Source organism: Pristis pectinata, chromosome 13 (assembly GCF_009764475.1).
Source record: "Pristis pectinata isolate sPriPec2 chromosome 13, sPriPec2.1.pri, whole genome shotgun sequence".
In the NCBI taxonomy this organism is placed as follows: Eukaryota; Metazoa; Chordata; class Chondrichthyes; order Rhinopristiformes; family Pristidae; genus Pristis; species Pristis pectinata.
Window position 1 is genome coordinate 27,916,834 of NC_067417.1, and position 110,689 is coordinate 28,027,522.

The 110,689-nt window shown below is 39.5% G+C and overlaps 3 protein-coding genes across 7 annotated transcripts; all 3 read right to left on the reverse strand.

Annotated features, from left to right (window-relative positions):
- Positions 1-6,192: 6,192 nt before the first annotated feature.
- plekhf1 (pleckstrin homology domain containing, family F (with FYVE domain) member 1) lies at positions 6,193-23,813 on the reverse strand. 5 transcript variants are annotated; one of them, XM_052028500.1, is made up of 3 exons: positions 23,751-23,813; positions 13,573-13,651; positions 6,193-7,430 (listed from the first exon to the last, which is right to left on the reverse strand). In XM_052028500.1, the coding sequence occupies exon 3, from the start codon at positions 7,396-7,398 to the stop codon at positions 6,574-6,576; it is 825 nt and encodes a 274-aa protein (XP_051884460.1). In that variant the 5' UTR covers positions 7,399-7,430; positions 13,573-13,651; positions 23,751-23,813; the 3' UTR covers positions 6,193-6,573. The 5 variants fall into 5 exon arrangements, with proteins under 5 accessions (XP_051884460.1, XP_051884459.1, XP_051884461.1 ...); XM_052028499.1 differs by having other exon boundaries at positions 13,573-13,654; positions 23,751-23,812; XM_052028501.1 differs by lacking the exon at positions 13,573-13,651 and having other exon boundaries at positions 23,751-23,806.
- A 3,899-nt stretch (positions 23,814-27,712) lies between these two features.
- LOC127577525 (NLR family CARD domain-containing protein 3-like) lies at positions 27,713-63,164 on the reverse strand. The gene is made up of 13 exons (XM_052028770.1): positions 63,045-63,164; positions 57,027-57,368; positions 53,656-53,985; positions 51,830-51,937; positions 49,563-49,988; positions 44,126-44,563; positions 41,135-42,854; positions 38,963-39,049; positions 35,371-35,454; positions 34,236-34,319; positions 33,049-33,132; positions 30,763-30,846; positions 27,713-29,848 (listed from the first exon to the last, which is right to left on the reverse strand). The coding sequence occupies exons 1-13, from the start codon at positions 63,094-63,096 to the stop codon at positions 29,764-29,766; spliced, it is 3,924 nt and encodes a 1,307-aa protein (XP_051884730.1). The 5' UTR covers positions 63,097-63,164; the 3' UTR covers positions 27,713-29,763.
- A 2,366-nt stretch (positions 63,165-65,530) lies between these two features.
- pop4 (POP4 homolog, ribonuclease P/MRP subunit) lies at positions 65,531-84,819 on the reverse strand. The gene is made up of 7 exons (XM_052028283.1): positions 84,751-84,819; positions 76,874-76,926; positions 73,565-73,782; positions 72,253-72,330; positions 70,764-70,825; positions 70,237-70,338; positions 65,531-67,751 (listed from the first exon to the last, which is right to left on the reverse strand). The coding sequence occupies exons 1-7, from the start codon at positions 84,773-84,775 to the stop codon at positions 67,615-67,617; spliced, it is 675 nt and encodes a 224-aa protein (XP_051884243.1). The 5' UTR covers positions 84,776-84,819; the 3' UTR covers positions 65,531-67,614.
- Positions 84,820-110,689: the final 25,870 nt, after the last annotated feature.

Genomic DNA, 110,689 nt, shown 5'->3' on the forward strand with positions numbered 1-110,689 from the left:
TTCCCAGTGAAATCTCTTTTCTTCTCAGGTGATTTAATTCTGAGAAATATTGTTTGTGTAGCAGTAAATATTCTGTTTGACAGCAAGTGTGATTCATGCATAGGCTGCTGAATACTGAGGTGTGCTTATTGTCTAACAAGGAATGCAATAAAACAGCTATGCACCAGAATTAAAAATGGAACTGCTGAACAGGTCAGGCAGCATGTGAAAGAACAGACGTGGATGTAATGTTTCAGCTCCGTGACCCCCTCTGCCAGTTCCAAGCATCCTACAGTCACACCCAGTACTAATCCAGTGTTGTTGATTCCCACCTCATTGGCAGAACCTTTCAAACAATCACGCAACATATAGTCAGTGTGCAGTCCAGACTTGCACTAAACAAGTAACTAATGCTTTTCTTTGCTACCTTTGTGATCACCCAGGAGTGGCAGGGTAATGCTCCAGGGTGTGTCCAGGTGGCAAAATTCCTCAAAATTCAGGACATCATAGATGGACTGACATTATCACTATGATGAAAGATTTGCTTTATGTATCTGAAACAGTCAGCGGTGAGGTATAAAGGCCTGTGGCCACTGTGCTTTTATTTTCTCTCCTACTGTTTCTTCCTGTACAAGAAGCCAATTGTTATTTACTTGGAGACTGGGCTATCCTCTAAGTTATCCACACTTGACTGTGGAACTTCAGACCAGTTATATCCATGAATCAGTGAGAACCTTTGCTGAACACATGTTGGAAACCTTAAGCATGGGTTCGTATGCCTGGGCTGAGTCTGGTGCTGCCTTGCAATGCACTGCAGGAGGAATATCTTGCAAAACTGTTGTGTGTTGCATCACATAGAAAATAGGAGCAGGAGGAGGCCATTCGGCATCTTGAGCCTGTTTCACCATTCAATATGATCAGGACTGATCATCCAAATTCAGTACCCAGTTGCTGCTCTCTCCCCATATCCTCAATCCCTTCAGCTCTAGGAACTTTTTCTGACTCCTTGTTGAATATATTTAATGATTTGGGTTCATCTGCTTTCTGTGTTTGAAAATTCCACAAGTTCGTCACCCTCTGGGTGAAGAGATTTCGTCCCCATTCAGTCCTTCATGGCTTGCCCCATATCCTTCAACTGTGATGCCTGGTCCTGCACTCTCCTGCCTTTGGGAACATCCTTCCTGCTTCTAGTCTGTCCTGCCTGTTGGAATTGAGTTTCTGAGGGACCCCTTCTCATTCTTCTGAACTCTAGCAAATCTAAGCCTAATAAAGCCAATGTCTCTTCTACATCAACACTGTCGTCTCAGGAGTCAGCCTAGTAAACCTTCCCTCCACTCCCTCCACAGCAAGTGGATTCTTCCTCAGATAAGGAGACCAAAATTCTTAAGCTGTAGTCTAACCAAGACCCTCCACAATTGAGCAAGAAATCCCTGCTCCTGGACCTGAATCCTCTTGCTATAAAAGCCAACTTGCCATTTGCCTTCCTTACTGCCTGTTGAATCTGCATGTTTGCTTTCATCGATTGGTGTACTTAGACACACAGGACTCATTACACCTCCCCTCTTCCCAATCTGTCGCCTTTCAGATAATATTCTGCATTCCTGTTTTTGTTCCCTAAGTGGATAATCTCACATTTTTATTATACTGCACCTGCCATACACCTACCCATTCATTCAACCTCTCCAATCACACAGGAGCTACTCTACATGCTTCTTGTATCTCATACTCCCACCCAGCTTTGTGTTATCTGCAAACTTGGATATGTTTCATTTAATTCCCTCATCTAAATCGTTAATATTATTGTGAATAGCTGGGGTTCCAGCATCAATCTTTGCAATACTCCATTCGGAAAATGACATGTTTATTGCTACTTCATTTTTCCCGTCTATCCCTGTCTGTACCTTTTATCCTTTGCAATTGTGCAGTCTAATTTTATTGAGAAAGTAAAGAGGCATGGGATCCAAGGGGGCATTGCAGTGTGGATTCAGAACTGGCTGGCCCATAGAAGGCAAAGAGTGGTTGTTGAAGGGTCGTATTCTGCGTGGAGGTCGGTGACCAGTGTTGTACCTCAGGGATCTGTACTGGGACCCTTGCTCTTTGTGATTTTTATTAACGACCTGGATGAGGAAGTGGAGGGGTGGGTTAGTAAGTTTGCGGATGACACAAAGGTTGGGGGCATTGTGGATAGTTTGGAGGACTGTCAAAGGTTGCAGAGGGACATAGATAGGATGCAAAGTTGGGCTGAGAAGTGGCAGATGCTGTTCAACCCAGATAAGTGTGAAGTGGTTCATTTTGGTAGGTCAAATATGATGGCAGAATATAGTCTTAATGGTAGGACTCTTGGCAGTGTGGAGGATCAGTGGGATCTTGGGGTCTGAGTCCATAGGACGCTCAAAGCGGCTGCGCAGGTTGACTCTGTAGTTAAGAAGGCATATGGTGTATTGTCCTTCATCAATCGGGGAATTGAATTTAGGAGCCGAGAGGTATTGTTGCAGCTCTATAGGTCCCTGGTCAGACCCCACTTGGAGTACTGAGCTCAGTTCTGGTCACCTCACTACAGGAAGGATGTGGAAGCCATAGAAAGGGCGCAGAGGAGATTTACTAGGATGCTGCCTGGAATGCGGAGCATGCCTTATGAAAGCAGGTTGAGGGAACTCGGCCTTTTCTCCTTGGAGCGACGGAGGATGAGAGGGGACCTGATAGAGGTATATAAGATGATGAGAGGTATTGATCGGGGGGATAGTCAGAGGCTTTTCCCCAGGGCTGAAATGGTGGCCACAAGAGGACATAGGTTTAAGGTGCTGGGGAGTAGGTACAGAGGAGATGTCAAGGGTAAATTTTTTTACTCAGAGTGGTGAGTGCGTGGAATGGGCTGCCAGCAACGGTGGTGGAGGCGGATACGTTAGGGTCTTTTAAGAGCCTGTTGGATAGGTACATGGAGCTGAGTAAAATAGAGGGCTATGGGTAAGCCTAGTAATTTCTAAGGTAGGGACATGTTCGGCACAGCATTGTGGGCCGAAGGGCCTGAATTGTACTGTAGTTTTTCTATGTTCTAATATCTTATGAATGACCTTATTGAAAGCCTCTGAACATTTAAAAAATACACCACATCCACGGCTTTTCTCTTTCATCTATTCTGCTTATTAAATCCTTAAATTTCATTACATTTGTTGAGCACTATTTCCCTTTCATAAATCCATGCTGATTTTGTTCAGTCACAGTTTTCTAAGTGTTCTTTTATATTAGATTCTAGCTTTTCTTCCCATTACTGGTGTTGGACTAGTCTATAATAATTCCCTTTTATTCTCCATATCTCTTTTGTTTTTAAATAGTGAGGTTGCATTAACTATCATCCAATCAGTTGGAACTATTTAGAAGTCCACAGACTTTACACTTAGTATTTCTGTGCCATTTCCTTAAGTAACCTGGGATGTAGATTGTCAAACTCTGGGGATTTCACAGTTTTCAATCCCTTTATCACTTTTCAATCCCTTACTGGCTTTCAAACCTGATGTACTGATGGAGGGGACTGCGGCAACCTAGAGAATGGTAAGAAAGCAGGAGGAATTGTTGGGCAGTAGCTCAGTGGTGAGCTCTTCAGCTCGTCAGGCTGTGCTTCTGTCAGGCCCAATCAATGCCCCAATCCTTCCTCTGTCAGGTCCCCCCTCATCCTCCATCGCTCCAAGGACAGAAGGCTGAGTTCCCTCAACCTACAGTATCGCAAGAATGCAAGAAAACAGGAGAAGGAATAGGCCATCAAGCCCCTCGGGCGTGCCTCATCATTCAATATGATCATGTCTGATCTATGCTGGCCTCAACTCCTCTTCTGTGCCGGTTGCCCATAGCCCTCAATTCCTTGATCTTTCAAATATTTAACTCTCTCCACCTTAGATATACCTATTGATCTGGCCCCTACCACCCTTGCGAGCAGAGAATTCCAGAGATTCACTACCCTCTGAGAGAAGAAATTTCTAGACATATCAGTATTAAATTACTGGCTTCTTATTTTGTAGCCATGTCCTCTTGCTTATAACTTTCCTATTGGCAAAAACATCTCAACATCTATCCCGTCAAACCCCCTTTAAGATCTTTGTATGTTTCAGTAAGGACACCCCTCACTTTTCCAATCATTAAGGAATACAGACACAAACTATCCAGCCTCTCTGGATCAGACAATCCTCTCATCCCAGGAATTAGCCCAGTGAATCTCCTCTAGACTGCCTCCAATACTACTATATCTACTTTTTTAGGTAAAGGGACCAAAACTGTCCACAGTATTCCAGGGGTAGCCTCAGCAACTCTCTGTACAACAGTAGTAAAACCTCCTTAATGTTAAACTCTCTAACCCCTTTGCCAACATGCTGTTTGCAGCCTTAACTACTTGTTGGACCTGCCTGCTAGCGTTTTGTGATTCGTGCACTAGAACACCTTGCCCCTCTGAACTTCGCTCATTTGCAGTCTCACTCCATTTAGATAAAAATCTACCTTTTGCTTCAACTTACTGCAGTGCATGACCTCGCACTTCCCCACATTAAACTCCATTTGCCAGACTTTTGCCCGTCACTCAATCTATCTACAAACTTCCAGAGGAATTCAACGGGTCAGGCAGCAACTGTGGAAGGAAAAATATGGTTGACGTTTTGGCTTCCTCCAGCAATTTTTTTTTTGCAGTATCTGCAGCCTCCTGTGTCTTTGATAAGATTTCTTTATTAATCACATGTACATTGAAACACACAGTGAAATACATCTTTTGCATAGAATGTTCTGGGGGCAGCCCGCGAGAGTCACCACACTTCCGGCACCAACATAGCATGCCCACAACTTCCTAACCTGTACATCTTTGGAATGTGGGAGGAAACAAGAGCACTCGGAGGAAACCCATGCAGATACGGGGAGAACATACAAACTCCTTACAGACAGTGGCCAGAATTGAACCTGGGTCACTGGCACTGTAATAGCGTTACGCTAACCACTACGCTACTCAATCTATTTAAATTTCACTGTAGAACTGCAATATCCTCCTCTCAATATGCCCTTCCACCTATTTTTATATTATTGGTAAACTTGGAGACCTTACTTCATTCTCTTCTCTAGGTCATTAATGGAAAAAATAACTGAGGACCAAGAAATGATCCCTGGGACATTCCAATAGTTACATCCCTCCAGTTTGAAAAATAACCCCTTTATTCCAACTCATTGTTTTTTATGTGACAGCCAGTTTACAATTCATGATTATATCAGTCCACCTACCAAAACCGACACCACAATTACCTAACTTTGCATGATTATCTGACAAACTACAGCCTAAGGTGAGGTGTTCCTGTCTACCTGAACTAATCCGAAAACATTCTCTCCCGATAGATCTTTTACAGTGGAAGTAATTTGCTGTGGCTCATTCATGCCCTCTCATTCTACCATCTCTGATGCTGACTGCATCTTGTTGTGATGTCAGAGGTAACCTCTCCCACAGGAGGGAATATTCAGTGTAAGGAAAGGCCTTCTCTTATGCTGATTGTCCCTCTGTTGTGTTGTGCTAATTTCTCCTGGCACTAAAGTGGAATTGGTTAGCTGAACAACCCTCTCCTAGTATCAGCCAGATTAAGAATCAGCAAATGGGCCACAAAGGTGAAGTGGTTGTAAGGCAGTTGCAGCTTTGGAGGGTTTGGGTTCAAGTAAGAAAGGACATTCAATGAAGACTTCCTTATTGATAAATGCAGACTGTGGAGAGTGGGGAAAGGAAGCACTGATGGTGATAACTGGTGATAACGTAAATCCAGAAGCCTGCACTATTGATCAGAGACGTGAGTTCAAACCCCTGCAAAGCTGGGAATTTGTATAAATCTGAAAAATTGTGAAATGAGCAGATTGTAGTAAAATTTCATCTGGTTTGACAATGTCCTGCAGGGAACGAAATCTGCCATCCTTGCCTGGTCTGACCTGTGTGTGATACCAGACCCACTATTGTGTTTGACTTCTCATTCTCCCTTCAGTTCAAGGGTAATTAGTTATGACAATAAGTATCAGCCTTTGGGTTCAAGTAGAAAGTACTTAAAATGAAGTAGTACTTTGACGGATCTTAAATACAGTACAGACTCAACGATTAGAATAGACTCCTGGGCTGTGAGTATTCTGTGATTCTATAATTTTGCTGCAATGTAAAGGAAAACCACAGACATTAAGAAGCAGAAACTTTTATTTGTTTATTTCCAAATTCAATGTTGCAGCAACTAGTTAAGTTCCTCTGCTATATCCTTAGATGGACCAAAAATTAAACCAGATAACATCCCAAACTATATCATTCAGAAATATACACAGCATCAAATACATAAGCATTCACATAATTTTGTTCAATTTGGAAGACTTAAACTGTGGGAAATTGTGCTATTCATACATTTTCAAATTAGTCATATCTCTAGTTTGCACAGAATCCAGCAGCAAAGAAAAACATACTTTGCCTTGTAAAGCTCAGGAATGCCTCTACTCGAGTTAGCATATGGTGAAACTATAGTTTTAAGTTATGTATTTTTCTGCAAAATTACTTGAAGCAAATTTGTTAACCTATTGCATTGTGCTGATTAAGTTGATTGTCTCTGCTCATGACTCAGTGTGGAAAGAGGACCAAGAGCAATCTGATGAAAAGAACTGCTCCTGTCCTGGCCATTGCTCTGGTTTCTCATCATCACTGGATTTCTCACTATCCTCATCATTGCTAGCAACCATAGCTTTCTGACCAGTCGTCTTATCTGCTTTTGTTTCTGAGGGGGATTCTTTGTTCTTCTCTTCCACTAACTGATGGTAACATAGTGTGCATACCCTTAAAGGCTTTGAGGACTGCTGCGGCATAAGAAATTTGTGCTTTGAACAAGAATGACACACAACGAAGCCACATTTCCGGCAATGATGTCTCCGGGTGATGGTGTTGAACTTCTTTTGTGTGCACCGCATACAGATTTCAGTCATCTTGTCTGGTATCCAAGGAGCTGCATGATCAGTAGATGGTGTCTTTCCTGTCTTTTCCAATAGCTGTTCAACACAGTTGGTAATATGCCTCATCCAGTCTTCCTTTTCAAGAGGGGTTGCGGCACACACCACAAATGATTTTCGTGACGTTTTTATCAACCACTGGTTTTTCTGCTCATCACTATCTTCAAGACTTTGAACAGTAACATTCTCCAGGGGTATTATCTGCTGGCCAGCATATTTTGTCTTCTGGATGATGATAGTTCCATACACCAGGATGTCACTGAACAAGAAAAACATTCGAGCCTTTGATTTCTTGCGACAGATTTTTGTCAATAATCCCTCACCTACAAGTACCCGCCCAGGCAGGGCTAAAGGTTGGCCATTTGCTCCGAAGCAATTTTCAACTGCTGCAATCCGCTGTGCATTGATCTCTGTGTTTATCAAGTGATCCCCCATCTTATTCCTGGGCCTTTGTCAAAAACTTGTTCCTGTTATTTAATAAAGATAAACAGCTATTAGTTAAAAATTTCCAAAACAGATATGCAGATTCTTTATTTTTGATTTACAATTGCATTATATTGACAAATATTTATTCAGTTAGCTCTCCGATTAGCAAAGCTGTTTTGAAAAAGATATGCGAGAAGTAAAAAGATAGTCTTGAATTCTTTAAAGATCCCACCCTCCCCTGTCGGTCTGGCTGTACATCATTCATTGTTCACCATTGTGGTGACGTTAGGCGACCTGAATTTTAATGCAATGTTCTTTTGTTTTTTTTCACATTTTCTTTTCCTGTGAGACAGTATCCATCTTCATTTAACTGCTTTGTGATAAGATGGCACCATGATTTATGGGCTCAGTTATCTCCCAACAGTCAGTTGCGCTTACAGGTCCCTTCCTGAAGGGATTTCTACAAACGTCAAATGATCATTCTTGTTCTAAGGCAAAAATAAAGATACAAAACATATTTTGGCCTTTGATATTAGCTGACAGCAGTGATCCTGAAAGAAATGGTAAGAATAGGTTTAAAAATAAATTATTCTATTGACACAAAATTACATTCAATATATTTTCAGATCTTTAGTTTAGCTATGAGGAAGTGCCACACATTACAATGCCTCCAGTAATAGATTCCTGTCAATGATGTCACTACTGAGCCACCTACTGAATGAATTTCTCAGAAGTTAAATGCTGAAAAGAAAAGCATCTATCTGTTGATTTAGAACATACCAAAGTGTTTCAGTAATCTGCAGTCATTTGTGAAGCTGCCCAGTCAGATGTCCTGATATGAACACACTGTCCCTTTTTAAATAGCAAAGCAAGCAATAACCAATTTCCAATGTGCTCCTAGTCTGAGTGAGATGATTTTGTGACAATTGTAATGAGGAAATTTGAGATCCTATTATACTGGTAGAGACTGGAATGGATGTTGAACTTGAGGTGACTAGGAAAAGGTCAGGAGCTAATGTGAATTTTGGCCAGAGTGCTTGGTCCAACTTTACAACTTGTACAGTTTCATCCAGGAATGATTGCTTGCTCTAGCTACTCCATTTGAAATCAATATCAGATTATGCAGCTTAATTGAGATCCAGAGACCATTGGACATCTGCCCTTGGACTGTGGTATGTCTTCCAGTGTGATCATGGGGGAGGTCTTCCACAAGAATGTTGGATCCCAGTTTACAGCAGAATAGGGCAGCGCAACCTTCTGCCGGTGCACATAGCATGCTGCAGTCACCAAAAGGGTTTGACGGTCCATGAGGCCTCACCTCTAGCCTTGCCTCCTGTCAAAACTAGCAGTGAAATTGATTGCTTCTGAATGTCATTTAATATTCGGCAAAATCCCATGTGGTAGAAAATCGGGGAAGTAAAAACCATGAGCTGCAAAGATTTCAAAACTGGCTCAGTGAGAGAAAGCAAATGAGAATGATAGATAGCTGTTCTGGTGACTGAAAGCTGTAGGTAGCATAGTTCCATAGGGCTCTTTAATACGCCCTGTGCTTTTTGTGATTATATATCAATGATTTAGACTTTGATGTAGGAGCTATGATTTAAGAATGTTGCAGATGCTACCAACATTGACAGTGTGCTTGACAGTGACAGGCAAATTTGTAGGCCATAGGAAGACATCGAAGTTCCCAAAGACTGGGAGGTGGCTAATATCGTTCCTTTAAGAAGGGTAGCAAGGACAAGCCAGGGAACTACAGGGCAGTCAGCCTGATATCAGTGGTGGGGAAGTTATGAGAGGGAATTCTGAGGGACAAGATCTACCAGCATTTGGATAAACAATGTCTGATTAGGAAGAGTCAGCATGGCTTTGAATGTGGAAAGTTATGCTTGATGAACCTTTTAGTTTTTGAAGAGGTAACTAAAAGGGTAGATGAGGGTAGGCCAGTGGATGTTGTCCACCTGGACTTCAGCAAGGCCTTCAACAAAGTCCCGCATGGTAGGCTGGTCTGGAAAGTTGGGTCCCATGGAATCCAGGGGGAGCTAGTTAGGTGGATTCTAAACTGGCTTGGAAGTAGAAAGCAGATAGTGGTGGTTGAAAGTTGTTTCTTGGAATGGAGACTGGTGACTAGTGGTATGCCATAGGGGTTGGTGTTGGGACCCTTGTTATTTATTATTTATATAAATGATTTGGGCGCGAATGCACAAGGCTTGATTAGTAAGTTTGTGGATGAAACAAAATTAAGTGGTATGGTTGATGAAGAAGGTTACAGTAGATTACAGGGGCACCTTGATCAGTTAGGGAAGTGGGCCAAGGAGTGGCAAATGTATTTCAATACAGATAAGTGTGAAGTGATGCATTTTGAAAAGTCAAACCAGCACAGGACTTGTACTATGAATGGTAGGGCCCTAGGGAGCGTAATGGAACAGAGGGACCTAGGAGTACAAGTGCATACCTTGTTGAAAGTATTATCACAGGTAGACAGGGTGGTGAAAAAGGCATTTAGCATGCTGGCCTTCATCAGTCAGGGCTTTGAGTATAGGAATTGGGACACTTATGTTGCAGTTGTACAAGTTGTTGGTGAGGCTGCTTCTGGAGTATTGTGTACAGTTTTGCTCACCCTATTATAGAAAAGCCGTGGTTAAATTGGAAAGAGTGCAGAAAATATTTACGAGGATGTTGCCAGGACTAGGGGCCCTGAGTTATAGGGAGAGATTGGCCAGGCTAGGTCTTTATTCCTTATAAATGAGGGACAACCTTAGTGTTTAAAATTATGAGAGGCATAGATAAGGTAGATAGCAGCAGTCTTTTCCCCAGGGCAGGGGAATAGGGGAATCCAAAACTTGGGGGGGGGGGCATAGGTTTAGGGTGAAAGGGGGAAAGATTTAAAAGGGACGGAGAGGCAACTTTTTCCACGTAGAGGGTGGTAAGTATATGGAATGAGCTCCCAGAGGAAGTGGTTGAGGCAGGTACAATAGTATCATTTAGGAAGCACTTGGATAGGTACATGAAGGGGTGGGGCTTGAAGGGTTATGGGCTGAATGCAGGGAATTGGGACAAGCTGGGTGGGCACCATGGTTGGCATGGACTCGTTGGGCCCGTATCTGTGCTGTATTGCTCTATAATGCTGTCAATGGATTGGTTAGGTGTGCTCAATAGTGGCAAATAGAATTCAGTCTGGAGAGTTACGAGGCAATGCATTTGAGGAACTCAGACAAGGTGAGAGAAATACAATAAGTGGTAGGAACAGAAGGATCTTTAAATGGATTTCCACAGGTCCACAAAAGTAATAGGACATTGATATGGTGTGACTGAAGCCTATGGGATTATTTCCTTTGTCAACCAAGGCATAGAAAATATGAGCAGGTTCATCATAATAGTTTGGCTGCAGTGAGAGTACAGTGTATAGTTCTGGTCACCACATTGCAGGAAGGATGCACTGTTCATAGAGAGGGTGCAAAGAAGATTCATGACTATGTTGCTGGAACATTTTTGGTATCAGTTGCAATCTGAGCTGTTTTCCATGGAGCACTGAGGGTAGACTTAACTCAGTTGAATAAACTTATGAGAGGACTAAACTGAGTAAACAGAATGATTATTTCTCTTAGTGCAGAGGTCAATAATGAGGCGACCTGGATTTCTTCATTGATAGAAAAGTTAGTCGGGAGTCCAGGCAAATTTCTTTACCCAAAGTGTACTGGTAATCTGGAACTAACTGTCTGAGAGGGTGGCAAAGGTCATAACACATTTAATATCTGACTGGATGAGCAAATGCTCATCTCTGACTGGCATGGTCATGGACCAAGAGCTGGGAATCCTCATAATCCCTATTTTGGCCAGTGTGGCCAATTGGCTTTCTCTTGTGTTGTATGTTTCCAAGATTTTATACAGTTTAATCAATTGCAAGATTTGCTGTAGTCATTGTTCATGACACAAATTTCCCATAAACAGAAGTGAGTTAATTACCAGATAATCTGATTTATTGACAGTGGCCAAGGTATAAACATCGTTTTCAGAACTCCAATGTAATGCATGAAGGTGAAGTACTTACCTGGTGTGCTAGAAGTTGGGGATTTAAGTCATAATTAATATATAATGGGTCTTTATCGTTGTCAAACAACCACTTTAGCATTGACAATTAACTTTTACAAGTGTGAAATCTCATGCCTTCAGATTTTAATTATAATTGTACATTTAAAAAAGTAATATTTTAAACTTATTTCCCCCTTCTCTATCTCTGTCTTTCTTCCTTCTCTATTTCACTTTCCATATATATTTATGACTGAATTAAATATTTTATCCTGTACTTCCTAGTTTAGATTCAGTGGCCTAAATAACTGACTATTTACTAATCTGACGTTAATGGATATTTATCTCCTGAGTCATGGCAGCTGTTAGTGCATATTGGACTATGTGGATTAAACAGATTGTGAGGTCAGTCAGCATACAATGATGATCCAATGCCAGGACTGCCAAAGTCAAGCTCAGTAATTGCAGCTAAGTCCATTATTTGGGCATACATAGAAGTTCAAGTCCTGAACACCCACTTAAATTCTGTCACCATCAACTGTGCTATGAGAGAATTCTTAATCAGTTGTAAGATAATTGGTGATCAATTTTCATTGAGTGTAGGCTTGAGTTGATTAGAGTTTGATACATCTACACTTTAAAGCTGCTAAAGTTACAGGGAATGACATTCTGAGATCTGACAGAGTTTAACTGATCTCTGGCTTTTCTGCAATAGATATTGTTACGGACTCTGAATGTCCCTTTAAGATAGAGAGAGTGTGTGTATGTGTGTGTGGGGCGTGCTTACGTCAATAGAAGATAAAGGACGTAATGACGTTGTTGAAGAAGTCAGAAGAAGAAGGAGAGAGAGAGAGAGAGAGAGAGAAGGGACAGAGACACCAGCCTGCTAGTTTTCTCTATCGATGGATGAGAAACTATAACTGTGTCTGCCACTGAAATCCATGTATGGAAGTTGGAAGTAATCCGGTGGAGTTCACTTTGTTGCTGACCTGTAGAAGGAAACAGGTATTTGTGTGTGGACGACCACGATTCGGATGCTTTTCGGGGTGAGGAAGTCACTACCGAGTAAACACTGAAGTGTCGCTGGGGTTCCATCGTGGAACATTTGGATTTCGTATTTACTCTCTCTATGTTTCTCTATGTCTATGTCTTATCTTCAGACAACGGTGGTTGTTGAAGAAGCCCTTGCTCATGTTTCACCTTATGGCTTGCGGAACTGAACTTTAAGAACCATTCCGGAACGTGGAGTTTGGGACTTTGTCACACACACACACGAAGAGTTTAGTTTTGGGGTTAACGTTCAAGGTTTAACATTTTTGGAATTCTAACATACTAACATTTTTACTTTTATTTTACGTATTATCATAAGTAGTGATTAATAAAATAGTTTTTAACACTGAATCATGCTCAGTGTGTTTCTTTTGTTGCTGGTTCGTGACAATATTGCTCCCAGATGTGAATACTTTAGTAGCCCTTTGTCTTTGAATGTAGCTTAACAGGCAGACTAAAGACACAGCTATGTCCTCCCACTGCCTCTTCACCAACTCTCTGGCCATTTCCCTGACCCTTCTGCAGTAAAAGGACATCTTTTCATGTCCAGCTCCCATCCCTAGGTTTCAAGTGCAATGTTTGAAAGTCATGGAGCCTGCTCTTCTATATACGTCATTACCTCCAAAATAACATCTGCCATCTGCCGCAGCCAAATGCATGTCCCTCTTTGAAGGAGTAGGTTGATTTGAACTGGAGCCAGCTCCTCACAGAATTGATGTGCAGGTTGATTGTGGTCTGCTGCTTACCCCAGGCCTGCCAAATGTAGCTTAGCTAAGCACCCTCCTCCCCACAATCATTTTCGGCTACAGTCAAATGTAGCCCCAGGTAGCACACTTGCTAGGCGAGTATTCCTCAGTCTCATTACTGAGGGCAAAATCAAAAGAAGCCTTTTTATGTTGTAATATTCCTTTCTCTAATTAATATGCAAATTTATTGGTGGCAATTTTGTGATGTGTGACAGAAAGACATTTTGCATTATGATTGGCTTCAAATAATTGAGAAACAAACCTTTTGTAAGTATCCCCACTCCTTTCATGATTCACAAGTGGTTAACTAGATTCACATATTTGTTTGCTCCTTAAACGGTAAAGAAACTTTGACTCTTACCTCTGCTATTGTCTCAGCTGCCTAGAAAGTACCTTCAGTGTATACAAATGACTCGTGCAACCTCGTCAGATCTTGCCATCTTCTGAAAAATAAATGCCAATACACAAGCACGTATAAACTTGCTTACCTCACAGGCCCGATGAGGTGTTGCGCTGATTTTTGGAAAAACCGGTCCTCGACCTTTTTGCCAGACTGGTTATTCCAGTTATGTTTGGCATACTTTTGGCAACAGGTCAGACCAGCTATGCAAGTTTTGGATGCCTTGGTGGAGAATCTGCCTTTGAGCTTGAATGTTGATCTAGCTATCCACTAACCAAGTATGATTCTGCATTTTATAACTTTTTTTTAGTTTAGACAAGTTCAGTTGTTAGGTTTAGTGATAAAACATTTACCTTCAGCTTTTAGAAATAATCTGTTTAATTATGCTGCTCTAATGGCTGACAGTGTCTGGGTGAAAACTCCTGGAACAGTACATAGAACAGAATAAAGAACAGTACAGCACAGGGACAGGCTTTTCGACCCACAATGTCTGTGTCAAATATGATGCCAAGTTAAACTAATCCCATCTGCCTGCACCTGTTCTATATCCGTCCATTCTCTGCTTGTTCTTGTGCCTGCTTAAATGCCTCTTAAATTTGCTATAACCTAAGAACGATTTCCCTTTCTATCTCAGAGCCACTGAGGCTATGCTATTGTGGATAATTGGTTATCTCAATGAACATTAAGACTGAAGAATGGAAAATTCTTGGTCTGTCTATCTTAGTATCATGCACTGTAGTGTAGAGGTCCTGTGAACTGCACCCGGACAGCTTGGGTTAGTAGATTGGCATTAATTTGGATGCATTGCCTATTATTGTTCTAACAGCAACCAACTGTTTGCAACCAGAAGTATCAAGTAGATAATCCATCTTGGCTTCCTTGGATTCCCACCATCACATAAGCTCAACTTTATCCAATTTGATTCACTCCATTTGATATCAAGACATGGCTGAGAGTACTGGATACAGCATAAGATATGGGATCAGACAACATTCCATCTCCAGTACAGAAGATTTGTGCTCCAGATGTGGCCATGCCTCTAGTATGATCTGGTCGATATCAGTGTTGTAACTGTACAGGAATAGTTTTGGTTTCACCAGGACCTCATCAGACCCTTGATCCAAACTGTAGGTAGTACACCTATTTGATAGCTCCAGCTCCAGTGACCTGGGTTCAAAATTCTGGTACTGTCCATGGGGAATTTTCACATTCTCCCTGTCACTGCATGGGTTTCCCCTGGGTGTTCTAGTTTCATCTCACATTCCCAAAGCAGGCTGGTTGGTAGGTTGGATAGTTGCTCCTACTGTAGCTGGGTAAGAGGAGGATCAGGATGGTGTTAATGGGCGTGTGTGAGGTAATAAATTATAAGGAAGTGAGTTTAGGGTTGATAGGATTACTCTGAGAGCTGGCACAGATTTGATGGGTTAAATAGCTTCCTTTATGTCATAAGGACATATTTAATATACTTGCACATGGGAACTTGATAATGGTACTAGAATCACTAAAGTGCCAGGACATCACAAAGCCCAACCATAAGGTCAAAATTTGGTATTCATTGATGAATACACAATGTTCGATTCCATTCACATCTTCTCAGTAAATGAGACCCAGACAACATTCAGCATGAGATAATGTGGCAAATAACATGGTGCCAAAAAAAGTGCCAGGCAATGACCATTTCCAACAAGAGTCTAATAGCCTACCCTTGGTATTCAATGACACTACCAAAGCTGAGTCCACAACCATCAACATCCTGGAGATCATTGTTGAAACTCAATCGGACCAACTACATGCTATGGCTTGTGCTATGGCTGCAGTAAAAGATCAGAAGCTGGATAGCAGGTGAGAACTAGTTCATTTCCTGAAACCTCAGTCTTTCCTCCATTTACAAGGCACAAGTCAGGAGCATGATGGAATAGGCTGGATGTGTGCAGCTCAAACAACATTAAATCTCTGAAACCATACAGAATGAAGCACTCTTCTGATAACCCTGAACATTCATTTCTTCCCCCACTGACGCACAATGGCTGCAATGTGTACCATTTACAAAATGCATTTGTTATTTGCCTTTGTTCCTCCAACAACACCTCTCAAACCCATGATCACTGCTGGGAAGAAGGCCAAGGGGATCTTTGGGAATACAAAGACCTACAGTTTTCCCTGCAAGTCGCCTGTCATTCCTGACTTGGAACTTTCATAATTTCCATATGTCCTCACGGCAAAAAGGAGGCTACTTTGGCCCATTGAGTCTATGCTGGATCACAGAATAATCCCACCACCCCTGTGCCCCCCCCCAATTATTTTTCTCTGTAACCTATTCTTTCCACCTTCCCATCAACTGCATCCCCATCACCCCCCTCCCCCCCCACCACCATCCAGATTCTACCACTCGCCTACAGACTAGGGGCAATTTACAGTAGCTAAATAACTTACCAGCTGCTTATTTTTCGGATATGGGTGGAAAGTGGAGCACCCAAGGGAGACCCACACTGTCACAGGGAGAATGTGTAAACTCCATAGAGACAGCACCAGAGGCCAAGATTGAGCTCTGCTACCTGGTGCTTTGAGGCAATGGCTCTATTAGCTACATCACCGTGCACTGTTCATTGTTGTCTGATCATCATCTTGGAACTCCCTACCCAACAGCACTTTGGGAGTGCCTTCACCAGAAAGATTAGATAAGATATAAGATTTCTTTATTAGTCACATGTACATTGAAACACACAGTGAAATGCATCTTTTGTGTACAGTGCTCTGGGGGCAGCCCGCAAGTGTCGCCACACTTCTGGTGTCAACATAGCATGCCCACAACTTCCTAACCTGTATGTCTTTGGAATGTGGGAAGAAACTGGAGCACCTGGAAGAAACCCACACAGTCACGGGGAGAACATACAAACTCCTTACAGTGGCCGGAATTGAAGCTAGATCCCTGGCTCTGTAATAACGTTATGCTAACCACTACACTACCGTGCCTGCCCCTACACTACCGTGATTACATTGTTTTTTCACTCTTTCTCTGTTCATTGCCTTGAATAACTTATATTCTGTGTGTTGTCTGCACCTATGAGCCTGTGATGCCGCTGCGAGCAAGCTTTTCATTGTTCCTGTGCCTCACCATACTTGTGCACATGATAATAAACTCAACCTGATTTGAAAGTGGTTTACCACTACCTTCCCAAGGGGCAACTAGGTGATGGGGGATAGCTGGTCAAGCCAAGTGCTGAAAAGTGAATACATTTAAAAAAAAATGTAGTCACAGAGACATGCAAATAACTTTGTTTTGTTTTTTTAGCTCACAGGATGTGGACATCACTGGCAATGTCAGCATTTACTGTACATCCCTGATTATCTGTGAACTAAGGAGACAGTTAACAGTCAACCACATCAGTGGCTCCAGAGTCACAGACCAGGTATGGATGGCAGATTTCTTTCCTGAGGTATATTAATGAGCCAGTTGGGTTTTTATGACAATTCAGTAGCTTTGTGATCACTATTACAGAAATTAGCCATTTTATTTTGTATATATTGCATATTTATTTAATTACTTGAATTTGAATTCACCAGCTTCCTTGTTGGGACTTAATTTATGTCTCTGGATTAATATCCCAGGCCTTATGGATGCTACTCTGGTAACTTAAACTCTGGTGAAACACAAATAAATGTTATAATTACCCTCCAGTGTCAAGCAATCTAATGTGAAAAATGAACAAACCTCAAGAGTTCTATGATAACTTTGGAATATCATGGAATCAGCACTTGGGCTGTGTATGAGAAAACAAAATAACAGAATATATGAATTAATTGTGCTTAAATGGGACTGCACAAGAAAGGGAGAATAGGCTGAAAGATGGCCTTCCTGGAGAACAGAGAAATGAAAAGACACATGTTTTTGGAAAGGGAATTCCAGAACTTTAAGGCTTAGGAGACAGAAGGTGCAATGGTAGGGGAAGGAACATGAGGATAATGTACAGGGTCAAATTTAGGGGAATATAGAGATGGAACAGGTTTTGCTGTGATAGATGAAATATATGGGGTTAGAAGTTCAACTGAGGGTCAAGCAGAATGATGAGGTTACAAGCTGGTTCTGTCTGAGTCAATGGTCAGAGAGGGGAATAAAATTAGTAGTAGGAGAACTGGAAGGAAGACAATGTTTTTTTTTGTATTCTCAACACAGAGAAAAGTGCAGCTCACCTGTGACCATGTCTCAGGCACACAAGTGGAAGTACAAAGGGAGTGAAGGAGTCAAGGAAAGTGGTATTGAGGTAGATCTGGATGTGAAATGGGGTTGGGAAGGAGACTGTCAGGAGATCCTCTAGGAGAGAAGGAAGAAAGCTAAGAGCACAGAGTCAAAACTTCTTTTTGTGGAGCATGAAGAAGAAATCTTATTATTTCAGATCTCTCATAGAAGGTATAAAAAGCTTCAACTGATTATATCTCTTTGGACTTCTTTTGGATCCTGATACTTCTACTGTTTGATTTTGTATGGCACAAGAATCACAAGAGTTTTATCACTAGGACTACCAGTTAAAATTACAGGTGAAGCTTGTACTTGCACTAAAAGAGTCGACTGGATTCAGCTGGTGCACTAGTAGACTCGTCCTGCTGGCCCGACATTAAAACACATTGACAGTCCTTCTCTATTGGGCCATTGTTTAGATACATAAATATCATGTTCGAGAGATGCCTCTGGTTGAAGCTCTTTAGTAGGATGAGAACGTATTGAGTGAGTAAGCTCATTCAGCTATTAATTATTTCATTATGATATCTATCCTGCTGTAGGTTCAGCAGCCTATATTTTCTCCCATTAGGTTTAGTGAAAAGGAAAATCCACTGGAAAAAGAGAGAGGCCAGAAAATGTAAGTGGTGATCTCTGTCAAACTCATTAAATCTTAGGATTTCTCTAAGGCAGTTGCTGCTCCTCCCTCTCTGCTAAGCATGCAGATTGAAATGAGATACTGTGGATTTAGAAACTAGATTGTGCATACTTGGTTTTCATGCAAAAATGGGTGCTGAAGAATCTAGTTTGGTATATTGTGTTCATGTACAAGTATTCACTGATTTAGTCTAGTACAGCTGTTTAAAATTGAGGACAAAGCATATGAAATAATTGAGGATCTAAAGGTAATTTATAGCCATCTTTAGATTTGGGTTTGTGACTGACCAAGGTACATACTATACATGCTGGTGTCTAATTTTACAGGTGTAGCTGCCAAGTCAATGTCTGCCACCAAGAATGATTTTACAGTGCAGAGCTGGTAGGAGCTGTTCCAGATTAAAATGCAGATTTGCTGCTTATTCCCCTCCTCCTAATGAGTCTGACACAGATGTACCTGCCAGCTGAACATCATCTTCATGACTTTTGCTGTACACACTTAGAACTTGTGTATATACCAGTCTTTAAACATTGATTTTATTAACAACTAGGTTTCTTCCTGAGAGATCAATTTCAGGACCTAAGACTTTAACTATGCATTCCAAATGATTCAAGCTTCATTTTTCCCTTCTCAGAACTCCATCCAAGAGATGGGTTTTCCCATTAGGACAGGAGCCTTGCTCCATCTCTACCAAGCTTAACAGGTTCTCGATTTCCCACAAAGATCACATAGTGTACAACGTACCCAAGTGTGAATGCATGGCTACTGTAAGTGGATGCAATTAACAGTAGTGCAGCCTCCAATTTATTTCCAATCAACTACATCAGCAAATCTTGTAGCTAGAGACACTTGATGATGCTGGTATTCAGTGTTGTTGGAATGGTGGGATTGGAGAGTGTTCCAATTTCTCTTGGGTAAAAAGCCTGACAAATTTACAGCAATCAATTGATAGCAAAGACGGGAGGTATGTCAACATTTTTCATAAGTTTCCCCAGCAGCTCAAAGGTTCTTGGCACCATTGCACTTTGACAATAGCTTTGCTTCCTTCCCTTGCACTGGATATTCCCAAAGATCCATCTTGGACACTTTCCTTTTCCTCAACTGCTCACTGCAGCTGGAAGATATGCTATCAGATACACTTCTGACTGCTGCTTGACTGATACCCTGTGCTCTCATTGCTGTATGCTGATATCCAGGCCTGGCTGTCACAATTTCATCTTATTGAACAAAGGACAACTGAGCCCAACATCATCGATCCTATTGTCCATTCCAGCTGTACCCCACTTGCTGCCAGCCATTGAAGCTAACTGTTCAAAGCTTTGACATTCTACTTGGCCCTAGGTTAAACTTCCAAGAACTAATTCAGCTCCTTCAAAAACTTGGATCATTTCCACATCCAAAACATCATGTGTTTCTACTTATGTGCTGTCAATATGTTTGGCTGCATTTGATAAAGACATTTATAAATAAATGTTAAAGGAAAGAGTTAAATTTGCCATAAGTCATATTTGATTCCTCTTTAGTATGTGCAAAAAATGTGTAACACAAAATGCTGGTTGTAAAACAATGGTGTTAGCTTGGAGTGTGGGAATGTTTTGAGAAAGTAAGAGTACCAGTCCACAGCCTTGAGAGTAGATAATGATGAAAAACATGCTTGTCTGGGAAAGAAAAATGATGTGTAGGTACCACCTGGTACCATACCATGGGAAAGTACGAGGGTAAGGGGTTTAAAGGGTATATAAAGGGGCTACTTTTGTTCAGTGGAATCTCGCTTTAGGCTGTAGTCACAACCAGTCCTAAGGGACAGAGTGACACCAGGCAGAGAGAGAGAGGGAGAGAACAGTAGAAGTGGCTGACAGACACCTGGGGTTCCCTCCGGCATTGTGTAGATCAGTTCACTGACTGGTTGATAAGTATTCTTTGTATCCTTCTCTAATTTATTGAAGTGGTTAATGAGTAGTTTTTATATCATTCGAACAAAGTAGTGTCTTTATAATCTTTTAACACGTACAGTGCCTCCTTTGTTAGTGAATACCTCTTGCTGCTGAATCAAGAAAGAACAAGGAACGAATTTTAAAATATTTTTGTTACAAAATGTTTGTTGCTGGTTTTCAAACCTTCACTAATCTCCTCTTGTTTTGATGATCCTCACTGTCAAAGTGCTTGAGGATGTACTGTACTTTTCAATTGGCCTTTTGGACTTGTATTCTTTAATCTTTTTTGTAGCTTTTTTCAAATTCTGTCCCCATTTTTATTACCTGCTGTGTAAATTCAAATTGCTTAATTTTTAGTGTCATTTCTTTTTTCCAGGATTTTAATCATCCTTGACTGGTGACTTTTTTTTTCCTTTCTAGGCTTGATTTGATTTCCGCTAATTACTATTTTCTACATATCACACTGCTGATTTACATTTCTATTTGTCATTTTTTTCTCTGCCAGTCAATTTTGTCAGTTTCATTCCATATGATAAATTTTCTTTTCCTCAGGCAAGAAGCACTCTAAATCTCTCCTCTTTATCATTGCACTGAACTTAATATTGTAGTCAACGTTTTTCAATGTTCACCTTAATTGAGACAGATTGCTGCTGTACCTTATTACTCAGCTAGTAATATTTTCTTTGCTCATTGGAGAAACAAAATATTGATTAGAAAACAGTATTGCTCACAATGTAAAATATCTTTCCATACTCACTGGGATTTAACATTTAGCAATTATATCCCTGTTACTGAAACACCTCTCTGGACATTACAGAACTGCAACTTCTTTGTGGTAAACCACAGGCTGAGAGAACAGTGTGGGCCAGTGTGCTCCTGACTTCTGACTTGGTGCAATGCTGGTGTATCTGATCTCCTGTACTGCTACTTAACTCAGCATTGGAGGTCATTTATAGACAGTCAAGGTGCTGGAAACACTTTGTATCTGGCCTCTCAGTTTTCTACCAGCCACATAGAGTGGCCCAATTTATTTCACCCACTGATTTGGCTGGATGGCTAAGTATAGGAAAATGTTTTTATTTTATCTTTCTTAACAGAAATATCTCTTACAAATTTCTATCACTTAAATGTGTTTATGCTAAATTAATTATTTTATTTTTAAAACTTTCAACCATTTTGAACTGATCATCATAGTCATTCAAATGCAGTTTGAAACCAACATCAGGGTTGGGGGCTGATCCTCAGGATCCACTGCCTGAGGCCTGGTTGCCACTTGTGGAATACACTGTTGTGTATTTGTCTCCACAGCAAGGCCTGGAGTTCAATTTGTCCTGTGGAGCCGCAAAGGTTTTGTGTGGCCTTGTGATAGATCTGGGGCGAACACAAGGTGATCTGGCCCATGATATAAGCTCCAAGGAAGCTCACTTCTTTATCCTTGAGCTAACTCTTCTCAGAAAAAATAAGCGACATCATGATGCACATCACTGTGAATGCACAAACTGGCCAGCAAGTTCAGTGGAATAAAAGATGCACTGCCAGTTGCAAATCTCAAGAACTTGGTTGTCAGTTTCCATTACTCCAAAATTTGCCTCACAAAACAGCAGCTCTCTCGCACAGCCCGCCCCACCTCCATTTTACTTTTAAGAGTCTGACGGATCTGCACATTGTTTGGGCATTAAACTCCTGAAAGTAAGTTGGGTCTTATCCTTAGCAGTGTAAATACACTTTCGTTGGCATGGTAATTAATCAATGGCATTGCACCTTTCCAGCCCTGGAAAGGAATAATTTAAAGCGGCAAATCTCTTTCCTAAAAATCAAAAATTCTTCTTGGAGATTTCATTATTTTTCTTTTACTTTCTATCTCTTTTCTTTCTTAATCTAACATTTTGCTCTCCCTTCTGTACCTGGTTTCAATCATCATCCTTTTCTGTCATAGAACCATAAAGTTGCCAAGGCATAGAAGGTGATTATTAGGATCCTCGTCATTCCTCTCTTTTCTCAATCCTTAGGATCAACAGTTTATTCCCTCAACAAATGAGACTATCATTCACTACAGTTCCAGATGACGTGATGTCCTTGCTACACTCTGTAAAGCTCTCACTTCCAGTTAATTACAATGCAAGAGATATTGGGACTGAAGTCTAAACAAGAGCATTTACTGTGAAGTTCCCTACTCCAACAAGATATGTCCCATAAAATCTAAATGAGTATTAGCTCTCTAAGTGTTGCATTAACAAATAATATCTTCTGTGAAATAATCTGCTGAAAGATAATCTATGATCATAAAGTTTAAAAAAAAAGTCCCAGTCCTACACTCCTATGTCACAAAAGCAAACAAAACCAGAACATTTCTTGCTGTGTGTTTGCTAGATAAAGACTAATCTCTCTTATTTGAAGTGCAAAAGAATCGGGTCACCAAAGCTGATCTTTAGTTTCCCCATTGCTGCCTTGTCTCTTTCTTTTTCAATCTTTTTATTGAATTTCAAATTAATTCAAATTAATATACATAACATTAATAATTATACATATGATGCAAAGAGATCAGAATAACAATTAATATTTATACTAGCAAGGAGTAAAATATGTAATCTAGACCTCCCGCTCTCTTGCTAAGTGAACATGATACAAAAAAATTTGAAAAGAAATTTGATTATATGAAAAGAAAACCCCCAATCAAAAAAAAAGTATAATAATAAACAAAAGCAAACCAAAAACTTTCAAAAACAAAACTGGACTGATATTTCTTCGGTTAAAAAAAAATTATTATGTCGTCAGCTCTGCTGCTCCTATATTCAAAGGTTATTGAAAGGGATTCGAGAAAGGTCTGCTTATATCATACGGAAATATTGAATAAATGGACTCCAAACTTCCTCAAATTTAAGCTAAGGATCAACAGTTCCACTCCTAATTTTTTCTAAGTTTAAACATGTTATAGTTTGAGAAAACTATTGAAATGTGGTAGGGGGTATAGGGTCCTTCCATTTAAATAGAATGGATCTCTTGGCCATTAATGTAATGAAAGCAATCATACGACAAGCAGAAGCGGATAGATGGCCAGAATCCATCACTGGTAACCCAAAAATTGCAGTAATAGGATGGGGTTGTTGCTGCCTTGTCTCAAAGGCCACAGTTATTCTAAAGTGCCAGGGCTGTTTCCGTTTCAGCTAATTTTAATATGCCAGAGGGAAACATTCCCCATGGCTAAAGGTGCTGCAAACCAGCATTTAATCTGTGTGAGCTTTGGCCAGCAACTAACATGAAATACTGAACAGTCTGATTTAAGCAATACTTAACAAAATTGAATAAAATGTTTTTAAAAATAAACATGTACCTGTTTTGTGATGAAAATGTTCTGCTTGTTCCTGCCATCAGTCTTCATACCATTGCAGAGAGCAGAAAGGTTGGTTGAGTAATGTTTGTTTTACTGCATTTCTGTTAACGTGAGTGTGCTCAGGAAGGAAGGAAGGAAATGCAAAGCTGAATTTTTAATTTAAAACAAAATAAGCCGACCCTGTTTGTCGTTTATGATACAAGAATTCTACAAAGCAGTAAGATCTATTTTATAATCAGCATTTCGGTTCTAGTAGTTTGAATCTTTTGCTGACTGCAATTGATCTCCAGCCAGGATTATGAAATAAGCTCTGTAATGATGCTTAGACAAGTTATAAAACAGGCTGATTGCTAAAGAAAGGACTTGTGTAGGGTAAAGATTAATAACTGAAAAAAATTATCATTCTAGCAACTTCAATGTAGCCATGCTTCCTCTTTGTTTCCTCAAGTCTTTCACTGCAAAAGTTTTATAACATTTCACTGTACAAATAATGTCTCCACCCCAACCACTGGGAAATCCAAAGCCTACAAGCAGGTCTTAATTATTTTGGTTGCGATGTGTGCGAGTGAATTGGTTTTCACTTTAAAATTAAAAATACTTGTGTTAGATATTTTGTACAGGACTACGTACAGGGTTACCTCTGCCACCTGTGTGAAAGAGGAAACAACTTGAACTCAAGAAGGCTGGGTAAGGTTAAAACTACATTTTTATCTGCACTCCCAATAAACAGCACTTTAATGGTAAAATTCAGACAATAACATCTAGTTCTGTAAATAAGGCCAAAAGGCTGACCTGAGTATTTGACTCCTTTTCAATACTTAAAGCATACAAATTTAAAAACATTTCCTGAGGAAACTTCAATAACAGATGGTCAAATGCTTCAATAGACTTATTGGCATGACATTGAAGCCTGTAAAGTGTTTTCAGAAATTAAAATTACAATCAAAGCCCAAATGTTTGACATGAATTTGACAAAAAACACATTCTCTTGAAAGATTTGGGTGGTTAAGTATAAAGAGTTTGTCTCAAGGTTCTTGGACTAAGGAATAGAAGACTTAAAAAAAATCTTAAGGCAGCAAAACAGATTCACAGAGCCAAATTTTTTTTTAAAAAGTTTAATAATATCAGTAAAGATAACAGATGTTTTTTAGGAATTAAAATAGATTACTGTAGTGGGGAGAATTATTGGAATAGTTCACATCAACCAGATGTCTATTTAAACAATGATCAATTAAGTCAATAAAAGCTAAAAAGAAGTGCAAACAAAAATCAGCAATGGAAGTCATCCTGGAGAATTTATTGAAGGTATAAGCTAGAAGTCATTACAGGAAAGAATTTAGTGCTCAAGAGTGTCAACCTTGCCTGACAATTTAACCATTCTGTAAAACATCTTATTAACATCACTGATGTAAGAGACCACATAATTACCATTGATTAGGCTGCTTCATAAAGGAGAATGTAAAGTAATTTCAAGTCTTAGCATTTTTTAGTATTGAACAATGCTTGCAAGGAGAGCAGATAAAGCATTTCATCATGGAGCTTAAAGTGACAGATTTACCAGCTCCAAATTTTCCCAAATGTAATATTAAAACAAGCTCTGCTAAAATAACTGTGACTGCTTTGACTTGTATCACAATTGCCTTGGGTTATAGCTGAACCCAGCATTGTGATGCTTTTGTGACTATGACATATAACTGTATGATCATGGCTTCAATTATCATAACATTTTTGTGAAGGATATGGTTTAGAAACTACAGTGAGTATGATACTAATGGTTTGTTCTTCATTTCTCCCTCAAGCCGCATGTTGAATATTTTTCAGTAACTGCAGTATTTGACTAGCCTATGGTAGAATAGTTAGATAATTCATGTTATTCATGTCAGTTTATTACAGGACAACTTGAACCATATATGGCTTTGTTTCTTAAATCTGTAATAAATAGAAGATAATCTTACAAGAATATTGGAAGGTAAAGCCTGGGCATTCTAACATCATGCATTTAGGCTTAGTTTGATAGTATTTGGATTCCTAATCTCTGGTTTGAAGCATACATCAATTATTCTTACAGATCATCTGTTAAATTTAAAGTTTCCCATTCATTTAGGTAAGCAACAGTTTTAAAATAGTTACGGAGAATACACATTTGGAGGAAATCTCCCAAGCATTGTTCATGGTTAGTATGGAACACAGTCATAATGCTTAGCCAAATTGGAACATGTGTAGCTCCTGAAGGGAAGTCTTGTATGGGGCATTGTTAATTTCTGAGATCCATTCAAGGCCAATTTCACTGTTTGTTTATCTATAAATTTATAATATCCCCCTTACTTAGGTTTCGTAATCTATTGCCTACATAGCAGGTAAGTACAAAATACCCCTTTGTTTTGCGGAGGACATTTCTTAAAATTTACTGAGTCACAAAATTGAGTGGGTCAGATGATTGTAGCAGTGAATGTGATTGGGACAATTTTATAAATGGGTGCCCTTAGTATGGATTCTCTATTCTCACACCAAGTGATCATACTGAGAAACAGTACTATTTTGTGATGTGCAGATTCTTTAAGCTGAGATTGTGTAGCAGGAGTATATTCTTGTAAAGTCAGCTCTAACTGTAAGTGTTACCCACTTACATACAAAATGCTCATAAAGCTCTAAAAATGCAACTAATAATTCTTGATTTGAATGAATAAAAGTTGCAGGCAGTTAAATTTGTCTTTGGAACTTGCCCGGTTTCCAAGCCAACATTATTGACCCTTTAAGCATTAACCATCTTCTCAAGGTATGAAACAAAATTACATTTTATAAGATTGGGTTGTGATCATATGCATGTGCAGGTTAGGAGCAGGAGTAGGCCACATGGTCACACAAGCCTACTCTGCTATTAAAAAGATATTGGCTGCTCTGCTTATACTCTACACTCCATGTTCTCGGCTCCCCACATAACCTTTCATTTCCTTGCTAATCAAATATGTCTACCTCTGCTTTAAAAATATTCAAAAACCAGTAGATAAGCCAAGGAGGAAGACTCTCTGCATTAAATGCTGTCCAGAATTTCAGGGGCTCAAAACTTCTTAGTCAAATGTTTAATGGAAAAGATCAGAAACTGCAAACAGTGGATCTCTACAGATCTACTGTTCAAGAGCAAAAAGACAAGATGATTGATTATCTTCCTTATTTAGCCAATGTTGCAAAACACTGACTCATTACAATATGGTTCTGATCCAATCAATATGTTCAAGTAAATTGTTTTATTGCACAATTAGTAACAAGAACAAATGGTTAATGATATTCAAGTAAACAGTCCCCAGTCACATTCTGCCATTCTTGGCACACTAAATGTCTGTGTCTTCAATTGCCCTTGACACCACTCTACTGCAAGGGCAGCTTCAGGCACAGTATGCTCCATCAATCCAGGAAACAAACAGTTCTTAAGAGAAAACTAAATAATGAAACAGCAAAGGGATGTGAGAGCAAAGTGTGGCAACAACAAATGTAGGCATATCTTTTCAGTTTTGGTCCTTGACACCACTTGATTATATTCCAGGGATTTGACCCTGGATCACCATCACCTGGTGAATTTCTAATACTTGATATTTTAACCAATAACTTTTAAGGATTATGGGGTTATTGCAGGAAAGAGGCCCTGAGGCAAATGATCAGTTGACCAAATGCAGAGTGGTCTCATGGGGCAAAATGGCTTACTCCTGCTTCTATTTCCAACGTTTTTATGACACAGATTTTGTGACATATTATTTTAACTATTCCTCATAATCAGAATTCCTTGGAACTCGATAGCCTTAAAAATAGAATGCACTAAGTGATTGACCCTTCAATTTCACTCTTACACTCCATATGCATTCTTCAAAGGATGGGATTGAGACTATGAATTTTCCCAAAGGATGTGGATTGGCTGTTCATCTCCCTGTACAGAAAAATGCGATAGCAAGTTGTCAAAATAATTCCATTTATTTATTGGTAAAGATAACATATTTGGAGCATTTATCATCATACAGTAATACATTTGAAAAGCAAAAGGTCTTCAGTCCTTCATCATGAGATCATCAGTGCAGAACTCTGGCAGTGGATGGCTTTTGTGCCTTATGGCAAAGGTGTTGGCACTCAAATATTCTAGATTTGGCTCTAATCTGTCCCGAATTAATTAATTACAACCAGTCATTAGAGCTCACCACACTAAGTACTTTATGCACTATATTAATTTTGGCAGTTTAATATTTACTTTAAAATATACATAGATAAAAGTGTGCACATTTTTTTGGATGAACAACACTGGTGAAACTTTCTACTTTGTCAATGATTTACAAATATTTGTTTAACAGTTCTAGCAACATATAACATTGCAAAATTTACTCATGATCAGCAACTTTACATTCCTTTTGATGTGGAATATAAAGGAGAAAAATATAATAAAATGGAGCTTTTGCCCTTCCTCTATTTTAAAACTCAACTGGTTCACTCAGACAAGAACTTGTCACTCTTTTAAGACTGGCCCACATATGACTCCTGTCTCACAGCAGTTAGTTAACTCTAAAGTGACCCAAACAATCTTCTCAGGACAATTTAAAAAAATAGTCCTTCTGCAAATCAAGAACAAACTTAATTATGATGACCCAAGGCCTTTTCCACCAACTGAATGGCACAAATCAGGGCTCTCTCTCCACTTGCCTGGAAGTGTTCAATGCCAACAATTCTCAAAAAGCTAGACACCATTCAGTTCAGTGGCCCATTTGATTGATTGATGTGCCAATCTAAACGTTCATTCCTTCCACCGCCAGTGCAATGCTGCTGCAGACTGTACAGTCTGCAAAATGCATTAGTAGTACTCACCTTGCCTATTCCAGCAATACCTCCCAACCTCATAACCTCCACCATCAAGAAGGATAAGGATAGCAGGAGCATGGTACACCATCACCTGCAGGTTGAACACCATCCTGACTTGAAAAAATATCACTGATCATAAATTCTGAAATGGCCTATCCAATCAAACTGTGGGAGCACCTTCACCAGAAGAATTGCAATGGTTCAAGGTGGTTCAATATCACCTTCACAAGAGTGATTAGAGATGGGCAATAAATGCAGGCTTTTCCAGCAATGCTCGCATCCAAAAAATGAATAAAAAAAATTAATATGAATAAATCATTCACATTAAATGTATTTAAATGATTTTGGAGACAGAGAGTAAAAAGCAGGAAAGAGCAACTGTCAGCTTCTGACAGTTCAGCGGAAGGATGGTGCCTGTACAGATGATTATCCAGAAATACTGAGTGTTTGCAAGTGTACTTTAAGATAGTTCTGACAAAGCTCTCTTTGTTCTCTCAACTTGTCTTTGGCTTTGACATGGTTTGACACATTATCCTCCTCCAACACCACTCCATTGTTTCTCTGGGTGGACTACACTCACTACTAAAGTTTGGACTAAGGAACTGTGAGTACCTCAAGTTATCTCTTTTCTGACCCAATTATAATTTGATATCATTATATATAGTAGCCTTCTTGTCATGTGACAATGTAAAATCAAAACATTCTAAAAATGTTTGTATCTCCTATATTAACCATGAAGTGCAGATACCGGGCTAATGCCTAATTGCATAAACGACTGCATGTGACACTAATTACATTATGGATTTGCAGACTAAACTAAACTTATTGCAGAATTTCTGTAAATTGGACTCCGTAGCACTGAGTCAATACAGCATATTTGCACTGATTAAAACTTCTGAAATTTTAGCTTGATGCAATGTTAGTGTCATTAAAATAGTGCATTTACCATTGTTATTTTAATACTAAATAGCTTATTTTTCATTACATTTAATGCTTTAAGAGTACTGTTAGAATGATTAGTCAAGGTTAGTCAGGTGACAGGTCCGTACACCCAAGTTTGCTTCTGGAGATTTAGACGAAAGCACACAGACTCAATAGGCTATGCTTTGCATCTTGCAGCAGAAACCTCTAAGTGCCAGGTTCTACAACAAACTTAGCTATACTTTATTCTACAAAATTAATTCAATTGAAGATCTAGGTTTTTATGCCTGGCATTTTTCAATCTTTCCTTTCCAGCACTCGATATGTTATTCACCAAAATCCTGAAAGATAAAAGATAGAGAATTTCAGAAGAACACAAAATTTATATTCAAATACTTGAGTTTGCAAAGCCATCAAATCCTACACAGTAAAATTAAGGATCATTTTCTAATAACAGTATCTGAAGTTCTTGTATCCTCCATAGGGGTGCTGCACTTCTTGTTTAAAGGGCCAAATTTTCTCTGCTTAAAATTGGGTGAATAAGATGCAGTTTGTAAAGAAAAAAAAATCAGTGGAGAACTCTCATGCACAATGCAATACATACAAGTTTTCATTCATCTAAAGTGAAGTAGAAGAAACATTTGCACCAATACATCATGAGCATTTAGTTCTGTTTCCTTTGTGTGGGCACTAATTTTTCTCAGGATATTACAACCATAACTAGGCAATATGACATTTTTGAACACTTTAAGCAAGTCCATGGGAGGCACTAAAATGATATTTTAAAATATTAATTTTCTAGATATTTATGATTTTTAAAATATAAATCAAGTGCATCTTATTGGGTTAATATCACAGGTTTTCAATACAGGCTGGGTTATTACATATTTTTGTTGGCTGAATAATTTATCTTCAAATACTGCTGATTAGAAATGTTTAAACTGAAGTGTTAAGCAAGATATATAGCATACATACTTAAGATATTTTCATATATAATTACACAACATTTTTCATAAGGAACTTTTAGTCCTCTTCATATTGCATAGCATTTCATTTTTAATGCATATTAGGGTAAAATGCAATTTACTTTTCTTTTGACATATTATCTCAGTCATAAATAACAGATATCATAAACCTGAAATCTGCTTATCTTATGGATTGCTTTGTTCCAACAAAATAACAGCCCTGTGTGTAAGATCCCAAAGTGTTATTATATTCTAAATAAACAAACGCACAGAAAATTAAAAATTCTTACCACAATTCTTCAAGTGTACCATTCACTTCTAAAGCACTTCTAAAGTAATCACTCCCTTTGTCAGTGATTTCATTATCTCCAAGTCTGCAAACAAGATGTGTCCATTTAATTAATCAGATCTTAGAATTGTACTGGTAAGGTAAAAAATATTTAAATGTAAAAAATGTGAATTGCTGAAAAAACATACTTCTAGGTTAAGGAAATTGCTATTATGCTTTTTAATTTATTCACTTTTTGGAATGTGGATGGTGCTGGTAAAACCAGCATTTAATGAATAATAAATATTGTTTCACTAAAAATGGTGTAACAGTGAAAGTAAAAGCTTAAAGGTTTTGATCAAGATTTTTAAAAATGAGTGATATGCGGCTTTTATTCATGTAATTAATTCTCGTAATTAAATTTTTTCAGGAAGGATATTACACAAGGTAAACAATGTTAATACATGCTAAACAAAGTAGTCAAATTTAATGAAAATTAAAAAAAACTGCATATGATGGAAATCTAAAATAAAACTCAAAATGCAGGAAATACTCGGCAAGTCAGGTTGCATCTATGGGAGGGAAAAAGAAAGTTAATATTTCAGGTCAAAGACCCTTTTGTCAGAACTGAGAGTTCTGAAATTCTGACTAAGGGTCTTTGACCTGAAACATTAACATGTTTCTCTTCCCAAGGATGCACCTTGACCTGCTGAGTATTTCCAGCATGTTCTGTTTTTATTACAGTCAAATTTAATTATAGACAATAACCATAGATATACAGGTATGGTTTGTCAATTAAAGCAATGCTTTCTCAACTGAATCAGTTGTGGAATTGAGTGGGTATAAGGGATGTTCACAATTACATTTGACTCTTTAATTAAAAGTAAATTAAATTAAAAATTATGAAATGAGTCACTGTGTAGGGCATTTCGAAGTTGAAAAGAATAAAAAGGGGTGATGAATTAAATCACTTAAATGATGGCAGATCTGATCTGCTAGTCTTCAAGCTCTTAGCTGGCTGGAAACTTGGAACTTTCAAGAACAAGGCTTGGTGCAGCTTTCCATTCCAGTAAGTGCCAGGTTCTCATGGAGCTAACAGGCAATGCAGACTTCCTCAGGTTTTCCAGCCCTTGGCATGGGAAACCTGCCACTGAGCAAAACTGGTACACACACAGCATGGGAAGAAATGACTGGGACTGTGGCAAACTGACTCTTTTTATTTGAGATAACACATTTTACTTAAATTGTAAGTCTGCATGGCTGTTTTCAGTGTTTTAATATTTGGTGTTTTAATTTTTTTTAATAATTAATTTTTTCTTATTAGTTTTATATTTAATGGTTCTTGAATATTTTTGAATGCTTATAATCTTCAACCTCTGTGATCATTAATAGTTTAGATAGCAGGTCATCCAGGGGGCGGGTCTCACTGTGATATGGTGCCTTGTGCTTGGGGAGGCCCTGAGTGTGCTAGGCCTCACTGATCAGCTGGGAGTCAGCCTCCCAGTGGAAGACAGTCTCTGGTCTCATGCTGAAAGTAGTAACATGTTGAGTTTGGTGCCCCTCTTGTCAATGGAAGATCCAACCCAACAATAAGTTGATGCCTAATTTTAAAAGGTTGTGAATGATAAGAGAAGTTGAGGCTGATTGTTGGGAAATAACATAATAGGTAACATTGGGAGAATGTAAAGAATGGACGTCAGCTCTGTTCATAACAATAGTGAGACTCAGAGAAAGAGAATAAAAAAACAATAGCACACATAAGATTTGGGGAGATAAAATAAGCCAAAACAAAGATAGGGTATAGAGATGAGACAAGAAACAGGCCATCAATCAGATGAGAAGCGAGTAAGGTATTAGAAGAGTCTCCATTTGAAAATAATTGAAATGGATATGAGTTTCAAAGAGAACTGAGTTTAATTTTTTAAAAATAAAATGGTACTGATCATGAAAGTGGAAAGCAAACTCCAGGGAGGTAACTAGGAATAGATCAGGATAAAATAATTTGCAGTTAGTGGAGTTATCATCACTAGGAATACTGATAAAAAAATTCTTATTACTGAGGACACAACATGCAGTAATTTTTTGAATAATAAGGGGATTGTCAGCTGAAGAGTGGATATGATTGGGTGATGTCTAAGGATTAATAATTCAAAGGAACTGAGTATCTGAGAGGTCTAAGCCTTAAAGGAAAAAGAAATCTGGCAACAAATGGGCAAATAATAATTTAATAATTGTTACAAAGATGAGTGTGCCTGAACAGGTTAAGTTGGGATAACTTTTAGTACGTGACTTTAGATTCAATCTATACCGTAATTCAACCAAGCTGCAATTTCTTTCAACTGCTCGTGCCATGTACATTGCGCCTTCATCGCCAATCTTGTTACATTGCAAGCTGAGTGAGGACAAAGATATACAAATATATTAATGTTCATTTTAAGATTATAGTTCCCCTGATTGCTTAAGTGAATTAAAAATTGATACAATAAATAATTTTTTCTCAGAGGTCAAATAAATTGTATAGAATCAGGTATAGGCATTGATAGAGGAATCAAAATGATGAGACAAATTGCTCTTCTTGTTCCACATTCTTATCAGAACCCATAGAGTGAGCTTCCAGTGGGTCTTTTTAAATACTAAAAAGGCACAGTCAGCACTGAACAGCTTCATGAACAAAGAGCTCCTTGAGGTGCCAACTTATTGCTTTCACAAGGATTGTATCAATCAATCATGCCCTCCAGATTCATCCCACCAAAGTTCGCACCTTGAAACTTGTTGCATGGGCCTAGTGAGTAGAATGACCATTAGCATGTTTCTGGCAACAGCTGATCTGTGCAGGATCACTGATGCCTGTTTCCCTGGAACACACTCCCCTCAACTTTTGCCAATTGGTCTATCGTGAGGTACCAAACCTGACCCACACTCCTCCTTGTGAGGGTTAGCACGCCTCTACTTTTCCTGGCAGCTACCACCATACACTGGTTACTCTGGAGCTTTCTGGAGGGAATTCCTGATGCAGGGTTTTGACCTGAAACATTGACAATTTCTTTCCTCCCACAGATGCCGCTCGACCTGCTGAGTTCCTCCAGCAGATTGTTTATTGCTCCTGATGGGGAGCGCCCACTAAAGTAATTTGCTCAGTCAGAAGTTCTCTCCTATACAAAGGTGTGAGCAAATGGTGGAGATCTGGCACAACATCCAGGGATTTTTTTTAGATCATATAGATAAGCAAATCTAAGGCCTAGTTCTACAATTGACTGATGATAGAATTGTGAGTACAAATGCTTACTACTTGATCTCTGGTTTATTTAAAGGTTATATATAATAAAATATACAAGATAAATTGAGAACACTTAACATGTACAGCACAAGCTACAATGAGAATTCCAGTTGAACAATATCTGGAGGCACAATGGAGTTTTCAAAATAACTGGTAAACTGTGCTGCACTGAATTGCTGTAAATTATCATGTCAGCACAAATGGGAGAAACAACATACCCCAAAACTCTGAGAGTGGTGTTGACTTCCAGGGCCTCGGCCATTAACTGGGCACCTTTGGCTTTGACAACATTTGCTCTCAATCTAACGAAGACAAAATGATTTAGCTAAAATCAGAGATCTATCGGTTACTACAACAATTTGGTTAAATCATTATAAAAAGCACTGTTTGAGCCTTTAGTCTTACCCCATATTTCTTTCCTCTCTAGAGTTTTTCAAGAACCACTTCCTTGAATTCTTCTAATCAATAATGATACCCCAAGTGAATATGACAAAGGTAATCTCTTCATCTTTTTCTGCCTATTTAAGCCTTTGACATAGTTAGCTACATCATCATCCTCCAGCATCTTTTCATTATTGTTCTGCTGGGTGGGACTTGCATTGTCTGATTCCAATATCATTCTTCTAGTCATGGCCACAGCAATGTGGCTTTCTCCCTCAGGGCTTGCACTGCTACCATGGTGTTCCCCAAGAATTTGTCCTTGGCCCCTTCTATTTGCCATCTACAAGCTGCTCCTAACCAACAGTGTTCTAGATCAAGTAACTCTTTCCATATCTATAATGATGACATCCAGCTCCACCTCAGCACTCTTGAGCCTGCCATGGTTTCTAAGTCACACTGCTTGTTTGGCATCCAGTACTGAATGAGCACAAATTTTCTCTAATTTAATATTGAAAAGCCTTTGTTTTTGGTCCCATTACAAGTTCTCTTCCTTTGTCATCAATCCCATGTCCATCCCTTGCAAATGTATGAAGCAAAACCAGAAGAGATGACAAACTTGGTGTATTATTTGACACAATATATATTATACCAATGTGCATCTATTGTTCAGAATGCTTATTTCTGCCTCTAACAGTAGCTCAGTCAATCCAGTTATTTGCGCTGCTCTCACTTCCTTTGTGGAGATTCCTCTCTAAGATTTCCTTCCTTAACCTCTCCACCTCTCTTCCCCTTTCCTAATTTAAAAACTTCTCCTTAAAATTCACCTTTTTGATCAAGATTCTACCCAATTTCTCCTTTTGTGATTCAGTTTAAGTATTTACTCATTGATGAAGTTCAAGTGTTACATTAAATAGAACAACTTCTTGTCACTTACAAATGTTCCAGAGAGGTTGAAAAGCATTTAATACATACCCCAGTATTTTCAGACTGCTGTTTGTTTTCAAAGCTTCTGCAATTTGTGCAGCCCCCTTCTCCCCTATGGAGTTGTGCTTTAACCTGCAAAGATTCCAACCATTAAGTTACTTTTTTTTTTGTCACACCATAGGTCTGGATTTCAACAATATCCAAACATGTACAATACAATTGTGCAACATCTGAATCATAGTATGCAATCCAATGACAATGGGATTGGACATATTTCTCATCAGCCAAACCAATAACAAAACTTGGCAAAAGGTGAATTCATTATTGCATTAAAAAACAGGCTCTTAAAACATAGACTGAAGAACAGGCAGTCCTTTTGGTTGTGCTGAACAGAATTAATTCCAGAATGTTTTGTAGAAAATATGTATTTCTCAGCTTGTTGCACAATATTTTTTAAACAACTGTTATAAAGAAAGATAGTGGTTTAGAGCAGGAATATGCCAGTCAGCCCTTTGAGGCTGCTCCACCATTCTATGTGATCATGGCTGATTTATCCAAATTCAGTTCCCTATTTCAGCTTCCTCCCTATATCCCTTGATCCCTTCAGTCCTGGGAATAAGTAATTCTTCTTGAATATATTTAATAACTTGGGTTCAGCTGCTTACTGTGGTAGAGAATTCTATAGGTTTATCATTCTTTATTGGTGAGGAAATTTCTCTTCATTTCAGTCTCACCTGGCTTACCTCCTTATCCTCAGAATGTGACCCCAGGTCCTGGACTCTCCCACCATCAGAATCATTCTTTCTGCATCTAGTCTGTCTAGTTCTATTAGAATTTTGTAGGTTTTGATGAGACCCACTCTCATTCTTTCAAACTCCAGCAAATATAAGCCTGTTTAATCCAATCTCTCTCCAAACATCAATGCTGCCATCCCAGGATGGAAGCCCCTCCATGACAAGTAAATCTTTCCTCCGAAAAGGAGACTAAAATGACATGCATTACCCAAGGTGTCACCAGGGCCTCGTACACAGTGGTAAGACATCCCTGCTCCTGTACTCAAATCTTTCACTTATGAAGGCCAACATATCATTTGCCTTCTCAACCACCACCTGCATTTGCATGCCTATTTTCATCGATTGTTGCACCTCCCTTTTTCCCCAATCTATTGCTATTCAGATAACAGTCTGCTTTCCTGTTTTTTGCCAAAGTATTTGCCACCTCATATTTGGCCATTCACTCATCCATCCAAATCATATTGGAGGTTCTTTGCATCCTCCTCACAGATCATACTCCCATTCAGCTTTGTGGGTTTTTTGCATACTTGGAGATATTACATTTTATTCCCTCATCTATATCATTAATATTATTGTGAATAGCTGATCCCTGCGGAACCCCACTGGTCATTGCCTACCTCACAGAAAAATACATGCTTATTCCTCCTACTCTGTTGTTTGTTTGCCAACCAGTTCTCTACCCATATCATTACCTTATCCCCAATTCCAAGTGCTTTAAAGTTACACGCTAATATCTTATGCGAGACCTTATCAAAAGCATTTTGAAAGTCCAAATACACCACATCCATTGGTTCCATTTTCTCCACTACCAATGTCAAGCTAACCAGTCTATAATTCCTTTTTATCCCCCCTACTTCCTTCTTTAAATAGTGGGGTTATATTAGCAATCCTCCAATCTGTTGGAACTATTCCATCATCCACAGAACTTTGTAAAATGATCAGCAAACCATATTATTTCTGGGGGCACTTTAAGTACTCTGGGTTGTAGATGATCAGGTCCTAGGAATTTATTGGTCTTCGATGCTGTTGCAAGCAAGTTTTTCCAATGTACCTGTACCTCACCATACTTGTGCCCATGCTAATAAACTCGACTTGTCAATCGCATTAATTTCCCTAACATCATTTACCCACTGATACTGATTTCCTTCAGTTCCTCCCTTTCACTGAACCCTTGGCTCCTCAATATTTGTGTCCTCTTCTGAAGACAGAACAAAGGTATGTATTCAAAAGGTCTGCCACTTCATTGTTCCCCTTTATAAAGTCCCCAGATTCTGGCTGTAAGGGACTTGCATTTTGTTTTCACTCATCTTTTCTTATTCTCTTCATGTATGTTGATCAAGATTTTTTTTAAAAGCAACTAAAAGTAGAATGTAATATGTGAAAAATAATCCTGACCACTTATATGCCCTGTTTCATTTACATGGATTCAATAATCAACATTGCCATCCTGCAGAAGTTCATTAATCTGTCACAGATTCTTTTATAAATCTTTTATAAATACTGCCAGGAAACTGGTTTGGAAAAGTTAGAATGCCAAATTGTATAACTTTTAATTATTCTTTCATGGTATTATTTTCCCACTCCTCATTGCTTCCTGGACATAATAGCTTGCCAGGCCATTTCAGAGTACAGATAAGAGTTAGCCTTGTTGATGAGTCTGGGATTGTATGTAAACCAGACTAGGTAATAATGGCAGATTTCCTTCCCTGATGAACATTAATGAACCAACCATGTGTTTTTTTTAAAAAAGGTGATTTAACAATTATCATTACTAATGCTAGCATTTAATTTTGGATTTTATTTAAATAATTGAAGTTAAATTCCTCAATGGTTGTGGTGGAATTTTTTTTACATATCTATGGATCAATAGAACAGGCCTTTTGGTAACCTTTGCAATAACTTAACCACACCATTGCCATACCCTCCAAAAACTCTGTAGTATATGTACAACTTGTGTTACATAACTCAATTAATTATCAGATATAGATTTAGGGTGCAGATGAGATTCACCAGGATAATGACTGGGATGGAGCAGTTCAGTTAAGATGAGAGACTGGAGAGGCCAGGTCTGTTCTCCCTGGAGCAGAGGAGGTTAAAAGTGGACATGATTGAGGTGCATAAAATTAAGTGGTGTAGACTGCAGAAAGTGTTTTCCCCATATTAGGGGTAGATAAAACTAGAGGACATAGGTTGAGGGTAAGAGGGACAAGATCTACCCAGAGATGAGCAAGTACCTAGAATACACAGCCTGGGAGTGGTTGAAGCTGGTTTGCTGACAGCATTTAAAAAAAGTGTCTCTGAGCATCTAGATGTCTTGAATAACTTGGGCACAGAGGGCTATGGACCAAGTGCTGGGCAATGGGATTAATACGAAAGGGTGCCTGCTGGTCAGAATGAATGAGTTGGGCTGAATGGCCTCTTTCCGTGCTGTATGATTCTATCTGCCAGTTCACATCTTTCACATCACTATATTTAATGACGCCTCCCAATTTTCGTTATGTCAATAATAATCAACAGAACATCCAACACTACTAAAGTTGACAGAAAATGACACAATGACAGTTTGATCTTTAAAAGGATCTCAATCTCCAGGTTTCTAAGAAGTACAAAGTTAAGGATTTTAAAATCATGTTTAGGAGGCAACAGCTGTGAGATAATGTACTATTGACTTTGTTACATTTAAGCTGTGAAACTTTAACCCTTTTTTTCATTCCACATTTATTCAATTTATATTGAACCAAAACTCCCTGGTTCATTTTTAATTTTACTCTTGTACAATTTCTTCAAATAAAAACACTGTTTCTCAACATTTATGCATAAATTTGGAAAGAAGTTGCAAGTTTCACCTTAAGGTTTCTATTCTACATGTTTCATTTTTGAGCGCATCGCCAATAATCTCTGCTCCTTCATCCTCCAGCATGTTTCCCTCTAAACTGTGAAGAAAAAATAAAACAATAGTTATCTTTTGCTGCCCTTGAATAGTGAATGTACTTTTCACTGAACTATAATTATCCTATAGATACTCTGCTAGTATTTTCCCATAAACTAAAGATTATAATTTATTTCCTTTGGTTAATTATTCAATTTTGTATCAATACTGCATCATTGATGCAGTAAAAAAGATCCAAATTATTTATCTCGGGTATAAAGGAATACCAGATGTTGAAGAACAAAGGTAGTATTAGAAGGCTGAACTAAAATTAGTCTTGGATATAATTTTTTGGAGGAGACAGAACTAGTAGGAGTTCAGAAATAAATTTCCAAATTTTGGTTTTAGCCAGTATATCGATCCATATTTCTTTAGTGCTTAGAGTAATCACAAATTAATTTAATATTGTAAATTTTCATATTTATTGCAATGTTTTTCCTGCTTTGATCAAAATTCAATGTAAATATAAATGTACTTAAATGGAAAAAAACGTGGTATCATTGCAAAACAACTTATTTTGTAAACTTCAAAGTAACCATAATATTTGTAACAGTCAAATTTAAACATTTACAAAATATCCAAAAAACACGAGAGGCTCTTTTCTGGTTATCTTAAGTATAATTTAAATTTACTTAAATATAAGTTAAGTAAATTTCCATTGATAATATTTTAATAAATTCATCTTTATAAGACATTGTTCAAATCACCACAATCTAAATTGATTGGTCCCTATTTAAACAGTCAGTGCATAATGTATTATAAAAGGGTTATTGTTGGAAAATTCAGAAGTGCACAAGGGCCAAGTTATCGGTGTTATTTAGCAAGGCCTTGCATTTGGAAAGGTCTTTCTTTCACACCATTCCTCAATGTAAATTGGGTGTCTCCAGGATGCCAACCAGAATTAAATCATGTGAGTGGAAATGGAGGATCATGGCTGAGAAAGGCCATGCGTCAAGCATTCAGAAGGACAGTGATTGGTTTTGGATTGGAGGGATGGGGTCAAGGCAATATGTCAGTATAGGGATTAGGATGATGGGTGGCTGCTGGGATCCAAGGTGGTGGGGTTTCTGTAGTCAGGGATGAGATGGCTGTGATACTGGATTAGCATAATGTTGCTCTGAGTATTGTCAGGTCATGAAAACAGTAATTGATAGGATATGAGTGTCAGGAAAGCTGTGGAAGATAACTGGGCAGAGTTCACATCAGAGGGATGTGGATGTGACTGAGAGAGTGCTGATAAGTACGATGCTTGAAGGAAAGATATGATAACGCTGGAGAGGGTGCAGAGGAAATTCACCAGGATATTGCCTGGAATGGAGCAGTTGAGGAGAGACTGGAGAAGATGGGCCTATTCTTCCTGGAGCAGAAGAGGTTAAGAGTGGACATGTTTGAGGTATTTTAAAATTTAAGAGTATGGGTAGGGTTGACTGCAGGAAAAATTTCCCAATAACAGTAATAGATAAAACTAGAGGATAAAGAGATTTGGAGGGGATGTGAGGGGGACCTTCTTCACCCAAAGAGTGGCAAGTACCTGGAATGCAGAGCCTGAGAGAGTGATTGAAGCTGGGTCATTGACAGCATTTAAGAATTTTCTAGATGAGCACTGGAATTGCCTAGGCAGATCAGGCTTTGGACAAAATGCTGGGAGTTGGGACTAATCCAGAAGGATGCTCGCTAGTCAACGTGGACAACTTGGGCTGAATGGCCTGTTTCCATGCTGTACGATTCTATGACTAACGCCAGCCTCCACTCAGGCAGTTTCCTTTTGTGTAATATTGAGGTAGGCCTCGCAGTTACTGCGATCCGTTTTTACACTCTTAGCTAAGGAATGGCACGAGCTGTGCATGTTGGGACAAAAATCCAGATGACCTGGCATGCATTTCCTGCTGTTGAATGGAATTGAGCATTGGGCATTAGTGCATCAAAAACACACAGGACCTGGAAGGAAAATCAGATCATACAACTTGTATCAAACCCGTGTAATCTTTGTTTTATATTGAATTGCGTAGCTTACAGAATCACTACAGTTTCTAAGCATACTCTTTTCCTAGTGCTTCTAGTTCCCGTAACAGAAACAACATTTCAGTACCTCAGCGTTTTAACTCTGGAGAAAACAGACTTCAATCTTTGGAAACCAGGAGCTCCAGCTTTGCACCCATCCAATTCCAGTGCTTCAATGGTTGTGTGAAATGAAAGAAGGTTTGCAATTACAGTGCAATCAGTCACATTCAAAGAGATGTAAGAAAAATTTACAATGTCACTTGTTTGGGAAGCAACTAGTTTTGTTAGATCTTCATTTGCTGCTTCATACAGACAATGAGAGGCTGTTAGTTTTTGTCTTTTGTGTGCTGTATATTTTTTGATATTTTCAGGAGTTAATTTGTCTTCTTTTGGAACATCAACAGCAGCAGCATTTTCAATAGCTGCAAAGACTTCTCTTTCTCTAACTTGGTGTTCAGGCACCAACTGTTTGACAAGTTTTCTATTGCTGCGGGAGACTAGGCCAGCAGTGAACCTTAGCACAATCTCAAATGTGCTGCCCTTTGAACTGAAGGCTTTGTGCACATGATCCACACCAGAAATACAATAGAGTGCTGCAAAAAATTCCTGGTGAGTTAAATGGAAAAACTGCCAAATGTGAGAATGCATCATTTCTAGGCTCTCTTTGGTGAGAATTTTCTTCCAGAAGGATTTTTTCACTTTGGCCTTTTGAGAGATGTTCCTTTCAATGTCTTTAGATGAAAATATTATTGTTTTATTGATGACTCCATCCCATGCAAGTTGTGCCAAGTTAATAATCTCATTCTTGTCTTCATCTTCTATGTAGAAAGACTCAGAGTCTTCCTCACCATTGGTACTGCCTAGTAAGCACTTGGTGAATCGGAGGAACAAATCTGTGATTGTCCTGGGAAATGAAGACAGATTGGACCACTTGCCTGTAGAGTGAAAGGATTTACGGAGATAGAAGCACAAGATGTCACAAAATGCAGGGACATAACAGAGCCCATACAATGAATCGATGCTCTTCACTGTTTGAAAGACACGATCAGCAACATTTTTATCCTTGAGGCACTTCAGAAAGTATGCTGCAATTTCTTTCCTGGAAAACCCTAAAATTTCAGCACATCGATTAAAATGGGTTTTGTGCTCCAAATCAATTGAGGTTGGGCGGGATGTGATAAGAACAGTTGCATCATGAAGGAGATCTCCCTTTATGATGCTTACAATCAAATGGTTAATGTGTTGAGCAATGGATGGGCAATCAACTGAATCAACATTAAATTCAAGAGACCATTTGAATTCATCCAATCCATCAAGTAGAAATAGAATTCCAGCAGAAAATTCCAGGAGTTTTTTGCATGATACTGTCAAATGAGGATAACTACATATGATAAGCTCAGTCAGACTGATTTTCTCAGTGATTGTGTTTAACTCTCTGAAACTGAAATACAGCAACATATAAAATCCAGTGTAAATTGTTCCACATGCCCAACTGTGGGCAAGCTTCTGCATCATAACGCTTTTTCCTATACCTGCCACTCCCTGCACTAGAGTAACTCGTGGTGGTGGTTTCCCAGGCGCAGATGGTGAAAGAAGCTGCTTCAAATCTGTCCGCTCACAGGCTGTATAGTCTCTGTGCTGCAGGAGCTCATGTTCAGTTTTGTTTCTTTCTTGGACATTGAGAATAACTAGGCTGGTAAAATGTTCCTGCAACAATGGTCTGGAGTTATCAAATGCAAAGTATGGTTTTATTCTCTCCATTTGTGCTTTTAATATGTTCTTATGTTCAGCTACTGCTTTAAAGATTTCTGTAATTACAAAAGACAGAACAATCAAAATAAATGGGCCAAAGTGAGTAACATGTACCGTATATGATGCAGTAATAAAATGGGCACAGAATGAAAACATATCAAACAAATCATAAACATTAAATTAACTCTTTCATATCTGAGGTTGTTGAGCACTGTTGTGATGGGAAAACACTTGCTGCAAAATGTTGCCTTGCAAGAATGAGGACTTGTATGGAAGGTAGATAATTGGTATCTAGGCCCTGGAAGTTCTATTGTACATAAATAAAGCAATACAAATCATGTGTACCACCCAAATGAACACATTAAAAATTTAAATACTGCTAGAATGATAGGAAGCTGTCCAACAATCTTGTTCAAAGTGTAATATACTCCTTTCCACTGATGCGATAGGTGGAGCCTATTACTAAAATCAATTAGCAAACGGGATACTTGATTTTACATTGTTTTAAAGTGTAGCTCTATTTGAAAAGCAAGTAACTTCTCCCAAATTCACAAGAATGCTAGGGAAGAAATTCCATCTGGAAATCTATAAGGAAGAAATTCTGTGTAAAATAGTTCTTTGAAGCACCTTTATACTCAATAAAAATGAGGCAACAATGGCACATGAACTATTCACTGTGCAAAGTATATGCAGATCTATCCGCAGACATTGTAAATGTCAGGAAGGGAATGGAAGAAACTGAGAGTGAGAGAGGTCCTTTGCCCAATAAGCTTATTCACTCAAAAGTACCTTGCAGCAGCACACTTTTCTCATCAAATTATATTGAACAACTATACAACTTCCATCCAATCCAATCCAGAAATTCCTGAGGAAGGCTAGTTAAAACGACTAAAACTGTAAAAGTGTTTCATTTGGAGCTGGAGACTTGACACAACTAGCTGATGTACTTGTGCCATTGTACATGCAGGGGGATGGAAGATTGTTGAAGGTGACTGGATGACTTTGCCTACATGATGATCTAAATGCAAAATGGAGGAGAAAACACTTTAGGATATATTATGTCCTGAGGCTGAGGATTATGCTTGGAGGCCTCTCAATGCAGTAGTCCCATTAAGGAATAATTTTCATCTTCATTTTGTTAGTGTGTGAGGATTTCAAACCAGCAAATACTCACATCGGCCAGATAAGGAAACTGAATTAATAGTATAGCCATATCCATATCACAGTACTTTGATATATTATAGAAGTTATGGGTCCAAACTACTCATGATACATAATTGTTACACACAGAAATGCCCATTAATTCTAAATATGTAACCACACTTACCTTCAGGAATATTGTTTATTCTGGATTTTTCATTGTTGACCTCCAATAAAACAGTTGATACGTCTTCATGGAGAAGATCAATAATAGGCCTATCATCTTTCTCAGTGTAGGATTCCAAAAGTGATGTTATATAACTTCTGATGCCAGGATAAAGGTCATCAGTGTCCTGTAGTATATTGAAGAATTGAGCACAAGCCTGCTGTCCTCTGTGGCTCATCATGTCCAGAAGAGTTCGTCCTTTGTCGATGTCTGGCTTAGCTTTTACATCACTCCGATCATTTTCAGAGATCATTTTCTTCTCCATTAAAATATTTAGGAGTGGAAGGATGTTTGGACTGATGTAGTTAACTACAGTGCGACGCCCTTCTTCAATTGCTTGCACTGCCCAGTCTTTGCGCTTCATTTGTGTTGGAAAATATCCAATATTGTCACCAACACCTATTAGAAATATCACAAAAGAAAATAAAAACTTACATTTATATCAATACACAAAAATTGCTGGAGGAACTCAGCAGGCTTAGGCAGCATCCATGGAGGGAAATGAGCAGTTGATGTTTCAGGCCAAGACCCTTCATCAGGGCTGGATAGAAAGAGGGCAGAAGCCAGAATAAGAGGGTGGGGTGAGGGGGAGGACCACAAGCTGGTAGGTGCTGAGTGAATCCAGGTGAGGGGGGAAGATAGGTAAGTGGGGGGGGCAGGGAGGGGAAAGAGTGGGAATGAGGTAAGAAACTGGGAGGTGAGAGGTGGAAGAGGCAAAGGGGCTGCAGAAGATGGAATCTGATAGGGGAGGGCAGTGGACTACGGAATAAAGGGGAGGTGGGGGTGATGCGCAGGTTGTGAGGGCAGAGAAGGGGAAACAGGAGGGGTGATGGGGCCAGAGTGATATGGGAAAACAAAGTGGGGTGGGGGGGGGGGGTGGAGACAGTGGAGTGGTTACCAGAAGTTAGAGAAATCAATGTTGATGCCGTCAGCTTGGAGATGACCAAGACAGCATATGAGGTGTTGTTCCTCTAATCTGCATTTAGCATCAACTTGGCAGTAGAGGAGGCCAAGGACAGACACGTCAATGTGGGAATGGGAAGTGGAATTAAAATCACCTGCCACCGAGAGATCCTGGCTGTTACGGCAGACAGTGTGAAGGTTCTCGATGAGGAGATACCCCAATCTGCGTCGGGTTTCACCGATGTAGAGGCCACACCGGGATCACCAGATGCATTAAATGACATCAGCGGACTCACATCTAAAGGACGACCTCGCCTGGAAGGATTGTTTAGGGTCCTGAATGGTGCTGAGGGGGGAGGTATTGGGGCAGGTGGAACATTTGGGTCGGTTGCAGGGATAAGTGCCTGGCAGGGATTGTTGGGAGGGACGAGCGGACAAGGGAGTTGTGGAGAGAGCAGGGGAGGCTATTGGTATTGGTTTATTATTGTCACTTGTATTGAGGTACAGTGAAAAAATTGTCTTGCATACCATTCGTACAGGTCAATTCATTACACAGTACATTGAGGTATCACAGGGTAAAATCAATAACAATACAGAGCAAAGTGTCACAGCCAAAGGGAAGTGCATTGTAGGTAGACAATAAAGTGCAAGGTCATACTCAGTAACACAGAATTTAAAAGAGTAGACCAATTATAGTAAAAGTAATGAGTAGATCTGCAGAGAGTAGCTTGTAACGAGTCGCCACGCTCTGGTGCCATCTTGGAGGGATCCCATTGGAGAGGGCGAAAGTTGCAGAGAATGATATGTTGGATCCGGAGGCTCATGGGGTGGTAGGTGAGGACAAGGGGAACCCTGACTGTGTTACGTCGGGGGGGGGGGTTGAGGGCAGACGTGCAGGAAATGGAGGAGGTGCGGGTGAGGGCTGCATTGATAGCAGTGGAGGGGAAACCCCGTCTTCTGAGAAAAGAGGACGTCTTGGAATGGAAAGCACCATCATGAGAACAGATGTGGCAGAGATGGAGGAACTATTTATTTATATAAATTAATTACTTTTATATAGCACTTTCTATAACTTCATTGTGTCCAATAGTGCAAACAGCTGATACTTAAAAATTGTACTCACTGCTGGAGGAAACATAGCAGCTAAATTGCACATAATAAATTCCCACAAATAGCAAGGTGATAATGACCAGATAATTTGTTTTTAGTGATGCTGATTAAGAAATAAATATTAGCCAGCACACCAGGGAAAACTCCTCTGCTTTTCTTTGACTTAATCACCGTAGAATCTATTATGTTCACCTGAAAGAACAGATGGGGCCTTGATGGAACATCTCCTCTAAAAGTTGGTACTTACAGTGCAGCACACTCTCAGCACAGCACTAAAGCATCTGGTAGATTTTTGTGCTCAGCTCTGGAGTAGGACTTGAATCTAAAACCTTCTGATCCTGAGGCAAGAGGGCTGCTGTTTGATCAGCTGCCTTACAGATTTAGACAAATAAATCTAAAATTTTTGCAAGGTTCTCTCACAGGAATTTGGTAAACCTTGGAAATATTACAAATAATCAAATTAAATTTCCTAAAAATATGGTTTGAAGGTCGGCACAACATGGTGGGCCGAAGGACCTGTATTGTGCTGTATGGTTCTATGGAGACTTCGTAGTTTGGCCTTTAATATATTCTCCTTGGGGTAGAGAATTCCAAGAATTTAAACCCTCTGGAAAAAGAAGTTTTTTCTCATCTGCATCTTAAACAGGTGATCACTTATTCTAAAACTGTGTTTATGAGTTCCCGATTCCCCCATAAAGAGAAATATCCTCTCAGAATCTCCCGTCAAGCTCCCTCAGACTCTTACTTGTTTCTACATAATCACTTATCATTTTTCTAAACTCAATCATTCCTCAAACTACAAACCCTTCATCCTATCCAACCCATTGGTCATTCCCTGAACTGCTTCCAAAGCTCACTGTGCATGATTGGGCAAAATCAACATGGGCTTACGAAAGAGAAATTGTTTCAGACAAGTGCAAAGTGATGCATTTTAGGAAATTAAACTGGGGCAGGACTTACACAGTAAATGACAGGGCCCTGGGGAGTGTTGTAGAATAGAGAAACTTAAGAGTTATATGTACATAGTTCCCTGAAAGTGGTGACACAGGTGGACAAGGTAGTGAAGGAGTATGGCACACTTGCCTTCATTGGCAGGGCATTGTGTACAAGAGTCAGGACATCATATTACAGCTATGTAGGATGTTGGTGAGACAGCACATAGAATATTGTGGCTGCTATAGTATAGAAAGAATGTGATTAAGCTAGAGAGGGTGCAGAAAAGCTTCAGAAGGATTGGAGGACCTGGAGGGCTTGAGTTATAAGGAGCGACTGGATAGGTTGGGACTGTTTTCCCTGGAGCAAAGGAGGCTTAGAGGTGACCTTATAGAATTTTATAAAATCATGAGGGGCAAAGATAAGGTGGATGATCACTGTCTTTTTCTTTGGGTAGGGGAGTCTAAAACTAGAAGGCATAAGTTTAAGGTGTGAAGAGAAAGATTTAAAAGGGGATCTGAGGGGCAAGTGCTGTTATCCAGTTCAATAGTTAAAAATAGAAAAGCACAGTATTTCTTAAACAGCCAGAGACTGGGAACAGTGGACTTTTGAGTGGGACCTAGGTGTCTTTGTGAATGATTTATATAATGTTAACTTGCCAGTACAATTCAGAAAATAAGTGGTATAATAGCTCTTATTACAAAAGCTTGTCTGAGAGTAAAGATCTAACGTAGTAGGCCAGTGAAACCACACTGTACAGCTCATCTTTCCAAAGAAGTTACACACTAACCTGAGAGAGAGATCAACAAAGGTTCATTAGACAAATTCTTGAGCTGGTGAAAATCAAAAAATCTGCTGGAAATCTAAAACAAAAACAGAAAATGCTGGAAATACTCAGCAGGTAAGCTGCATCTGTGGAAAGAGAAACAGAGTCTAAATTTCAGGTCAGTGATCCTTCATCAAAACGTATTCACTCTTTTCACAAGTGGAATGTTCTGTACACAATACCAGATAATATTAGATAATGAAGACTTAACACATGATATTCACTAAGAAAAGAGATGTAGCCTCGGGAGAAAATTTTAGTAAGTACCTGACCAAAAACAAGTCAAATAGAAAGCAACAAAGGTGAACAAAGTAAGAGGCAGATGGAAATCCTGTTGGAGAGAGGAGCAAAGCTTGTTTAAGGAGGGCATTCCTGAAAGACAAGTGGCAGTGACATAACCAATAATCTAAAAACAAAATTCTGCAGATACTGGAAACTTGAAACAGAGAAAGCTGTTCTGTAGTAAGGTCATCAACCTAAAATATTACCTCTGTTCTCTCTCCACAGATGCTGCTTTATTTGTTGAATAATTCCAGCAATTTTTGTTTTAATTATGTGTGCCATTCCTTTGGTCATTAACTCAACCAAGGTATTTAATCCAAGTATTTAAATACTTGGTTAAATACTCATACCTAGCGGATGATCTGACCTCCACTATTAACTCTGGAGCCATCATTAAAAAAGCCCAGCAGTGGCTTTACCCCCTCTGGAGACTCAGAAAGGCAGGCCTCCCTATTCCATACCTCATCACATTTTATAGGGGCACCACTGAAAGCATCCTGACCTACTGCCTCACCTCCTGGTTTGCTAGCTGCAAGGCCTACAAACAACAGCAGCTCAATAGGATGGTGAAGACAGCTGGCAGGATCGTTGGTGCCCCCTCCCCTTTTTGAAGGAGATCTATCAGCAACACTGCGTTTGCAGAGCTACAGCCATCATTAAGGACTTTCATCACCCTTCTCATGACCTGTTTTCCCTCCTGCCATTGGGGAAGAGGTATGGGAGCATCTGCTCTAGAACTAGTAGGATGCTGAACAGCTTTTTCCCCCACAAGCAGTCAGGATCATAAATGGACTGTGTCCCCTTCCACTTCCACTGACAAGCTCTCCCTCCACATATACATATATACTCACAGCAATATAGAAACAGTTTGATAGTTAGTTACCTGATATGTTGAACTCCATCTCGAACTGAATAAGCACTTATTAATATATAAATGCATTTTAACAGATATGAATGTGGTGTTGACATGTTTTTAGTTTTGTTTTAAGAGATGTTTTTATAGACTATTTTAGATATTTATCACTGTTCTTCTTGTTGCACTGATATGAGCTGGTGAGAAATAATATTTCGTTTTTTTTATGTATGTAAATACTCAGAAATGACAAGAAAGTAAATCTTGAATCTTGAAATGAGTCAATAGTTGAAAGAAAATAATGGTCAGAGGAATTAATGCATTAAGCAACTGAACGCTAAATATTGCACGCAATTAATTTGTAGACTATAGATTGTACAGAACAATGTATTCCAAAGGGTTTCTATTTCTTATCAATGCCTATTTTGGCACAGATTAAAACAATTCTAATTTTATTTAGGTTTATTGTTAGGTTTATAATAGAAACTCACCTTCTATTTCTACAACAATTGATTTTGAAATGGTTTGCTTCAGAGAGTAATGCTGGACATCGAAATAATACGTCTGCATTCTTTTTGCAGCTCCTGCACATGTGAAGGTGAGTTGAGATATTAAACTGTATGTTCCACTTCCTTTGTGATTTTGCAAAGCCACAGTAATATCATATTCTCCCTCTGTGAACAACATTTCATCTTGTTCCTGTTCATTCTGAAAATACCCTTCTGTCCTCCTGTCTGCACAATGTGAAGTGCTGTCCCATTTACCAATGAGGACTCTCTGGAATTTGCCCACTTCCTTCCTGTACCAAGAGATAACAATTGCTTTTGGTCTGAACCAGAAAACTGCACAAGCAAGAGAAAGTGGATTGTCCGGGTTCCAATGATTTGACTTAATGATATTTGTAACTCTGGGAGTATCTGAAAAACAAAAAAAAAGAAGCAACATCATCTTGTTGTTCTTTACTAAAAAATGACCCTGCTACTTGTACTATTCTCACCACCATAGAGTTATAGAGCTATACAGCACAGAAAACAGTCCCTTCTGCCCAACTGGACCATGCAAACCAAGTTGCCAAACTGAGCCAATCCCATTGGCCTGCATTTGGCCTATCACCCTCTAAATCCTTCCTTTCCAATGTACCTGTCTAAATGTCTTTTAAACATTGTAGTTGTACCCACCTCTATAGCTTCCTCTTCCAGTTCGTTCCATATATGCACCACCCTGTGTGTGAATAAGTTGTCCCTCAGATCCCTTTTAAATTTTTTCCCTCTCACTTTCCTAGGCCCTCTAATTTTGGACTCCCCTACCATGGGGAAAAGATGGTGGCTATTCACCGTATTCATACCCCTCATGATTTTATAGACCTCTGTCAGGTAACCCCTGGGCCTCCTGTGCTCCATAGAAAAAAGTCCTAGCCTATCCAGCCTCTCCTTATAACTCAAACCCTTCAGTCCCAGTTATATCCACCTAAATCTTTCTGTACCCTTTCCAATTTAATGACATTCCTCCTATAGCAGGGCAACCAGAATTGTATGTAGTATTCCAAATGTGGCCTTACCAGCATTTAGCACAGCTGTAATGTGATGTCCTAACCCCTGTTCGATATTCATTAATATCCTGATTGATGATGGCATGGGTGCCAAACACCTTCATCACTACCCTGTCTACCTGTGTTGGCACTTTTAAAGAATTGTGTACCTGCACCCCTAAGTCCCTCTGTTCTACGACACTCCCCAGGGCCCTATCGTATTTGCTTGTCTTCCCTAGTTTGTCTTACCCAAATGCAACACCTCACGTTTATCTGAATTAAACCCCATCTGCCATTCCTCAGCCCACTGGCTCAGTTGATCAAGATCCCATTGCAATCTTAGATAAGTTCCTTCACTGTCCACCATACCATCAATTTTAGTGTTATCTGCAAACGTACTAACCATGCCACCTACACCCTCATCCATACTGTTAATATAAATGAAGAACAACAGTGGACCCAGCACCAATCCTTGCTGCACACCGCTGGTTACAGGCCTCCAGTCTGAAAAACAAGCCTTACCAACACCTTCTGTCTCCTATCATCAAATTAATTTTGTATCCTATTGGCTAGCTCACCCTGGATCCCATGTGATCTAACCTTCTAGACCATTTCTTATTTACTTTGCTGATCCTCTTACGCTATTTTTTTAAGTGATGCTCCTCTACTAATCTCATTGGTTGAGGATGATCAATCCCAGTTAAAAATCAAAAAAAGCTACAGATACTGGAAATCTAAAATTAAAATAAAAAACGGAGTCAATGTTTCAGGTTGAAGACCCTAGGACATGAAATGTTAGTTCTGTTTCTCTTCCCACCACTGTGACCTGACCAGCTGAGTATTTCCAGTATTTTCTGTTTTTAGCAATCCCAATTAAATTAATTTCTGAAAAGCAGTCAAGTTAACACATGGACTGAAGCACTAAAATCAGTCAGGTTTGCAACTCTGGTTAAAAAGGTATGCATATCTGAACACTGTGCAGATCAAAAAAAAATTATAACAAAGCGCCAAGGACGAGAGGAAGCCTTTACAAAGGATCACTGTCACAAGTTCAATATCACTGAGGTACTCTATTCAAACTCACTGGAGTAGCATCACCATCACCATACAGACTGCAATGACTCGAAGATATAGGACACCATCACCCGGGGAAACTAAGGGGAAGTAAATGCAGGCCTGGATAAACTCAACCCCATCCCAAAAATAAGTTTCTAGACTTCTGTTATTTACCTGTTCTTTTATTGTAGAAAAGACATGTTCCAAAGCAGACAACTGCTGTGATCAGAAAAGTCAAAACGACTGTGAGAAGTATTCCTGACCTGCTAGTTAGCTTGGAGCCTATAAAGACAGAAAGTCGACCAGGTGTTATGGATTATTTGCTGTGGTTTCTCTGAGCTGAATGTTACTTGCAATCAAAAAGCAGAATCTTAAACTTTGTTACACCATAGTATAAAGCATTGTTTCTAATGTGACTACACAAACACGTCATGTAAAGTGCTATAAAGTGCTATGGGATGACTTGAAAGAGATGTGTATTATATAAATACAGTTGACCTTTCTGTGGAAGGTATTAAAGGTTAAGAAAACTGAGACTTAAAATAACTAGTGCTGGAAACTGCACTCACATTTCTGAAGTTCAATATTTAACATCATTTGCTTGTAAAGAAGCAAAAGTGGCTTCTTAAGATATCCCAGCTGTTGTGATTCATGTTGTGACCAGGAGATTGATGGCAATCTACCTCACAATTATTTTGTCACTTTTGATGCCTGATTCACCACTTTAAGAAGCTCTTGGTACCTGGTAGTTCTCCAAAAAACATACAAACTTGCAGTCATCTATTATTAACAAGGGCTAGGGAGGCACCAGGAAGATACAAGCGATTCAGAACTAAATTACTTTTTCTGTGGCAGACATGTAATCCAAGATTTGATCAATGTAGATGCTAAGGGTATGATGTTGATAATTTTCCAGATACGTTCACTTGGTAATGGAACTCTGGTGCCTGGGAATTCTATTGATTTCCATATTTATACAGAGTAAGTGAATAGGTATCCACTATAGCAGTATTCATGTACAAATTTGAGAGTCCCCGAGTCATGGTTCTAGCAAAGTTCACCTAAACTCTCTGAAAGAAAAGAAGAATTTCATTTATATGGTCCTTTTCATGTCATTTCTAGAATATTCCAAAGCATTTTACAGCCAATGAAATACCTTTGAATTTAATTCATATGTAGGAAACAGGACTGACAATTTCAACACAGCAAGCTTCTTCAAACAGCAACATGGTAAGGTTGTTTTGGTACTGTTGGTACTTATGAAGGAGGCATGAACATTACCAAGTCACCAAGAAACATTGAGATCTTCTTTAAAAGAGTGTAATGGGATTTTTGGAGAATAAACCTCACCTTAACTTAATACCTCATTTGAAAGATGACTCTTCCGGAAATGCATCCCGCTCTAGAGAGAGCATGTCCAACATCCTACATGAACATCCCACATGTCATTTGGGTCAGAGGCTCTTGCACATTAAGGGTTTAGTAGTGTCAGAGAGCTGATTGATCAAAAGACTTATCGATTAATTATTTACTGAGTATAGCTTTGAAAACTGTCCGGTGCTAACAGTAAATGACTGTTTTCTTGTATATTTTGCCAATGGAACAGTAGAATTAATTTAGAAACCCCGTGATTCAGATATGGTATTAATATTCACAGTGAAATACGGTTATAACACTACTGCTTTGTTGTTCTACACATTTCTGATGAAGTCAGTTCAACGTTTGCCAGTTTTTCTATTGTAATATTTTGTGAACATTTTCCAAATAAACAACAAAAACTTACTTTAAATGAAACACAGCAAATTATATAACAGTGCTAACAAATTGGAGTAATTTTAAGGAACTGACGTTTACAAGTACATGGGACTTGATAACGTCTGTTCCTTACAATGACCCCTCTGTAATGTGGCGCAGTTACATAAAATTCAAATCAGGTTTCCCAAAGTAAAAATAAACAGGACATGAGAAAAATGATACCATTCTCCTTTATTATAACTCACCCTTTATGGTCAAACGAACAACTTTTTGTTGTGGTGTTTTTAAAGCTTCATGACTGACTTCACAGATATAAAAAGATCCGTCATCTGTTTGGTTGCCTTTGATGATTAGGAATGAAATCAGATTAAATGTCCCGTCTTGATTTTGTTGAGGTATTCCTGAAACCGCTTGGGAAGTAATATCAACTTGGTGTCCACTGTCTTTTGAGCCACTTTTTAACCAAGTGACAGAATGGTTCTCTGGATAAAAGTTTTGCATCTCACAAATAATTGCTTTATCTTCACCTGGTTCAATAGTAATATTTATGGTGTTTACCAAAACTGCAGGAGGTGCTACAAAGATAAAAGAAGCAGGATAAATATTGTATTCCCTTTATAACCTTTCCAAATCTTCTGCTCCCTCAAAGGCATCTGCTAGTTACTTTCAGTAGAATTTAAAGGATGATACTCATTAATTCAAAGACAGCTACATATTAGGTTAATTATAGAGTCAATGCCTTCTCTTTATACTTTACAATTAGTGATTAGTCATATTGAAAATATTGCGTTCAGTCCTTTTGATGGAAGTAAAGGGGAAGCAACATTGGAAAAGAAAATGGTAAAGAAATACTCAAGCCATCAGTTAAATTTACGTCGTTCAAAGGTGCCAGTCATGACTCTAGATTTCACCACTAGAACTATGTCCTCGCCTAAACACAAAGGAAATTATGACCAAGTTAAGGACATTGAATTTCTTTAGGATAAAGATATTTTCAGCTGTTGACTTTCTCCGCTGGGAATGAGACCACTAATTAGCAATCAGATGGGAGCAAAAATTTTGTCTTGACAGTTTAGAATGCACTTTAGGATGCTGGGAATAAACTAAATTCTTCCACTTCATTTTACTACTCAGCATGTGTGCATTTCACTTTTCGTTACCAACGGAAAAGTCAAAAGGAATTACACAGATACAAATAAATTACAGTCAATATCTTTCATAATATTTGCTCTTGTTTCAGTGTTACAAAGCCGAAATTATAATTCTATCTGTACCTGTAATTATCACTTGCACAAATCAATTCAAATGTCAGAAATTAAATTTGCTGCAAGATCAACAACATTTATTTTGTTCAGAAAACATTAGATGTGATGATACCTTCATGGCCAACTGACACTGCAATTTACTGCATTTCTTCAAATCAATGCAACCAGGCTTGGATTTCATTGGTTAACCACTGCCTTCCTTCAGTACAGTGATCTTTTCTGAAGCGTGCTACGATTTCCTCCACATGAATTCTCAAGGGATACTATCACAATTGATTGAGCCCACAAATGGGGATTATTTTTGTTTTGCGGTTCCGTCTTTTATTATGGCTACCTTCTTAATTTTAAAAAATCATGTCAATGTCTTCTATCTGGCAAACCTACACCTGTGTCAAACTTTCTTCTAAATTACTAGGTTTATTATGTAAAAGTAGGAGCAACCAAAGTGAACAAATTTTGCCCAGAAGAATTTTCTTTTCAGCTCAAGTTCAACACTAATCTGATTCTCTTGAGGGTTTCCTCTCAACGGGCCCAATAATATACTTTAAGTCCAAGCTCTTCCATATCGACAACCTTATAAGCAGGAAATAAATCTATGATACACTACTAAATATACAATAATGTAAAAGCTCAGACCATTTTTAATGGTATGTGGTATTTTGTACTATAAATAATACTGCTCCAAACCAAAATCCAGTCATAAATACATAAATCATATCTTATTTTAAAATAAAATACAAAAATTTGGGTTTTAATAGCATCAATATCAATGGAGACTGACTTTCATTTGATTAAATTTTGAGAGATGTCAGATGAACAGACATCTGGCAGATAGAACATGGTTAGATGTCAATTGAATTTCTCTAAGTCACTTTTCCAAGCATTCCTGTCATCATGTGGGCAAACTTTCTTGTGCTAGAGTACATCTTTCCTCTAAAATCCATCCTTATTATCTCTTTGAACTAGAAAGTAGGCTGGTAGGTAGGTTCAAGTTACACATAACTATAACCAGCAGAAAGCCATTTTGTTTAAATCAAATTCTATGTGAAAAAAAGAACTTTGCTGTACCAGGTCAATACTTCTGTAATCATGATACTATAAAGGACAATAGCATGGCCCTGGTAATGTGTTCACTCTTCTTACTTCCTCAGATGACATTATCTCATTACAGAAGATAGCTCAGACTGGACATCCGATGTGATGGAAATTTCAGGTGCAACCCTTTGCCCTGTATTGGAGCATCATTGAATAGTAACATCCCTCCTTTTATGCCATAAATAATTCTGCTCCAAACCAGTTCATGCCAAAGCTAGTGTTTTCCAATATGAACTAAGCAGAATTTAAAATAGCTTGTCTCAAGGAGAAATTCAACCTGTTGCAATGCATTAAAAATACTGTATTATAGCATGACATCTTTACTTTTAACTATTAATTGTATCTGGATCTCAAAATGTGATCGGGGTCATGGATAATTCCCAATTGGTTCCAGCTGTCAGGCAGAGATGATTTTTAAAATATTAACTTGGATTGGATCAAATTCAAAGAGTGGTGAGTATAACCTTTCTCGACAAACATTATGTCAAAATCCCTAGAACTTGGCCTTTTTCATCTTCTCTGCAGGGTTTGTTTTCCAGTTTACATCATTTTACAAATCCATCTTCAGACTGTTTATTGTCTTATCCATCAGAACTATTTCAAATTATAAAAAGTTTTTATTCCTCCATCCCCCAACGAGTGGCAAACTATTGCTGTTCAGCTATAAATTTGAACTTTTTTTTTCCCTTTCTTCTATTCACTGAATCTATCAGCCATCCAAATGTCACCAGCTTATCTTCTATAGCCCAAATTCAGTTGGAGAGTGTGAAGACATCTTCCAAGCTCCCTATTTAAAGGGATAAAATCAATTCCACAACTCCAACATTGTGCTATTTTCAATTATTTCCCCCTACTTCATAACACGAAGCTTTAGCTTAAGTTTGTATAAAAAAAAGGGTGCATTTTAATCAAATTTCAAACATGGTTTTGATTTTTCTCCTGTTACAGAAAGTGAGCAGTGAGGTAGCATCCAAACAAGTTCTGGAACTTCATTTCTCTCATCTATCTGTGGGTATATGAAAAATTATGAGAATGGACTCAAATCATAAACAGGTTTCATATTTAGTTTAATCAATTGACACAAACTTTTAAGCTTCCTTTTTTATAATTTTAAATTCACAATATTTGGATCTATATACTGTTCTTACTAAAGTTAACTGGGATTTTATATCTATCATTAACATTTCCAGTTTCAAACTTCCAACACAATTTTTAACAGATTACATTTCAGGTATTATCCCTGAATAATTACTCACCTGTAACTGACAAAGTGACTCTCCCCACCTTTTTATCAGAAAATATTGTAACAGTGCAGGAGTATGATCCAATGTCACTAATAGTAACATTTTTTAGGAGTAAAGAAGCATTTCCTTTGCTTATTTCATTTAAGGAGAGACTTGATCCAGGTCTGTAGCTTTCATATTCCCCAAAATCGAACAGACAAATAGCCTTTTCATTATCTCCTGTTCTCTGGTTCCATTCAATCACAATGTACTTCAAGTCAAACTCGGTGGTGTGAGAAAATAAGCAATTTAGCAGGACTTCTTCACCAATCGTGGCATTGAAAACTGCTGGGCTGACTTCCACATCCAGGGTAGCTATATTAAAAAGATGCAAATGCAAAATGAAGGAAGTTTCAAAACATGTCAGTTCATCAGCCCTGACAAACGTCTGCTCTTTTTCTTTCCACAGATGCTGCCTGACTTGCTCAGTGTGTCCACCATATTCTGTTTCTTATTTCAGATTTCCATCTTTAGTTTTTGATTTGCAATAAATCACTAATTGGAAAAATTTTGTTGGTTAGTAAAATTCTATAGAAAAAAACTAAATTCCTATCAACCTTTTGTCTAGGAAATACAAAATGGTTGCAGTGGGATTGGGGACACCAAGTCCTGGGAGCTTCGCCTTATGTTAGGAAGGTGTAAAACTTGTTTTGTGATTATTGACATCATGAGATGCTGGGAAACATCAGATGCCATAGTACAGATCACAATGGAAGTGTCTGATTCAATTTGCAATTGACACAAATTCAGCTGAAAGTGCTGACTTTGAGTTACATTGATTTTAAATCATTTACTGCTGAAGAATCCCATACAGTCCAATTTCAAAGCAGTCATGGTTTCTTTTGATAAGTTCCTGTTTTATTTGGTTCAAACATATTTGATTAGTTCCTTTTTCTAAAAAATGAAAAAAATTAACAGTACTGCCACATTTGGAAAGCCTGATTCCAGCCCCACCCTGCCACTACCCACTATCTTCAAAAGGCTACATTTTTGCAAATGATTAGGAGAGAACAGACCTTCACAATATAGATTGTGCATATTAGAAATTTAAACAGAAATCACATTTGTTGTTACTGGATAATGTTGTTCTGCTTAACTACCTACTGCAAAATCTATGACAATTGAATTCTGCTGCTTACTTATTTGTGTACTGTTTAATAATGTTATTCAGCTATCTTGAACAAGGCCCAAATAGCATTCCTTCTCCAGAAGGATTGGAACAGTTCAAGAAACTGGCTGACTATCATCTTCAAGGACAATTAGGGATGGGTAATATATCCACAGATTAGAAAAAATGATGACTCATAATGCAAGTCTTCCCCAGGTTACGGCAGGGTCCCGTTCCTGTGAACTATTTGTAACCCAGACAGTTCACAAGTTGGAGATGCAGCCACAAACAGAGTTCCCAGGCAGCAGAAGATGCTTGCAGTCTCATAGCAGTCAGCAAATCCATCCCTCTGGTCTCCTAGACGCTCAATCATATGTATGGGCTGTATATAAGTCACCTGGGTTGGACCTATAAAACCGGAATCTGAAGCAAAATGTTGCAGGTTTCTGATTGAGTCATACAGATCCCTAACCTTTGGATAGGTTTGCCTTAATATTTATTGAAACAGCAAATCTTCTAAATCTTCTTATAGGGCTGGCGATCTTCAAACCTCCAGGAATGACTGTGAAATGGACCCGACTCCTGGCCCCAAAAGGAAACAACCAGCAAGGCCAAGGATGGGCCCGTCCATGTGGAAGCCTTCGCAGGGTGAAGAGACAATCCCACGGAGCCCCCATCACTGAGAACCGACTCCCGGACTACAGTGGAGCTCCCAACATTGGGATCCAATTAACCGGAGTGCCCAACACTGAGGGCCGACCTGCAGAGGCTGAGTCCCGAGGCCCGACCCGATGAGGCCCGACACAGAGGTCCCTCTGGATCAGAAGCCCGACCCTATGGAGCACCCAGGGCCAAGTCCCAATGCTGAAGCCCCCCTAGATGCCCCCAATTGCCTGCTGGGGCAGCCCACTCCTCTTTAGGACCTTTGGACCTGTATGGAATCAACAACTTACCTTACAAGCCAGCTGAACCCACTCCAGGTCTTCCAAGCTTACCTCCCAGTCCAGGTGAATCCGCTCCAGGTTTTCCAAGTCTGTTCACTGGCAGTCAATTGCCTTCCAGTCCAGGGGAATCCACTCCAGGTCTTCAAAGTCTGGCCGGAAGAAATTACTTACCATCCAGTCCGGGGGAATCCACTCCAGGTCTTCCAGATCGGTCCTTAAGCAATCACTTACCAGGTGGCTCCACTCCAGGACCGAAGAGTCACCGCCACTTACCTCAGAAGCGTGGTAAGAGGGCTGGGCTCCAGGTAAGACTGAAACAATGTGGATACAAGACACCCCTCCCAAAAGCATACTACTAGCTAACATTCAGGACATTGAGAACAAAGTTGATCTAAGGGCAAGACTGACCTACCAAAGAGAACTGAGGGACTGCTGTGTGCTATGTCTCACCGAAATGTGGCTTACAGCGCATAGCATCCTTGGGCAAAGTTAGAGGCAGAGGGGTCTGCTTCTTAATCAATAAATTGCAGTGCTCAGACGTGACGGTCCAGGCAAGTTCCTGCTCACCCAGCCTGGAATATCTAACGGTGAGGTGTCGACCATTCTACCTGCCAAGGAAATTTGTTTCAGCTATCCTGATGGCAGTCTACATCTCACCCCAGAGGGACATGAAGCCTGCACCCAATGCGCTACCGTATTCTCCGTGGTCAACAACCTCAAGACAGGATACCCTGAGGCCCTCTTCATTATTGCAGGTGACTTCAACCAGGCCAACCTCAAGAGCGAGGCCTGACCCAGGCCCTAAAGTACTACCAGCATGAGTCCTGCTCCACCAGGCGCCCTAACACCCTTAACCATTGCTATACAACCATCAGAGATGCCTTCTAAGACACCCTTCACCCTCACTTTGGGAAATCAGACCACCAGGCTGTGCTCCTTCTCCCTGCACACAAACAGAAACTGAAACGGGAGGATCCAGTACAGAGAGTTGTGCAGTACTGGTCTGAGGAAACAAATGAGTTTCTACGCACTGCTTTGAGTCAGTGGACTGGTCCGTGTTCAAAGACTCATCTGCCAACCTAGATGAGTATGTCACCATCATCACAGACTTTATCAGCAAGTATGTTGAGGGCTGTGTACCAAAGAGGACAATATGGGTGTTCCCAAACCGGAAACCATGGATAAACCGGGAGATCCACTCCCTGCCGAAGTCAAGGACTGCCGCACACAAAACTGGTGATCCTGACCTGTACAAGAAATCGAGATATGACCTCAGGAAAGCTATCAGGAATGCCTAGAGACAATACCGACTGTAAGGAGTTTGTACATTCTCCCCATGTCTGTGTGGGTTTCCTCCGGGTGCTCCGGTTTCCTCGCACATTCCAAAGGCGTACAGGTTAGGAAGTTGTGGACATGCTATGTTGGCCCGGAAGCGTGCCAACACTTGCTGGCTGCCCCCCCAAATCACTACGGAAAAAGATGTATTTCACTGTGTGTTTCGATGTACAAGTGACTAATAAAGATCTCTCTAAAAAAAATCTCAAGAGTCCCAGACCAGCCGTCAGTTATGGCAGGGCTTACAAACTATAACAGGCTACAAAATGAAGTCGGGCAGCATAGTTAATAACAACGCATCCCTTCCTGATGAGCTTAACGCATTCTATGTATGTTTTGAACAGAAGGGGATTGTCACTACTCACTCTGACAGCCTCCAATGCAACTGAACCCGTGGTCACTGTCGAGGACATAAGATTAGTCTTCCAGAGAGTGAACATGAGGAAAGCATCTGGCCCAGATGGTGTCCCTGACTGAGTGCTCAGATCTTGTGCTGATCAGCTGGCAGGAGTATTTGTGGACATATTTAACCTCTCCCTGCTTCAATCTCAGGTTCCCACCTGTTTTAAGACGACCACTATTATCCCAGTACCGAAGAAAAGCAAGGTAACATGCCTCAATGACTACTGACCAGTGGCTCTGACATCCACCATCATGAAGTGCTTTGAGAGGCTGGTCATGGCATGCATCAACTTCAGCCTCTCAGACAACCTCCGCCCACTGCAATTCACCTATCGCCAAAACAGGTCTATAGCAGATGCCATCTCCCTGGCCCTACACTCAGCTCTGGAACATCTGGACAGTAAAGACACATACGCTAGACTATTGTTTATTGACTACAGCTCTGCCTTCAATACTATAATTCCAAGCAAACTCATCACCAAACTCCAAGACCTGGGACTCAACACCTCCCTCTGTAACTGGACTTTCTGACCAACAGACTGCAATCAGTGAGGATAGGCAGCAATACCTCCAGCACAATTATTCTCAACACTGGTGCCCCACAAGGCTGTGTCCTCAGCCCTCTACTCTACTCCCTATACACTCACAACTGTGCAGCCAGATTCTGCTCTAACTCCATCTACAAGTTTGCAGATGATACCACCGTTGTAGGCTGTATCTCAAACAGCGATGAGTCGGAGTACAGGAAGGAGATAGAGAGCTTAGTGGAACAGTGTCATGACAACAATCTTACCCTCAATTGTCAACAAAAGAGCTGGTCATTGACTTCAGGAAAGGGGGCGGTGTACATGCACCTGTCTACATCAACGGTGCTGAGGTCGAGAAGGTTGTGAGCTTCAAGTTCCTTGGAGTGAACGTCACCAATAGCCTGTCCTGGTCCAATCACGTAGACGCCACGGTCAAGAAAGCTCACCAGCACCTCTACTTCCTCAGGAGGCTAAAGAAATTTGGTATGTCCCCTTTGACACTCACCAACTTTTATCTTTGCACCAAAGAAAGCATCCTATCTGGAATGCATCACAGGTTGGTATGGCAACTGCTCTGCCCAGGACCGCAAGAAACTGCAGAGAGTTGTGGACACAGCCCAGCGCATCGCAGAAACCAGCCTCCCCTCTATGGACTCTGTCACTACCTCTCGCTGCCTTGGTGAAGTAGCCAGAATAATCAAAGAACCAACCAAGCTGGGTTATTCGCTCTTCTCTCCTCTCCCATCAAGAAGATACAGGAGCCTGAGGGCACATACCACTAGGCTCAAGGACAGCTTCTATCCCACTGTGATAAGACTATTGAATGGTTCCCTTATATGATGAGATGGACTCCTGACCTCACAGTCTACCTTGTTGTGACCTTGCACCTTATTGTCTACCTGCACTGCACTTCCTCTGTAGCTGTGACACTTTACTCAGTACAGGTAAAAACAATAACAGTACAATCTCAATGCACTCTGTACTAATTCAATGTAACTGCACTGTGTAATGAATTGACCTCTTTGATCAGTATGCAAGACAAGTTTTTCACTGCACCTCAGTACAAGTGACAATAATAAACCAATACCAATCTGACTGTACCATAACAGGTTAATTAAAGTCTATTATTTAAGTAACTTCCCTGTTCTCTCCTTCCCTTCCAATCTCTTCACAGAAGAAATGATGACGGTGATCTGGTAATCAGGAGAATACCAGAGTGTAGATTTTTCCTTTCACATTAAGACAAGATATCTTTACTAGTCACATGTACATCGAAACACACAGTGAAATGCATCTTTTTGCATCGAGTGTTCTGGGGGCAGTCTGCAAGTGTCGACACGCTTCTGGCACCAAGATAGCAAGCCCACAACTTCCTAACCTGTCTTTGGAATGTGGGAGGAAACTGGGGCACCCAGAGGAAACCCACACAGACACAGGGAGAACGTACAAACTCCTTACAGACAGTGGCTGGAATTGAACCTGGGTCACTGGCGCTGTAATAGCATTATGCTAACCTCTACACTACCCAAAATTGACAAGATTAATAGTGTAACTCTTCAGCTTTAATGGAGAAAATTCCGGGTCCAACATACACATCCTTTGCTGGAAAATTTGTTAAAGAACTACATTTCTTCATTAGCAGCACTTAACATATTTACTGGAGATCTCCACTTACCCACTGAAGAGAGAATGTAAAATATCATCAGGTTAACCAGAAAGCAATTCATTGCCCCTCTTAGTTTGAAAGCTATTTGTTAAAGTAAAAGAAATGTATACGGTTTCATGTCAATAAGGAAGTAGTTTGGGAAACTGAAAGTGAAAGTAAAAGTAAACATTCAAAAATCTCTGGAAAATTAAAGGGGCAGTATCTTCAATATATGCATGGCAAGATTATATATATGTGAGAAGATATGATTTAATTGAACAATGATTTATCTATTTCATTGTATTTTATTAATGAGGTTGCCAAATGCCATGAAAATTGAGGTCTTTTAAATTAGAAACATTACCACATAGAAGAGGAAGAAAGAACCACTTCAATTCAAATCAAAAAAACAAGTAGGCCAGAACAACTCATTACAAAAGCTTTAAATCCAGAATGGTCAAAATAAACAATAGGTTTGACAAGACATGTTATAAAGAGGCAGGCTTTACAAGTAAATTAAGGCTGGAAAGGGAGAAACTTCCTTAAAGTCAGCCCATGAAAAGGCAGTTGAAAGACATGAATGGACAAATACTTGGTGGAATGCAAACAGGAAAAATTGGCAGGAAACAGAAGTTAGCTGAGGCAGTGTCAGGTGAAAGCTGAACAGTTTGGGGGGGGGGGGTGGGGGAGAAACAGTTGGGGTGACACAGTGGTGCAGCTGGTAGAGCTACTGCCTCACAATGCCAGAGATCCTCAGGTCCTGTCTGTGTGGAGTTCACACGTTCTCCCTGTGACTGCGTGGGCTTCTTCTAGGTGCTCAGGTTTCATCCTGCATCCCAAAGATGTGTAGGTTGGTAGGTTAATTGGCCACTGCAAATTGCTTTGTGTGTAGGTGGCAGAATCTGTGGGAGTTGATAAGAATGTAGGGATATAAAAAGTTGGATTAATATAGGATCAGTGTAAATGGATGGTTGATGATTGGTATATACTCAATGAGCTGAAGAACCTGTTCCTGTATCTCAAAATGACTCTATAAAAAGGTTTGAGCAGAGAATGTGCGAATTTTTAAAGGATCACAATTTTCATGCAGTGTTGATAACCCTAGTGAGGAAATATGGAAAAGCTGTCAAGTACTCTCCATTCACTAGCAGCCAACATTCCTGTCTACATAAGGAGGAAAAACAGTTGATTCTCTCAAACTAATTATTACTTTGAAACTGGAAATCCTCCAGTCCGTAGATTGCTAACCTCTAATTCTGGGTCTCGTGACCAGAGTCAGTGTAGTTACCTCAAATAATTTCATCAAATATCCACAAAAGAATGAGCACACAGTGTATTACGTGGGAGGCCGGTGATGGAATGGTAAGAATACAAGTCGGCCATCTGACCTTTGATTAATTTTTGTTTTGAATGAACTCATTGATTTGAGTCTCCACATCCCTCTGGGGTAGAGAATTCCAAAGATTTACCTCCTTCTGAATGAAATGTTTCCTAATCTCAGTCCTAAATGGTTTACATCTTATTCTCAACTCTGCACACTGGTGCTAGAATTCTCAGTCAGAGCAAACCTTCTCCCTGCATTTAGCCTGCTAAACCTTTCAAGAATTTTGTATGGTTTGATGAGATCTCTTCTCATTCTTCTGAACTCCATATAATATAGTGCCAGTCCACGCAATCTCTCCTCATGACAAACTTATCATCCCTGGAACCATTCTAGTGAATCTATGCTGCATTCCTTCCGTGGCAAGAATATCCTTTCTTAGGCAAGGCCACAAAAACTATACCCAATACTCCATGTGGGGTTTCAGCAAGGTCCTTGTATTTACAATTAGGTTTTCTTACTCCTCTAATCATACCCTCCTTATAAAGGCTAACATAATATTTGTTCTTCTAAATGTTTGGTGTACCTGTATGTTGGCCTTCAGTGAATTATGTGCAAGCACACCAAAGTCCCTTTGAACGTGACCCAATTTCTCACCACATAATGCTCTGCCTGTTACGTTCACCTAAATGGATCATCTCACATTTTTGCACATTATATTCCATCCCACCTGGTTTATTATCCTCAGTAAACTTGGAAATGTAATGTTTGGACCCCTCAGCCAATTCATTGATATAGATTATGCACAGCTGGGGCACAAGCACTGATCTCTGCAGAATTCCACTGAATACCAACCTAAGAAGCATCCATTTATTCCTACTTTTAGCTTTGTCTGATAGCAATTCATTATCCACGTCAGTATATTACCCCTGATTCTGTGCTCTACATGCTCTCCTCACACTACCATTCATGTAAAACAGAAGTTTGACTGAGGGATTTCAGTAAGCACCATGTCTGCTTCTACAATACTCTTCAAAGAAATCAAACCACTGTGTAGAAAGGAGGCAGCTGGCACCTTACAATTCCAAGGTCCTTTGCTGAGACAGAGGCAACTTCTATTAGTTGGCCATCCTGTTGGTAATTGCAAATGTTTATCTTTTGGATGGAGACTTTCTTCTCAGCTCCTCCTCCCTATATTCTGGCCATTTTACTGTGAGTGCACCTCAGGCCCCCAGGCAATACAAATTCTAAAAAAAATACTTAATCTTATCTTCATTCAGTGTTCCTAGTTACATATTATTCATATTTGCCAAAAGCTTATCATTTATGGTACCAGAACCAGGTATTTAAAAGCAATGGCCTGACTACGGGTTAAATTTATTTGCCGAAGACATACCTGACAATTCTCAATACATTATAAAAACATAATGTGGAATATATGCCTTGCACTGTACTGCTGCCGCAAAACAACAAATTTCACGACATATGTCAGTGATAATAAACCTGATTCTGACTTCACATGAGCAAGCTCAAATGTGGAAATTATCCTACTTTTAAACTCATCGTGCAATGCCAAATGATGATGTCATTTTTGAAAGCATTTTGATCCAGTATTCTTGTTTACCTTTCAGTTGGATATCACTTATGGGCTTCATCCTGTTACAGGAACATCCAAGTGCTTAACAGACCATAAACATAAACTGGTTCTGTGTAGTGTCGACAATTCTTTACTCTGCCAGCATATTTTCACTCATCCACATTACGATCAATTATCAAACATCACAATGTTCTTACTATGAAATTACATCTTCACTCAGCAGCATTTCATGTAATACAAAGGTGCCTGTTAATGATTTCAGCAGTGCCTTAATTTCAATTCTTTTTAAAGTTTTTCTTCATAAACTGCTATGATTTTTAGTGCTCGGTTTGACCTGTCCATTTCTCTCAGACTTGTGCATTTATAATCCTTTGGCAAATATGACAATGAACCAGCTCAGAAACTTCCCTTCGCAATGAGGATGCAAATGTTCTCATCAAATAATCATTTTGTTGAAAGGCAACGAAAGAAGAACCTTTTATTATCGTAACACCTATTTTGCTAATGATGCAGTAAAATTTTGCTAATTGCAGTAAAAAGTCGAGGTGAAACAGCTTGGTTTTTGGAAAGTTATTCTCCATGCCTTGAAGTCAGACAAAAGCATTGCATCACTGAAATGATTCATAACTCACAACGTACTCAGCAACAGCAGTGACACTGTCTTTCCCTGAAGCATGATCTCCTCATGTCACATTTGAGGCTGAACCCCCTACTATTCCCAGTCTCAATATTCTACTTGACACAGTAAACTTTGGATTCTCTATCATCTCCATCACGAAGACTTCCACCTCTGTAACATTATCCATCTGATACTGAAACCACCAGCTACTGTTGTCACTTTCAAACCTGCTCTGTGGTTCCTCTTGGCATCCTCTTCTCCTCCAGCCTCTGGACTACAACCTATCAAAAAAAATGTTGTCGCCCACATTCTAACCTAAACCAGCCCCACTCATTGTTCCCGTCCTCCCTGATGTTCACTGTTTTCATGGATCATTGCCTCGGTTTTAAAGTAATTAAATTCCTCCTCATCCTTGATCCTCTCCATTTTAGAAACTCCTCCCAGGTCAGATACTTCCCTGAACACAGTTTCTCCAACTTCAAACTCCATCCAACCCTGTGTTTTTAACCTATTAACAGTCTTAACTTCAAATTTGCAGTACTCCAGGGAATCCTCACTCTGCACCTCTTTTAATTTCCTTATTAAATATTAAAAACCTCTTTAAAACACAATCCTAACCAAATTTATGGTCAACCTCCTAATGATTCCTTTATTGGTCTGAGATGTATTTCTTCTTTGCTGTGAAGTGCACTGGGACATATTTGCTAAAGATACATAATGCAAGTGATTGGAACTGCCAATACAACTAATTTAATTTCTGCCGCTGCATATTATGATAAACTTTACTGATACCAGAGTAAAAAAATATTTTCAATCTGCATTCACTCAGTCTGTAAAGATGGCAAATGAGAACATGTTTATATAATGTTGTGGCAAATCCTTTCATTGCTCAGTATTTAAATGTAAGAATTTTATAGATTGTTATACTAGGTTTAAAAAATCCCAGTCATTTCATATTCACACTGGTTGAGCCAGACATGCAGGGTTCCATTGTTTCCTGTGAAGTTGAATCAAGGTGTCAATACTGTAGTTGGTAAAGTGCATCAGTGGCTCTGCCTTTGTCTTAAAGGTCTATGCTTCCTTTCCCTTTAAACTTCTTCACAGAACGTTCACTTGATCTCAGTTGAAACATGTTGCCGTAGATATAGGAGACAAAGCCATCGATTTCCACACTGAAGATGTTATTTTGCTTTGGAATAACTATAGTTGCAGGATGTTGTGGAGGGCAGTGGGGGAGATGGTGGAGAGAGAGGATAGAAAGCAAAAATTACATTAGTGTGCGAAACCAAATTTAAAATGGTCTTCAGTTCTACAGCATTTGTATGTTTTACAACTTGTGAAAAATTTAAATAACAAAGTTCTGTGAACACCCATTACTATGAATGTCATTGCTAATACAGAATCAATGTATGAGGAAATAGAAACACGTGCAGCTTGGAGAGAATTAACATCTGGGATGGTCACCAGTCTGAGGAGCTGGCAAAGCCTAGTAAAATATTCATATTTTACTGCCAAAAGTCCCACAGTTATGGGCTACCAAAATTAAAGTTGATTTGTGTTTGTCTCAGTGGAACTTAAACCCTGAACAAGTGACTGTATTAAAGACTGTATAAGCAGATCCTAATCTTACTTGGCCTATCCTTTAGAGAGACACAGCATCAATAAAAGGCCCTTTGGCCCATCAAGTCTGCAGAGACCATTAACCACCCATTTACACTAATCCACTTTAGTTAGCTCCAAAAGAATTAAACTGACCGCAGGATGATATCAAGATAAACAATTTTGTCATTATTTGTGATAAAGAACAGCAGTTAAAAATGGATAATCTATCCTTCTTGATTGTTTGCAGACTTTGACATGGTTAACACTTTGCCCTCCTCCTACACTTCTTCACAGTTAGTGGACTCATTTGGTTCCATCATCATCAATCCAGTAACTGACAGAGAATCACCATTGAGTTGTCTTCAAGCGCATATATAACTATCCTTACCCCCACCTAATTGAAGTGCATGCTGCTTTTGAGCAACATACAAATTAGGAGCAGAGGTGGCCACTCAACCACATTCAATAAGCTCATTGCTGATAACCTCAACTCTATTCCTGCTCATCTTTTCTCACCCTTGCTTACTAAGAATCTGCTTACCTCAGTTTTTAAAATGTACAAAAATTGTTTCCGTAGCACCTTGAGGAAAATGACCCACAGTCCTTAGAAAATTTGCATCTTAACTGTGTCTTAAATGGGCAACTCCTTATTTTGAAGAATAGTTCAAGAAGTGTTCACATGTATGTCGTTGTTACATAGCTTAACATCACCAAGCTCGCTTGTTTCTACATTCCAAGCCTGATATCCAGTACTGAACAAAAATTTCCTTAAGTTTATTATTGGGAAGACTAGTCATCATCTTTGGTTCCCATCAGAAACTCCATTCCCTAGCTACCAACTCCATCTCTTTCCCAGATTGGGTCAGTTAAAGATTGCACTTAAACTTGAGCCTGATACCTCATATTTACACCTTAACTAAGGCTGTCTATTTCCATCTCCTGAATAGATTCCAACAGTGTCCTGCCCCAGCTGATCTGCTGCTTAAATCCTCATCTATGTCTTTATTACCTCTAGACTTGCCTATTCCAAGGCACTTCTAGCAAGCCTTCTCATTCAAGTAAATTGTGTGTTATCCAAAACTCCATGCCCATCTCCTAAATTGCAGCAAGTCCTGTTCAGCTATCACCTTTGTTTGCTGACTAGCCAAGTCTCCTGGTTGAGCAAAACCTTCACCTAAACAATCTCATACTTGTTTTCAAATCCTTCCAGTGTCTCCTCTTCCCACTTTTTCTAACTCCTTCCCGTCTTGCATTTTGCTAAGACAACTGCATTCTGATTTCTTACTCATCCCTGAACTAAATCACTGCACCACCCACAGCTATGCCTTCAGTTACCTGGACCCTAGGCTCTAAAATTCCCTCTAACCCTCTTCATCACCTACCTCTGCTTCCTCCTTTTAAGGTGTTCCTTAAAATTTACCTCCCTGACCAAGATTTTGATCAACTGCATTGGTAATTCTATATGGCTCAGCATTATTTTTTTTTGCTAATGCACCTTGGACAGTTTTGCTACATTGAAGGTACTGTATAAACAGACATTGTTACCAATGACTAACAATACAAATTTTACTTTGAAGTTAATTTTTTTTTACTCAAAAACCTTAATTACCTTTAAAGCCAGAAGGTAAGGGGAAAATGAAAATTATGTCAAAGCTAAAGAAACCAGTTTGTGGAGTTCTCCCACCTTGATAAATTATTCTACATTAAGACAACTACCAGTAATTGGTATGGCAACTCCAAGTGGGGGTTGGTGGCTGGTTTAATTAAATACTACATTACATGGAGCAGTTCAGAGGAAATCAGAACAAATACAAGACCAGCCAGTTTTGTAAGAGTTGGGCATAGCAAGTAAATGAACCCTCATTTTAAACTTGGAATTGATCAGAAACAAAGCAGATCAAGCAGCAAAAGACTGGGAAAATAAAAGAGGAAGTGTGCAGTAGTTTAGTTAATTCGCCAAAGTGTCTTATCCCTATCTTAATATCATGCTATCACTTAACAGAATACAGGGCAGTAATAAGTCATTATGTAAAAGACATGGGATCAATTTAAAAGTTAGACCACTGAGGATTTGTAACAATACCTTTAAGCTTATTTTCCACAGTGATAATCTTGAATATATGTTTCAGTTCCTGTAGGACAATTCCAGTAATCCCTACATAAGAGGGGCATTTGGACTTCACCACTGTAACAGATATGAATACATGAATGTGAATCTCAACAAAAGTAATTTTTTTTATGCTTCTATACTGATGAGTTAAAATGATTGCCAACACATACTGTATGTTGAACAAATTAATTGTACATTTCAGAAATTGGTTGGATCTTTGAGTTTATTGGTAGATTGTAAGCAAAAAACCTCTTAAAAAAACACTTCATACAATACATCCATCATACATTACAGGGACAATTAGAAGAAAAACACATTGCAAATCATAACACATACACAATTACATGAAGACTTAACTGAATCATTTAAAAATACAGACTCCTAATTCAACAGAGAATGGAAAGATCATATAAAACAACTGTACTTTCTACATCTTAGGGTTTATCTTCCATGGCACGAGTTCTGTGTACTTTGCTTACTACAAGGTAAAATCTATGTACCTGTCACAATGGCTCCATGAAAGTCTGCCTTCATCAGCTTTGTCTGGATCATATTGGTAGACCTTTAAATGTTTTAGAAACATTGTATGACAATCACACAGGCACTGAAATCCTTTCTAAGTCAGTTGTCATTCAACAGGCTTAACCAAGTACTTGAAATGTTACTTAAAACCTTTTTTTGTACTCAATTTATGCTTCAGCCAAAAACATTTTATTTTTAAAGATTTAGTTTAGATATGTGCATCAATAAATTCAGAAAAATGTCAGTGTTTATAAAACACAGCAATAAAATTTAGAACCTTCTTAACACAATTGCCATTTCTCTCATACCACTTCCATAATAGACACATTTTCCAAAAGTTAAGGGCATGCTGGGTTCATGGTTGGTAAATAAATTATTTCTGATTTATAAGTGTGAACTTTGAGCAAAACACAAAACTCCTTTTCAAAAAAAAAATTGGGACTCAATATTCCTTTGTCCAATGATCCTAACAATGGAAATAATGAAAGGATTTTATTCTCTGCCACCTATCACTGTCTCTTTCCCATCAGTAATATAAATATCATAGCCAAGGTCACTGGATATCAACATTCACTTAATATCTTTGTATAAGTACTTCCAAGCAATATTTAAAGAACTGAGCAAAATTTAAAGCAATATTCCTTAACCTGCAGTGCTCTGTAACTTTTTATATACTTGACCTTGAAACAATTCAATCAATTTAAGAATAAAAGCTTGATGTGTCTTTGGAGACACAAGAGACTGCAGATGTTAGAATCTGGAGCAACAAATAACCTGCTGGAAGAAATCAGTGGATTGAGCAACACCTGTGGGAAGAAAGGAATTGTCACCATTTCGGGTCAGAACCCTGCATCAGAAACCCTGCAACCCTGTCCTGATGCAAGGCTTTGATCCGAAGTGTTGACAATCCCTTTCCCTCCACAGATGCTGCTCGACCCTCTTCCAGTAGATTAGTGCCTTTGTTTCCCAGGCAGGCTCCATAATTTCCTATTTGAACTTATTTCCCCCCATTAATTTATGAGCTGTCGGTATCATTGGCAAGGCCAGCATCATTGCCCAAGCCCAAATGAACTTGAGAAGGCAACAGTAAGTCATCTTCTGGAACCACTGAAATCCTTCACATGACGTATTTCTACAATGGTATTGACTAGAGGTTCCAGAATTTGGCCTCAAAGATGAAGGATCAATGAAATATTGCCAAGTTGGAATGGTGTGTGTTATATGTCAGAAAATGCTCCTGATCAATGGTGACCCTCCCTCCCCAACAAAATTCTCAGCTCTTGATAAGTGATTCATTAGCAATAATGCCAATGTCAAGAAAACGGTCAATATCTGTTATTTGTATAGCTTGAAGCCACATAACATTTCTGAACATTATCTAGGTTTTGCTGCAGTCAATCATGCAGGCCCTTCAAGCTCACAAAATGTAATAATGCACCCATTCTATAATACAATGACAGTACTTACATTTGAGGTTTCAAGCCATTACATAAATCTCGAATGTATTGCTTCCACAGCTCATGCAAAGGGAGAAACAATTCATACCTGAAAAAAAAAGTGAAATGGTTCTAATTAGCATTTTAACACCTACAGCCTTAAAATCATGTAACGCTGATGGGCGAAAATGAGCATTTCACTGAAACTCCACTTGAAATAATGGAAAATGTGTAGAAAGCTGAAAAATCTGATCAGTTTGCAATGCAGAACATGCTTCATGTCTATATTACAGACACTTCAGCAAACATCTGATATGAATTGCCACACAAAATAGTTGCACTGTTGTTTTTCCTCATTAAAGTAATACTTAATGCAGAGACTGGGCTATGTTTGCCCAATATTTGCTGAAGATAACTGCCATAGATCAATACAGTTGAAAATAAACAAATTGTGTTTGATCAAGTACGCAATGTAATAAGTGATCAATAAGAATTTTCAGAATTTTTTTTGTCATTTTCTTTGTCAGAGGACCTGGCTGGAGTTTGAATACAATTTGTGTATAAATACAAAAAGGTCCAATCGATTTACTTTTCAAATCTATCCTTTTCTCAGCTTTTTAGGATCTTCAGCTAGGACAGCAGTTCAGAAAGTGGAGCTCACCACCTTCATTAATTTAGCTAATTATCAGAGGACAAAAAGCACATACTTAGAGTGAAGCACATCTCCATGGAATCTTGGACATGGTGGCTATCACTAACCAGAAATAATGGACTGTGTCATTCAGATACCAGATGATGAAACTCAAAAGAGCAAATGGAATTCAAAATCTGACCCTATACAGGAACTTCTCTCTACTCCCCTCTCCCATCGGCATAAGATACAAAAGCCTGAAAGCCCGTATCACCAGGCTCAAGGACAGCTTTTATCCTGCTGTTATAAGACTATTGAACGGTCCCCTAGTATGATAAGATAAACTCTTGACCTCACAATCTACCTTATGACCTTGCACCTTGTTGTCTACCTGCACTGCACTCTCTATAGCTGTTGCACTTTGTTTTGCATTCTGTATTATTTTACCTTGTACTACCTCAATGCACTGTGTAATGAGTTGATCTATATAAACGGTATGCAAGACAGGTTTTTCCACTGTACCTCGGTACAAGTAACAATAATAAACCAATACCAATAACCTGATGCACAATGTGCACATAATTCAATATTACATATTTTAAAGAATAGAATACACATTTCTTCAGTAATTTTCTTGCTTTTTTAAAATTCTACGAAATTACATAAAATCAGAATGGAGAAAAATATCTTAACACAAACAAAGCAAGCATACCTTTGTTGTTCTGGTTTGAGCTCAAATATCCTCAATTCCCGCCTCTCTTTGGCAGACAAACACTTTGTTTTCCTCTTCTTTTTCTTGAGCTTTTTTGTAACACCAACAAGAGTAACATTTTTATACAAATAATTCTTAACTTCCTCAGGGCTTAACTGCGGTAAACTGGATTTGAGAAAGGATGCGACGAACTTTGCAGACTGTTTGCCTTCTGGGAGCTGTCAGATGGAATTTATGAATATTTGAAATTTGCAAACAACTTTTCACAAGGTTGACAACTGCAATCCCCCAAACAAAAGATGCTGGTTTGATTAACAAAAAAAATGTTGCCAAGAGTAGTAATAGGAAGTACATGGGTAAACTTAGAAATGATTAGAGCAGCAAAGAGTTGATCATATTGACATAAAAATATTGGCAAGTGAAACTAAGAAAAACCTAAAAGATGATTTATAAATTAAGTGCAAGGTTATAGCTAAAGGTGGCACAGGGTCTACTGGAGACCCAAAAGGTAATCTGGATGCGGGGAAAGATATACTTAAGTTATACTCAAACTGCTAAAGCTCATTAATTTTTTTGTCCAAGACGGAAATAGATGCATTTTTGGAGTATAAGGGAATCACGGGTTATGTGGATCAGGCAGGAAAGCGGAGTTGAGGTCAACAGTCAATTCAGCAATGGAACAGGCTCAAGGGCCTTATTGTCCATTTTCACTCATTTCTTTTGTTCTTTTATTTTGCACCTGGCTTCACAAAAGAGCGGTATGATGCACAAGTTCTGGTTAAGGAGGAAGCATGTGAAATACTAAATACAGTGAAGGAAGAAATACAAGCCTGTCCTGGTCCAACCATGTAGATGCCAAGGCCAGGAAAGCACACAAGCGCCTCTACTTCCTCAGGAGGCTAAAGAAATTTGTCATGTCCCCTTTGAGCTTCACCAATTTTTATTGATGCACCATAGAAAGCTTCCTATCTGGATGCATCATGGCTTGGTATGGCAACTGCTCTGCCCGTGACTGCAAGAAATTGCAGTTGTGGACACAGCTCAGCACATCACGGAAACCAGCCTCCCCTGTCTAAACTCCTCACTGCCTCAGTAAAGCAGCCAGCATAATCAAAGACCCCACCTACCGGGGACATTCACTCTTCTCCCCTCTCCCATCAGGCAGAAGATACAAAAGCCTGAAAGCATGTACCACCAGGCTCAAGGACAGCTTCTATCTCACTGTTATAAGACTATTGAACAGTTCCCTAGTACGATAAGATGGACTCTTGACCTCACAATCTAGCTTGTTTTGGTCTTACATCTTATTGTCTGTCTGCACTTTCTCTGTAACTGTAACACTTTATTCTGAATTCTGTTATTGTTTTCCCTTGCACTACCTCAATACACTGAGGTAATGAAATGATCAGTACAGATGACATGCAAAACAAAGTTTTTTTTAACTGTTCCTTGGTACATGTGACAATAATAAAGCAATTTACCAATTGAAGGACAAATCACCACGCTTGGAAGAAATGGATCCCAGGCTATTAAGAAAGGAGCAAATAGCAGAGGCTCTAACCATAATTTTTCAATTCTCTCTGTTAAAGGTGTAGTAGTTATAAACATGGTACCATTCTTTTAAAAAGTGGGAGAAATGTACAGACTAACTTCAGGCCAGTCAATCTAACAATGATGGTGGGCAAATTACTGAAGAAAAATTCTGAAGCACAGAATAAATCATTTAGCAAGGTAAAGATTAGGTGGTGACATTCATGTGGATTTTTTTTTTAAAAAGGGAAAAACAGCACTGATTAAGCCAAGTTTTTTTGACATTTTAACAAGGACGGTCCATGCTAGTAGTACTTTTGATCTAGTCTACATGGAAGACCCACATGACAAGACAAATCAGAAAATTACATGGGATCCAAATGAAAGTAGCATATTGAACATAAAAATTGGTTTAGTGAGAGGGAGGATGTGTTTTGGACTAAAGGCCTACTTGTATTGGGGCCCCAGAGAGCTCACAAGGTTTCTTGGTTTCTATGGTGTATATCAACAATTTAGACTCCAATGGGGAAGTAATAGTTAAGAGGATGCAAAGTTTGGACAGGTAGTTGACAATAAAGAAGAAAATTCTGCACAAAGGAAAATATTAAAAATAATAAACTACTTATGCAGGCAGATGAGACCTGATTAGAGCAAGTATGAGGTAGTGTATTCAGGGAAAGCAGTCAAGGTAAAGGAATACACAATGAATGGTGTTATTCCAAGAAGAACTAAGAGACTTTAGAATGCATGTTTACAGATCTCTGAACATACCAGGACAAGTAGAGAAGATAGTTAATAAGGCCGATGGGACAGTTTTCATTATTAGCTGAGACACAGAACATAAAAGTAGGGATGACAGGCTTCACTGCATAAAACCCCAGTTGGGTTGCAACCAGTATACTGCATACAGTTCTGATCACCATAGGGCAGGAAAATGTGATAACACTAGAAAGTTACAGATGAGATTTACAAGAAAGTTCCTGGGGCTGGAGAATTTTATCTATAAAAATGATTGGATAGACTGGTGTTGATTTCTTTGGAACAGGGTTGTTGAGGGGAGATTTAATTAGGATGTTTAAAATTATGAGACTAGACACAGTGATAAGAAAGACCTACTTTCCTTAGCAGAGCAGTCAATAACAAGAGAGCACATTTTAAAGTTACCAGGAAAAACATCTGAAGGGGAGTTGAGGATTTTTTTAAAATCTAGAGCATGTTGGGAATATGGAACTCACAGTATGAAAGAGTAGAGGTAGAAACACTCAGACAAAAAAAAATTCATGAGCACTCCAAATGCCATAACCTACAAGATGATGGACCAAGAGCTCCAAAGTAGAATTTGGCTGGATCTCTTTTTTTGGCTGGCATGGACTAGGTGGGCCAAATAGCCTCCTTCTATACCATAAATGTCTATGATTCTATACATTTCATCCACTTAATATTCAATAAACACAAATTATTCCTGTATTAAATCCATATGGTAAATAAAATGGTGCAAAACAATATAATTCACATTTAAACTACAAGTTGCAAGGCAAAGAAGCTAAAACAAAATGATCGCTATACCTGGCCAATGAATAATAGATGAAAAAAAGAACATTACATTATTGGATTTGGAAATAAAGTTTTGGTGTATGATACATCATACTATGAATCTGCTTCATTCAAAAGCAGTACATTTCAGATTGCTTACACATGAATACATAATATAAATGTGCAGTTTTATGGATTGCCAACATAAAAACACAAGAGGGCGACAGTGACCACAAAGCAGCATACCTTAAGATATGACTGGTCTCCTGCATCAGCACGAATTTTGCTGTAAATAATTCCTTCAACAGCAAAAAATAGAACTTTAGTTAAATTGGGTAACAGGACAGTAGTAAACAAAAGCAAATCGGACAGCTTGCTATTTTTAGCATGCTTAGTACACAGTTACTTCAAATAAAATTATGAAAATCATGCAAAATGTAAGCTACATATTACTTCACTAATCAAAACATTCTGTCGGAATATATTGTACATCAGTGAAAAATCCTACAAGTGCTGTAAAGCGTTACTGCAAAGCTACAACGATATAACAACACTAAATTCCTCTAAAACTGTCTGAAATTTATAAACAAGACAAATATGTTGAGTTGGCAATAAATAGTTTTCATCTCCCCCACACCTGAAATTGTCTGCCAAGCTGAGGTAGTACAGACAGCACAATTAAACCTGGAACTTTATCAATAACCTACTTGACTTAATAACACAATGAGCAGTAATTGCACCAGCTGAATCATCAGAAAGATTTTACAGCATTTCTGAGAAAGGTGCGTAAAGGTAAAATATCAAATAAATGGACCTGATTATCCAGATACCTCTTGTGTATGGAGTGGGGGAAACAGAAGGAAAATAACCATTGGTCTAGCTTTAAGCTCGATGCAACATCTCTGGCAAATTACATCCAAATGTTTATGTGCCTTTGCCAAAGCAAATCTAAAACTTTTAAGTGTATCCCAAATATTATTGGCTGGTCCTGCAAATGACTGTTTTTTTGAACTTCTCTGAAGTAAAAGGTCTTTGAAGCTTTCACTTCTGTCATCTGCTCGAATAAGCAAAACATCACATTCACTGACAGACAAAGTAAGGCAAACAATTTCTTTAACATTCTGCTAGACCAGTTGAGTGAAACAGAAATAAATTCAAAGCTAACAAGCGTAATATAAATCTGATTTTACTGCCTAATTAAGTTTGTCTTCAACTAAATATAAAGCAATGCTTACAGAAAATAATTCCAGATAAATTAACAGATATTTTGACAAGAACTAACTGTGGCTACACTGACCATTGTGACTGAACAGAGTCAGTTGGGTTCCTGCTACATGAGCGCATTTTCTGGCATTACTATCCAAATGCTAAAGCTATAATTTGAAGGACTTAATTTTTTTTCTACACTGCATTAGAACAGCCAGATCTATAGCAGCTCAAAAAAAATCTTAAATCATTATGTGGTATACTTATTAAACCCATCACAACAGTATAATGCACTGTGTGGCTGCAGATGTGATACAAGTCAATCACTTCTAAAATAGCCTTACAACCTGATTAGAGAATTCCAGTTTTCTTAAAAAAAAAGAGCATTGAAACTGTGTAGGCTGAGGTACTAATACTTAAAAAGCCCCAAATCAGAGAAAAAATGTTTTAGATAAAGAGAATAAATTAAAGGTAAAATAAATTGAAAGGTAAAATATTTATATAATTGAAAGGAAATTATTCACATTGCAATATGACTCGCACAAAATATTCCTTAAGGCCACTAAAGGAATGATCTGTCAAATCGAGCTTTCAGACAAAATAACCACAATGCTTTGGAAGAAAACCTCTATTAAAATGAACCACATTATCATTCTTGAAATTATTGTTTCATATTTCCAACACTATACAGAAGTAAACATCTTCTTGATTATTCTGGCAGTCATTTCCTGGCATTTTACACAATAACTAAGCTTTGGTTGAACATTCATTGTAATTCTCTTCCGAGATTAATATTTTCATTATAACATCAAATCCATGTATCTGAGGACATACTTTCACACAGTATATTTATAAATAAGAATTAAACCTATCACCAAGGTCTCTCCTGAAGCATTGTAAGTAGAGAAATATCAATATTTGCTTTCCTATGATAAGATAAAGGAAAACTGCTTAAGAAATATGGTTGTATAGTATACATCAGTGAGCTGCATTTTACCTGTATATTCTAACAAAAATAAAATGAATCCCTCAACACTTCTGCCTTAATTTGCCTTTGGTAACTGGATTATTGTATCCTTGAGTTTCTACTTGCTGAGAAAGCACAAATTTCTGTGTTGTGAGAGCCTTCATTTCTTGAACACACTTAATTGCTATAAGTCAGTCAACACCTGCTCGTTAAATGGGCATTTCTTCATGAACTTTTGCTCTAAATGGTTTCAGCAGTTGTTTTGAATCAATTCTAATCCATTTATTTTCCCAGCTCACATCGACAATGCTGTGTATGTGGCTAATAATAAAAAAAAAGGCACAGATCTACAGTAAAATTAACTAAACTTTGTAGATTCCAAAGAACACAGATCTAAATATTAGTTGATATTTTGTATAGAGAAACCAAACCTGTACTACCTCAATGCACTCTGTACTACCTCAATGCATTGTGTAATGAATTGATCTGTATGAACGGTATGCACGACAGGTTTTTCACTATACATCAGTACAAGTGACAATAATAAACCAATATCAATACCAATACCAAATGATTATGCTCTGTTCTGTCAAATTCTGAAACTGCAGTCTTCCTCTAAAAGATCCAGGACCAATTCTGTGATGTGAACAGGTACTCACTGGACAAGCCACTAAAAGAAATTGATTTTGTCTCTGTGCAAGACTGTGGTTAGTTCCCAATTAGAATACAAAGTCATTTTGATCTCCACCCATGGCAGGACACACTGAGGATTTGGAGAAGTTGCAGAAGATTGAATTTTAGGCAATTATCCTTTCCCAAAAAAAATAGTTGAGCACAGTACAGGCTGCCAGCATGTGAGGCAATTTTTTACTTGCTAATATTCCCATCAATCTGGCCTTTATTGCTCTGCAATTCCAGTACCAACTGCTTGTGTAGAGGGTAGTGGCTGGAGGTCTGTAACTAGTGGTGTTCCGCAGGGATCTGTACTGGGACCTCTGCTGTTTGTGATGTTTTTAAATGACCAGGATGAAAATGTAGATGGGTGGATTAGTGAGTTTGCAGCAGATACAGAGATTGGTGGTGTTGTGGATAGTGCAGAAGATCACCAAAGGATACAGCGGAATATAGATCAATTGCAGATATGGCAGAGAAATGGCAGATGGAATTTAATCTGGCCAAATGTGAGGTGTTGCACTTTGGGAACTCAAGTATAAAGAATCAAGTATGGTTTGTCCCATTGAGGCAGGGTAAGGATGGTAGAGTGAAGGAACTGTGGTTGACAAGAGATGTAGAATATCTTGTCAGGAGGAAGAAAGAAGCTTACTTGAGGCTTAGAAAGTAAGGATCAGACAGGACTCTGGAGAGTTACAAGGCAGCCAGGAAGGAGCTTAAGAATGAACTCAGGAGAGCTAGAAGGGGGCATGAGAAGGCCTTGGTGAGTAGGATCAAGGAAAACCCCAAGGCATTCAACATGTATGTGAAGAATAGGAGGATGACTAGAGCAAGGGTAGGACTGATCAGGGATAAAAGAGGAAACACGTGCCTGGAGTTGGAAGAGCTATGGGAAGTCCTTAATGAATACTTTGCTTCAGTATTCAGAGAGAGACCTTGATGTTTGTGAGGGTGGCATACAACAGGCTGATGTGCTAGGGCATGTCGACGTGAGGAAAGAGGACGTGCTAGAATTTTTGAAAAACGTTAGGATAGATAAGTCAGCAGGGCCGGACAGGATATACCCAAAGTTATTGCAGGAAGCGAAGGAAGAGATTGTTGCGCCTTTAGCAACGATCTTTGCGTCCTCACTGCCCACAGGAGTAGTACCAGATGATTGGAGGGTGGCAAATGTTCCTTTGTTTAAGAAAGTGAGTAGGGATAACCCTGGGAATTACAGACCAGTGAGTCTTACTTCAGTGGTGGGCAAATTACTGGAGAAAATTCTTAGAGATGGGATTTATGGGCATTTGGAAAAGCATAAGCTGATTAGGGACAGTCAGCATGGCTTTGTGAGGGGCAGGTTGTGCCTCATGAACCTGATTGAATTCTGAGGATTTGACAAAGCACATTGATGAAGGTAGAGCAGTGGATGTGGTGTACATGGATTTTAGTAATGCATTTGATAAGGTTCCTCATGGAAGGCTTATTCAGAATGTCAGGAGGCATGGGATCCAGGGAAACTTGGTTGTGTGGATTCAGTATTGGCTCGCCCATAGAAGACAGAGGGTGGTTGTAGACAGAGCATACTCTGCCTGGAGGTCGGTGACCAGCGGTGTTCCGCAGGGATCTGCTCTGGGACCCCTGCTTTTTGTGATTTTTATAAATGACTTGGAGGAGGATGTGGAAGGGTGAGTTGGTAATTTTTCTGATGAATCAAAAGTTGGTGCTGTTGTGGATAGTATAGAAGGTTGCTGTAGATTACAACAGGATATTGATAGAATGCAGACCTGGGCTGAGAAATGACAGATGGAGTTCAACCCAGATAAGTGTGAAGTGATACACTTCAGGAGATCGAATTTGAAGGCAGAATACAAGGTTAATGGCAGGACTCTTAGCAGTGTGGAGGAACAGAGAGCTCCTGGGGTCCACGTCCATAGATCCCTCAAGTTTGCTGCGCAGGTCAATAGGGTTGTTAAGAAAGGGTATGGTGTGTTGGCCTTCATTAGTCGGGGTATTGAGTTCAAGAGCCACGAAGTGATGTTGCAGCGATAGAACTCTGGTTAGACCACACTTGGAGTATAGTGTTCAGTTCTGGTCGCCTCATTATAGGAAGGATGTGGAAGCTTTAGAGAGGGTACAGAGGAGATTTACCAGGATGTTGCCTGGATTGGAAAGTATGTCTTATGAGGATAGGTTGAGTGAGCTGGGGCTTCTCTCTTTGGAGAGAAGGATGAGAGGTGACTTGATAGAGGAGTACAAGATGATAAGAGGCATAAATCAAGTGGACAGTCAGAGACTTTTTCCCAGGGTTAACTCTGGCTAACACAAAGGGACATAATTTTAAGGTGATTGGAGGAAAATATAAGGGGGATGTCAGGGATAAGTTTTTATTTTACACAGAGTGGTGGGTGCATGGAATGCACTGCCAGCAAACGTTGTGGGTGCAGATACATTAGGGACAGTTAAGGAACTCTTAGATAGACACATGAATGATAGAAATGGGGGGCTATGTGGGAGGGAAGGGTTAGATAGATCTTAGAGCAGGATAAAATGTCAGCACAACATTGTGGGCTGAAGGGCCTGTACTGTGCTGTAATGTTTTATGTTCTAAACAGTATGCTGTTAATGGTAAGACCCTTAACAGTGTTGATGTACAGAGGGATCTTGGGGTCCAAGTCCATAGCTCCCCGAAAGTGGCTGTACAGGCTGAGAGGATGGTAGAGAAGGCATATGGCACACTTGCCTTTATTAGTCGAGACATTGAGTTCAAGAGTCAGGAAGTTATGTTGCAGCTTTATAAAACTCTAATTAGGCTACATCTGGAGTACTGCATTCATTTCTGGTCACCCCATTATAAGGAGGATGTGGAGGCTTTGGAGAGGGCATGGAAGAGGTTTAACAGGATGCTGCCTGGATTAAAGGGCATGTGCTACAAGCAGAGGTTGGACAAACTCAACTTCTTTGGGTGGGGAAGGGGAACAGTGAAAGACACCATTTAGGGGAACAAAGATAACAGTATTTTAATTTCCAAGTGTCTGCCTGCCTTCAGGGACTATTTTAGACCAATGAGTTTTACTTCATGGGAAAGAAGAGGTTGCAAAGACATGACAAGAAAAACCCCTTGAAAAATTTTCTACTTTGCCCATTCAAGATTTCAGCAGGATGGAAAAGCAGCCCAAGAAAACATTAAGAATCAGCCTGACAATGGGGGCCACTTTACAATGCAAATAGCATTATCGCCACATGGAATTGTTGCTGATTTTCCAGAAGAGAATGTTGTTTACCAATATCTGCAGAAATGTGCTCTGTTAGCAGAAAAAACACATAGCAGCACCCAAACTTTGAAATTTCCAATATTGGAAGGCTTCCAATTTTACAATCTGACGTGGGAGTAAAAAAAAGTGCATCTCAAACAGTGATGAGTCAGAGTACAGGAAGGAGATAGAGAGCTTAGTGGAATGGTGTCATGACAACAACCTTTCCCTCAATGTCAACAAAGCAAAAGAGCTGGTCATTAACTTCAGGAAAGGGGGCAGTGTACATGCACCTGTCTACATCAATGGTGCTGAGATCAAGAGGGTTGAGAGCTTCAAGTTCCTGGGTGTGAACATCACCGACAGCCTGTCCTGGTCAAATCACATAGATGCCACAGCCAAGAAAGCTCACCAGCACCTCTACTTCCTCAGGAGGCTAAAGAAATTTGGTTTGTCCCCTTTGACTCTCACCAACTTTTACTGATGCACCATAGAAAGCATCCTATCTGGATGTATCACAGCTTGGTATGGCAACTGCTCTGCCCACGACGGCAAGAAGCTGCAGAGAGTTGTGGACACAGCCCAGTGCCTCATGGACACCAGCCTCCCCTCCTTGGACTCTGTCTTTACCTCTCGTTGTCTTGGTGAAGTAGCCAGCATAATCAAAGACCCCACCCACCCAGGACATTCTTTCTTCTTCCATCAGGTATAAGATACATGTGCCTGAGGACACATACCACCAGACTTAAGGACAGCTTCTACCCCACTGTGATAAGACTATTGAACGGTTCCCTTATACAATGAGGTGGACTCTGACCTCACGATCTACCTTGTTGTGACCTTGTACCTTATTGCACTGCACCTTCTCTGTAGCTGTGACACTTTACTCTGTACTGTTGCTGTTTTTTTTTAAAACCTGTACTGCATCAATGCACTTTGTACTAACTCAATGTAACTGCACTGTGTAATGAATTGACCTGTATGATCAGTTTGTAAGACAAGCTTTTCACTGTACCTCAGTACAAGTGACAATAATAAATGAATACAAGATTCCCCTGTAATTATCAATCTGTTTTAATTGGATCAGTTGGAGGTAGTGACCATTTGTTCACAGGGGTACTTTGAATTTGATGAGCGATGATCACAACTACAAAGTGTACAAGTACAAGATGGCAGAGCATAATATTCCTTTAAACTGGTTACTAAGAACAGCTAAGATCTCTTGAATGATCACATAACATGTTGTTAACATATCATGGTCCTTTCCTCTTCACATTCACCAATGACTTGCAAATTTCTCTTTTTCAAGTCTGTCGAATTCAGTCATTTTAAAATTATCATTGAAACTGCTACTTTTCAGCAGTGTATTCCAGATTGCAGCCACTTGTTACACGGAAAACTCATTTGCACCAGGACATTTTTCTGCCAAAGCAGCTTAAATCAAGAAGTTGAACTAACTTTTTGTCCAATCTAGAAACTAGCACAGGTGAACAGAGTCAAGGTCCCATTTATATTGACATTTAAAACTGATTAAAATGGTTTGAAACATGTTTTTTTTCTAGGTTCTCATATCAGAAAGAGTTAGCGAATATATGAATTGATGAATTGCGAAGCAAGCTGAGCGGCAACAATGTACAGACGGAAGCTGTGCCTGTACCTTCATAAAGTACAATGTGAAGCCAAGGAATAATAATGGAAGTAGAGAAAAATAAAATTTGTTTTGTGTTTAATTTGGATCTCTGAACCTGGGCTTGAGACGTTGGTGGGAGGGCAGTACGAAGAGCGGCTCTGCTATCCGCTCGGGCATTGGGTGCGGTGGGGGCACTAAGCAGTCACCGCCCTCCCTTCACCGCTGACTCGGTAAAGGACGGCAACGGACCCAGCCCCACTGCCCAATTCCTGCCGGGAATCCTGACCGAGCCTAGGAAGCAGCACAGTCGGTATGGGATAACTGAGCCCGGTGCCGTGGCCCGAGGAGGCGGCACAGGCCCGACCGCCCCACGACGTTTACCCGCCCACCAGGAGCAACAACCACCACTCACCCTTTACCTCCGAGCACGTCGCCATGACCGTCAACCCGGCGCATGAAAGTGACGTCAGTAGAGGCGCCGGCGGGTATCACAGAACAGAGGAAAGCATGGTTATAGGGTCCGGCGCTGTAACTATGGAGACCTTTGTCCGGGGAACCCTCGCTCACGCAGCGTTCCAAACCCTGGCGGGGGCCCGAGAGCAGGGAGCAGCGGCTGCAGCCGCAACGGCGCTGCCAATGGTCTGATGTCCCAGCGCAAGATCATAGTTTAACTCGCCCTAATGTCGCGGGGTTTAAATAATTCCAGGCTGTTTTACCTGCATTGCTGTACCCTGGAATAACACCGCATAAATCAGTTCTGAACAGGATCCGAACGGGACTTGGGCTCCTTCGTTTACTGATACGATGTCGCACATCAAACCCTTAGACCGACGACTTGGCGATGGTCAACCCCACACAATGAGGGAATAATGTAAAATGTTTGAAGATCTGCTGGGTTCTTTAACTCCAGCCTGATTTAACCAGATTTGCTCTGCCGAAGAAAGTGAGCAACCTTCAGTAAAATTTCCAGGAAGATATAAGTTTTTCAAAATTACTGCTTAATTCCTAAGGAAATACTGAAGTTAACTAGTGGGAGGGTCACGAACTGTAGCATAGCTACGAAAATAAGGGGATGGTCATTTAAAACTGAGGTGTGCAGAAATTTCTTCCCTCCGAGGGTAATGAATCTAGAATTCTCTGCCCCAGAGGTGGTGGAGACCAGATCATTAGGTATATTTAAGGTGTGAATAGATAAATGTTTGAAAATTGGAGGAATTGACAGTTGTAGGGAACTGGAACATAAGACGATGTTCTTGTGGAAAAGTTCTAGTATATGACTACAATGCCCGTTTGTGTTCCACTGAGGATACCTCCATAAGACACCAAAAATCAGAAGCAATACTATTCCACAGAGTAATAAAGTCCCAGTCAATACCCACATACTTCAATTATAGTCTTAGCAAGAAATTTTCCAGCTTTGTACAGGCATAGCTTCAGCTCCTTTTGCTAGAAACTTGCACCACTCTCTCATTACTCAGTTTCATGACTTTTCAAGAAACAATGGATTCTGCCGAGCATCAGGGAGATTGGTTTCATTCTGAGGAATCTGGAAAATTACTCAGCTGCTGGTGGATTTTAATTTGGATAAATGTAATGAAAAAGACATCAGGACAAAAATGGAAAGGCAAGTAGAAATTCAGAAGATTAGAAGAGAAAATTAGTGTACATGATTCACTAAAATCATATGGTCAATGTAAATCAGGACATATTTGAGTACATTATAAAATGGGTTATTTAACACAACACAATTCTTTGATAGGTTACACAACAGAAAATACTCTAAATTCTCAACAGGTTAGGCAGCATGTGTGGAGAGAGAATTTTATGTAATTGTTTGTCTTTTATGGCTTATGAGGCACTACCTTTAGTTACTGAATAATGCCTTTATCACCCATTTAACTTGGATCCAAGTCTCTGTAATGGCCACAACATCATAGTTCCATGTACTTACCCATGCTCTAAGTTCATCACCCTTGTTTCTGATACTTCTTGCATTAAAGTAGACACATTTCAGCCCATCCAACTGACTGCAATTTTGCCCTTTCAACTGCTGATCCTTTCTCATAGTCTTTCTACACACTGCACCTACTTGTACATCAAATGCACCAACCTCTGACCTATCACTCGGGTTCTTACCAGAGACCTACCTCAGCCTCCTCTCACCAAAACCTCTTGAGCCACTCTCCTCAGTATCCCCCACTCCAACATTGGCCCACTGTCACAATGGCCATTCCACTGGCCCTACCCTCTTTTTATTGGCTGCTTAACCAATTTCATTTTATTAGCCAATCACCTATTAGCAATTGCAAAGGTGTCTCTTTTAGACTCCTGCAAGGTGAAACTCACAAGCACAAGCACAGAGACGCAATTCTTTTCAAAGCTCCCACTCCAAAAACAGTGACGTTCAAGAGGCTTTTAGATGGATACATGAATGTGCAGGGAATGGAGAGATATGGATCATGTACAGGCAGAGGAGAACTGTGAGGTAAAGGTGCAGAAGGAAATCCAGAGCTCATGGCCTATACAGCCAAAGACTGTGTTGGAACAACCAAATTGGGGATGATCAAAAGACTGAGATTGGACGAATAGATATACCTATATCTTAAAGAGCTGAAAGGCTGGAATTTAGGGCAGATGAACAAAATCTGAGTGAAGGTTACAGAGAAAAGGGAGGGGTAAAATAATGGATGGATTTGAAAACATGGATGAGAACCTTTAGATCAAGATTTTATTTAACTGGGAACTAATAGATCAGTCAAAAGCAGAGGGGTAATGAGTGAATAGGAATTGGTGCAAAGCAGGAAGCCAGACTTCTGGATGACTTTACAGGATATCTAGGAGTGTATTGGATTAGTTATGTCTATTTGTAAAATAGGTATGGATGAAGGTTTCAGGCACAGATGATTTGAAGAAAGTGCAGAGTTGGTTCATTTTCAGAGGAGAACATTGATGGTCTTATGTAGACTGACACTTATCTCAGAGTTAAATATGATTCAAACAGTCAGTCTGAATTTCAGACATACTGTATGTCAGGAAAGGGATGTAGTTGTGAGCTACGGAACAGAGGTTAAGAGGAGACCGAAAGTACTCAGTCTTCCCAATATCTATTGGCAGTAAATTACTCTTCATTCGGCTTTGAATGTTGGACCAGGGACCAGGGCTCTGACAAGTTAATGGCAATGCGGAAGTCAAGAAGGGTGTTGGTGAGGTAGGGCTGGATTTTACTGGATCACATACGTGTACTAATACTGGATTGTTCTTGATCTGTTGTGTGCAGTCATCAGTATCTTCCACACCCCTACCCTGTTCTTTGCCTTTGGCAACGCCCGTCATTTGGGTCCTGCTGGATCAATGGACCTTAAGGCCTGGATGCCATGCAAGATGAAGCAGGCCACAGGTACCGATTAGCCCTCAGGATAACGTAAAATTGAAAAACATAAACACTTACCAGCACTTACATTTTTTAATTAAGATTGGCAACCTCATTTAAATTAATGGGAGTTACATAAATTATGTCAGTTCATGTTTATTTGAAAAAGGAAGTTCTGACAGGTAATACATCTGACAAGAAAAAAATAATACAGATGCAAACTTTGTATAAATTCCTGATTCAGTACAAAATGAACTAAATTCACAATTAGAAGAATATTCTCCTTTTCCATTGTGGAATGTGGATATGTGAAACAAACTGTTACGTGAAAGATAAAATGTTTTTTAATGACCTCTAAACAAAGCAAGTAAAATGTTGCTTTGATGTGTCAATGCATAAACATGGATATAGATGACCCAGACTTTGTAGGAGATGAGTTAAAGGTTGGGATGACATGTAAAATGCAGTTGATCAGTTATGTAGTGGTGTGTCCACCCACACTATGTCAGCTGACAGCAACCTTCTATTCTCATTGGTCAATTAACCACCAATCACTCCAGTTGCAGACACAGTTGTGTCCATCCATCACCAGTTTAGCTAAAGACAACAAAACATTCTCATTGATTAACACTCTGAAACCTTGCTCATCTATCCTTGGCTTGGATAGATATTTGGAAACATATTTTCTTCTTGGATATCAACTTGTAGTTGTTTGCCTCACTCAAGAGGTTTCCTGTTTTATGTGGTGTGTATGACAGAGCAAATAGTAATAGAATGTGTTGGCCAGGCAGTGAAGTCATTGTATCTTAGAAATCTTTTGCCACCTTTTCATGAATGTGACCAAGTTATAAACTGCATTCCAATAGTTTTTGAGTTGGAGGTTGCCCAAAGTGGTTTATTGATCACTTAAGTCAGTCCAGTGTCATTCAAGGCAAATTCTAAATTGATTTGAAATGTTTTAGACAACATATCAAATTGGAGCAAGGGTAAGCTATTCAGACTTCATGTCTGCTTTGCCATTTAGTTAAATCCTGGCTGATCTGCTCTTGACCTCAACTCAGTTTTTTACCTGGTCTCCTTTACCTTTGATTGAGTCTAAAAATCTACTAATCTCAGCCAAGACTATACTGGATGACTCAACCTTCACAGTTCCTGTAGAACCAGTGTGGCTCAGATTCAACATTGTTATATCTTTCCATGGGCATTGAACAGACAAATTCAGGGCAAATGTCAGGCTCATTTTTCTGGATTGTGAATGTGTTGCACTAATTACTTCATGGGCTATCTAATTTAGGACTGAGTGTTATTTACCACATACAGTCAGTTTAACATTTGAGTATAAAGTTTTGAAAAGAAGATTATGTTTACTATAATATTGGTTAGGATATGGTAAGTATATGGGAAAAAAATCAGTACCAGTGCCACTTGAGGTTCTTGCAGCAGTTGAATATTAGTCAGAGAATACATCTGAAAACAAAGGCAGTTTAAAGGATTTTAAAGCATTCATTAAAGGCACCATCTGACAGCATCACAATATTATGTTATTCGACAGTATAGGTAGCTATGTACCAAATATTTTCTTCAAAGAAGTTTTAGAAAAGATCAAGGTTTATTTGCTTATTTTTTTCACAAAAGAAATGGAAATAAGTCACTTTTATACAGTGTGAGTCGACAGTGATTGATTGTAGCATCAGCATGTGTATACTCTTAATTTTCTTCAGATCTGAACAAGGTAATTCTGGATTGGACAGGTCTGACAGATGGCCTAACTCACACCTTTATTAATTGCTAGATGCAGATTGGCAACCTCTATAGTGCTTGTGGCATTGGATGGAAGGGCTCACAAATTACATTGGTATGCTTGAATTACAGAAACTAGAGGCAGACAAATCTGCATTGAACAAATAGGCTCACAAAAAATGGCAGTTAAAATGCTCTGTACTTTTCATGTTCAGGTTCTTGTTTTCATTGGAGCCCAGTTATGCAACACCTCAATTTTAAAAAAGCCTTTTGCTAAATTAATTGCCAGCAGAATGGAATAATAATGTCTTGTTACTCTTATCAAGATCTGGGTCAATTTATGGAAGGAAAATTTCATGACTGTTGTGTGATATCATGAACTGCACAGGAACTTTGCATTGTAAGCTCTGCACATGTCCAAACCCGTATATCCGTATTGGATGTCCTGAGGACAAATTTGGGCATCATCTGCAGGAACAGTGCATGTGATACACTTGTAGCCATTTAAGGGAGTATGTCTATTTTCCCAGTTATTCCAAAGGTTTAGGACACAATCAAACTTAAAGATGAACTTGTAAAGCAATTCTGCAATTAAGAAATTGCTGCAGAGCAAGTTAACTGCACAGTTAGGTCACTTTGAATTTGTCTGTCATTGACCTCGCCAAATTACTGTTAGCAGGCCAGTAATGGCCTCAAAATGAGCTTGATAAAATAACTGCCAGATCTTTGGTCACTATTATTCATCTTCTTTTAAATGGGACAAGGTTCAGCTATTTATTTTTGTGGGCTTTTTGGCTTTGTAAATGTATGACATTGTCAAAATGCAGTTGATATGGGATGGAGGGTAGAAGAGTACACTGAGCTTTTACCAAGTATCCTGATGTTGAATGCCTATCGAAAATCCTTCAAGTAACAACTGCTGGCACTCCCATAAAGTTTGTGAAGGATATTTTCATGGAATCAGGAGGAGTAGTAGTGGGGTTTTTCTGGACTAGACCCAGTCCTGTTTATGTTTGAGCTGTGTAATGCTGGCCTGACCCAGAGTTATTGACATGTAGTGCAAAACACATTCACTGCTGTGATTTAAATGAGATCCAGGTTTATAATGGCTGTGGCCTCATCCTCCCCTTGATTTGGTTGGGAGCTGATCTGCACTGCGCTCAAAATAACACTTGGCCACCATCTGAGATTTTTCTCTTCATACTTGATGTGTTGTTTACCCTTTGAACAGTGTGTGCAGATTTGGAACCCAGCTAATAGCAATTACATGACCAACCACGCGTAGGCTGAATTAACATGCACAGCTGACTTGTTAAGCTTATTGAAGCACATTGCGATAATGACTATCTTTACTGATGTTAGTTCAACTCCATCATACAATTTAGGCTGAATAATTATTCAGTTACTTCCCTTGGTGACATTTATCCCAATTATTTAAACATAAATATTTCAAAATATAAACAGAAACGAACAGAAAGGAAAATAGATTAAATCGCAATGCCTTACAATTGTGTGGATGACTGTGAAGCTCTTTCTAAAAGGGATGCAGAAAATCTATTCTTGTTCTCATCTCCATTATGTTAATTTGTGTCTTCCACTTTTGCCATTCATAGCAACAGGAGAACAGGGTATATTGTACTGAAAATCAGCAAAGTTCTTCATTGGGCATCAAGGACAAATGGGAAGCTTGCTTCAATGCAGGGGACCCCCACCCCTATTTCCACCCCCCTTCACAACCACACCCCCCCCACATTCCCAACCCCATCCCCACCTTCCCAACCCCATCCTACAGATAATTAAACTGCTAAAACCTTGTCAATAATCAAGCAAATGCTTTCTTGAAAGTGTTAAACCAGCATTAGCAGTTGAAGGACAGAGTAAATGAAAATATAAGAAAAAATCCGGAAGTGAAAACCTGACATAAAAAATAGAAAGTGTTGGAAATACTCAACATTCTGAGAAAGAGTCTTTAACTTGAGAAGTTAATTCTGTTTCTTCTTTATCCACAATGTTGCCTAATCTGCTGTGTTTTGAGCACTGCCATTTTTGTTTTAAAGGAGACATTTCTAAAAATATACCTGCTCCAAAAAAGATACCTGCTCTAAAAAGCTCACAATCTGTAGAACCAACCCTGGTTGCAATGTCTGAATTGATCTGATCTGAATTTATTGAGAACCAGCAAATGCTGATTCCAGATAGGTCAGGTACTGGATATGATGATAAATAAAACCTAAACTATGACACCAATAAAACTGTACAGAGGTTCTGAATCCTGTGATCTATAGCACTTGCTGCTAACTTCAGGAAAGCTGTCCTCAAAGACCTAGCTATTTCTGTGCCACCAAGGTCCCCTTTTCCAACCTTGCTAGTTCTCAGGCTTCACTTCAAAGAGATTCTTGTTATCCAACAGCCGTAATGTCATCAAGCTGGCTGAACAGTTAATCACATTAATAAATTTTCACATGCAGCAAAATGAAGGAAAAAGCATAATTTTTTAATTAATTGTTTAAACATCTTTACAAATTAATAAATAAAGATTGCTAGCTGTTAACATAATTAAACTTAAATTTGTCTAAGGAAATTATGATTCACGTGTACTATCAAGGTGAGAGGGTTGTTAAGCAGTAATTAGAATTAGTATACCATTGCAAACTCACCTTGACTTCATGGAACAGAGTGTAACATATTCAGCATATTTTACAGTGAGATTGGTTCATGAAAACCTTAAATTAGCATAAATTTAACTGATTTCCCTTGATTTAATGGCTGGAAACTGCCAACAGCTCCACTTTTGGGGTTAGGTTGAGTCATTCACAGCAACTTTGCAATTTCTGCTTTAAACTAAAACCAGAGTGGAAAACTTGAGGTTATTATTAGTGTCATGGTGTAAGGAAGAACATGCTGATATGTTTGCTTCTGTCATGATTTGGATGTGTTCAAAACTAGAAGAAATTCTCACTCCATATGCTCAAACTAAGGGATGGAGTTGATTAGTGAACAGCATGAGTAATAAATGAAGAACTAATTAAGCAACCAGAAAAATGTTTAAACTCTGAAAAGTTGACTACCTTTTGAACTGCTGTACTCAAGAGGGAAGAATAATAAATTGCTAAATATTGAGCGGTTATAGCTTTGCAGTTCATGTACTGAGATAGGGGTGATTATGTATATAAATATCTCATTGCTTCCTTTTATCTTGTATCCTCTCACAACATAGGAGGCCATTTCGCTCATCACACCCATTCCATAGGGGATTCCCATTCCCTCATTTATTTCTCTAACCTATTCTTTCATACATGCCCATTAACACCTGATTTTCCTAGCTGCCTTCACCAGGAGTAACTTAGAGACCTCACAATCCACCTTTGGGATGCAGTAGGAAACCAAAGAACCCAGGGAATGACATGCATTCACAGGAAGAATGTGCAGACTCCACACAGACAGCACTGGAGGTCAAAATTCAACCCAGGTCACTGGGATGTGAGACGGCTGGTCTATCTGCAACATCACCCTGCTGCCCCAATACTCCCATTAAAGCAAATCAGCTCAACCTACAAAGGGATTCTGTTAAGACTTTTAAGTTCTTGCTTTCTGACTAACAATATGGTATTTTAATACTGCCATATCATTTATCATGTACATATTTGATTTCCCCTAGAAATAAAGAATAGCACTCTGTTAGCTTTCCTGTTTACTCCCCAACCTGCAAACAAGCCTGTTGTCAATCATGCATGAGCAAACTAAGATCCCTCTGCAACTGAGAGCTTTGAAATCTCTCAATATTCATATAATATGCTTGTATTTTAAAAAAAAATTGCCAAAATGTACGATTCCCCACTTTCCCACATTGCACATCATTTGTCAGTTATTCACCCACTCATTTAACGTATCAATATCCCTTTGTAGCCTCCCTTACATCCACTTGAGAATTTACTCTCCTACTTATCACTGTGGCATCAACAAATGCAGCCTTTTTCAGTGCTTTTCTCCAAGTCATTAAGTAGATTGTAGGAAGTTGCTCCAGCACTGATTCCTGTGACTCGCCACTCATTACATCTCGCCAACCAGAAAAAAAATCCCATTTATGCTGACCATCTGTATCTGGTTAGCTGGCTAATTTTCTGTACGTGTCACTATCCAATTATTGAAAAATCCTGATGATTCTGCATCTAGCTCACCAGGTAATGTTTACCCTATTTTCTTTCAATTCACAGGGGCCCCATTTCCCTCACTGCCTTCCAACTCACTGAGTCGCAGATCTTTCTCTCCCTAGTGACTTGCCGGGGACCCAGTTCCTGCGGTCCCATTCAATTCACCTGGGCCCCATATCAACGCTATCTTTAAGTTGACTGGAGCCCTGTTTCCCACACTCCCTTTAAACTTACTAGATTCACTGGGAAATTTATTACAATATAGTGGAACATCAAAAAGAGTAAATTAAAAATGTGATGATGTATTAATAGGAATATTGTCTAATAGACTGGAAAATCTGCTAGCCTGGCACCACTGAAGGCCCAAGTGTGGCAAACTATTTAAGATCCACTGTATCTTCTGTGCAATGAATTTTTATTTTCTGCAATAATCTGACACCTTGTTAAATGCCTTCTAGAAATCTCAGTGTGGTATATTCTCTCATTCCCTTTCATTCACACCACATGTTACCAGCTACCAGTGTTGTAGCTGTACAGTGCCAGGCTGGCACTGCTAGTTATGAAGAAATATTTTTCAGTACCATAGTTGTGATGTGAGGGTCTTTAGATTTTACACTATCCAGAGTGTTCAACATTTTACATCATTTGGAGTAAATCAGATTGAATGGACTATATTCTGTGATGGTGGGCCTTTGAAAGGAGGTCAGGATAGATCATCACTCAGTATTTTTGGCAGAATATGATTGTAAAAGCTTAAGTTGTGTTTTTTTTGTATTCACATACTGCACTTTACCATCATTGATGTTCCTACAGTGCCTGCTTCCCAAATATCTGTTTAATTGTCCACCACCATTTCTAATACTGTAGGCTGGACTGTAGAGCTTTGTGCTGATCCATTGGTTGTGGGATTGCTTAGCTCTGAAGCTAGTCCTGCTGTTTAGCATGAACATAATTCTTTGTTTTTTTTTGCCGGGTTGGAATGTCACTTTTTGATATGCTTCATCTTGAGTGGTCAGATTTGTTCCAAATCTATCCCATTTAGCAGTGTTATGTTTCACAACACCGTGAGGGTGTCCACAATGTGTAGGTGAAACTTTGCCTTCAGTTCACAAGGATTGTGCATTGATTCCTCCTATCAAAACAGTCAGGGACAGTTGCACCTGTGACAGGTAGACTGGTAAGAATAAGGTCAGACAATGTCTTTTTTCTTAGATTGGTCTTCTCAACATTTTCTATTGGTTCTTGTATATTTGGCCTGCAAGGTCACTAATGAGGCAGGTCCATGATGGTAATTGGAAAGCCTCACCAAGAATAAGTTCTGTGTTATCCTGAGAGAGGTTCAACTTGGAGCAGTAGAGATTCATCATTTGAGTGAGGGCAGTAGATGTTTCTTCCCTACCTGTCATTTATATAATGGAGCCTAAGGTCAATAATGAGTACTCCCTGTGCCATTTTCCCCTGAATATATACCATTTTGTCAGCACGTGGAGTCCAGCCAGTTGATCTGTCTGGTTTTATTGTTATTAATGTTTCCCACTGAGGTTTGATACAACTGATCTGCTAGCTGGCGATTTCAGAGGCCAGTTAAGAGTCAACCCTAAGTCTCATATTGGCAGGATAGCAGATTCCCTTTTCCCTGAAGGACAATAATAAACCAGATGGTGTTAAAGAGAAACTGCTGAATAGCACAACACTCCTGAAGTGTCATGATCATCATTTCTGATCAAAGCTTTCATTTAGATTCCCCAGCTAACTTGTTGGAATTTGTATTCAGGATCAATACTCCAGGTCTCAGGACTGTCAGTACATTAACTATATCTCTATGTTCCACTTTATATATATATTGTGAAATCCTATCAGGACAATAATCCATCCTTCTTGCAAAGACCAGTGTTCTGTAATGACACAGCTCTACGCTGAGTAAAACCCAAGAAAGATTGCAAACTATTCTGTACTGCAGCTAGCATGTGCTCTCAGTTACAAACTTAATAAACCAATAGTATTCTGTAAATAATACATAGAAAACTGCACAGTGAAACTGCAAAACCAAAGGTGTTAGATACCAAGGTTGAGATCATAAAAAGCTTCCACTAGAGTGTGCACTAACACAAGCCAAAGATGTGCTGTGACACTGAACTGGTCAAATACCAATGTAGAACTTTGACCTTTGGGATTATTATCCACTCTATTTATGAATAAAATGCAAAATGAATAAGCTATTCTCCAACATTTTAAATAAGATTGCTCTGAATATTTTTAATCAATTTTTTGTTGTATTTAGAAATGCATTGATCAGTGTGAAGCTAGTGTTTCTCATGAGAAAATCTTCCAACTTTAAACCACTTCCTGTGCTGTATGGGCACTTTTTTTTGCCCGCATTGTGGTGGGAGTCTGACAATGGCATGGGTCTCTGGTTCTTGCTTCTGCTGATGCAAATTCTCATTTGTCAAAGGTGAGCCTTTACTAATACAAACATGGCTTGAAGTACCATTATTTTGATCTCACTATTATATTGCAAGCTTTGCAAAATGTTTGTCATTACATCTTAACATGTACAGATAACTTGATGCAGAACTGTGTATAAGTTAGTTCAAGAATCCCCATAAAGAAGATTTATTCAGCAATTTAGAAGCCATTTCTTCATGTACATGAACACAAACAAAATCTTGCAACAATGTTAGTGGAAAAAAATGTCACCAGTAGGTTAACTCCTTTGGTGGAAGAAGGCTGTGACCAAATTAGTTATATGACATAGGCAGATTTTGTACTGGAGGTATTCTGCATTCACATACACCAATACCTTTGCATGGTAACCAAAGGGAGAACTCCAAAAGAAGTGTTTTCACAGAAACTTAGTGTACGCAGATTCTCAAAGTCATGTGGCAACCTAGCCGAAAGGTGATTTCAAAAGTCATTCAATTACAGAATAAATATTACTGTGAAAAGTAAATCCACTGTTGGGTGATCACTAACCAGCATCATTCACTTTTCCATGTCTACATAAAAGCTACAGTTTTGCTTTTAGACAAACCTGTCTACATCATGGAGAATTGTTTTCTCATGCTCTGAACCTGAAGGCTGGCAGCTGCAGAGCCATGCTATGCATGGGCACTTGGCATTAACTTGCAGCAAATGTTGGCAGAAATGGGTATTCCGGTGACTACTGTTGGCAGCTGTAACTCCAACTTGTGTTCACTCCCTTCTGAGCATGCTATTAGGTTGATTTATGGGAAATATGCCATTAAAAGACAAAATTGACCGCTATCTTTGCAAGTACCTCAAGCACAACACCTCCACCACTGCAACCATTAAATAGAACTTGAAAGCTGCCTACTCAGTCACTTGCCTGCAAACATAACTGCACATTGGGTTTTCTTCAACCCTGTTTTTGGTTTCAGTTCTTGGTTCTCTCTCCCCCATCCGTTCATGAGCCTTTTTAAGCTTTCCTACGATTACAAGGAATGTTGCCTTTCTATTCTCCTCTTCAGCTGTTTACATTACATTAAGTTTCACTTATGTACAATTTTCTGATTCTGACATAAGGCTTCTGCTTTGAACTCTTCCTCTTGGTACTGCAAATAATTATGCAATTAAACTGACCTGGGAGATTTATTTACCAATTCTTAACCATTTACAGGGTTCACTACATACAAAACAAGCCAACAGTAAACAGCCAATTGCAAAAAGAGTTGAATGCTGACAGCCATGGTATTGTGAGGCTGCACCTTAAAGCGTGGAGGGGAGAAAAGCACCATGCCAAGAACAAATTTTTGTTTCGGTACTACCGCAAGACAAAGAAAAATTGCAAAATAATAAGGAACTATTGTGCTGCTGTAAGAAGCCATAGTGAAAAATCAAATTTTAAACATGTCACTTATTTAAAATTAAAATAGGATGAAGGTGGTTTCTCTTAATGTGCACAATTTCCTTCTTAAATGGAATTTGTAGCGGCTGCTACCGCGATGTGAAAACAAGACACTAGTCAATGGGTTTCAGAACAAGAACTGATTTATTTTCCCGCCTTCCGCGGGCCTTTTAAGAGAGACTGTTCCCGCCCACTTAAAACGGCAATGATGTATACTCTACGTCATCAAACCTTTCCCGCGCGTGGGTTCTCCCTGTCGCTCAGGGAAGACAAAGGCCCAACACCATCTTGGGCCTCGCCGCTCCGACGACATGCGACCCGACCGCCGAGCCGGTTCACTTGCTCGGACGGTGAGTCGCTACAAATTAGTAATTTATGGTTACAGTCATATTTACATTAGTTTTCTTAATGTAATGAACCAAATCTCTTTAATAATTAAAAAGCTCACACCTCTCTAAGAGCATTGGTCATGTTGAAGGTTTTAATGTTGTGAGCACTTCTCTCTTAAAAACACACACACACACACACACACACACACACACACACACAATTAGGCATAGCAGTCAAGCAGCCACAATAAATCTTTTTACTCAGTCACATGGTGATTTAGTTCACGGCATTACATTCAGATGTAACATCAAATCATCAAAGTCACAAATGTATGCATTCTAGAAGTGTATTTGTACAGGTAAGCATGCTCTAAAATGCAAGTGCATGGTGACCCAGGATCAGTTTGTCAATATGCCATTCGTCCACACTATATGCAAAGAACTCAAGTGTTTTGAAGGCACTAATCACAATATTTCCTGGTCAATGCTCATTAAGTGTGAGAGATTCCTGGATTATGAGTGTGCCAGCTGAAATTAATTGACTAATTTACATCATCTCCAGTGGAGGGAGCTGAACATTGATACCATTGGCTGTGGGAAGTGTTTGTGCAGTTTGAGCAGCAGTTTACAGAAGGGTGGCAAATCGTTTCATTGCTATACATCCTGATTTCCAGGCTGAAGTGGCAGACCCTGAGAGAGGTGCTGCTGAGGAAACCATCTAGGGCTGCAGTGAAGTGGCAGTGGGAGGAAAGTGTGTCCTGAGGACCAGGTTTAATGATGTCATACGAATGGTCAAGGTTTAGGAGAAACAGCATCAACACCTAAAGTATCAACACTCAGAAATTTCCGTCTCCACATATTACAAGATAGTCAACCAAGGCAGATACCTCATACACATGCATCGCAAAACACTGACTGGCATTCTTTTCTCACTGTTGGAGACGAAAGTCCACGCAAGTGTAGACAGCAACCACCAACTAGCAGAGGTGGAGGAGAAAGGTGATGTACTTGTGTAGACTGTGCCCACAGATTAAGTTGTCTGGACACCATGAGCCAATGGCCTGCAGAGGAGAGAGATAATTATGGATGATGATTTATTTGTAACTATTCTTCCTTCTCATATCCCACCGAGCCCAAGCTCCTTCTAAAATTCTGATGGTTTAAATATTCCCTTCTCACCTGTCTTCTCTCTCATCACGGCCACAAACTCTTGCAAGTCAGTTGCACAAGAAATGCTGCCTGCCCAGGTCCCAGCAGATGAGTTGCCATATTCATTAGAGGAACAAGAAGAAGACACAGCTACAATGGAACATAGTTACATCCATCAGCTCAGGTTCTGCCACATTGTGTACTGTCAAGGTCAGTCTGAGAGTAGAATCACCATGTATGACTAGACTCTGGCCAGGCCCGGAAAGAGGGTATCTTATACCAGTTCTCCAAAGGAAAAGTTGTGCATTGCTTTTGCTCAGATAACTCACATGAATTTGGCCGGCCACCAGATGAAGTCTGATGAGCATCCTCATTGAAGGCATTATCCACCCTGTGGGAAAAACATGTGTGAAACCTTGCAAATGACTTGAAGCCCCTCTTCTCCAGTATAGTAAAAGTATCCAGCGGCAAACTGACATTAATGGACCTAATCAATGGGTTGCACCTGACAGCAGATGACACGCCTTCCACTGAACATAGGGAAAAGCCACCCAATGTAGGTGCTGCAGTGAAGGCTCTGACTTCTGCTGTCCAAGCTCAGATTGCTGCTCACACAGCTCCAAGCTCCATTAGTAGACTGGCTTAGGGGACAGCAGAATGTTGGGCTAGCCAATGCCTTGCTCCATAGGAATGGCAGTGGCTCCATCATATAAGAATCTGCAGTTCTCCCTCACAATGACAAGCATGCCCACTCTCACCACTGCCAACTTGACACTACACTCACAGCTGAATGCCAATCAGCTGTCCCTGCCTGCTGCCACTCATACCAAGACAGTGCAATCTGAAGCCAGATTATCTGGCTCAGAGTGCTCATGGTTACCTTTCATGGCCATCCGCAACTTCCTGTGCTTCAAGGAAGAAAATATTCATTGGCTTCACACAGTCATTTGGGGATCATTACACAGTAGAAATAGGGTGATTAACATCAAGGAGATAAACAAGAGTGTTTAGTCAATAGTTATATGGTCATAACAGTGATCAGATGTAATAAAATGACTGGAGTATAACAATGATTTGCTAGGTTTTGGCTTTCACGATTAATGCAGAAGGGGATACTGACATGATCAGTGATGGAGAGATGGCAACATGGAATTGTGTCATTGTGGGAGATTGTGCTCTGGTTTATTTGCTTCCAATGGGTTAGGGACATTGTTGGGAGATGAGCATTTGTTGCTCATTGCCACTTACTGGAGTGTTGAGGAGCCCCTTCTTGACCCAATCCAATGCTGGTAGTGTGGGAACCCCTATTTTGCTGTTATAAGCTCACCTCCAATATAATGAAAGAATGAAAGCACAAAAAGGGGAAAATACCTTTCCAAGTGAGAAGCCTAAATGACTTGCGGGTTTTAGAGCACTAATCAATAAATGGAAAGCCTGTTTTATGAGTAACAACAATCTACTTGGTACAAAGCCCGTATTATTAGAATTTCTGTCAATGTTGGTCTGCAGTGAAAGCTCAGGTTCCTTGATGCAGGTGACAATGTGATGGTTTGCTTTGCCCTGAAAAAGGATTTATCTTGGTCTCATAGTGGAGTTTTCTTTTATTTGTTACTTTTCTCAGAATCTGGACATTGCTGGCAAGGCCACCATATATTGCCATCCCTAATTGCAAGGGAACGATGGTGGTCCTGAATTCAGACTGGTTAAGGACGATAGGTTTCCTTCTCTAAAGGGTATTAGTGAACCAGATGGGTCTTTATGGCAATCCTATGGTGATCATTACTATTGACTTATAGAATATTAACTGAATTTTAGATTCCAAACATTATTTTCATATTATTAACTGAATTTAAATTCCACAGTAGGATTTGAACTCAGATCTCTGGATTGTTTGTCCAGGCCTCTGAGTTACAAATCCACTAATTTAACCACTGCATCATCACTATACCATTCCATACCATGCTCATGGAGTATAGTAGTGAACACACATCACTTTGGTTAGCAGAGAACCCTGAGATATTATATGGATGGTCAGTGACCATGTGATGTAAATCAAATCTCCTACTATATTCACGTGGAAGGTTAGCATAGGCAAGAGCATGGAGCAGGAGCATGGCTCTCAGAAATCTCCTGAGGAATTATTTCCTGACTAGGTTCCCTACCACCACCCCCTCAAATCCCATTGTTATCTTCTCTGCAAACTAAGTCTTGCCTTTGACCCTTCTGGCTGTGCCATAGGTTCAGCATTACTGCCACTATGACTCCAATATTTCAAATAATGAAAATCAACATTCACCTCAGGGTTCAGTGAACCTTCCTCCCCCAGCTCCACAACTAGGCTTCAACACTGTTCAACAATGACTTTAGATTTAGTTGGCTCACAAAAAACATGAAAGGAATTGATGATCCTGTTACATAGTGTATGAAATGTTTTTGCCCTTCAGGCTTGATTCAGTATGCATGACCCACTCCTATTATTAAGATTTCCAAATTGCAAACACGAATCATTTTAACAAGTGAAATGTCGATGATGTGTTGTCCTGGGATTGATGTTATTTGAATGCTTTACATACGTGCATCTCATGGACGTGAAACCACATGATTAAAAGTTAAATTACATGCTATGAGCACTTTATGTCCTGCAGTCGAATTTACATTACAGTTTACTTCCACAGTGCATATAAATACTCACAGTACAATTAAATTTGTGGGCTCCTGTGTTCACCGATAGTTTTCCTAAACATTGCCTTTAATTTTATTGTTTTACTTTATAGTTCCTTTTATATTTCTTCATTAGTTAGAGGCAAAAAATACAAACAATGATTTTACAAATGCAAATGACAGCACAGAGCCTTGCCCACCAGCTGTGTGTGTCAGCAAATTGCAAGTGTGCTGCCTGTGAATTTCCATTTATTAATTTTAATATGCATAGCCTCTAGACAAGGGTTCCTGCTGCTGGCAGAGAATCAGTAAAAGAAATCCTATAATCACTAGAGTAAAAAAAATACAAGTTAAAGTTTCTTGCAAAAACAGTTGCTGCCGGAATACAAAGCAGGCTAGCCATCCTAACTGATAAGGCTATGAGGATTATGTACCAAGGCGGAAAGAGCGCCAGGAAATACATAACTCTTGGACACTTCCTCCTGAGGAATTATTTCCTGACTAGGTTCCCTACCACCACCCCCTCAAATCCCATTGTTATCTTCTCTGCAAACTAAGTCTTACCTTTGACCCTTCTGGCTGCGCCGTAGGTTCAGCATTACTGCCACTATGACTCCAACAGAATTTCAGAGTGTTTTGGGTGAGGTGGGGGTTGTGGTTTTCATTTTAAATTTATATCAACTGCTGGCTAGGTATTATTGCTTTAGGTCATTCCTTCATTCTTTCAGTATCAGTAACATCAATTTTTAATAAATGCTTATAAAAACCTGTACTTTCTTTTCAATACCATTTGAAGAGAAAGTCTTTGTAGCATCAGTTTCCGCCTCATAATGGGTGTTGAATTCTCAATCAATCATCAGCCTAAAGCCCTAATACCAGTTAGTAGTCAAACTGCAGTTTGTCTGACAGGGTTTGAGGAATTTTTTACTCATCCTGACATGATGTCTGGCAGCAGGTCTATCCTACAGGGGAATGGAGAAGCTGACTGAAATCGGGAAAGACTGAGCCAATGGCAGCCTGGTGTATTTTTGTAAAGTAAGGAAGCAGTCAAAGTGAGGTCCTACATCCTATTTGCATATTGACCATTCCTAACAGCAGTTTGAGGCAAGTGTGTTGCTCTAGTTTCTGATTCGCCTATTATCACAGTTCTTCAGGATGTTGGACAAGAGAGATCTTGACCTGGACTTAACTTCCCCAACTGCAAATCGTCACTTAGAAAATGGGTGAAACAAAAATGCTGGTGCTGGCAATCTGAAATAAAAATAGGAAATGCTGGGAACACTCAATAGGTGAGAGAAATATGGAGAGAGAAACAGAACAAATTATACTGCCGGATCTGCTGGCATTTTCTGTTTTTTATTTGAAATAAACACAAATTCCTTCATTTCTGCACCAGCTTTGGCGGAGTACCTTTTGGCCTGCCCACAGATTGAGGACTGCTTGTGCATACTTCAGGTTAGCTAATGAGTGTTGGAGCTATGGAAAGACCTCTGACTCTGAGAGATGAACAGAATTTGGTGGAGTTGGCATCAACAATTAGCGACAGATGCCTGCTAACATTCTTTGTGCAGCACCCGCTGACTGCCGTTAGGTAAAAGAAAAATGTCTACTTTGAAGCCTGTTTATTGTGTAAATGATGGAATTGAAATATTTGGAAAAAATATACAAACACTAGTCTTCTGGAGGATCAGCTTACTTTTAGCTATGCTATTACAAGTTTTCTGTTGCTGTATTCTATTATGAAAAAAATTCAGCTATATCACTTGATGTTTATGGGTATTAGAACAAACACAATGAAAAGCAAGGTGAACAATTCTTGGTATTTCATCTGGTGGTTTGCTTGTAGCAATTGAAATTTGTCTTTCAAAAGAAGCAATATTTCTTAACAGGAATGGATGACCTACATTCATCACAGTCAAAGATGAAAGGTGTTTACTACAGTTTAATGTAACTTTATAACACAGTATTGTTTATTTAATGGAGTAATCAGTTACACTTCACTTACTGTTCTTCAATTATAAATCCATTTGAAAGTAAAATAGACCTAATGGCAGTTTAAGATCAAAGGATGGACTAGTTAGAAAATTGAATTGAACACAAACTAATGTCATTAAGCATTTCATCAGGACACCTGAATAGTTCTTCAATCAACTTTCCCCTCCTTTCCATATCATTGCCTGGAAATTCATCCTAGCTGGTAGAGTTAAATGCACTAAAAGTCACATCAGCATGTGGCACTTTGCCTCCGAAATTCATTCTATTGAAATCAATGGAATGGAATGAATTGCAGAAGCAAAGTACAACATGCTGATCTAATGATTTTGCACATTTACTATGAATGATTTGGAATAAGTTTCTAGACTTACTTATTTAAAGTAACAATCTAGAATTCCCATTTCAGTTTATCAAAAGCAATTAGTGGATGGCAATAAGGAAACAAGATCACAGGGGTAGTGCTCAGAGCAGCTGTCTGTGTTGCATTATAAAAGCAGAGATAGTCAGACAGTTACACAACATGGAAACAGACCCTTCAGCCCACTGAGCCTGTACTCACCATCAAGCACTCATTTACACTAATTGTATTTTATCCCCTCCACATTCCCATAAACCACCACCTCCCCCCATCCCCCCCCACCAACACCAGATTCTACCACTCACCTGCATGCAAGGGGCAATTTACAGTGGCCAACTAACCTACCAACCTGCTCATCTATAGGATGTGTAAGGAAATCTGAAAACGCAAGAAAATAAGAGCAAAAGTAAGCCACATAGCTCCTCCAGCCAGCCTCTCCATTTAATATGATTATGGCTGATCTATCCCAGGCCTCAACTCCTCCTCAATAGCCCTCAATTCTCTAATCTTTCAAGATATTATCTACCTCCACTTTAAGTACTTCTAATGAGCTATGCTCCTTAACCCTCCGGTGTAGAGAACTCCAGAGATTCACTACCCTCTGCAAGAAGACAGAAATTTCTATGTACCTCGGCTTTAAATGACCAGCCCCTTAGCTTGAAATCATATCTCCTTGTTTAAGGACTTCCACCAGTGTAAACTTCTCAACATTTACTTTGCCATACCCCTGAGGATCTTGTATGTTTCAATAAGATCACCCTTCATTGTTCTAAATGTCAAAGAATATATCAGATAGGACAATCATCTCTTCCCAGGAATTTACCTGGTGAATCTCTTTTGGACTTCCTCCAATGCTAAAGTATCCTTTCTTAGGTAAGGGACAAAAACTATGCACAGTACTCCAAGTGTGGCCTTACCAACACCCTGTGCAATTGTAACTAAACTTCCCTATTTTTAAACTCCAACTCCTTTTGCAATTAAGGCTAATATACCATCTGTGCTCTTAACTAATTGCTGCACCCGTCTGTTAACATTTTGTGATTTGTGCACTAGAACACCTAGCTCCCTCTATACTTCACATATTGACCGACTCTTTCCATTTAGATAATAATGTCTTTTGATTTCTCTTATTGAAGTACATGACCTCACAATTCCCCACATTAAACTCCATTTGCCAAGTTTTCACCCACTCATTTAATTTATCTATATCCACTTGCAGAGTCACAATATCCTCACCACAAGTTTCCCTTCCACCTATTTTTGTGTCATCAGCAAACTTGGGTACCTTTTTTTTGGCCTTCTCCTCAGGTCATTAATATCAATAGTAAAAAATTAAGGGCCAAGAACTGATTCCCTGTGAGCAACTGACTGAAACCAAATCACATGTAGGGCATCATATAGTGTAAAAGACATCTGAGACTGTAGCTCATATTCAAACAGGAAGGCTTGCCAGGATTCATTTACACCCGAAATTCAAACCTTCATGCTATTAAGAATGAAAACTTCTGTTCCTCAATTTCTTACCTTCAACCATTATTTTATATTCAAATCCTTGTTTCATAGTTTTCCTCCTCATCACAGCAGGGCAACAGGTGGTAGGGTTGAGGGCAAGAAAGATGGTATGACAAGTAAGTCTGAAGGGAAGAACACCAAGGGACAGGCTAATAAACATGGTGGGACTGATGGGCTGAAGAGGTTTACCAGGATGCTGCCTGGACTGGAGGGTATGAGCTATAAGGAAAGGTTGGACAAACTTGGGAATGGGTTACCAGGGGTAGTAGTGGAATCAGGCAGTTTGGTGGAGTTTAAGAGGCTTTTAGACAGATGAATATGAAGGGAATGGAGGGATATGGTTGATATACAGGAGGAAGACATTTAGTGTAAATTGGCATCAAGATTGGCATAACTTTGTGGGCTGAATGGCCTGTCCAGTGCTGTACCATTCCATCTGTCTGAGAATGGAATCAATGCCCACATACCCAAATTGGTCATACTTTGGTCTTTCATTCTGCAGGATGCAAGCAAACTATGTGCACCAAAAGTATTTTCTATGAAAATTTTACAATAATAATTACATTGTTTATTGCCTAGGAGTACATCCATGTGGCCCAGTTCTATAAGAGTCTGGCACTTTGAAATCAGACCACCAGGCTGTGCTCCTTCTCCCTGCGTAAAAACAGAAACTGAAACGGTCAGATTCAGTACAGAGAGTCGTGCAATGCTGGACTGAGAAAATAGATGAGTTTTTACGCGACTGCTTTGAGTCAGTAGACTGGTCCATATTCAAAGACTCAGCTGCCAGCCTTGATGAGTATGTCACCACCATCACAGACTTTATTAGCAAGTGTGTTGAGGACTGTGTACCAAAGAGGACAATACGGGTGTTCCCAAACCGGAAACCATGGATGAACCGGGAGATCCACTCCTTACTGAAGTTGAGGACTGCTGCATTTCAATCAGGTGACCCTGACCTTTACAAGAAATTAAGTTATGACCTCTATAAAGCTATCTGGAATGCCAAGAGATAATACCGGTTCAAAACAGAGTCCTAGACCAGCCGTCAGTTGTAGCAGGGCCTACGTGCTATAACGGGCTGCAAAACGAAGTTGGGCAGCATAGTCAACAACAGCGCATCCCTTCCTGATCAGCTTAACACATTCTATGCACATTTTGAACAGAAGGGGAGTGGTTTGTCACTACCCACCCTGACAGCCTCCAGTGTAACTGAACCCGTGGTCACCGTCAAGGACGTAAGATCAGTCTTCCAGAGAGTGAACCCGTGGAAAGCATCTGGCCCGGATGTTGTCCATGGCCGTGTGCTCATATATTGTGACGATTAGCTGGCGGGGGTATTTGCAGACATAGTTAACCTCTCCCTGCTTCCATCTCAGGTTCCCACCTGCTTTAAGAAGATCACTATCATCCCGGTACTGAAGATAAACAAGGTAACATGCCTCAATGACTACTGACCAGGAGTCTGAAATCCACCATCATGAAGTGGCTTTGAGAGGCTGGTCATGGCATGCATTAACTCCAGCCTCCCAGAAAACCTCGACCCATTGCAATCCGCCTACTGCCAAAACAGGTCTACAGTGGACTCCATCTCCCTGGCCCTAACCTCATCTCTGGAGCATCTGGACAGTAAAGACACCTATGTTAGACTATTGTTTATTGACTACAGCTCTGCCTTCAATACTATAATTCCAAGCAAGCTCATCATCAAACTCTGAGACCTGGGACTCAACACCTCCCTCTGCAACTGGATCCTTGACTTTCTGACCAACAGACCGCAATCAGTGGGGATAGGCAGTAACACCTCCAGCACGATTATCCTCAACACTGGTGCCCCACAAGGCTGTGTCCTCAGCCCTCTACTCCCCATATATTCATAACTGTGTGGCCAGATTCTGCTCTAACTCCACCTACAAGTTTGCAGATGATACTATCGTAGTAGGCCAAATCTCAAATAATGATGAGTACAGGAAGGAGATAGAGAGCTTAATGACATGGTGTCATGACAACAACTTTTCCCTCAATGCAAAAGAGCTGGTCATTGACTTCAGGAAAGGGGGCGGTGTACATGCACCTGTCTACATCAACGGTGCTGAGGTCAATAGGGTTGAGAGCTTCAAGTTCCTTGGAGTGAACATCACTAATAGCCTATCCACATAGATGCCACGGCCAAGAAAGCTCACCAGTGCCTCTACTTCCTCAGGACGCTAAAGAAATTTGACATGTCCCCTTTTGGCACTCACCAACTTTTATTGATGAACTATAGAAAGTATCCTATCTGGACGCATCACGGCTTGGTATGGCATCTGCTCTGCCCAGGACCACAAGATACTGCAGAGAGTTGTGGACACAGCCCAGCACATCACGGACACCAGCCTCCCCTCCATGGACTCTGTCTATACATCTCGCTGTCTTGGTGAAGCAGCCAGCATAATCACCACCCACCCAGGTCATTGTCTCTTCTCCCCTCTCCCATCAGGCAGAAGATACAGGACCCTGAGGGCACATACCACCAGGCTCAAGGACAGTTTCTATCCCACTGTGATAAGACTATTGAATGATTCCCATATACGATGAGATTGACTTTTGTCCTCACAATCTACCTTGTTATGACCTTGCACCTTATTGTCTACCTGCACTGCACTTCCTCTGTAGCTGTGACACTTTACTCTGTATTCTGTTATTGTTTTTACCCTGTACTACCTCAATGCACTGTGTAATGAATTGATCTGTATGAACAGTATGGAAGACAATTTTTCACTGTACCTTGGTACAAGTGACAATAATAAACCAATACCAATCCCAATACCAGGTGAAGCTGGCTGGTACTGATTGAAGATAGGCACCTACCTTTTAAGGCACTGTTAAGGCTTTGTGGTTCAGTCAGTTGTACACTAGAAACCTATACAGGTATTTCTTTAAGCTCCCTCACAAATGTTTACCACTGTTCTCCACCTGAAGAGAGGCAAATTCATCTCCTTTTCCCTGGATAAAGAGCAGGTTCTACCTCCCTACTAAAGTAGTGAGCTGCACACTGGGTCATATTGCCGATGTTGTCAGCACCAGCCTGGAAAGACTATGAGAGTGACTTTACGGCCAGTGGCATAGCAATCTGCACAATGCAGTTGTGGCTGCAACATGTTACAGATCTCAGTCACACCTCCATGCTGAAGCTGAGCCTTTGCTGGCATTCTTTCTCACTCAGGTACACACAGAACTGCATTTGAAAGATAGAGTGTGGAGAGGGCCTCCTGCAGAGTGCCCTTCTCCTCCTCCCTTCTCACTTTCCAGTTGGTTACCCTGTTCTAAGGGTCCTCTTCTCCACCTCCTCTTCCCTTTTACATTGGAAGCTCATCAGAGCAATTACCAATACACCACAAAACAAAATAGTGATACAGAAACATTATACTTGAAAACGCCTGCTTAAATGAAATGTGCAGTGCAGCGGCAAATGACTCCTTCATTCACTTGGGAACTTGAAGTAATGTGGGTACAATCATTTGATGGCAGAAATGAAACTGCTGCACATTCCAGATATTAAGCCATAAAACATTGCCCACTTAACATTTATCTTGTAAATAATTCAAGCAATTTGTGGAATGTTAATGATATGAGCAGAGGGAATGTCCTGAGTTTATGAACATGTCAACATGTAAAACAGAAAGAAAAGCCATCTGATCCATTCTGCTGTTGCTTATATAGATATCATACTAAATGCGTCCACCTTCAATCTATTTCCTCATCCCCAATAACAGGGAGTTTCCTAGGATATAAAACAGTAAAAAAAATCATCTTTTCCTTTATAGTTAAAAAATATACAACAACCTTACCTGCCAAAACAAAGGCAAAAGAGTACACTTCTCATCAATAATTGTGAGAACAAATTGAGCTGAACGTCTCTTTATTGGTATGTGAGAGAGTTATTGTGAGCTTGAAAATAGATTGCAGGCAATTAAACATTCTGCTTTTATTTGTTTAATGATTTTCATCATGTGCATACTTTTTTTACTAAAGGTTCTTCTCCAACCAGAAAGCAAAATTGATTTGTGGAAGAGTTTTCTCTTTAACAGTTGTCAATGGCTGTCTCTGAAGAGACAACTGAGATAAAGACAGCTAAAGTACAAGAACTTCTTCTCACCTAAGCTCCAGAAAGAGGCCCACAATTTCCATTTTCTCATTGTCAAGTAATAGTCACAGACCACAACAGTGACTGTGTCTGAGAGCTCAGATACATCAAAGTAGTGGTTTTGAATGACAGGTCATAGCTCAAAGCAAAACAATAATTTTCTTGGGAATTAGACCTGGAGATGCAGAAACCAGCAGTAACATATTGATACATTATATTGAACCTCTGATCCATTTTCAGTGCTGTGTACTTGACATTCATGTTTGTTATATAGAAGATCTGCTGTATAATTCAGATTGTCCAATTTTAATTAAATGAACTGCCATAAATTTCAAAATTGACTTAGTTAATTCAGAGCAACTTCCTAACAGCTATGCTCCATTACTGAAATCAAGTATGATTGTGATAATTTTCTTTTAGACATATAGTGATCTTTAAAGCAATATCTGATCCAAATTTGTCTTTTTTAAATCTTCCCATTAATTATTGAAAAAAGGTGCTAATAAAAGTTGTTTGCAATACTACCAATACTACCAACTTAAAAATTAGGCTGTTCCTAGCAGTGGCAATACCTCCTTGCAGGAATATGATAGAGTACTTTATCCTGCAATGTTTATTAACTAAAGAGAACCAAGTCTTACAATAAACATTTCCCTTGTGAATGTTTAATCCAGTTAGATTGATTCTCATCAGCTGCAAGTGGAATTGTGAAACATTGAACATACAAAAAAATGACAGAGAAAGTGATTCAAAGAATGGTAATGAAACAGCAAAATTGATACAATCTTAATTCTACGATCTGAGAAAGCCCAATTAGAAAATAGTTTAAAAAACAATAACATGACATTTAGTTGTATTCATAAAAAATTGGGAAAAGCCTTCATTATCCCTGACAGAGCTCACAGAAAGAACAGTGTAAATTGGTGACTTAGATTATTAAAAAAAAAGACTGATTTTGGTCCCTGACAAGCAACTCAATGACAGGCTAAACCATGAGGAGAGCAGAGAGAGAGAAAAAAGTTATATTTTACTTGGCAACTTCTCAATTTGAATATCTCAGGAGTAGACCAGAGCTGTGTCTGGAAGTTGCTTATC

Coding starts and splice junctions, on each gene's coding strand:
- plekhf1 (XM_052028500.1), bottom strand. CDS start 7,398: ATGGGGGATCACTTGATAAACACAGAGATCAATGCACAGCGGATTGCA.
- LOC127577525 (XM_052028770.1), bottom strand. CDS start 63,096: ATGAATTGCTTTCTGGTTAACCTGATGATATTTTACATTCTCTCTTCA. Junction 53,986..57,026: donor AGTCACTTTGTCAGTTACAG/GTGAGTAATTAT, acceptor TTATCTTTGTAG/CACCTCCTGCAGTTTTGGTA. Junction 51,938..53,655: donor TGTTCGTTTGACCATAAAGG/GTGAGTTATAAT, acceptor CTGTCTTTATAG/GCTCCAAGCTAACTAGCAGG.
- pop4 (XM_052028283.1), bottom strand. CDS start 84,775: ATGGCGACGTGCTCGGAGGTAAAGG. Junction 72,331..73,564: donor CTCAAACCAGAACAACAAAG/GTATGCTTGCTT, acceptor TTTTTTTTTCAG/GTATGAATTGTTTCTCCCTT. Junction 70,339..70,763: donor TCATGGAGCCATTGTGACAG/GTACATAGATTT, acceptor TATCTGTTACAG/TGGTGAAGTCCAAATGCCCC.